Source organism: Asparagus officinalis, chromosome 7, assembly GCF_001876935.1.
Source record: "Asparagus officinalis chromosome 7, Aspof.V1, whole genome shotgun sequence".
NCBI lineage: Eukaryota > Viridiplantae > Streptophyta > Magnoliopsida > Asparagales > Asparagaceae > Asparagus > Asparagus officinalis.
Genome location: NC_033800.1, coordinates 48899449 through 49007751, shown reverse-complemented (window position 1 = coordinate 49007751; position 108303 = coordinate 48899449). Strand labels below are relative to the sequence as shown.

Sequence of the window (108303 nt, the reverse complement as noted above, 5' to 3'; positions counted from 1 at the left end):
CTTTGTCCGAGACACTAGCAAGTGTCTCGGCCAAAGATCAGCCTTCAAGGCCAATTATTCGACTCCGTCGACATCTGTTCCTTATTCGTCTATTGTAATCATATTTGCTACACCACCAGTGAAGCCATGGGTCAGTCCTGACCTGTCAAAATTCAAAATCATAATGACGGATCGCCTCGGTCCTTTGCACGAAGATCGTGACAAGGCTCCAGTTAAAGAATGTTTGAGTCCGGTGAAAAAATCCCAAGCGACTTATTATGCTGGGGGTCGTACATGTCCTCACATCAAGTTAAAGCAATCCCAGGATGGGAAGCTCCAATTTCCACCCGTTTGGGGTTCGAATTGAAACTCAGGAGCCCAATAAGATTCCGTACCTGCAAGGGGGTGGTTCTAAATGTGCGACTCCTGACGTAACCTTGGATCGCTCAAGGGCGATGGCAAGTTATCATGAGTATGTCAACAAGGCCTAACCACACTAACAAAAGATAGGATGCTCCGGCCATCATGCCGATGAGTTATACTATCAGGCTGAAGGTAAGAATAAATCTCGAAAGAGGACTGTTCGAGAAACAAGTCCTTATTGCTCAAGTGATAGACTCATCAGAGCAGCGCTATCTGAATGTAGCTATTCCAAAGGCACTCCACCAAGGGCTTCTGTATTTTAGAAACTTTCCACTGAAGCGTCAAAGCCCAAATCGAGGCGTTTCTAAAAGGAAAGATCAGCCATTCAAGATGATGAGCTCCCAGAAGTCACCATCAATATGGTAGATAGAGGAAAATAGCATTCAACAAACTCTGGCCCTGATTTTTCTCCAGGAGGAAGAGTTAATCGGAGGCTCTCTCAAAGGATGTCACAGTTACAACTGAGAGCCACTAGACGCAGAGATTATAGAAGAATACTTGAAGGTTTGTCTTCAGATGAGGAGCTCTCAGATACTTGTTCCGCAGTCACCTCCGATTATACAATGTCCAGTGTAGGACATGCTAGGGAGGCATTCATCATCATACTGGACTAATGATAATCATATTTTTATTACAATTTTATACCCTCATTATCTATTTTACATGAATAAATATACCATTAATAATTGTTGTTAGATTAGTTTGCACATAATTGAATGAAAATATAAATAAATATTATTAAATATAAAAACCCCTCAAAATCTCTCTTCTCTATTTTGTAGCATTTTAGAAGCCCATGAAGCAAAAGCTTAAAAGAGGAAAAAGAGGAAAATGATTGAAGCCCAAAGAGCATCAAGCAAATGATGGCCCAAAGAAAAAAAAAAGAAAAGAAACAAAGCACATATAATGCACATTATATTGAAGCAAGAAGCCACAAAATCAAGGCTTCATGAAGCCAAAGGCCAAGTGGACCGGACCTCACCAAGAGTGGGTTTTTCATCAAGCTCCTTGAAGGCCCAAAGCCCATCAACAAATAATTACACAAATGAAGCTTCATTGGACTAGGCTGCAGGGAGTTGAAAATCATATGGGCCGGACCTTCTTTGGTTGCTGCAAGAGTTGAGAATCATATGTAAATGTATCAAGGGAATTCTCATGGGCCGGCCTTGCTTTGGGCTGCAAACTTTAATTTTGAAAATCAAAACCCCAATGGACCGGACTTGTGTGCTGCAAATTTGGATCTCCAAAGGACCGGATGGGCCGCTGCAGACTTGGATGGAGATTTGGCTTTCATCATTGAATTTTCATCATTGTGTGGGCCGGTGGCTAATTTCACATTGGACTTGGCTTTTAATCTTGATTGCTGCAGAAAATCATGCATGGACCGGACTTGGATTTCACATTGGACTTGGCTTTTAATCTTGATTGCTGCAGAAAATCATGCATGGACCGGACTTGGATTTTCATTTTCTTTTGAAAATCATATGAATCTTGATTGCTGCAGAAAATCATGCATGGACCGGACTTGGATTTTCATTTTCTTTTGAAAATCATATGAGCCTCCTATGTTGGGCTAGAGAAGAACAAAAAGCAAATTCAAAGGTAAAGATTGCTTTGTTTAGGGCTCAAGACAAATCCAATGGCTCATATTCATTGATGATTACTATAAATAGAGGTAGAGAGTGAGGGGTTAAGGGTGTGAAAATTTTTGTAACTCCTTTTGGAGAGGAGGGCTACTCTTAATTGAGAAGGCCTTCCAAAATTATAACTTTTTATTGCAATTAATAATAATAATTTTTTTACCACGTTAAATTTTTTCTCTTCTTCTCTTTGTTGGATGATGAAGATGAAGATGAAGAATTATTTGAAGGTTTGTATTTCTTCCTTTTTTTCTCTTTTATTTTTTTATTGCTTATTAGTTTAGATTTATTTCTATGCTTGTAGTTAGATTTTATTTTCTTGTTAAATAGCCAAGAGGCTAGAACCCTCTTGCCTTATATTTATTTCATGCTTATAGAATATATTTATTTTCTTGCATTTAATTCTTGCAATTTTATTTTGTAGTTTAGATTTTGCAATTTATTTTGTAGTTAGATTTTAATTTCTTATACTATTCACCTTGAGGCTAAACCCTCTTGGGTTTAGTTTTTCTATTTGTTTATTTTTATTTTGTTTGATTCACCTTTAGGCTAGAATCCTCTAGGAAATCACCCTTTTCTAAGAAGTGAGTTCAATTTTAGATTACCCATATCTACAATTGAATCCACCATCTTAATTTCTTGTATTTTCTTTTATTCTATAATTTTTGTTCTTCATTCTTGATTTTTTTTTTGTTCTTGATTTTATTCATTTTTCCTTCTCACCTTATTGATCATACTCATTCTTTTTCAAATCCACTCTCACTTACACTTTACACCTATTTACACACCATTTTCACTCTCTCAATCTCTTCACAATCACATTCACTCATCAATCTTATTTGTCACGCACACAACATAAGAACCGATTTTATATTTTTTCCTACAAAATACCTTCCTCGTGGGATCGATATCTTTATACTATAACTTGACATGGTTATGCACTTGCAACCTTTTTGGTACATGTTTATGCCGCATTAAGTTTTTGGCGCCGTTGCCGGGGAGGGTGCTTAAGTAGGTTTTAATTATTTTGGTTCTTTAACTTGTATGTTTTTTGTGAAGGAAACGCTTGGAGCTTGAAGATCGCAGATTGAAGAATTAGGATTTGAAGATTTGCTTTCAGGTAAGTCCTCTTTCTAGTTTTTAATTCCACCCTTTAGCTACTTCTTCACAATTAGAGACAATTAGGACTTAAAAAAAAAGAGATTTTATTTTTCGTTGACCATAATAAAATTCACCGTCCACTTTGACATTTACTAACAAGATAATAAATTCAAACAAATTCCCCCCTTCTCATTTGTTTGATTGTTAACCCTAATTAAAAAAAAGATTTTTTTTTCCATCCTTTTTAGTTGCTTTTAATTCATAGGGTTGCATTTCATATTGATAGTAGGAATTCACCAAGTGATTTGAGCATCTCGATTTGGCACACACTTAAAAATATTTTTAAGGGAAAAACCCCATAATCAAGATAAGGTGAGGGATTTCATCACCCTTTCCTTAGCCCAAAAATCACTAATTCCTCACTACACCACCCAAGCCTAATAAAACTCATTAGACGTAGGCCCCTAAGGATTCGAGCTTAATAAGGAACAAGAAATCCTTAAGTGAACCGGTTTAAGTTTTCTCAGATTAGTTGGTGTCTAAGGCAAGGTTTAGGGGTTGCGTAAAGCACTCCGTAAGGAATGAGGTACTTAATTGATCTCTGATCACCCTCTAGTACTATCCTTACCTGGCTAACTACCTGGGTAAAACTTTTATCTTTTCACTGTAGGAGTTTTTGGTTAGGATCTGGTCTAGTGAATTAGGCTAAACCCTAGAATTAGAGTGATTAAAAAGTGAATATTTTGATTTGTTTTAGTTAGGATTTTTCTTTATCCTTTTCTTCTCATAAAAAAACTAATTTTTTTCTTTAAAAAAATAATAAAAATAAAAAGAAATATTTTGGTGTATGCAACAGTGGATTAGGGATAATACACGTCGATTAATTCGCTTTGAACCAATCATAGAAATGGAGCATCCTAATCCACCCGTTCTTCATGATATGTGCTATCCCATTAGGAATGCAATCCCCTCGTGCATTAGGCTCCCCGAAACAAATGGAATAAATTTTGAGCTTAGACCGCAATACATAAACATGCTTCCCAAATTCCTTGGTAATGAAACAGAAGACGCATATATTTTTATTTCGGAATTTGAGGAAGTGTGTATTATGATTAAAATGAGAGAATTAAATGAAGATGCGGTTAAGCTTAGATTTATTCCATTTGCTCTTAAGGATAAAGCTAAAAAATGGCTGTACAGCTTACCAACAAATTCCATCTCAACTTGGGATGAATTTGTCACCGTTTTTCTTAAGAAATTTTTTCCTATTCATAAAACGGTAAAGCTTAGGAACAGCATTCAAAACTTTAAAATTATCCCGGGAGAACCTTTTTGGAAGTATTTTGACCGATTTAAAGATCTTCTCATCCAATGTCCTCATCACGGTTTAGAGAAATGGCGATTGTGCCAAATAATTTATGAGGGATTAGATTATTCTGCAAAAACTTCCTTAGAATCAATGTGCCACGGGGATTTTATGAGAAAAAATGTTGATGAAGCTTGGGAGTTTTTGGAGAGTCTTTCTAAAAAAACAATGCAATAAGAACAGTGCGATAATAGGGTTTCATCAGTTCCCCAATCTAAGTCTTGTGGTCTTTCCTTAGAGTCAAACATTGCTTCTGAAGCGAAGATGGCGACGATTCTGCGAAGGTTAGAAGCTTTAGAAATTAAGGAACGAGCTCCAGCTCAAATCAATCATGTTTCTGCCTCAGGATGTCATAATTGTCAGTCTCCTACCCACGTTTCAGAGGAATTCCCTCTCCTAGAAAACAACAATTCATTAGAACAGATGAACGCTGTATTCCAGCACCCTAGAAATGATCCATTTTCTCTAACCTACAATCCAGGTTGGAGAAATCATCCCAACTTTGTATGGAATCTAGGAAATTCTCCCGGAACTCAAAACTTCACTCCCGCTTCGACCCAACATTTTCCTAGGGGAAACACAGTTTCGTTCAATTCTCATTCATAATTTCAACAACCCAATCTGTCATATCAAAATCAGTCTCCTCTTCATCAAGCTGTAATTCAGACTCATCACAATCCAGATCAGGATAAACATCTCAACGTCTTGGAAAGGGGTTTGGAAACCATAATTAAGGCCTCCACTCAAACCACGAATATGTTGACTCAAACGTCTAGCACTCTGAATTCCTTCATGCAATCAACTGGACAAATGCTCAACTCCAACACTCAAGCTATAGCTAGATTAGAATCCCAAATTGGTCAACTAGCTAGTGCCGTGAGTGAAAGAGAGAAAGGAAAATTTCCAAGTCAATCCGTGGTCAACCCTAAGAACACAGGATGCAGTTCACCCTATGAAGTTCAAGTGAATGCAATCCATTCACTTCGGTCAGGTAGACAGGTCGATAATCAAGTGAGAACTCCTCCAAGTCAAACTCTTGATCCTGTACAAATTCCTTCTCCTTCTGATGAATCTATTTAACAATCACTCCCTTCAGATGACCAAGAACCTGAACCCGAACCTGAGCCTGCTTTTGATAGATTTAGACTGGTTGCTCCCTTCCCAGATAGACCCAGGTCTAGGAAACACTCTCCTCAGGAGGAGAAGATCCTAGAAACATTCAAGCAGGTTAAGGTCAATATTCCTCTCTTAGATGTAATTGAACAAATTCCATCTTATGCTAAATTTTTAAAAGAATTGTGCACTAAGAAGAGGAGAATAAATGTTCCAAAGAAAATCTTTTTAGCCGTCAATATCAGTGATATGCTCTCAAATCCCATACCTTTGAAACGTAAGGATCCAGGTTCTCCTATCATTTCATGTGTCATTGGTAATACTCACATTTTAGACTTAGGGGCCAGTGTCAATTTGCTTCCATATTCAGTCTATCAGCAATTGGGTCTAGGTGTACTGAACCCAACCAAATGCACCTTACAGTTGGCTGATAGATCTGTCAAGGTCCCTATGGGTGAGTTAGAGGATGTTCTGATTAAGGTTGGAGATTTTATTTTTCCAGTAGATTTTGTAGTCTTGGAAACACAGCTTGTTTCCAATCCCAAAGGACAGACACCTGTCATCTTAGGACGACCGTTCTTAGCCACTTCTAATGCTCTCATCAACTGTAGAATTGGTCAAATGAAGCTGTCCTTTGGGAATTTGACTGCTGATCTTAATATTTTTAATTCAGGGGACCAACCAAATAATTAGTCTCTAGAAATAAACTACATTCAGGAAAGATCAGAAGAAGAAGAAGAAGAGTCTGATTTGAGTTTTGAGGAAATTTTTGATGAAGAGTTAGAGTTTTTAGAAGAAGCAGATAAGGTCCTTGAGAATAATAAAACTGTGTTAAATATTTGTTGCTTTGAATTAAATTTTGAAGAACTCTTTCTTGATGAACTTAGATTCTTGGAGAATAATCAACAACCAAATTTTCAGAACTTCACAGAAGAATTGGTTGTTAGAAAACAAAACTTCACAGTACAAGAGTCTAAGTTCATTAAGAAATGTAAAATGCATGACACCAATAATACCTACCTTACTTTGTTGCAAGAAATACTGAACACCCCGAAATGCTTGAAAATTCACATTATTGATTATATCATTCTGAATTTGTTTAAAATCCGGGGAAGAATTTTCAACAGTAAGGTAGGATTCAATGTAGAACAGGAACTCTTCATGTTAAATATTTCATTCTGTATTGTTTATTTTGTTTACTTCAGAATAATAAAAAGAATTTATTCTTCTCTTATTTGAGAGTTTCTTGTTCAGTTGTTAAAAAAAAGAAAAAAAAGGAAAAAAAGAAAAAAAAGAAAAAAAAGAAAAAAGAGAAAAAAAAAGAAAAAAAGAAATTTTTTTTTGATTTCATCCTCCTCAGACCAAAGGTAATTGCAGATATTTATCAGCCGACCAAATGTAAGTGCTTCACTTCTTATCTGCTTTACTTTATGCATCATAGAATTTGCATTGAGGACAATGCAAAATTTAGGTGTGGGGGTGGGAATTAGTTATTTTTTCTCTTTATTTTACATTTTTAGTTACATTTCCCCCCTTTTTCTCTTTAAAAAAAAATTATAAAAAAAAATATCGTCACTTGCCAAATTGATAGAGTTATGTAATAATTGATTTATTTGATAAATTTGAAATTTTCTAATCCCTAGTTGGTTATTTACTTAAGTTCACCTTTTATGATAACTCTAAATAAATTTCTTAAGAAATGATTTTCAAAGTAGTATACTTTACTTAAGCCTTAACTTGGACTTTTATTTAAAATAATGAAATTTTTGCATGCTTAACTTAGAGTTGAAAATAATTTTTTAAAGTGTCTTGATTTACATATTTGCAAAATATATATACATATACAAAAAAAAAATTTGCAAAAGAAGAGTGCGAAAAATGGGCACCAAAAAGAAAGAAAAAAAAACTCTTGAATTCAAGGTGATTCTATCTTATAAAGCCTAAGCTGACCGAGTAATTAAGCCCAAAGAGTATTTCCATACTTAATGACTTAAGCCCATTTGAGTTGGGATCTATTGGCCCAAAACTCGTTAAATGGTCACTTAGAAAGCCCGTTAAAGTAGAAAAAATCACCAAGAAAGAAAGAGTTAAAAAAAACTAATAAATGTTTTATAATTGTATATATGGTCTTGGAAAATATTTTAAATCAAGCAACTTGAAAATTATTTAAAACAAAGAGTTAGCATGTTCTTTTCAAAACTTTTAAATTAAATTTCTAAGTTTGGCTTGGTTTTGTATTGCTACAATGAGAAGATTTTCTTGAAAATATACCTTAGAGTTATATATAAAAATGTTTTCTTGAGTGATAACTGGCTCCAATTAGATTATCTAAAAGTTATCAAGTAAATTTAGTTATTTACTGACTTCTTTAATTTGGCAAGTTGACTAAATTTTGTGGGTATATTCACTACAAACCCTCACGAGACTACAACTCGTCGACTAGGATAACCTAGGGGTTTAAAGGCTTGTTGTATGCGCTAAATACAACCGCGATTCCTGCGAAAGTGAGTTAGGATTTTCTTTTTCTTTCTTTGCTAGAGGACTAGCAAAAGTTTAGGTGTGAGGGTATTTGATAATCATATTTTTATTACAATTTATACCCTCATTATCTATTTTATATGAATAAATATACCACTAATAATTATTTTTATCTTTTAATTGCATAGTTTGCACATAATTGAATAAAAATATAAATAAATATTATTAAATGTAAAAACCCCTCAAAAATCTCTTTTTTCTATTTTGTAGCATTTTATAAGCCCATGAAGCAAAAGCTTAAAAGAGGAAAATGATTGAAGCCCAAAGAGCATCAAGCAAATGATGGCCCAAAGAAAAAAAAAAGAAAAGAAACAAAGCACATATAATGCACATTATATTGAAGCAAGAAGCCACAAAATCAAAGCTTCATGAAGCCAAAGGCCAAGTGGACCGGACCTCACCAAGAGTGGGATTTTCATCAAGCTCCTTGAAGGCCCAAAGCCCATCAACAAATAATTACACAAATGAAGCTTCATTGGACTAGGCTGTAGGGAGTTGAAAATCATATGGGTCGGACCTTCTTTGGTTGCTGCAAGAGTTGAGAATCATATGTAAATGTATCAAGGGAATTCTCATGGGCCGGACTTGATTTGGGCTGCAAACTTTAATTTTGAAAATCAAAACCCCAATGGACCGGACTTGTGTGCTGCAAATTTGGATCTCCAAAGGACCGGATGGGCCGCAACAGACTTGGCTGGAGATCTGGCTTTCATCATTGAATTTTCATCATTGTGTGGGCCGGTTGCTAATTTCACATTGGACTTGGCTTTTAATCTTGATTGCTGCAGAAAATCATGCATGGACCGGACTTGGATTTTTATTTTCTTTTGAAAATCATATGGGCCTCCTATGTTGGGCTAGAGAAGAACAAAAAGCAAATTCAAAGGTGGAGATTGCTTTGCTTGGGGCTCAAGACAAATCCAATGGCTCATATTCATTGATGATTACTATAAATAGGGGTAGAGAATGAGGGGTTAAGGGTGTGAAAATTTTTGTAACTCCTTTTGGAGAGGAAGGCTACTCTTAATTAAGAAGGCCTTCCAAAATTATAACTTTTTATTATAATTAATAATAATAATTTTTTTACCACTTTAAATTTTTTCTCTTCTTCTCTTTGTTGGATGATGAAGATGAAGATGAAGATGAAGAATTATTTGAAGGTTTGTATTTCTTCCTTTTTTTCTCTTTTATTTCTTTTTTATTGCTTATTAGTTTAGATTTATTTCTATGCTTGTAGTTAGATTTTATTTTCTTGTTAAATAGCCAAAAGGCTAGAACCCTCTTGCCTTAGATTTATTTCATGCTTATAGAATAGATTTATTTTCTTGTATTTAATTCTTGCAATTTTATTTTATAGTTTAGATTTTGTAATTTATTTTGTAGTTAGATTTTAATTTCTTACACTATTCACCTTAAGGCTAGAACCCTCTTGGGTTTAGTTTTTCTTTTTGTTTATTTTTATTTTGTTTGATTCGCCTTTAGGCTAGAAGCCTCTAGGGAATCACCCTTTTCTAAGAAGTGGGTTCAATTTTAGATTACCTATATCTACAATTGAATCCACCATCTTAATTTCTTGTATTTTCTTTTATTCTAGAATTTTTGTTCTTCATTCTTGATTTTTTTTGTTCTTGATTTTATTCATTTTTCCTTCTCACCTTATTGATCATACTCATTCTTTTTCAAATCCACTCTCACTTACACTTTGCACCTATTTACACATCATTTTCACTCTCTCAATCTCTTCACAATCACATTCACTCATTAATCTTATTTGTCACGCACACAACATAAGAACCGATTTTATATTTTCTCCTACAAAACACCTTCCTCGTGGGATCGATATCTTTATACTATAACTTGACACGGTTGTGCACTTGTAACCTTTTTGGTACATGTTTATGCCGCATCAACTAATTAGCTCAAATGCTACAAGAAGCTCTGGTTAAGCAACAGGAAGAAATCAGAGCTTAGATGAGAATAAAGATGGAATTGACTATGCAACAGATAAGAGAATTACAAATTTAACAATCTCATCAATAACCTGAGCCTAGTTAACGGGCTGAGTCTAGTCGGCACAATACCACAAATATGGTTGATAGCGACCCAGAGGTGGATGAACACATCTTTGCCACTACATCTCCCAACAACAATGTTGGGGGTGATCTAGTCGAGCATCTTTAACCTCAACATCCTCCAAAGAAAAATATGGGTGAAGATAAGAAAATGAAAGAGCTCGATAATAAAGTCAACGCTTTGATATTAGCTCAAGAAGTAAAGAAGACGGGTATTCCATACCCATATCCGTCGGAGTGGGAATCAATACCATACCCGCCAAAATTCAGTCTCATTAACTTCACTCCATTTGACGGGAAAGGTTCACCCACTCAACACTTGATTTATTTCAAGTCTTATTTGGGTATGATCTCTGGAAATAAAGCTTTGATGGTCCGGTTATTCGTTGGTACCCTTCGTGGGGTCGCTTTCGATTGGTACCGACATTTCAATCCTAGAAGCATTAATAGTTGGGATGATATGAAAAGCTTATTCCTCACCAATTTCTTCGATGATGAAACCAAAGTATCAATTGGAACATTGCTAGATGAGAAACAAAAAGATGGAGAGTCAGTTGACAACTTCGTTAAGCGTTTGCAGAATAAAGCAATAAACTATCGAGACCCGGTCATAGAGGAGTTTATTCTCCAAACGTATCATAATAATCTCTCTTTGGATGTTCTAGAAGCCATAGGGGTCATGCCTTCCAAGATTTGGAAAGAATTGAAGATGCATGGTGAACAGGCCGAACACTTTCTCAAGAGAAAGAAGCTTGAGAGGGGTCAACCACTAGCCAACCCTCAAAAGCAGAATTTTAATCCTCGAGGTAGAGGAAAGGCTCCTGCAACTACCATTGATGCTCACCAAACATCACAACAACAACCACAACAGTAGTCCATGCAACAGTCATCATTACAATTGCAGCACCAAGCACAACAATCTCCAAGGTAGTCAAAGACTTCGGAACCTAGATTTTTGAAGGAATATTCCTTCAAAGAGGATGAAGTACCGACTATCTTCAAGTATCTTTTCGACAACAACAAAATCAAGCTGCCACTAATCACGAATGAAGAGGAAGCTAAAAAAACCTCGAATCCGAAGTATTGCGTTTATCATAGAAGAGTCCACCATCCTACGAAGGCTTGTTATGTTCTCAAAGATCTAATTCAAGCCTTGATCGATGCTGGCATCATAACCATGGAAAAGAAAGTGGGTGCGAATGCAATGTCTATCAGTTTCGGCTCCATCCCTCTATCGTGGTTCTAACCAGAGCCCGTGTCGATGGTAGAGATAAAGGTAGTGAACGACGGCCCTCATGGATAGCGTTAGAAGGGACTCGTACTACACACTGCACCTAATGGCGAAGTTCTTTGGTTCCATCTAGATTTTCTTGGCGACCAACAATGGACGGGGTCCTCTTCCAAGAAGAAGCCCAAAAGCAAGGGCAAATCTTGTTGTCCTGCAATAGCAATCCCTGAGAAAAATGATGAAAGCGTTCCTACCTTTCCACTTTTTGAAGAGGAGCATGAAGTATTTTCCACCAGGAGTGGGAATGAATATCAATACAAGTATCCTACAACTTCTGATTCGAATGCCAAAACGTTGATTGAACTGGGGGTGGTTATAACTCCACTTACACTTGCTGAGAAATCCCAGCAACAACCAATTCCTAAACAAAAGGAGAAAGAGCCTTAGCACAGAGAGGTTCAAGTTCCGAAGCAGTCTCGTTTCGATCGACCGATTGGAAGAGATAAACCAGAAAGTTTGAATACTCCATACCGCTTCAATGTCATGGCTTAGTTAGCCAACATTCCAATGAAGATCACTTTTTATGAGTTGCTACACCTCTCAAAAGATACTAGGGAAGCTTTACAAGAAGCCTTGGCTGACTCTGATGTATTTCTCACTCAGATTAAGCCAACCTCTGAGGAGCTGGAGTCATCAGTTCAACACTACAACCTCACGACCACACAATTCCCTTGCATTACTTTTACCAAAGAGGATATGCAAGTGAGGAATTCAAAACATGACAAACCTTTGTATTTCACTGGATACATTGGCTCTAACATTGTCAACCGGATCCAAGTCGACTTGGGTTTCGCTGTTAGCATCACGCCACTCTGATTGATGTATCATCTCAGAATTCCTGTCAACAAATTGGCTTTCACGGGCACTGTAATCTATGGGTTTAATACCAATGGATCCAAACCATTGGGTAAAGTCTGAGTGAAGTGCCAGCTTGGAGATTTGAATTCCGAAGTCACATGTTATGTGATCGATACAGAGATTTCTTACAACTTGCTATTGGGTCGACATTGGATCCATAGTAACGTTATAGTTCCTTCCACCCTCCATCAGTGTCTGAAATATGTTAACACTAATAATGAGGTCAAGACGGTGGTCGCAGATAAGCAATCGTTTAAGGGGTTGGAAAATTACTTTACTGATTCTCTTCTTTATGATGTTGAATCCGATACTGAACCATCGGTCCAAGGCACGTATAGCGAAGAAGAAACAGATACTAAAACCGGGCTCGAATATGATGAAGGTCTTATATTCAATAACATTGAACCTCTTGTAATTGATCTTGACAGTGGCGAATCGTCAGATAAAAGCTATAACTGGCAACTTGCCGATCATGCAATAAATGATGATTTAGAGTACTTGCTTTGTCTTAATGATGTAATGTAGGAATTGTATGATAACCTTGACATACACATGCCGCTTCGGTCATCTTGTATGACAAAGAAGCGTGTCTAAGACTCCTTCGGAATGACCCTTGTCCTACCTATAAAGGTAGGGGTGGAAAAGAAACAGTCTATGGTAAAGGAGAGTCATTCCCGCCCTCCGATCTCCTTTTGGAAATCAATACCGATGATGAAGGACCTGGATGGTATTTCTTCAGATATAGCTCACAAGCACGTGACTATATGAAGAACCAAGGATACAACCTCATGCTCGGTGAAGGTTTTCGTTTTGATCAAGGTATCCGGGTTCTACCCCGTCTTGCCTATGTACCAAGAGGGAAGCTAAAAAATTATTACAAACATAAAAGGGGTCTAGATTATATTTCTTTATCCGACAAAGAATGTTGTTGGCAAGTCATCAACCAGTCATCCAATCCGAGTAAAGACGGATATTCGCTAGATTCTATAGATTGGGATTCCGAACATGGCTACGGTTGATCAAATGCCAACTTGGGAAGACCCTTAGATCCATCACTTGAATATGTAATATTGTGATCGATTCGAACAAAGGGAACCTCCCACCGAAGACAAAGTGGTCTAAGTGAACATGGGCGACGAGGTTAATCCAAAATCCATATTCATCAGCGATAGTCTTTCACTAGATGAGAAAGAAGAGTTGATTACCCTCATTAGGGAATATATCGACATTTTCACCTGGAATTATGAGGATCTGCCAGGACTTGATCCAAACGTGGCGATGCATCACCTCAACATCAAGCCGGATGTCAAACCTGACAAGCAATAACAGAGATGGTTTCGTCCGCAGATCATGGAGGAGATTGAGGCTGAAGTCAAAAAATTAATCGATTTGAACTTCATCAGGGAGGAACAACATCCCGATTGGCTAGCGAATATTGTCCCGGTTCTTAAAAAGAATGGGAAAATTAGGATCTGCATTGACTTTAGAGACCTGAACACTGCTTGCCCAAAGGATGATTTTCCTCTTCTGATCACGGATGTCATCATTAACACCACACGCGGATTCTAGAGGATGTCCTTTATGAATGAATTTTTGGGTTACAATCAAATCAAAATGTACCCAGATGACGAAAAGCATACCGTGTTCAGAACGCCCCTCGGCATCTTCTACTACACGATCATGCTATTTGGCTTGAAGAACACGGGCGCCACATACCAACGAGCAATAAATGAAGATTTTTTAGGAACACCTACAGAAGGCTGTTGAATGCTATGTTGATAACTTGGTCATGAAAAGCCGTAGCAAAGACGACCACATTAAAGACCTAAAGACGATATTTGATCTCATGTGGAATCACCAATTAAAGATCAACCCTACCAAGTCCTTCTTAGGAATGTCCAGCGGTAAATTTCTTAGGTTCGTCATCACCACAAGGGGTATCCATATTGATCCCGATAAAGTAAAGGCGATACACAAGCTGTAACCCCCAAAGAACCTCAAGGAGCTCAAGAGATTACAAGGACGATTGACTTATATCCATCGGTTTATCTCTAGCCTCTCTTGAAAATGCCAACCATTCTCCAAGCTCACAAAGAAGGGTGTATCATTTATTTAGAACGATACTTGTCAGAAAACATTTGAAGATATCAAAGCATACCTAATGAATCCTCCTATCCTCGTTGCACCGAAATCGGATAAACCATTTTTGATTTATGTCAAAGCGACGAACCACTCATGAAGTGCTTTGCTTGCACAAAATGACGACAATGATCATGAGCAAGTAATGTACTATTTGAGTCATACTTTGGTAGGGGCTGAATCTCGATTTTCGATGATCGAGAAGGAGTGCCTCACTTTGGTATTCGCAATCTAGAAAGTGCGACACTACTTGGTTGGACAAACGATCTACGTTATTTCCAATATCAATCCAATCCAGGTATTTATAACTCAATCACTTCAAGGAATTGGAGGTTAGCGAGAAGGTCCCTACTCCTATCATAGTATGACCTACACTTTAAGCAACAGAAGTTGGTGAAAGGACAAGGAATTTGTGATCTTCTAGCGGCTAACCCTACGAAGGATACAGCCGAATTGTACAAAGATTTTTCGGATGAAACACGTGTAGTCAATACTACTTCGCATCAACAAGTGTGGCAACTGTGCGTCGATAGTGCTTCCTGAGCAACTGATGTGGCGAGCACTCCCGGATGTTTGAAAATTTCTTCAGGAGTCGGAGTCGTCCTAGTTTCCCCGGAGAAACACATATTGCCTCGAGCCTATTCATTTACTGAGCCGTGCTCCAATAATATAGCCGAATACAATGTGCTGCTCATTGGACTCAGTTTCGCCAAAGCGTTGGGGGTTGAATATCTCGAAGCTTTTGCTCAATTGATAGTCAATCAAGTTCGAGGAGAGTATGAAGTCAGAAACCAAGACCTGATCCCGTGCCATTAGGCGACCATCGAAATGGTAGACTCATTTGATGAATTCTTCATCGAGTACATCTTGCATCTCTAGAACGCATATACAGATGCACTGGCGGCATTAGCGGTATCTTTAGCACAACCTCCCAAGACAGAACAACTAGTTACAGTAAGAACTCACTAGCTTTTTATACCAGATTGCGCTTTAGACATTAAAGAAGTGCACTCGATCAGAATCAAACTGGAGCCTCGAGATTAGCGATTCCCCATTATTAATTATGTCTTGCATGGTATTTTACCGGAAGATATAAAGGAAAGGGACTCAGTTCGACAAAGAGTACCGAGATTCTAGTATAACACAGTGACTCAAACGCTGTATTGTTATGCATACGATGTTCTGCTACTCTGGTGTCTTTCAACCAAAGAGGCAGAAGAGGCACTCAAAGAAGCGCACGATGGAACATGTAGCACACACCAACCCGATCCCAAACTCTATGATCAACTCAAGAGAATGGGATATTATTAGCCAACCATGGTCAATGATGTAGTTGACTATGCCTGACGGTGTTACGCGTATCAAATACATGCAAATTATATGCACTAACCTTCGGATCATTTGCACCCTTCAGCTACATTATGGCCGTTTGAGACATGAGGAATGGACGTCGTGGGTCCTATTTTTCCTCCATCTGCCAAAGGTGATCGCTTCATTTTAGCAATCACCGACTACTTCTCCAAGTAGGCCGAATCAATTCCACTTAAAGAAGTAAAGACAAGCGATATCATTAAATTTATCAAACACCATATTATCTACCGGTACGGTGTTCTGAGATGAATTGTACATGACAACAGCCCTCAGTTTGTCAGTAACACCTTCATCAAATTCTGCGAAAAATTCAGAATTCAAGATGTTTCGTCGACAGTATATAATTCCACCGCAAATAGATTGGCCGAAGCCTTCAACAAGACCATCATAAAGATTTTATCAAAGCTTGTGAGAACCAATAAGCGAGACTGGGATGATAAACTTGGTAAAGCTCTTTATGCTTATCACACCACCATCCGCACGCCTACCGGAGCAACCCTGTATTCCCTAGAATACGAGTGTGAAGCCGTCCTCCCATTGGAAATCCAAATTCCTTCTCTTCGTATAGTCCTCACAATGGGTATGATGACGGAAGAACAACATCAGAAACATCTCGAAAAACTTAAGATGTTAGATGAAAAGCGCTAAAAGCTCAACAACAAATTGAGTTCTACCAAGTCAAATTCTCAGGGCCTTTGACTAGAAAGTCCGACAACGAAACTTCAAGGAAGGAGATTTGGTTCTTACCGTCCGGCGACTAATTATACTCAATTCTAAGAAGAAAGATAAATTTCAACCCAAATGGGAAGAGTCGTTTGTAATAGAGACAGTCTATTCAAACAGTGCATATCGTCTAATCACCCAAGAGGGTGACAAACTCATGATGCCAATAAATAGAAAGTTCCTGAAAAAGTACTACCCCTAGTACACTCGGGATAACCTATTTAAATGGAAAGTTCCTAGAAAATATTGTATAGGGTATTTTTAAGGAAAATCCAAGATCGGTTGATTATTCCAGATAGAAGATAATCATCTGAATAACTTATTCTTAATTATTATATAAATAATTAAGAACCTCCACTGTAGCCACTTAATCATTCCTAAGATGATTAACACCCTCCCACTATGATTTTCCAAGCACTCTTTCGTTGAGATGAGATTCAATGACTCCATACGGTCAATCTTTTCTTAAGAAACTCCCATGGTTTAGTTGTGGAATACTTGATGATTTGTAGTTCTCTATCATAAAATCCCTCACTGATCTAATCAATTGACGATGAGTCCATCAAAATTCCTTTTGGTTAAAATTCTTCAAACTCCCACTGTGTCTAACCTTTAACACTCCCACTGTTAAAGTCCTGACATGACAATTAAAATTTTAATTTGCTGATCCATGGTGATTATCGAACCCTCTTCGCATCAAAATTTTGCTACTTGACACCAAAAACCCCTACTAAGTGATTTGTATAAGTCGATATTTTCACTGTTATTTTTATCTCCACTCCCACAGTTTCTTGGTCAAACCTTCCTACAGTTAGGGTCAACGCCAAAATCCCCTCTCAATTCCTTTCATGAATAAGAGATCCATTTTCAGAACCAAAATTCCCTTTCAATAAATGAAAGACTTCCACCCAAATCGAGCGATCAAACCTTTAAACAGTTAGGGTCGTCTCAAACCCCCATTTGGTCAAACCTTTGAACAGTTAGGACCAATGTCAAAATTTCCTCTCAATTTCTTCAATGAACGAGAGATCTACTTTCAAAACTAAGATTCTCTTTCGATAAATGAAAGGCCTCCACCCAATTTGAACTATCAAACCTATAAAAGGTAGAATTGTCACAATTCCCACTTGGTCAAACTTTCCCATGGTTAATACCAAAACCAGAATTCCCTTTCGATAAATGAAAGGTTTCCTTCCATTCTTCTTCACTTAAACTTTTCTATAGTTTGGAATGAAGTTAGAATTTCATCTCGATGAACGAGAAATTCATCTTCAAGCTGGGTAACCAATACTATAAAAGTTAGAGTTATCTGGATCTTTTTGATTCTCGGGGTGAAGATCCCACTCTTAGTTTCACCTTTCAGGATTCTCAAAGTAGAGATCCCACTTTGAGTTTCTCTTGCAGCAGGAGATAGAATATAAAATTTTTCCTCTCCAGTATTGGGTTCGTCTTTGTCCCAAGAGAAGAGAAGCAGGAGATAGAATATAAAATTCTTCCTCTTCGGCATCAAGTTCGTCTTTGCCCCCAAGAGAAGACATAAATTTTCAACACCAAAATCCACGTCTTCTATATATGGGGAATATTATATTGATCCCTTATTAGAGATAAGTCTGCATCTAACACACGTTGTCTGGTGGTACGTTCCCGTAAAAATGACAAAGCCTACGTATTCAATATCGTAGTCGATGATTATTGTTAAGTTAATAATCTTCGAATCCATGTCTTTTATGTATGGGGGACATTATCTCAATTCCTTATTAGAGATAAGTCTGCGTCTAATACACGCTGTCGGGTGATAGTTCCCGTAAATATGACAAAACCTACGTATTCAATATCATAGCTGGTGGTTATTGTTAAGTTAATAATCTTCGAATCTATGCCTTTTATGCATGGGGGGTGTTATCTTAATCCCTTATTAGAGATAAGCCTGCGTCTAATACACGTTATCGGGTGGTACGTTCCCGTAAAAACGACAATGCCTACGTATTCAATATCGTAACCGGTGATTATTGTTAAGTTAATAATCTTCGAATCCATGTCTTTTATGCATGGGGGACGTTATCTCGATTCCTTAGTAGAGATAAGTCTGCGTCTAATACACATTACCGGGTGGTACGTTCTTGTAAAAATGACAAAGCATACGTATTCAATATCATAGTCGGGGATTATTGTTAAGTTAATAATCTCCGAATCCATGCCTTTTATGCATGGGGGACGTTATCTCGATCTCTTATTAGAGATAAGTATGCATCTAGTACACGTTGTCGGGTGGTACGTTACCGTAAAAATAACAAAGCCTACGTATTCAATATCGTAGCCGGTGATTATTGTTAAGTTAAATAATCTTTGAATCCATATCTTTTATGCATGACATTATCTCGATCCCTTATTAGAGATAAGTCTGCATCTAATATACGCCGCTGGATGTTATATTCCTGTAAAAATGACAAAGCCTACGTATTCAATATCGTAGCCGGTGATTATCGTTAAGTTAATAATCTTTGAATCCATACCTTTTATGCATGCGAGACGTTATCTCGATCCCTTATTAGAGATAAGTTTGCGTCTAATACAAGCTACCGGGTGGTGCGTTCCCATAAAAACGACAAAGCCTACGTATTTAATATTGTAGCCGGTGATTATTATTAAGTTAATAATCTTCGAATCCATGTATTTTATGCATGGGAGACGTTATCTCAATCCTTTATTAGAGATAAGCCTACATCTAACACATGTAGCCTACATATTCAACATTGTAGCATAAAATCTAAAAGATTTTATTCTTTTAATATAACATTACATGTAGAATGGATCTAGACAATCTACATGCTAGCCCGACTTAAACGGTGATCGATAAAGGTACATAAAATCCGCTGATGGCTGAGGGTTTGCTAAAAATCCTATGAGTATTATATTTATTTATTCCAATCAAGAATGAGTAATCATAATAAGGCTCAAATGAGCAAAAAGTTCACTTTATTTATGAGAAGAACTTAAGAAAATACAAAAGAAGAGCCAATACAATAGAAATGTTGTTAATCTAAAAACAGCTTATAACTACGGATTTGTGCTTCTAGCTTGGAGAGTTCTTTTGTGTAGGCTTACTCGAACTCTGTCATCAGGCTGGCTTTCAGGGATTCTTCACTGGTATTCTGAGCCATGAAAACCTCTTGTTCCATTTCAATAAGCTTTCTGTCCTGGAGTTCTAGCTGGTCAAATATGTTCTTTTTAGCATTCTCCACTTCAGCCAAATCAATCTCCAAAATACTTCGGGCATCCTTGACTTCTTCGAGTTCTTTCTCTAGTCAAGCTATCTCGGCTTGACGTGATTCCAAAGCTTGAAGCAAATCAGCCTTAGCTTTAACCTTCTTGGTGATGTTCACCCTCATCTAGGTTACACAACTTCGTAATCTCTGAAGTTCGAGTTCAACTGTCTTCTGTGAATCGCGCCATGCCTTCAGCCTTGTCTGAAGGTCCTTTAGATGCTCTGTCTCCTATTTTAGATGAATCAAGTATGCTTCAATGGAATCAGCCATGTCAGAATATCCTTCTTCTCGAATCCCCAATACATGCCAATCGAGGGATCTCTTGAAGTTATCAAAAGATGACCCCTTAAGAAGAATTCGGTCGATCATGATGTTTAAGAAAGAGACGAAGCTAAGGAGATCAGAGCAGATAATAGCTTTATCCTGGTCTTCGTCCGACATCAGCGTTTTGATAGACTCGATTAGCAATGAAGGTTCTGCAAGTAAAAGAGAAATGGAATAAGCATTCTAGAGTAGCAATCAGAGTTTTAAAGCAAGTAACTGATAAAACTCACTAGCTCTAGACGGGGCTACATCTATTTGATGTCTTGTGTCTGTTCCCACCCTTTCAACTTTATGAATGGATGGAAGCATTCCGGATGCAATAACCATCGATGTACTAACTTCTTCAGTTGGTCTTATGGTTATCATAGCAGAACTAGCCTCGGTGGTGACGATAGCTTCTCTCATCATCGAGTCTGAAGGAACAAGAGGTTGAGACTCAGGAATCGACGATTGGGCCTCGGCCATGGGTCTTACCAACAGCAAGAAGCCAAGACCCTCAGACTAATCAGATATCCCGATAACGATAGTCGTATCAGTTTTAGCAACTAGTCCTACGATTAAAACTCCCCACATAATTATGTAAAGTTAATCGATAAAAAGACAATTGAGATTACAGAATAAAATCCATACCTATAGAGGAACCAACTTCAGTTGAACCAACACCGGCAGTTGGTCCTGTAGCCGCATCAAAAGTTTTCCCCGATAATAAATTGGAAATATATTAATGATCATCTTCTTAAAGATCAAGATCAATGTTGTGTTCATTGAAATCCTCGACTTCAGCAGCGTGGATGGTCTCCCCTTTGCCTGGTTCATCCATCGTGACATTTACATAATATGCTGAATTATGAATGCAAATATACATGAATGAACCCACACAAAATGGAAATCAATATTACCTTCAGTAGTCGCGGTGGGTTCGACAACTTCACTACTTGTACCCGCTTTCTTTAGTTTTACTAAAAGGAGATAAAATGCACAGGTTATTAGAAGAAGTACGCATTCCGACTCACTCATCTCTTAGAATTACCCTTCAAATGGAGAAATACCCGTACCTACGCTGGGAGTTGGTGGAATGTTTTCAATAGGGGAGGACGTTTTAGCGCCGATAGGTTCGTCATCCATTATATCGTGCACTTGCTGGATGAAGCTGGGCTCCTCGTTTTCCATAAGTCTGGGAGAAGCGGTGTCAAATTAAATTTCCCCTTATTCTTGACCCCTTATGAAAACCAAGTACAGAATAAGTTCAGATCTTAAAACAAAAATGAGATAGCGAAATGGAAACAAAGACGAGTCATTACATTGTTCATCAGTAGGAACATCATGGCTCGACTCCTTTTCTTTGGCAGGTAGAGGAGTACGTTATTGATGTACAACCTTCTTGATCCTCTTTGATGAACGAGCTTCTCCCAGAATATCGGATCTCTCATGGAGGTATTTTGGGCGCAATTCGGATTTTGAAGAAGCCTAATCTTGAGCTTGAGCAGGAGTCGAGGATCGGGGTCTCCTTGTTCTGATAAGAGGAATTGTATCTCTTTTCTCCACTTCATCCTCACTGAAGTATCTTACCGTCATCCGATTGGGATATGTTAAGATAAACTTCTCCTTCATCTTTTTAGGAGCTCCCAGGAACTACACGAATCTCTGTGTAGCCACAGAGGCCCTCATTTTCCTGGAAAGGAAAGAGTTATGGGAGACCCAAACATAATTCTCTTTATCATATTCCAGTGCTTTACGCATTCAGCTTCACCCCTCGCTCCAGAGGGTTTACGCTGTATTGTAAAGATTTCCCTCATCTGTCATTTGGAACAGCAACTTGTTTTCCCTTACTAGAAAAGACTTCAATGGGCCTCTTTCCCTTCCTGTGGCTGCTCCCCGAACCGCTTCTGTAGCAAGTATGGACGCGGTCTCCTCTTCTAACTCTGAAAGTCTCTTCTTTTTTGTGGGTGCATTAGCAGCGATGAGCCATTTGTAGTACAATAAGTTCATTTGTAAACCAGGCACAACTGAAGGAAGGCTAAACTGGGCACCAGTGCAACCACTTATACGCCAGAACCAGGCTCGGGCACCGTTAATCAAACCTCCACAGGTCTTCAGCCGTCTGTTTGGGTTACCTATGTACAGTTGGTCATAACCAAACTGACGGGCAAATCTACAAGGCAAATACGGCTCGATACTACAAACATTCTTAACCCTAAATATCCAATAACCAGGACGGATGTTTATCAGCCACCTAAAACATGCTACGTCCAAACTAGTCTTGTTTCTTCTCAGCTCTTCCTCATCCTTAAGCATATCATTATAAGTTCCAGAAAATTGAGGAAAGCACGGAAAAAATTCCTAATACTTATGAACTCTGAATTGCCTGGACACTTCATGCCATTGCCTAGCTGTCCATTTGTATTCTTCTAGAATTTGTAGCAAGGGAAGAGCCGGGTTTGCAGCTTCAGGTGTTGACATCATATCAGGCTAATGAAGAACTAACCATTTCATTAAATAAGTATAGGACAGTTCTATTTTTGTGGTTGGGATCTCGCTTGAAGGTTTCTTCCCTTCTTGTGTGAAAGCGGTGGCCAGGTGGCGGAGCCCACTGTGAATATCCGCAATCATGGCTAGGAGCAGAGAGAGTCTATGTCCAATTACCAACTGAACTGTGGAATATAAGACCTAAATGGGTAATGTATCGGAAGGCTGGTGGAGGACTACACACTTCTTCAACCAAATTGCAAAATACCCAGCTAAGAGAGTCGATGGCGCAATCCCTTTTTGAGCTTGCCACAAGAAAGACTCAAACTTAGTGCCCTTGGGGAATCCTCCTTCAGCTGAACAAATGGTGTATGACTGAGCATTCGTTTTTACCAACAACTTATTAATCTCTGATGGGGTTAGAGGTGGCAATTCACATACTTCATATCCTGAATGGTCTTCAAGATTCTTAAAAAGGTAGTCCGCAAACTATTTCAAGCTAACTTACGGAAATTTCTTCTTGGCCTTTACATCCGTCTCAGCCATGGCAATGTGGTAATAACAAGTCAATTCCTACAAAATATCATGAGCTATGGTGGCTGTTTTCCTTCTTCGGCTCAACTGACTGGCTATCGAAAAATATTCTTGGTAAGGCAGATCCCCCATTGGCAAACCGGACACTTTCATCATCTCATAGAGAGGAAGACCTAACTCTCCATTCTTGGTAAAAAACGTATTGTTATCCAGTTGTTGTAGGTCTCAAACAAAGCAAAAAAGTGGTCAACAATAATTGGCAGACCGTACACATTAGCTCGTATGGGGACAAATAATCCTTTATCAGATAGCTCTCTTCCCCAACGGCTGAGTATATAACTTGTCAATCTTGTCCACCACTTATTCGCGGAAGAGTAGACCCATCCAAAGCACCTAAATCTCTTAACCGGAAGCTCTCTCCCTAATCTAGCTAAACGGTTCTTCATGGTACTTGCCCTAATCATCGACTCATTCTGAGGTGAATTGTCCTGGCCTAATATACCTGGATGAAGCCCTCTAATGAAATTCCTATCATTGGAGCCTGGGCTACTAGCATCCCTACCAATAAACCCATAATGCACATGCTCATGATCTTCCGTCAGCCTCCAAGACATTTCTCGAGTCACAGCTAGATTTCTATGCTGAATAAGTGAGTAATGCCGAGGAATATGAGGCAGATACCTGAATACTCCACCGTGCTAGTTCAACCATTGTTCCAGCTCACATGAAAGCTTCTCGGGATCTTCTACGGAATCCCCAAACAGATACTGGGGCTTCCTCAAATGTTCTGTTGAATCTTGATACTTGCGCAGCAAAGCGTCAGTAATCATCTGACGTAAAATTCGACGACTCCCTTGGTGAATGAGTTTGGGAACGTCCTCCGAACAATTAGCATTGAATTGAGGAGCCTTGATAATAAGATGACTCCCATCAGAAGAGGCATAAATAACACCACTTTGACCTACCACTTCTCTATCATAGAAGGCCATGGATGAGAAATTAACTAAAAAGAAAAAGAAAATATATTGGAATGTGGTTGAAAAGAATACTTCTAAAGGTGAGATAGGGGGTATAACTCATCTCATAAATTCACGAGATAGAGTCACCACCTTATGATTGGCGAGACGATTTAAGTTGTACTACGCACGAAAGATAATGTACATCGTCGTGTATGAACATTACGACGACATATCCTACCTAACAAAGTGCGAGACAACGTAAAATAACCCCTTTTTCCTTGAGATGTATTTTGACCAAGCAAAATAACATCTTTTCAGTGTCGATCCCTACGAAGGAGGATACTGACTCTTTCCGAATGCCCCGCAAAGGAGAGTGAATGAGGATCTACATACAAAATTCACAAAGTCCTAACTTTTGAATTGAAAAAAATTTAGAAAAAATCACCTCCATAGGGACCAACCACGGGCTCCTCTCTCACAGCTGTATGGGAGGCAGATCTACCTTGGGGCATGCGGGATCTCTTTGGAGACATAGTAAAAAAGCGATTTTTATCGAAAATCCTACAAAAAGTTAGGGTTTTTAAGATAAAATCATGAAAATACACAAGATATGACCTAGGAGTTTGACTTTCATCAAGGATGAAGAAAAATAAAAGCTTTAAAGGAATTGGTGAAGAAGATCAAACCTTGAAGAACAAGTCTGAAACCCTAGGTGAAGAACCCTTTCGAGCAACATCCAAGTCCAAATTGAAGGAAAATGAAGGAAAAGGATTTGAGAACTCTTTAGTAGGGTATTAGAGGAATTTTGAATGCAAGGAGGTGGGTTGAAATGCCCAAAAAAAAAAAACAACTCCTGATTTATAAAGTCCTGGAAGGATGACTGTCCGCCCTTTTGCGAGACAGTCAACATTGTCTCACCCTTTCGAGACAGTGACACTATCTCACGCTTCTGAGACAGTGTCGACTGTCTTGCACAAGGGCCTAATTCAACGTATCCCCAGGTTGTGTTCATGTAGTATCCTCGACCTATTTTCAATATATTTTAACACTCTGATGAGTATACGAGTCTAAACTGCATCTCCTTAAACCTCTGACGGGTACACAAGATTAAACTGATTTCCGAAAACTCCGATGAGTACATGAGTATAAACTGATTCTCCCCGCTTCAACGCTTTAAGAGCTTAAACTGTGTATACTCCAGTTACGTATGAGTATAAACTGTGTTTACGCCATGACAAAGACCAACGCTAGTCAACACATTATAATGAAAACCAACGTCGGTCAACGCATTGATAATTTTGCCAAAATAAAGTTTAGGAAAAATTCCAAGTTAAAGGATAATTCGGAGGAGTTCAATCATGATTCAAATACAAACTCCCGACGAAGGTGATCAGTTCAAAGTCAATTCAACGACACGAGCTAACTCCGAAATCAACACACCAGCTTCAATTTAAGATTTTGACAATGGTCAGATGATAAACATAGCACTAGAGGAATTTTGGCTATTCAACAAAATAGCGAATAGACCGAAAGCCGAAGAAGTCATCAAATTAAAGGTTGGGTGTATCATATCCAAAGTATTCCAGCATCGTCTATGAAAAAATGAGGCTGAAACAATTTGGAGGGAGTATCTTTGGGCATCATAAATTACCCATAAGTTACCGTACACAGCTCAAAGTGAAGAAAAGACAATAAACGTCACCATCTAAGTCAAAGAGGACCATGCGATGTCAAAAAGCGATTGAGGAATGCACAAAAATGCAAAACAACAATCAGACGTCACACAAATTCTGAGACAAGGAAGTTGTCTCGAAAACTATGAGATAACTCATAGTTTCCATGACACAGAATGTGTTTCGAAAGATATGAGACAACTCATAGTTTTGGAGACATAGAATGTGTCTCGAAATCTATGAGGGAATTTCACACTTCCGTTGGCAGTTTTTTTAGGTTTTGTGCGGACCACATGGCTTCATAACTGCTAGGGATTATGTGTGAACGTGGGAGGGCCATTACAAATGTAAAATACATCTATAACTACAAAAATAATGGCATTAAAACGTGAGAATGTCAGTTACAGAACTAGCTGACAGAACCCCTTCTTCCGAGACACAAAACGTGTCTCAGAAATAGGGGACAATCAAGTTGGTTTGGTTTTGATCTTATACCTTCAGTAACTATTTCTAGGAACTATAAATGCTTCCCTATCATCCATATACACGATGAGGAAGGCAAAAAATGTAGAGACTTAAGCAATTTGGTGATTTTGAGCAAGAGAAAAAAGTCTTCATTGTTTTCAAGCACTTCTAAGAGCCTTCGGCGTTTCCTCAAGATTTAAGCTTTGACTTGACCTTGAGAAGAGTGTTTTATCTTACTTTGCTAAGATATCTACTTCTGCCTTTGTTTCTAAAATAAAATATCAACCTTAAGCCTTCTTCACGATTCAACTTGGATCTGTGATTCGGTCATCCACGGGCTAACGTACCCCTAGCACAGGCAAAGATCCCACGCAAGCAGCAAATGATAAACGTTCTCTGTGTGTGTTTCTAGGAGGTTATTTGTTTGTAACAAGAGATCTTATAAAAAGGCTTGTTTTTTTAAATTCATTGTATTCGATAAACGATTTGTAATGAGTTCAGCAAATAAAATAATTTCCAACGCAAACACCTATGTCTCCACTCCTCACCCTCGAGGAGAATCTCCACTATCTCAAAAACAACTACACAATCGGTTTTCAACGCTCACCGATAATGTTTACAATCTCACACAATTGTCAATACACAATACTTTTCTCTAAGTGTTGGCCTAGCCCATGTCACATTCCTCAAGTGTTTGGATATACAACCTCTCACTTGGCTTTACTACCAATACCACTCCTCTCGGAATTGACCCCGTCTCTCACCAACCACTCCTCTAAGTGTCCTTGTGATTACAACATGTTCTCTCAACAATTAAGTAGCAATTAGCCCAATTTGCATAAATTAAAATATTAATATTTTCCATGAAAGTAGCAATTAGCCTAATTTTTGGACTCATCCTCAACATTTCATTATAGGCAATATCTGATTTGTTACGTAGCTCATTGCATTCATTGTTATAGGAACGAGAAGTGTATGCATAAGCAACTCTCTTCATAGTTTGCATACATTCATCTCATAAAAGTGGTATAATGCCTTCCTTTGACAAGTTATTCTTAAAATTAGCCAAAAGATGGTGAGTACAATAAGAGTGATATGACCATGGAAAGCATTTCTTCACAAAATTCTATAGTCCATTGTCCCTATCAGAGATTAAAACCAGCTCATCATCTGGAGTATATAGATTTTTATCATTGAAGAGAATGTCTCGAAGGCATTCTAAAAACCATTCCTAATTACTTTTATTCTTTGTCCCGCATATGCAAATTGCTATGGGAAACATTCTCCCGTTTCCATTTAGAGCAGTTGCAGCAAGTAAGGTTCCTTTATAACTATAAAAAAGAAGAGGAATTATGAAACAAAGTATAAATTTTATTATGAAGAATGGTACATTAATGTAAGTTTTGATTAGATTGACCTCTACTATGTCTATAAAAAAGATGTCTACCATCCAAGAACAACATTGGCCTGCATCCCTCTATAAACCCCTTCCAATAAGCATAATAAGATACAAATATTCTTGTAAATCTTCCATCTTCATGCTCTAAGTGAATAATTGATCCCGGATTAGTTTCCATAACTTTATCCTTATGCCATCGGAATTGGTCATATGAATATTTAGTATCATCATATAATTCACGTTGAGCTAGCTCTTTTCCCTACCAAATTCTATGATAATGGATGTCCAAACCAAATTCCATTTTAACCTTTTTCTGAAAATCAATTGGGCAATAAGTGGGTTGTTCCTTCAAGATGGATTTGACATGATCAACGTTCCACTTACGAGATAGCCGTCTATATCCTTCCTTTCCTATGCCTCCTCCCAAACAACTATAAGAACTATAATTTTTTTTACATAGAATTGATCACTATCTCTACGACAGGTGCAATGAACCATCCATTCATAGTTTGAGGCCTTGCATTTTGTTGTCACTCTTTTACGTTCATTTTTTACAAAAACAAAGTTAAACTCTCATGCAATAGAGTAATTATTTAAACTCTGTCGACAATGCTCAACATCATCAAATTCTTGACTAACACTTCTAATTGTATTGTGCCATGCAAGAGGAATCATACTAGAGCTCCCAACTCCCCAAGATATATTTTGCAAAAGACGAAGGATTTTGTGAATAAGAAGCATGTTCTTCACTATAGGGGATGTAAGGATTTCTGCATAGAAAATTGTAAAAGAGTTAAAGAAAGTGAGAACTTTAGAATTGATGGTAAAAATAAAAAAGTATATCAAAAGTGTAAATTACCTTATATGGACAATATTAGATTATTACCCAAATAAAATCTCTCGATTCTTCTTAGCGTTCATAATAACTACATTCTCCTTGCAATTTTGATGTATATTGAACATTATCGAGTCATCATCATCATCATCACATACACACACATAAAGTTTTTGTGTGTAGGGGACTTTGTAAGTCAAGTGCATCATGTTTGCACTACAAGCAATTAGACTTTGCACCGCAACCGTCAAATAATTGTAACTTCCATTGATATTTAATTTTAAAAAGTGATTATTTCCTCTAAATTCCATCAATGCACAATACAATTCTTCATCCATCTATGTTTGTCACCAACAATAAATGAATTTATGAAAAATTTCATAAAAGTAGACAACTAAAATGAAATTTAACTATCAATAAAATGAGTAGTTCAGAAATATTTTCATGAATAAAATGAGAAATTTGATTTTAGTCAAGTACTCATTAATTTCACATGATTATTTCACATTAAATATTTTACATGATTATTTCATATTAATTTCTCATTATTATTCATGAATTCATAAAAATTAATTAAATTTGTTATATTTGATGATATTTTAGTTTATGTGAAATTAATGAGTGGTTGACTAAAATCAAATATAACACAAACTAAAATTTCATCAAATATAACAAATTTAACTAATTTTTATGAATTCATGAATAATAATGTGAAATGATTGTTATGAATAAAATGAGAAATTAATGCTATAAATTTAGTAATTGAGTAAAATGCAAAATTATACATTCAATTGCTAAGAAATTGATGGATATCCACCAAAATTACACCCTACACATATGCAAGTATTGTATTTTGGAAGTTGGGTTTAAAGGAAAGTACAAAAAGATAATTGGGTTTAACGATACAAACAATAGTCATTAGGTTTATAGATAAAGTAGAGAAAAAAATTGGGGCTAGAAATAAAATCCCTTCTTTTTATCAGAGAATAGTGCCAATATGTTAGACCAGCTAGGCATACCAAAGCTAATAGATGAACTACAATAGAGTTTATACAATTTCACTATGTTTATTGCTTAGCAGGTTTTATGGCCTACTTACATTTTGTAAATCCCCCGTCTTTGAGGAATTAAGCTTGAGTTAGTTATTTAGATATAAAAATTGAATATTGGCCTGTCTTGCTCTAGTACTTTTATTAGAGACTTCGAGGGACTATCTGATTTTATTTATTGTATTTTTTCCCGCAATTATACTGTCTTTGCTATTCTGTGCTCATCACTACCACATATTTGCTCTAACGTAACGGTTCAAAACTGTTGCGCTAGCCATGGAACCGTCGCCCTTGAGCAAGTGCGACGGTTCTCTAACCATCTCATATGCTGCCGTTGCCCTACCTCTACCATAACGGTTTTGAACTCTATTACGACGGTTTTTTGAACCGTTGCCCCTGCATCTAACGCAACGGTTTTAAAAGGCAAGCGGGTTTTAAGCTATTGTAACGGTTTTGATTGAGCTATTGCGACGGTTTTTAAGCTACTGCAATGGTTTTTTATAGTTATTACAATAGTTTTAAAAGACCTAACACAACGGTTTTAAAAGGCAACTGGATTTTAAGCCATTGCAACGGTTTTGATTGAGCTATTGTGACGGTTTTTAAGCTAGTGCAGCGGTTTTTTATAGCTATTACAACAGTTTTAAAAGACCTAACGCAACAGTTTGGATTGAGCTATCGCAACAGTTTTGATCGCATTACAGACTTAAACATTTTCTTGGAGGACGAAATCTTCCTATATTTGCGAGACGAGGAAGATTTCGCAGATGAGGATGACAAGTACTCCTCAAACTTAGCCTGATCGAACTCATATTCGATCTCTTCATTAACGATGATCTTGATCGGTTGCGACACCGCGGCCTCGGCAGCGAGGCCGCTGACTCCCACTGTGGTCGCCAGTTTGTTTTCAGCAAAAGTTGAATTTGTTGTCGAATTCATTATATCTTCGGTTGATTACAGTGCAGCGGTTTTTTATAGCTATTACAACAGTTTTAAAAGACCTAACGCAACAGTTTGGATTGAGCTATCGCAACAGTTTTGATCGAGCTATTGCAGCGTTTTTGATTGAGCTATTGCAACAGCTCCGATTGAGTTGTTCTTGGTTCCATACGTCAAAATCATATAGTATTCAATTACCTGGACAATCTTTCTAAGAACATAGACAAGTCAAATTTTAATACACAATATCAAAGTGAAAATGTTGAGCATAATCAACCATAATAATAAGTGCCAATATACATCGGTATAGTATAAAAACTATAAAGTATTAAATCTGCACTACCAACATTTCAACTCAGAAAATATCGTACCGAACTAATATTCAAACAACATCAACATTTGATTACAAAACATGAAACTTCTCGGTCAAAGACTTTATATTCTCTATTTGTTTCCAAAAACTTGTGCCTCAATGTTAAATACTCGCTAGGAACCTGTCAGTATCAATCTCAATCTTGGTTTTCGTCATTTCTGTATCTGTGTAAATTTTCATGAATCAGCATAATTTTTGCAATGATGATAATAAAATTGGGGGAAAAGGCATTGCAATTATTCAAAATAAATAGCTTAACATAAAAGCATCCTCAGAGGACGAATAAATTACTAACAAGTTGGCTGATTGTCAAAGAAAGCTCAAGTAACATTGGTAAATAAGGAGACCATACACAGCTACATGAAATCAGAGATCTTCAAACACATACGCGGCTACATGAATCAGAGAGAAACATCCTGTAATTTTGGGAAGTGATTTATTAATATAAGTGTAAACTTACATAACAAAATCAGAGAATTTCATCCTGAAACTATACATCCTGAAACCATAAACAAAGCATTGCATACATGATATCTATTTCACAATTTCTTTAAATATAACTCTTTTCTTCGTATCCCTAAAAAAAACTTTCATCTAAAAAAGATAACTTTCTCAATGTTTTCTTGAACAGAAAAACATGATATCAGGAAACGTCAACAAATTGAGTAAATCTTTCTGACCCTTGTTAAGATTTTTTTTTACCCCTTTGACCAAATTAAACCATTTGGAGGGTTAAGGAGGGACTAAACTCTCTTAACCCTTCTCTTAAACCCTTGACAACTGAGGCCTAAAAGAACCATCCTCCCATAATCAAATGATTAAGATTTAGAGACAAACCTCAGTTCGGCATTCTTTGTCTGGCACCTCTTGCAAAGCCAAGTTTTCTTTAGTTCATCCTATTCAAACTGCTTGCAAAAGCAATATTAATTTTGAATGATAGAAGTCTAACTACAACACCACCTCCAAAGCTATTAGTAAGGGTTACTTACTACACAATGAAAATGCACTTGCTAATTTCTTGCATTATCTTCAAGCTCTCATGCAGTCTCTCTTCATAAACACGTGTCCCACCAATCTCCTTCAGCAGATCAAGACGTTTAGAATCTTTCATTAAGGTCAGAGATGCTATCTGCCCACCATTACGACTAGTGTTTAGAAGAGATATATGCAACTTAATAAGAGAAAGAATGAATTGCAAAATCAGCCATCTACGAACACACACACACCTTCCCTTGCCGAACAACATAGTAAGGATTGGACCGAGAGAAACCAACACTTTCCAGCAAGTTCATAACTTCTATTTTGCTGCAAAATAATAATAATAATAATAATAATAAATATCACAATACATATTTCAAAAGGGCAGGTGAAAGTAGTATCATAATAGCAGATGTATAAGAAAATCATACGTGACATGCTTCACATCCAAAAAATATTCATCCTTTTTCAGACCAATTGTCCGACGTAGCCACACCTCATCCTTATCAACCTGCAACAAGCACAGAACATGTGTACAATTTCTTTAGACCAACCACGTAATATAAATCTATAACTGTTGAGTTTAGATGATCATGATCATTATAGTTGTTTTTAACTTGTTAATTACGTTCTAATTTGGTTTGAGTACTCTAGTTAAACAAATTAAATAAGAGTTTTGTTAATTTAGATGTTTAAAACCTAGGTGCATAAATCTAGGTGATGAATTTGAATTTCTGTTTAAACTAATCTTTGTTAACTGTTTATGAGTTTTGATTGAGTTTGTCTACGAAACCAAAATTTTGAATTTTGAGAGAAATCTGACAAAATAGCAAAACTGGGAAAAATTGGTCCGGTCGGTCAACCGACCATGGTCGTCAATCGACCGATAGAAGGATTTTTGCTTGTGCATATCGTCGATCAGTTGACCGAAGAGCTATGTCGGTCGACTGATCTGGTCCTGTTTGTAAACCTTGGTTTCTTTTATGTGCGTTTGACTTGCGAACATGTAGTGCGAATCGTACATTGATATACACGCATATTCAGAGGAGTACATGTATTGAGTTTGAGTACACACAAGCCTTTCATTTGGAATAATCAAATAGTTTGCGTCATCACAAGTAACGATTGTCACAATTTACAATATTTGCGGATGCTTGAGTGGGGTTAGTCAGTATACCGCAATGAGACCGCGGATGGACTATACTCTGAGTGCGTTAGTCAGTATTCCGCAATGAGACCGCGATGGACTTCACTTCGTAATGCATCGTTGTTCCCGCACGAATGTGCGCAGAGGTCGATGAACCTATATCTTTGTTCCTGCATGGTTATGCACATAGATCGATATACCTATTAGTCGGTCCACATGATGGTGCGATGAGTTGAAGAATTTCAGTGAGTAATAGTTTGATGAATTTGTTGATAACCTGAGTCGCAGATGATTATTTAGTTTTCTTGATAAAATTCATTGTGGAGGTGCTTCACATTGTGAATACACAGGATTGTATATTGGCATTTGTTTTATCTACTAAGGGTAGTATGAGGAGTTGATGATATTTATGGAGTTGTTGATATGATACGTTCTTGTATTACTTTCCTTTATTATTTTATTCTTAGTTTGGAATTTATATCTAGAAATTCATAACTTAAGACACATGATATATACATGAGGGTTTTCTTATTTGGATTATTTCATTCAACGTACTAGTCTTGTGTTATGTGTTTCTAAATATAAATTCAAATTAGTATAGGGTAAAATGATTTAGGTAGATTATGCTTATGTAGGTAGAGCCTCCATCATACTTAGTAGCCCTTCCCCTGGGGGCAGATGGAGATGATCTTTCTAGCACTCTGACCCTGATGATTTCCCTTCTTTTTAGACAACGGATCAGAGTTTCAAAGAGCCGCAGGTTGACAGACTTTCAGCATAGTCACCGTCGTTTATTTATAGTAGTTTCTGTTCCACAGTTGTTTAGTTATGATTTTAGTCGATTACTAGACCTATATTTCATTTTGAGAGTTGAGAGCCAATGTACTTTTCAGTTGACTCTTGTAGTTGAGATTATTTACCTTTTGTATCAGATTGATGGACATATTTTCTTTTATTTATGTTGAGACTTGATTATCTCTGATGTTGATCATTTATTTCTTATGTTCTATTTTCCTGTTGTCATCTCTTTTATATCTTCTTGTACCTACACTGTTTTATTTGTTTCCATTAGAGATATATTACTTTGATGGTGAAACGTGTTATTCCACAGTATTGATGCATGACAGGTTTGACATCATTGGGTTCACCTTGGACTGTAGCCTTGTGTTAAATCATAGGCGTTACAGCTGTCCTCCATCCCCGTGATGACGCCCTCATTCCTCTCCGACGCCCTGCGCTTCTCCCTCTTTGATGCCCTCCTCACTCGACGACGCACTCCTCCCTTGATGACGACACCCTCCTCCCTCCTCGCGACAATGCCCTCCTCTCTCTCCGATGCCCTATGCTCCTCCCTCTCCGACACCCTCCTCCCTCCCCACGACGATGCCCTCCTCCCTCTATGACGCCCTATGCTTCTCCCTCTAACAATTCGAGATCAAAGTTGTAGAATAATGCTAATAGAATATTCGTGAACATCTATATAAGTAAATGAAGCGACTTTTAATTTATATTACTATTTGAGTCGAATTCGAATACGAACACAGATATCACCATATAAACCGAACTCGAATGTGAACCTTGCACTATTCGTTCAAATTCGATTCGATTCCACCCCTACTTGTCACACATCTAGGGAGCTTAATAGACTATGCGAAATATGTTTCCACACAGAGAGATCATGAAAACAAGAGAAAAGATAGGTTTTAACATCTTTCATACACACTTTTCATCAATTTCATCATTCTAACAAGGATTAAACTAAGTGATCTGATGAAATTTAACATAGATCGTCATTGGAACATGAAACTAACAATTGAAATGCCTTGGAGATAGACTCCTAGAGTTTTTGAGCCATCAAGAAAATAGGCTGAAAGAACGAAAATTCTAGGAAAACGCAAGTGAAGAATCACTCGCCTAAGTGGTAGAATGGTTCTTCCTACTGTTCCTCCACCCTCTCTAGCAAGCCTCTCTTGTAGAAGTCTTGCTCTGGAGTTTTATTGGCAAATAATTTCTTGAGGCTAAAATTTATAAATTCATAAGCTATAACCCATGATTTTTGATCATTTTTAGTTATTCGGACCTATTGGCAAATAATTTTACGGAGTCTAAAATTCATAGTTTTATGAGCTATAACTCACAATTTGTGGCCATTTTTGGTTATTACTACCCATTGATAAATAATTTTATGAAATTCAAAATGAGAGATTTCATGAGGATCCTATGAATTTTGACCATTTTTAGTCATTCTAACCCGTTGATAAAAAATTTCATGGTCGCCAAAACTCATAATTTCCATAAACTATAACACACACATTTTTGTCATTTTTAGTCATTCCAGCCCACTAGAAAATAGTTCATAGAGGCCAAAATTTATGATTTTATGAGTTATAACCCATGATTTTTGGTTATTTTCAGTCGCTAAAGCCATCGAAAAATAATTCCATGGAGGCTAAACTTCACGATTTCATGAGCTATTACTCACGATTTTGGGTTTTTTTAGTCATTTCTACCCATTGACAAATAAATTTGTAGAGTCTAAAGTTTAAAATTTCATGAGCTATAATTTGTAAATTGTGGCCCTTTTTAGTTGTTTCTACTTGTTGGAAAATAATTTCATGGAGTCTAAAATTCATCATTTCATGAGCTAGTTTTAGTCATTCTGAGGCATTGAGAAATAATTTTGTGAATGCTAAAATTTAGAATTTTATGAGCTGTAACCCATGATTTGTGGACATTTTATTTGTTCTGACCTATTCACAAATAATTTTATGAATGTTAAAATTAATATTTTCATGAGCTATATAACACAATTTCTGGCTGTTTTTAGTCGTTTTGAGCCATTGACAAATAAGTTCATGGAGTTAAAGATTCATGATTTCATGAGGTATATCCTACGAATTTTTTGCCATTTTTAATCATTCCGACACATTGACAAATAATTTCATGGTAGATAGGTCAAAATGACAAAATATGTCCAAAATTCATGGGTTATTTGCCTTCATGAAATTATTTGCCACAGGTTGAAATGACAAAAAATGTTCAAAATTTATTGGTTATATATCATGAATTTGTTCATTCATGCCTCCATGTAGTTGTTTGAGAATTGGTTAAACTAATTAAATATAGAAAAAAATTATGAGTTATAGCTCGAAAATTCTTAAATTTAGGCCTCCACTGAGCTATTGGCCAACTGGTCGAAATGACTGAAATGCCAAAAAACATGAGTTATTGTTCACAAAATCATGAATTTTTTCCTCCACAGAATTATTTGTTAATTAGTAGAAATGGCTAAAATGAAATCTAGTCTCTGCATAATTTATTACTAGTGGGTCAAAATGACTAAAAATGGTAAAAAAATCTTGAGTTATAGCTCATGAAAACATAAAATTTTGCCTCTACAGTATTATTCTCCAAGTGGTTAAAATGGTAAAATGGCAAAAATCAAGGGCTATGGTGTAATACCCCAACCCTTGAGAGGGTGATGTGATTAGTATTGATAGATTTGATTGGAATACTCATACCACCAAGATGCATCTTCTTTTCGGGAACCCAACTCTTAGAAACTCCAAAGTTAAGCGTGCTTGGCCTGGAGAAATTCTAGGATGGGTGACAAACCAAAATTTTGAATTTTGAGAGAAATCTGACAAAATAGCAAAACTGGGAAAAATTGGTCCGGTCGGTCAACCGACCATGGTCGTCAATCGACCGATAGAAGGATTTTTGCTTGTGCATATCGTCGATCAGTTGACCGAAGAGCTATGTCGGTCGACTGATCTGGTCCTGTTTGTAAACCTTGGTTTCTTTTATGTGCGTTTGACTTGCGAACATGTAGTGCGAATCGTACATTGATATACACGCATATTCAGAGGAGTACATGTATTGAGTTTGAGTACACACAAGCCTTTCATTTGGAATAATCAAATAGTTTGCGTCATCACAAGTAACGATTGTCACAATTTACAATATTTGCGGATGCTTGAGTGGGGTTAGTCAGTATACCGCAATGAGACCGCGGATGGACTATACTCTGAGTGCGTTAGTCAGTATTCCGCAATGAGACCGCGATGGACTTCACTTCGTAATGCATCGTTGTTCCCGCACGAATGTGCGCAGAGGTCGATGAACCTATATCTTTGTTCCTGCATGGTTATGCACATAGATCGATATACCTATTAGTCGGTCCACATGATGGTGCGATGAGTTGAAGAATTTCAGTGAGTAATAGTTTGATGAATTTGTTGATAACCTGAGTCGCAGATGATTATTTAGTTTTCTTGATAAAATTCATTGTGGAGGTGCTTCACATTGTGAATACACAGGATTGTATATTGGCATTTGTTTTATCTACTAAGGGTAGTATGAGGAGTTGATGATATTTATGGAGTTGTTGATATGATACGTTCTTGTATTACTTTCCTTTATTATTTTATTCTTAGTTTGGAATTTATATCTAGAAATTCATAACTTAAGACACATGATATATACATGAGGGTTTTCTTATTTGGATTATTTCATTCAACGTACTAGTCTTGTGTTATGTGTTTCTAAATATAAATTCAAATTAGTATAGGGTAAAATGATTTAGGTAGATTATGCTTATGTAGGTAGAGCCTCCATCATACTTAGTAGCCCTTCCCCTGGGGGCAGATGGAGATGATCTTTCTAGCACTCTGACCCTGATGATTTCCCTTCTTTTTAGACAACGGATCAGAGTTTCAAAGAGCCGCAGGTTGACAGACTTTCAGCATAGTCACCGTCGTTTATTTATAGTAGTTTCTGTTCCACAGTTGTTTAGTTATGATTTTAGTCGATTACTAGACCTATATTTCATTTTGAGAGTTGAGAGCCAATGTACTTTTCAGTTGACTCTTGTAGTTGAGATTATTTACCTTTTGTATCAGATTGATGGACATATTTTCTTTTATTTATGTTGAGACTTGATTATCTCTGATGTTGATCATTTATTTCTTATGTTCTATTTTCCTGTTGTCATCTCTTTTATATCTTCTTGTACCTACACTGTTTTATTTGTTTCCATTAGAGATATATTACTTTGATGGTGAAACGTGTTATTCCACAGTATTGATGCATGACAGGTTTGACATCATTGGGTTCACCTTGGACTGTAGCCTTGTGTTAAATCATAGGCGTTACAGCTGTCCTCCATCCCCGTGATGACGCCCTCATTCTAACGACGCCCTCCTCCCTCCCCGTGACAACGCCCTCCTCCCTCCACGACGCCCTCCTCCCTCCACGACGCCCTCCTCCCTCCCTGTGATGACGCCCTCCTCCCTCTCCGATGCCTTGCGCTCCTCCCTCTCCGATACCCTCCTCCCTCCACGACGCCCTCCTACCTCTCCAACGACGCTATCTCGATCACTTGACGAACAATTCGAGATCAAAGTTGTAGAATAATGCTAATAGAATATTCGTGAACATCTATATAAGTAAATGAAGCGACTTTTAATTTATATTACTATTTGAGTCGAATTCGAATACGAACACAGATATCACCATATAAACCGAACTCGAATGTGAACCTTGCACTATTCGTTCAAATTCGATTCGATTCCACCCCTACTTGTCACACATCTAGGGAGCTTAATAGACTATGCGAAATATGTTTCCACACAGAGAGATCATGAAAACAAGAGAAAAGATAGGTTTTAACATCTTTCATACACACTTTTCATCAATTTCATCATTCTAACAAGGATTAAACTAAGTGATCTGATGAAATTTAACATAGATCGTCATTGGAACATGAAACTAACAATTGAAATGCCTTGGAGATAGACTCCTAGAGTTTTTGAGCCATCAAGAAAATAGGCTGAAAGAACGAAAATTCTAGGAAAACGCAAGTGAAGAATCACTCGCCTAAGTGGTAGAATGGTTCTTCCTACTGTTCCTCCACCCTCTCTAGCAAGCCTCTCTTGTAGAAGTCTTGCTCTGGAGTTTTATTGGCAAATAATTTCTTGAGGCTAAAATTTATAAATTCATAAGCTATAACCCATGATTTTTGATCATTTTTAGTTATTCGGACCTATTGGCAAATAATTTTACGGAGTCTAAAATTCATAGTTTTATGAGCTATAACTCACAATTTGTGGCCATTTTTGGTTATTACTACCCATTGATAAATAATTTTATGAAATTCAAAATGAGAGATTTCATGAGGATCCTATGAATTTTGACCATTTTTAGTCATTCTAACCCGTTGATAAAAAATTTCATGGTCGCCAAAACTCATAATTTCCATAAACTATAACACACACATTTTTGTCATTTTTAGTCATTCCAGCCCACTAGAAAATAGTTCATAGAGGCCAAAATTTATGATTTTATGAGTTATAACCCATGATTTTTGGTTATTTTCAGTCGCTAAAGCCATCGAAAAATAATTCCATGGAGGCTAAACTTCACGATTTCATGAGCTATTACTCACGATTTTGGGTTTTTTTAGTCATTTCTACCCATTGACAAATAAATTTGTAGAGTCTAAAGTTTAAAATTTCATGAGCTATAATTTGTAAATTGTGGCCCTTTTTAGTTGTTTCTACTTGTTGGAAAATAATTTCATGGAGTCTAAAATTCATCATTTCATGAGCTAGTTTTAGTCATTCTGAGGCATTGAGAAATAATTTTGTGAATGCTAAAATTTAGAATTTTATGAGCTGTAACCCATGATTTGTGGACATTTTATTTGTTCTGACCTATTCACAAATAATTTTATGAATGTTAAAATTAATATTTTCATGAGCTATATAACACAATTTCTGGCTGTTTTTAGTCGTTTTGAGCCATTGACAAATAAGTTCATGGAGTTAAAGATTCATGATTTCATGAGGTATATCCTACGAATTTTTTGCCATTTTTAATCATTCCGACACATTGACAAATAATTTCATGGTAGATAGGTCAAAATGACAAAATATGTCCAAAATTCATGGGTTATTTGCCTTCATGAAATTATTTGCCACAGGTTGAAATGACAAAAAATGTTCAAAATTTATTGGTTATATATCATGAATTTGTTCATTCATGCCTCCATGTAGTTGTTTGAGAATTGGTTAAACTAATTAAATATAGAAAAAAATTATGAGTTATAGCTCGAAAATTCTTAAATTTAGGCCTCCACTGAGCTATTGGCCAACTGGTCGAAATGACTGAAATGCCAAAAAACATGAGTTATTGTTCACAAAATCATGAATTTTTTCCTCCACAGAATTATTTGTTAATTAGTAGAAATGGCTAAAATGAAATCTAGTCTCTGCATAATTTATTACTAGTGGGTCAAAATGACTAAAAATGGTAAAAAAATCTTGAGTTATAGCTCATGAAAACATAAAATTTTGCCTCTACAGTATTATTCTCCAAGTGGTTAAAATGGTAAAATGGCAAAAATCAAGGGCTATGGTGTAATACCCCAACCCTTGAGAGGGTGATGTGATTAGTATTGATAGATTTGATTGGAATACTCATACCACCAAGATGCATCTTCTTTTCGGGAACCCAACTCTTAGAAACTCCAAAGTTAAGCGTGCTTGGCCTGGAGAAATTCTAGGATGGGTGACCCCCTGGGAAGTTTTCCAGGGAGCGCGTGAGTGAGGACAAAAACGTGCGGAAAAGACATGTGGTGGTTTGTGAGGCCAGTCCATCAGATCTAGTAGCGTACCGACTCCGGGATTCCGGGGCGGGGCGTTACAAATGGTATCAGAGCAAAGCCAACCGGAATTGTGAGAGCTAAGTGCTATGCGGCGCAAAGTGCTACGTCGAGAGAGCGGGAGCCACCTCTTGAGGCCGTAGGAGTCACCTCTAGAATCTCACACGGATGGTACGGTCTTGGATGATATGATTTGGCACAACGAGGACGTTGTGAGTTTAAGTGGGGGAGTATGTAATACCCCAACCCTTGAGAGGGTGATGTGATTAGTATTGATAGATTTGATTGGAATACTCATACCACCAAGATGCATCTTCTTTTCGGGAACCCAACTCTTAGAAACTCCAAAGTTAAGCGTGCTTGGCCTGGAGAAATTCTAGGATGGGTGACCCCCTGGGAAGTTTTCCAGGGAGCGCGTGAGTGAGGACAAAAACGTGCTGAAAAGACATGTGGTGGTTTGTGAGGCCAGTCCATCAGATCTAGTAGCGTACCGACTCCGGGATTCCGGGGCGGGGCGTTACATATGGCTCATGAAGTCATGGAGTTTTGCCTTCAAAAAATGATTCGCAAGCAAGTACTAATCACTGAGAATAGCTAAAAACTAGGGGCTATAACCCGAAATCGTAATTTTTTTGCCAATGCTTACAAATGACTAAAAAATGTACGTTATTTGCCGCTAAGAAATTATTTACTAATGCTTACAAATAACTAAAAATGGCCGTAAATCATGGGTTATATCTCACGAAATTATGAATTTTGGCCAATGCTTACAAATGACTAAAAAATGTAAGTTATTTACCTTTAAGAAATCGTCAATTTTATCCTCTGCATAATTGCTTGCCAATGAGTCGAAAGGATTAAGAATGGTAAAAATTTAAAAGTTATAGCTCATGAAATTATAAATTTTAGTCTCCCCAAATTTAATTTCCAACATGTTGAAATGACTAAAATTGGCCAGGAGTCGTGGGTTATAGCTCACAAAGTCATGAATTTTGGCCTTCACAAAATTATTTACCAACATGTCAAAGTGACTTAAAATGGCCAAACATTATGGGTTAAAACCAACAAATCAAGAGTTTTGGCATCCATAAAATTATTTGCCAATCATGGGCTAACAAAATTATAAATTTTAACTACCGAAAAGTTATTCGCCAAACATGTTGGTATAATTAAAAATGATAAAAATTATGAGCTATAACTCACATATTATTCAATTTTGGCCATTGCAAAATTTTTTACGAATAGGTCAAAACAAATAAAAATGGCCAAAAGTTGTGAGTTATAGCCCACAAAATCGTGAATTTTGATCTCCACGATATTATTTGCTACCTAGTTAAAATGACTAAAAATGATCATCAATCATGGATTATAGCCCACAAAATCATGAACTGTGGCCAACAAGTAATTATTTGCCAACATGTGAAACAACTAAGAATGGAAAAAGAAATAATGTTATAGCTCACAAAATCTTAAAACTTTTGCCTCCACAAAATTATTTGCCAACTTGTCAAAACAACTAAAACAACCATAAACGGTGGGTTATTGGTCAAAATATTGTGAAGTTCGGCTACCGTTGAACTATTTGCCAATGGGCCAAAATAACTAAAAACAAATCAATATCAGAAGTTATAATACACAAAATCAAGAATTTTGGCCTTCAGAAGAGCATGTGTCAATGCATAGAAATGACTAAAATTGCAAACAATTATGGGTTATAGTCTATGAAAACATGAATTTGGCTCCGCATAATTATTTGTCATGCAATTGAAATGGTTCATAATGGCAAAAGAATTGTGAGTTATAGCTATGGCCTTTGCAAATTTATTCGCCAATAGGTAGAAGTAACTAGAAATGGCTAAAAATCATGGATTATTTGCCACCAAGGAATATTTACCAACCGGTTGAAATGTGAAAAAATGATAAAAAATAATGAGTTATAGCTCATGAAATCGTGAACTTTGACCTCAACGTAATTATTTGCACATGGGTCAAAATAACTAAAAATATCAAAAAAATAGTAAGTTAGCTCACGAAATTATGAACTTTGGCCTACCCAAAATTATTTTCCAATAGGTTTAAATGACTAAAATGGGAAAAAGTTATGGATTATAGCTCATAAAATTATGAATTTTGCCATCCATAAAATTATTTACCAATGAGTCGAAAACACTAAAAATAGTTGAAAATCATGGCCTGTAGCTCAGGCTACCTTGCATTTTAGCCATAACAAAAATATTTACCAATCAAGTGAAATAAAAAAATGACAAAAAAATCATTTTCCAAGTGGTTAAAATGACAAAATTATAAAAAATTGTGGATTATAATTGGCGAAATTGTGAATTTCAGCCTCCACTAAATTATTTGCCAAAGGTTCAAATGACCAAAAATGACAGAAAATCATTAGTTATACCTCACAAAATTGTGGATTTGGATCTGCTAAAATTATTTTCCAGCAAGGTAAAATAATTAAAATGACCAAAAATCATATCTTATTGCTTATGAAATCGTAAAATTTTTCCTCCACTAAATTACTTTCCAATGGGTTCAGAACACTAAGAAGTGTTCAAAATATGGGTTATAGCTCACAAAATCGTGAATTTTATGCTTAAAAAAATAATTTGCCAACAAGTAGAAATAATTAAAAAAGGCCAAAATTTGTGGGTCATTTTCCTCCATAAAATTATTTGCCACTAGTCAAAACGACAAAAAAATAACCAAAATTCGTTGGTTATAGCTCACAAATTTTGTGCACTCCAACCTCTAATAATTGTTTGAGAATTGGTTGAAATAATTATATATGGGAAAAAATCATGAGTTATAGCTCGAAAAATCTTAAATTTTGGCCTCCATAGGACAATTCGCCAACCTACTGAAATGATAAAAAATGCCAAAAATCATGCGCTAATGTTCACAAAATTGTAAATTTTGCCCTCCGCAAAATTATTTGCTAATGGCTAGAAATGACTAAAACTAACCAAAACTCATGGGTTACAGCTCACGAATTCATGAAATCTGACCTCTGCATAATTATTTGCTTGGTTAAAATCACTAAAAATGGAAAAAAAATCTTGAGTTATAGCTCACAAAATCGAAGTTTAGCTTCCCCTCGAATTATTTTCCAAATGACTAAAATGGCCAAAAATCATGGGCTATAGCTTATGAAATCATAAATTTTTCCCTCAAAATGATTTGCCATCAAGTCATAAACACTGAGAATAGCTAAAAATCATTGGCTATAGCTTCTGAAATCATAACTTTGGCGTAACAAAATTATTTGCTAACAAGTTGAAAGAACTAAAAATGGCCAAAAAATGTACGTTATTTGGCTCTAATAAACTATTTTCCAATGCTTCCAAATGACTAAAAAGAGCCATAAATCATGGATCATAGCCAACAAAATCTTGAATTTTAGCCTCCATATAATTGCTTACCAATGGGCCGAAATGATTAAAAACTCGCAAAAATTCATGAGTTATGGCTCACGAAATCATGAATTTTAGCCTCATGAGAGTTATTTCCCAAGTAGTTAAAATGACTAAAATGGCCAAAAATCATGGGCTATAGTTCACGAAATCATAAAATTTTCTCTCCACAAATAATTTGCAACCAAGCTGTAAACATTGAGAATAGCTATAGTCATGGGCTATAGATCCTAAAATAGTGAATTTTAGCGTAAGCAAAATTATTTGTGAACAAGTAGAAAGAACTAAAAATGGAAAAAAATGTACGTTATTTGTCTCTAAGAAATTATTTGCCAATGCTTACAAATAACTAAAAGTGGCCATGAATCATGGGTTATAGCTCACACAATCATGAATTTTTGCCTCTGTTCAATTCCTTGCCAATGGGTCAAAATGATTAAAAATGAAAAAAATTCATGAGTTATAACTCACGTAATTATGAATTTTAGCATCCTCAAATTTAGTTGTCAACATGTTGAAATGACTAAAAATGACCAAAAGTCGTGGGTTATAGCTTATAAAGTCAATAATCTTGGCATCTGAAAAATTATTTGCCAACAAGTCAAAACAATTTAAAATGGCCAAACATCATATATTAAAGCCCAGAAATCATGAGTTTTGGCATCCACAAAAATTTTTGCTAACTTTTCTAAATGACTAAAAATGACTATAAATCATGAGTTAACAAAATCGTAAACTTTAACCTCTAGAAAATTATTCACCAACATGTATCGACATAATTAAAAATGATAAAAAGTTGTGGGCTATACCTCACGAATTAATTAGTTTTGACCTTCACAAACTTTTTGACGAATAGGTCAAACCAAATAAAAATGGCCAAAAATTATGAGTTATAGCTCACCAAATTATGAACTTTGGTCTCCACGATATTATTTTCCAGTCGAAATGACTAAAAATGGCCATTAGTCATCAATTATAGCTCATAAAATTTTGAATTGTGGCCTACATATAATTATTTGGCAAGGTATCCAAATGACAAAAAAATGGAAAAAAATTGTGTTAGAGTTTGAAAAATTGTAAAATTTTGCCTCCGTAAAATTATTTGCCAATTTACCGAAATGACTAAAAACAACCACAAATAGTGGGTTATTGGTTAAAAAATTGAGAATTTTAGCCACCATTGAACTATTTGCCTATGGGTCAAAATGGCAAAAAATAGATAAATATCAGAAGTTATACTACACGAAATCAAGAATATTGACCTTCAGAAAAATATGTGTTAATGCAAAAAATGGCTAATAATGGCCAACAATCGTGGGTCATAGCATAGGAAATCGTGAATTTTGATCTCTGCATGATTATTTGTCAACCGTCCGAAATGATTCAAGATGGCAAGAGAATTGTGAGTTATAGCTTAGGCCTTTGCAAATTTATTTTCCAACAGATAGAAATAAATAAAAATGGACAAAAATCATGGGTTATTTGCCTCTAAGAAATTATTTACAAACTCATGGAAATGAGAAAAATGGCAAGAAATAATGGGTTAGAGTTCATGAAATCATGAAATTTGGCCACTACATAATTATTTGCACACGGATCTGTTTGGTAAAAAATTTGTAATAAAAAGAAAGAAATATATCTGATTTGTATTCTCTCAATCTTGATTATTAATTTGGATTTCCGATTACAAAAGAGAAGAGAATTTATCTAAATTCTCCCCTTTACTTAATTCGGGGTTCTTCACGGTGACGATGGAGTGCCTCCCTCGAATGCTCACATCGAGTTTGATCTCCGTTAATGATCCGAACATCTTGATTCACTGGAATGATATATTCTCCTCACGATTTGACGCTGTGGAGAACTTGCAAAGCAAGTTTGAAACTCTGAACGAGTTGATAACTCAGAGCGAGTTTAAACTCTTTTTGAAAAAGAGTTGATTTAAACCGAAAAAACTGGTTAATAAGCCAAGGGAATGCTCCAAGAACTTTGTTGCTGCAGGAAGCTCGAAGATGATCTACTGCAGGAAGCTCGAAGATGTTCCAAAGAAGCCTATCTCTAGATCTCTAAGATACTCCAAGATCCCCCCGCTCTGAACTCAGTTGAGTTTACTCCTATTTATAGGGGATTTAGGGGTGTAACCGCCCCCTTAATTCATTCCTAAGTGAGGCTGAATGGGGTGTAACCGCCCCCTTAAACTGCTCCCTAAATCGTGGGGAAAACAGTTTTAAAACCGTTCAGTTCGTGCTTTGAACGAGTCAAATGCTGAAAAATAGCGTTCAGGGCCCGAACTCTGTGTTTTAGATTTAAAACGCAGAGTTAGGCTTATTTTGGTGGTTGAACACACAGGTCATGTTACGTTGTAAATCTAAAACGTAGAGTTGGGACGCAGAGATGAACTCCGCGTTTTGAATCCGTGAACTCTGCGTTTTTAGCTGGAACGCTGGGGATGAACCTTGCGTTTTGACTCTGAAATACGGGCATGACCTTTGCGTTTTGATGTTGTAACACAGGGATAACCTCTGCGTTTTGATGTTGTAACACATGGATGGCTTCTGCGTTTTGATGTTGTAACACAGAGATGACCTTTGTATTTTGATGGTGTAATACAGGGATGATCTCTGCATTTTGATAGCGTAACGTAGGGATGACCTCTGCGTTTTGATGTGAAGAGACCATCAATTTGTGGTCTCTTTTGCTGAAGCGTTGCAAAGACCATCATCTTGTAATCTTCATCCTGACTCCTTAAAAATATAAGAGTTGTCAGATTGTAACTCCCGATGTTTATTGTGAAGACTGTTGAACTAGAGCTTTCATCGGTTGTTATAAAGGTCGTCAGATTATAACCTTCATCGATCTACGTGAAAGTCTTCAAATTATAACTTTCTGGAGGTCGTCAGATTGTAACTTCCATTATCAGTGTTTGATGAGAGATCAGCTATCTGTTGTGATTTTTAGACAGCCAACAGGATCAAAATAACTAAAGATATCAAAAAGTAGTGAGTTATAATTCACAAAATTGTAAGTTTTAGCCGCCACTAAATTAGTTTCTAATGGGTCAAATGATAGAAAATCGTTAGTTATAGCTCACGATTCACGAATCATGGATTTATATGCCCCCAAAATTATTTTCCAGCAAGGTAAAAATAACTAAATTGGCCAAAAATCATATCTTATCACTTATGAAATTATAAATTTTCCCCTCCACAAAATTACTTTCTTATGGGTTGAAAACACTAAAAACTATTTAAAATTGAGGGCCATAGCTCATAAAATCATGAATTTTAGTCTTGACAAAAGAGTTTGCCAATAAGTACAAATAATTAAAAATGACCAAAACACGTGGGTTGTTTGCCTCTATGAATTTATTTGCCATAGGTCTAAATGACAAAAATGGCAAAAATTCATTAGTTATAGCTCACAAATTTGTGAATTCCAGCCTCCACGTAATTGTTTGACAAGTGCTTGAAGTAAGTAAATATGGAAAAAATCGTGAGTTATAGCTTAAAAAAATCTTAAATTGGGCATTTATTGAACTATGTGCCAACTGGCCAAAATGACTAAAACTAGCCAAAACTCATGGATTATGGCTCACGAAATCATAAAATTTGGCCTTTACATAATTAATTGCTAGTGGATCAAAATGACTAAAAATGATAAAAAATCTTAAGTTATAGCTCACAAAATCAAGAGTTTTAGCTTCCCGAAATTATTTTCCATGTAGTTAGAACGACTAAAATAGCCAAAAATCATGAGTCACAGCTCAAGAAATCATGATTTTTTTCCTTAGAAAAATGTTTTGCAACCAAGTCATAAATACTTAGTATAGTAAAAAATCATTAGCTATAGCTACTGAAATCGTAAATTTTGGCGTAAGCAAAATTATTTGCTAGCAAGTTGAAAGAACTAGAAATGGACAAAAAATGTAAATTATTTGGCTCTACGAAATTATTTTCCAATACTTACAAATGACTAAAAGTGGCCATAACTCATGGATCATAGCTCACAAAATCATAAAATTTAGCCTCCGCATAACTGCTTGCCAATCGAAATGATTAAAAATGATAAAAATTCACGAGTTGTGGCTCACAAAGTCGTGAGTTTTGGCCTCTACAAAATTATTTGCCAACAAGCCAAAACAACTTAAAATGGCCAAACATTATGGGTTAAAGCCCACAAAATCAAGAGTTTTGGCATCCACAAAATTATCTACCAACTTGTCAAAATGACTAAAAATGGCCACAAATCTTGGGCTAGCGAAATTTTAAATTTTAACCTCCAAAAAACATGTCAAGACAATTAAAAATAATACAACATTGTTGGCTATAGTTCACAAATTAGTTCATTTTGGCCATTGCAAAAAGTTTTGCGAATATGTCAAAACAAACGAAAATGACCAAAATTGTGAGTTATAGCTCACCAATTCATGAACTTTAGTCTCTACGATATCATTTTCCACTTGGTCGAAATGACTAAAAATGGCCATTAATCATGTATTACAGCTCACGGAATCATGAATTGTGGCTTACACGTAATTATTTGCCAACATGTTGAAATGACTAAAAATGACAAAATAATTATGCTATAGTGCAAAAATGGTAATTTTTGCCTTCCTAAATTATTTTTGAATTTCTCAAAACAACTAAAACAGCCATAAACAATGGGTTATTAGTCAAAAAATCATGAATTTCAGCCATTGTTGAACAATTTGCCAATGGGTCAAAATGACAAAAAATAGAAAAATATCAAAAGTTATAATACACAAAATCAATAATATTGGCCTTCAGAAAAGTATGTGTCAACGGTGATAAATGACTAAAAATGGCCAACAATTGTGGGTTGATGTAAAACCCCAAAAATTTGAATATTTTGTGATAAATAATAATAAATTTGTTATACGTTGATAAATAACAAATTATGATGTTTGAGTATGCTAGGAATTGATTTGAGATCAATTCAATGTATATATGTATATAAGAGTGCAAATGCACAAAACATGCATGATGTATAAATCTAAAAAATAATGACCAGTGGAGAGATTTTATATTTTACACACTGATACAGTGTGAATATGAAAAAACTTAAAAGACCAAAGTTGTAAGTCTCTATAGCAGATTTCCAACAAATCTTAAATCACCTCATTCCGAGGTCAGATGCAAAAGTTACATCCAAAATATAAAAGAGTATGTTTCTAGTCAGACTGGATTTCCAGTTTCGGGTTTCGGGTTTTGGGCTGTATTTATTCAGGTTTGCTTCCATATATATACATGTTTATTCATGAAAAATACCTCTTTTCTTTTGTGTTCCAAACCCTAGCAGCCCCTCTCCTCCTCTCTCAAACCCTACCCTAAACTTGAGTTCTCGGGAGAGTTTCATGAGGCGAAAAGCGAGGAGAAGGCGAGATTGGCTGCGTTTGGCATCAAGGGATCATTTGCTGATTGTTTTAGGGGGTTGTGCACATGATAAGGTAAGATTATCTGCATCCAAACCCTTTCCTTAATTAAGATTAGACTTTTAATGGTTAAAGTGATGTTTTTCATGGTAAAGTTTAACCCGACATGATAAAATTTAGATTTTTGATGATAATTCTTTAAACCATGATCGATCTATAATAATTCCTTGCTGTTTATGATAGAAGTATGATCATGATCATTAGGTTTATTTATAATTTTATTTTTAATTTAGTAATCATGAATAAACCATGTTTAAATCCTGATTTGGTAATTAAATGATATTTTATGTTAATTAGAGATGCTTAAAACCCTAGGTTTGGGGTAAAACAAGATTTGAAAACATGGAAAAATAATTGTTACATCGGTTTCAAGTTTCATACAAGTATATTTATGTTAATTTTGTCGATAACTAGGGTTCTTGTAAAGAATTTGATTATTTGGGTTGTAAAACTTAATTAGGTTAAATCAAGTTTAAGTAAATTATGACATATTTTTCTGATATGTAGAGATAAAGTTTTCATCTTGTCATATGATTTATAAATGACAAAATTCATGTTCTTGTTGAGTTAAAATTTTTGCAAGTTCAAAACCTGAAAACTTGTTATGCTTATGCGCGGCTGACCGCGATGGACGCGGCGGTCGACCGTTGGATGATGTTTTTATGGAGGAAGCTCTTTGTTTCTATGCGGTCGACCATGGTGGATGCATCGGTTGATCGCTGGGTGGTATTTTGTGCAATATCTTTCTGCTCATTTCACGGTCGACCGCAGTGGTCGCGGCAGTCGACCGCTGGACCTATTTGTGCATGTGCATGTTGTTTACATACGTTTGTGTGATCAGCGAGTTGTCTGGGTTATCTGGTATTTTAATATACTGTAAATTATGTATTCTGCACATGAGTTGATTATGGACATGAGTTTAGGATTCACTCACCGAGGCACGAGTGTGAATAGTATATATGCATTTTACTTACATCATTTATTTGTATTACGCTTATCATATGCAGTCCTTATGTTGGACATTTATCTATTGCGGCCCATGTGTTGAACCTTAATCATATGTAGTCCTCGTGTTGGACATTTACCTATTGCGACCCATGTGTTAGACCTTAATCATATGCAGTCCTCGTATTGGATATTTACCTATTGCGGTACATGTGTTTGACCTTAATTATATGTCGTCCTCATGTTGGATATTTATCTATTGCAGTCTATATGTTAGACATTCATCATATATAGTCCATGTGTTGGACACTTATTCGAGTTGTCTTATCTAATATGTAGCAGGTGAAGTTCCATGTGTTGGGAAAGTATCTGATATCTGTCAGGACACCTTTGATATGGTTTGAGATGGAGTTGTCTTTTCTTATTGCTCCATGTAGTTGCTTTTGGATTTGGTATTTAGCTATTCATAATTTGAGCTAACGGGATATTCGACATACCTATGCTCATGTTGTGGATTTCTAAATATCAACATCCATTTATTCAGAGTAGATGATTGCTTATATGTATGTATTAACAAGTATTTTCCTTATATACGGGGAAAATAATCTAGGTAGGCTATGCTTAATAGATAGAGCCTCCATTTCATTTAGTAGCCCTTCCCCAGGGGCGGATGACGGTAATCTTGCTAGCGCTCTGACGCTCTTGTTATTATCTTTTTTCTTTTCTTTTATTTTAACTTTCAGGTGGCTCAGAGCATCAGAGGGCCGTAGTATGACAGAGTTATTACATAGTCACCGTCACATGAGTTACTAGTAGAGACTCCACAATAGAGTTATTTCCATTTGGATATTAGAGTTTTGTATCACATTTTGTAAAGGATATGAGCCTTAGTTACATTTTTCAGCTGTTTCATGTCAAGACATATTTATTTATTTCGGATGTCGGATGTATTCCAGATTGTTCACTGTTTTCAGCTGTTTCATGTCAAGACATATTTATTTATTTCGGATGTCGGATGTATTCCAGATTGTTCACTGAGACATGATTTATTTATGAGATACTCCTTTCTATATCATGTCTGTTGTAGTTATTTCCTTTCTTTTACCTGTTTTGTACCTACACTTTACTTTGATTCCACTAGAGGATATTACTATGATTGGTCAAACTTGTTATTGCACAGTATGGATGCATGACATGTTTAACATCTCTGGGTTCACCTTGGACTGTAGCCGTGTGTTAAAACAGGGGCATCACAGTTAGTATCGGAGCTCTAGTTCTAGTATCCTTAGGATCATCCTATGTCGAGTCGTGGAGCTAGAATAGAGTTTTTTAAGATTTATGTATAGAGTCCGTTAGAAATTTTTAGAATGAGTGAGGACGTTATATACGTATATTCAAAAAAAAATATGAAACTTTTTATGACAACTATTTTAGTTTGATTGAAAAGTAATTGCCTAAATACATATTGTGATATGTTATGTATATATATAATTGTGATCTCATTTACTGTGAAAAAAAATCTTCTACTGATATTATGAATATCGGGACGAGGACGTGATCGAGGTAAACTCATACTTGGAGAGCTGGGCAATCAGAGCCCCGAGCCGCAGCAGGCTCCATAGTATTTGATTGACTTCATGATGCCATTTACAATAATATTTTGCAACACTTGAGGAGTAAGAGGTGTATCCGTTTTCACCAACAGTACCTCTTTCAGGAGTGCCACCACAAGTTGTACCAGTTATGTCTATTAAAGAGTAAATACTAATGATTATACCATCACCACAACCAGTTGTTGATAGAGCTGTAGAGCAGGAGACTTGGCTCTATAAAATAAGAAAGGCATCAAACACAAAGAGCATTATAGTTTCAGGGCACACTAGATTCATGTGCAGCCTATAAATAAAAAGAATATGTGAAGATTTTTTAATGTCGATTCAGTACCAAACCAGAGGTTAAATGTATTCATCATAGAGGACATCATCGGGGAATGGTAACAAAGGATAGTAACGACTTCATATTTTTGCAAGAGCAGCGAATATCACTTATTTAAGAGAATTTTGTTTACTCCTTCGACAAGCGGTTAGAGCTAGCTCAATTGAAGAAGATATATATGCTTGTAGTTAATGAAAAAAAAAATCAAAACCAGTATGATGACGATGGCAAGGGCAAGGGGCCTATTGTGGGATCTAGAAGACCCCAGTAGCGGGGTAAAGATTTTTACCACCAGCACAAGGACAATATAAGAAGAGAGTACAACATGATTCGAGAACGCCATAGCAACACAAAGTCCGAGATATATGTTACAATTGTAACAAGATAGGACTAGAACAAAGTATTATCGTAGCGCACCAACAGGAGGCCAGCATGACAGAGGTCAAGGTCAACAATCTCAGAGCTACAGTTACGACCAACAACGGATGATAAAGGCACTGCCTATGATTTCAAGGATTAAAGGGCCAATAGGCCAGATTTACGTTATCCAGGAGATTCCCGAGGGACAAATGGTCCCATATATTTTCCCTCACCCGTAGAGTTTATATAGCCGTACCATGTGAATCATGGTGCGAACGGAGTTTTCTTCGCGAATTTCTTTCAAACACAAACCTTATATTATTCAAGAATTTCGTATTTCTTTTATCTTTTCTGCCTCCGTGGATATGCTTCAACTTGTAGCACATCCTTTAGATATTCCGTTATTAGTCTCTACTCCTCTAGAGGAGGTATCCTTATTAGAGAGTATCTATAGGAGATGTATCATCAATCTAGATGAGTCCGAGTTTTTCATAGATCTGATAGTATTGCATATGTCCGAATTTGATATTATTCTTGGTATGGATTGACTATCTTCCTACCACGTCAGTATTGACTGTTTTGCAAAAATAGTTAATTTGCGAGCGTCCGATGGGTCTGAGTTAGAGTTAGCAACCTCTCAGGGCAACCAGTTTGCGGTGTCATTTCTGATGTACATCGAGGAGGTGATACTGTAGGATCAGAATGTTGATTTATGTGATGCCCTGCCCTGGAATCCCGGAGTCGGTACGCTACTAGATCTGATGGACTGGCCTCACAAACCACCACATATCTTTTCAGCACGTTTTTGTCCTCACTCACGCGCTCCCTAGAAAACTTCCCAGGGGGTCACCCATCCTAGAATTTCTCCAGGCCAAGCACGCTTAACTTTGGAGTTTCTAAGAGTTGTGTTCCCGAAAAGAAGATGCATCTTGGTGGTATGAGTATTCCAATCAAATCTATACCGCGATGCCGCAGTGGTCGACCGCCAGGCGCGTATCAGAGCGCGGTCGACCGCCGCACAGTCTGTTGTTAAATCCCTGTTTTGTGTATTTTACTCATGTTCGAGAGTTTGCCTGGATTATCTGACTTTGGTTTTTAGTCTTACTATGTATCCATGCATGATAGATGACCTGAGGGTATAAATTAGGAACTTACATACTGATTTGAGTGTGGATTGATATAAGTAGATTTTACTATATATCTCAGTGACATTTTCACAATCGTACAGTCCTCGCGTTGGACTATAATCTATAGAAGTCCTCGTGTTGGACTATAATCCATAGAAGTCCTCGTGTTGGACATTTGCCACTTATTTCATGAGTTTGGAAACTACAGTATATAGTTCCTGTATCGGACATAGTTCTTAACCCTGCATACGACCTTTTTACAGAAGTCCATGACATGACACTTATGTAGATTTTGACATAACATTCATGTAAGCTATAACATGATATTCATGTAGGCTATGACATGGCACTGCACTCATGTTCTGAGATTAGTTGTATTTCTTTTATTATTGTTCCTGTACTAGAACCCCGGGTTTGGTGGTTAGGGGTTTACAATTTGAGATATAAGGTATATACATGAGGGTTTCCTTGTTTGGATTATTTTGCTCGACGTATCTATTCTCGTGTTGTAAATTTCTAAATACTAAAACCCTCTTTAGTAAGATTAATGATTTTAGATCTATTATGTATTATCTGTATTTTCTTATACAACGAGCCATGTTCCCTTGGGGTTGGTTGTGATGTTACTCGCTAGCGCTTTGACGCTCGTTGCCTCCCCTTTCAGGTAACGAGCCAGGAGCCCGGAGAGTCGCAGGTTGATGGTGATACATTTTAGCTTCGGCCGTCTATTTAGTTATATATATTTTCTTTAGGAGTTCCACAATAGACTTTTGTTTGGACATTTGAGAGTCTTGTTCTAGAAGTTGTAAATGCTGTGTGCCTTATTTCTTTTTCGTCAGATATTTGTATTTGAGACTTGTTGAGTATTCCAGTTTATCTACTCAGACCTTGACTATGTGTTTCTGTATGTTGGATGATGAGATATTTATGTGATTATTATCATTTCATCAGTATTTCTTGTATTGTCTTTTACTTGCTTTTGTACCTACACCTGTTGTTGACTCTACTAGATAGATGTTAATTGTGATGGTGAAACATGTTATTGCACGGTATGGTGCATGGCAGGTTTGACATTCTTGATTTTACCTTGGACTGTAGCCTTGTGTGAACCCAGGGGCGTCACAATTTATACGAGACTAGAGTCATCTCAGAGTATCAGGATGTCTTGCAGGACATACCTGAGTCACCTCCTGTGTGAGAGGTTGAGTTTTGCATCGAGTTATAGCTGGGCACAGCCCCGATATCCTGAGCACCCTATCGTATAGCACCTGTTGAGATGAGGGAGCTACAGACCCAGTTGGATGAGTTATTAGCCCAGTGCTTTATTCGTCGGAGTCATTCTCCATGGGGAGCGCCGGTCCTCTTCATGAAGAAGAAGGATGGTAGTATGTGATTGTGTATCAGTTACCATGAGTTGAACAAAATCACTATCCGAAATAGGTATCCATTACCAATGATTGATGACTTGTTCGGCCAGCTACTGGGAGCGCATCATTTCTCGAAGACTAATCTTCATTTTGGTTATTTTTTTTGCAAGTTTGGGAGATAGATATTCCCAAAATTACCTTTCTAACTCGATATGGGTCCTTCGAGTTTCTTGTCATGCCATGTGGGCTGACCAATGCATCTGCGATATTCATGGATTTGATAAACCGTGTTTTCGTCTATATTTGGACCAATTTGTGATTTTATCTATCGATGATATCCTTATCTATTCGAGAGCGGAGGCAGAGCACGAACAATATTTACGTTTGGCATTGCAGACCTTGCAGGAGCATCAGTTGTATGCTAAATTCAGCAAATGCGAGTTTTGACTATCCTGAGCAATGATAGAACATTCATTATCTATACGGATGCGTCATTAGCGGGTTTAGGAGATGTTTTAATGCATACACAGAGAATAATAGCTTATGCCTCTAGACAATTGAGGACGCATGAACAGAACTATCCTATGCATGACTTGGAAGTAGCAGCAGTATTCTTCGCATTGAAGAAATATAGGCACTATCTGTATAAAGTACAATTTAAGCTATTCACAGACCACAAAGTCTAAAGTATTTATTTTCTTAGAAGAAACTCAACCAGAGACAGTGACAATGGATCGAGTTCATCAAGGATTATGAGTTCACGATTCAGTACCATCCGAGAAAGGCGAACGTTGTTGTGAATGTTTCGAGCAGGAACCAGTGTAATTTTTTTGGAGCTATGCCAATGCAGCTGTCTTGGAGTGATAGAGTGGCTAGAGCTCAGTTAGAGGACACTTGAATTCAAACTCAAAAAGAATAGATTTCCAAAGAACTCAAGGCCGATTTGGACTGTTTTGGGGCAGATGTAGGACTTCAGATGATAGTCTAATTAGTGATGCCAGTTAATGCATAACTAAAAGAGAATTGTTTAATGAGGCCCATTGCACCAAATACATAGTGCATCCAGACACAAAAAAAATGTATAAGGACTTGAAGGGACATGTTTGGTAGAACAACATGCTTAGGGAGGTTGTAAAGTATGTAGCTAAGAACTCTACCCGCCAGTAAGTGAAGGCAGAACATCAGAGGTCAACATGGATCCTACTAACTTTATCCATTCCGGAGTGGAAGTGGACAGTTATTTCTATGAACATCATTGAAGATTTGCTAATATCGAAGAAGAAGAACGATTTAGTTCGGGTGATAGTTGATTGGTTGATGAAGTCATCACATTTTATACCAGTGAGGATGACTTACATGGAGGAGACTTATACGGAGATATTCATCCAAGAGATCGTAAGATTGCATGAAGTTCCAGAAACGATTGTATCAGATCGAGGCTCGGTTTTTACTTCATATTTCTGGAGGAGTTTCCAAAATTTCATCCAGTAGCAAATTATCTAATAGTAGTGTATTTCACCCATAAATACATGGGCAGGCGGAGAGAGTAAACCAAATATTGAAGGACATGTTGCAGGCATGTGTTATAGATTTCCATGTTAGGGAATTCAGTGATTCGGTAGATGGGGAAAACTTACCCCGAGATATGTTGGATAAATCAGGATTTTCAAGTGTGTTGGAGCAGTTTCATATAGACTAGATCTTCCATCATCAATGTCGAGTATACACGATGTTTTTCATGTTTCGATGCTTAATAAGCATTTACTTGACGAGGGACAGTAACAAGTATTAGACGCACCAGAGATTTAACTCCATGATGATTTGACTACGATTGAGATTCATGTTTGTATTCTTGTTATGAGAAAACGAGAGACTTATAAATAAGGTGATTACATTAGTCAAAGTTTAAATGAACCGGAAAGGAGCTAAGTAGGCTTTTTGGGAGCGCGAAGAGGATATGCGTCACGACTACCCACACCTGTTTGAATAGGTAAATTGATTTGATTATGATTTGCTTATAGTTTATGATGATTTGGATAGTCATATTTATATTTAACACTAGCATGGGGGTATTAACACTTAGCTCCTAATCATTCGGAATACATGATATATATATAAGAGGTTTCTTGTTTGGATTTTTCGCCCGACATACTAATTCCGTTTAGTTAGGGGTTAAGTGAGAGTATTCGTATTCTAGATGGTTAAGTATAGATATTGCTATGTTTTGTATATAGAGGTTAAAAATAATGTATTATTAATCTCTAAGATAAGATGCGGAATTTCGGGGACGAAATTCTTTTAAGGAGGAAGAATGTAAAATCCCAAAAATTTAAATATTTTATGATAAATAATAATAAATTTATTATACATTGATAAATAACATATTGATGTTTGAGTATGCTAGGAAATTGATCTGAGATCAATTCAATGTATACATGTATATATGAGTGCAAATGCACAAAACATGCATGATGTATAAATCTAGAAAATAATAACCGGTGGAGAGATTTTGTATTTTACACACTAATAAAGTATGAATATGGAAAAATTAAAAGACCAAAGTTGTAGGTCTCTTCATTATCTTTCCAACAAATCTTTAATCACCTCATTCTGAGGTCGTATGAGAAATTTATAGCCAAAATACCAAAGAGTATGTTTCTAGTCAGACTGGGTTTCCAGTTTTGGGTTTCAGGTTTTAGGCTGTATTTATTCGGGTTTGCTACCATTTATATACATATTTATACTCAAAAAATACATCTTTTCTTTTGTATTCCAAACCCTAGTAGCCATTCTCCTCCTCTCTCAAACCATAACCCTAAACTTGAGTTCTCAGGAGATTTTCATGAGGCGAAAAGCGAGGAGAAGGCGAGATTGGCGGCGTTTGGCATCGAGAGATCGTTTGCTGATTGTTTCAGGGGGTTGTGCACATGATAAGATAAGATTATCTGCATCCAAACCTTACCTTAATAAAGATTAGACTTTTAATGGTTAAAGTGATGTTTTCATGGTAAAGTTTAAACCGACATGATAAAGTTTAGATTTTTGATGATAATTCTTTAAACCATGATAGATCTATAATAATTTCTTATTATGACCCATGTGTTGGACCTTAATCATATGCAGTCCTCGTGTTGGACATTTACCTATTGCGGCCCATGTGTTGGACCTTAATTATATGCCGTCCTCGTGTTGGACATTTATCTATTGCAGTCCATGTGTTGGATATTCATCATATATAGTCCATGTGTTGGACACTTATTCGAGTTGTCTTATCTAATATGTAGCAGGTGAAGTCAATATGTTGGACACATATCTGATATCTGTCAGGACTCTTTTGATATGGGTTGAGATGGAGTTGTCTTTTCTTATTGTTCCATGTAGTAGCTTTTAGGTTTGGTATTTAGCTATTCACAATTTGAGCTAAAGAGATATTCGATATACCTATGCTCGTGTTATGGATTTCTAAATATCAACATTCATTTATTTCAGAGTAGATAATTGCTTATATGTATGTATTAATTAACAAGTATTTTCCTTATATACGGGGAAAATGATCTAGGTAGGCTATGCTTAATAGATAAAGCTTCTACTTCATTTAGTAGCCCTTCCCCAAAGACGGATGAAGGTAATCTTGCTAGCGCTCTGACGCTCTTGTTGTTGTTCTTTTTCTTTTATTTTATTTTAACTTTTAGGTGGCTCAGAGCATCGGAAGGCCGTAGGATGACGGAGTTATTGCATAGTCACCGTCAAATGAGTTACTAGTAGAGACTCCACAGTAGAGTTATTTCCATTTGAATATTAGAGTTTTGTATCACATTTTGTAAAGGATATGAGCCTTAGTTATATTTTTAGCTGTTTCATGTTGAGACATATTTATTTATTTCGGATGTCAGATGTATTCCAGATTGTTCACTGAGACATGATTTATTTATGAGATACTCCTTTCTATGTCATGTCTGCTGTAGTTATTTCTTTTCTTTTACCTATTTTGTACGTACACTTTACTTTGATTCCACTAGAGGATATTACTGTGATTGGTGAAACTTGTTGTTGCACAGTATGAGTGCATGGCAGGTTTGACATCTCTGAGTTCACATTGGACTATAACCATGTGTGAAAATAGAGGCGTCCCAGTTGATCCTAGCAAATTGTGAATTTTGACCTCCGCGTGATTATTTATCATCTGACCAAAACAATTCAAAATGGCAAAATAATTGAGTTATAGCTTAGGCCTTCACAAATTTATTCGTCAATAGGTAGACATAAATGAAGATGGTTGAAAATCATGGGTTATTTGCCTTGAAGAAATTAGGTGCCAACTGCCCAAAATGAGAAAAATGGCAAAAAATAATGAGTTATAGCTCATAAAATCATGAATTTTTGCTTCTGCATAATTATTTGTCAAGAAGTTGTGAATAATAGCTCAAAAAATTGTAAATTTTAGCCTCCCTAGAATTATTTTTAGTAGGTTAAAATGACTAAAATGGCCAAAAGTCATGGGTTATAGCTCACAAAATCGTGAATTTTGTCATCTATAAAATTATTTACTAATGGATCGAAACACTAAAAATGGCTAAAAATCATGGGCTGTAACTCATCATACCTTACATTTTAGCCATAGCAAAATTATTTTCCAATCAAGTCGAATAAATAAAAATAAAACAAATCGTAGGCTATTTTCCTCTAAAAATTATTTGCCAACTGGTTAAAATGACAAATATAAAGCCCCGTAAAATACAATGAATGCGTTTTTATTATGAAATATATGCTTATATCATAGATGAATATGATAGCAAGTGTTTGGGGATCAAACAAGTTTATTTATGTGAGAGAGAACAATGTTTGTGGAAAAATTTGCAGTAAAAGAAATGAAAGAAAAATTTGATTTGTATTCTCTCAAGATCAATTACAATTGGATTTTCTGATTACAAAAGAGAAGAGAATGATCTGAATTCTCCTCTTTGTTTAAAACTGGGTTCTTCTTGGTAGTGATGGAGTGCCTCCTTCGAATGTTTACGTCAAATTTGCTCTCCGTTGACGATCCGACCTTTTTTTATCTCGTAGGAACAATGAACTTTCGTGGTAAGTTTGATGAGTAACTCTTAATGAGTTCAAGAACTCGGAACGAATTAGAACTCTGTGAAAAGAGTTGTTAAAACCAAATAATCGGTTAATAAGCCAAATAGATTTGTTTGTTGCTGAAGAATCTGATCTCCTAACTGCCAAGAACTCTAGATGATTTGATCTTCGAAATCCAGCCGAAATATCTAATCTCCGAACCTTTATGCCTAAGAGATTAAAACTAAAACTTCGACTACCGCTCGCCCCCTTAACTCTGTTGAGTTTGTTGAGATTTATAGGGGGATAAGGGGTTGTAATTGCCCCCTTTATCCGCTCCTAAGTGGGCGTGGTTTCCTCAGATCATGGGGAAAATGGTTCTGGAACCGTTCGACTCACGTTTGAATGAGTCAAACGCCCAATTTGGTGTTCAGGACCCTAACTTCGCGTCTTAGAATTGAGACGCGGAGTTGGGTGTTGGCTGAACATAAAAAACACGAGGGCCGCTCGCGTTTTGCTTGTTGCGGCTTGGAAACGCGGGGGTCATCTGCGTTTCAAGAATTATAACGTGAAGATGAGTTCCGCATTTTAGAAGGGGCTAATTGACTTGTAACCTCTTCTGAAGAGTGCTGTAAGGACCATTGTTCAGCAATCCTCGCGTTAGCTGTTATGGGGTGTGAAAGTCGTTTGATTGTAACTCTCACTGTTGAATGAGAAGACCACTGAATAGAGTTTTCATTAGTTGTCGGAAGTGTTGTTGAATTGTAACTCTTCTCGATCTATTTGAAAAGTCCTCCATCTGCAGCTTGTATTTGTTGGCATGAAAGTCATCTGATTGTAACTTTCATCATTGAAGCTTGATGGAGATCAGCTATCTATTGTGATTTTTAGACAACCTACAAACAAGTGTAATGCCAGCACACAAACAAACATGCACAAACAGGATTTTTCCTGTCCGGTCGACCTTGACGGTCGGCCGCACAGCGGCCAGGCAGTTTTCCTAGTTCACATCATATTGGGTTTTAGGTCGGGTTTTTGGGTTCGTATATATATTATTATATTCGGGAGACCCTCTTCTTCATCAGCCCAAACCCTAGCAGCCTCCTTCTCCCCTCTTGCAAACCCTAGCCCCTTTCTTTAGCGTTTGTTAGCGGATTTTGGGGAGTTTGAGCGAGATCCGGCGGCTTGCTGCGAAGAAGGACTTGTTACAACGTTGTTTAGAGTTTTTCATCACCCCTCAGGCGAGTTTCATCTCGTCCAATCCTACACCCATGTTTTAAACGTTTTTAATATAGTTTTTCATGTGATTTATGAGCCTAACATGCTATTTTATGTATAAAGATAGATCTTATTATTGTATATTGTAAAGAGAACAAGTTTTTAGTTAATAAGATCACCCACGAATTTCTTAATGTAGATCTAGATCTAAAAATATTTTAAAACAAGAGTTTTGAAAGAAAAATATTTGTTTTTGAAGGTTTCAACATGTTTATGTGTGTTTAAATATGTTTTGATTTGTCTATAGTGATTAGATTGTTCTTCACATGTTTTGCTATGCTAAATCACGTATTTAGGATTGTTAGTATATAATCACATCACACATGAAGTTTGAGATTTAGTGCATGTAGAACAGAAACCTGAAAAAGGTTTTTGGCTCTACGCGGTCGACCGCGGTGGACGCGGCGGTCGACCGCGTAGCGTGCACAAGAAGCAGTAGGCTGCTGTTTTGATCACGGTCGACCGTACTGGGCATGGCGATCGACCACTAGGAGCACAAAAGAGCAGAAACTTTCTGCTATCTGTGTGGTCGACCGTGGTGGGCAAGGCGGTCGACCGCTGGGGATTTTTATGCATAGTCATTTTGTTGCATGAGTTTGTGTGGCTGGCTAGACACTTTGGTTATGTGGGATTGTAATACACTGAGAAATGTGTACATGAGTTGACTACTGTCATTAGATTAGATTTACTCACTGAGGCATGAGAATAAATGTTATATATGTTGGTTCTGACATCATTTACATGTTGAAGTACTCGTGTTGGACTATAAGCTATTGAAGTCCTCATGTTGGACTATAAGCTATTGAAGTCCTCGTGTTGGACTATAAACTATTAAAGTTCTCGTATTAGACTATAATCTATTGATGTGCCCGTGTTGGACTATAAGCTATTAAAGTCCTCGTGTTAGACTATAATCCACTATAGTCCTCATGTTGGACTTTAAGCTATTGTCGTTCATGTATTGGACCTTTATCTATTGCAGTCCTCGAGTTGGGCATATATTTTTGACATATGTCAAATCATTGAGATTATAGTTGGAAATAGAGTTATCACTCCACATTGTAGCTTTTGGTTTTGGTAGTTAGCCATTTACAATGCGAGCTAACGGGATAGTTGACATACCTATGCTCGTATTGTAAATTCCTAAATATCAAACTTCTAATTTATTTCAGAGTTGAAGCTTAATTATCTATATGTATTAACAGATATTTCTCCTATACTTCTAGCCTTTCCTACTTGGGTTGGTTGGGATGTTACTCGCTAGCGCTTGACGCTCGTTGTTTTCCCTCTTTCAGGTAACGACCCAGGTGCACGGAGAGCCATAGCTTAATGGAGTTGCTCTAGTCGTTATTTATAGTTATTGTTAGTAGCTTATGTCAGAGCTCTATAGTAGATGTATTTATGAATATTTGAGTTATTATTCTAGTTTTGTAAAGGCGATGTGCCTTAATGTTATTTCATTTGATTTCCTATGTCGAGACACTTGTATTCAGCTCAGATGTTTTCTTTTTAGAGATTTATGTATTTATATCAGTGGTGATGATTTTCTTCAGAGTATCTGTTGTTTAGTATTCCTTCTGTATAATCTCTCTTGCCTGTTTTGTACCTTCACTTGTTATTGTTTCCACTAGATAGGTAGTAATTGTGATGGTAAAACATGTCGTAGCATGGTGTTTGGTACTTAGCAGGTTTGATATTCTTGGTTTCACCTTCTGCAGCCTTGTTGAAACCAAGGACGTCACAGTTGGTATCAGAGCTCTAGTTCTAGTATCCTTAGGATCATCCTGTGTCGAGTCGTGGAGTTAGAGTAGAGTTTCTTAAGATTTGTATATAGAGTATGCTAGAAATTTCTAGAATGAGTGAGGACGTTATATACGCGTATTCAAAAATTTCAAATTTTTTTTTATATATTAAAAGTATTTGAGTGAATGATATATGATACAAATTTCTTATATATTTTGTTTGAGGACTTATAAATTTTCTTCTATTTGCTCAGATGACCGGACGTGGTAGACCTCACACCCGGAGAGCTGGTCAGGTAGAGCCACAGCAGGCCCCACTAGAGCCGCAGCAGGCTCCACCCGAACCGTAGCAGGCTCCCTAGTACTTGGTAGATCTTATAGCTCCCAAAGCCGCTAGGATAGCAGCACTTGAGGATCTTGTGACGAATCACATCACACCACCACCATCAGTAGTTCCACCACCAGTAGTACCAGCTATTCCTATTGCAGAGAACCTTCCGGAGGACACACCAGTACCCACCTTATCGATAGTTACGGATAGAGCCACAGAGCAGGAGGCTTGGCTCTGCTTAGTAGAGAGATAACAAAAGATGAGGGCACCAGAGTTTCAGGGACTATCAGATTCTCTTGCAGCACATAAGTGGAAGGAGAATGTAGGTAACATCCTTGAGATACTTATTGTGACATCGGTTCAAAAGAAGAGGCTAGCATCCTACAGTCTCGAAGGGGATGCAGGGAGATGGTATCGGCTTCAGTTTACTCCAGAGCAGAGGATGACCCCCACCTGGGAGGATTTCGTCTATTTTTTCGATGAGCAATATATCTCTTCCATGGCACGGGTCGGGAAAGAGCTTGCGTTATCCAGATTATCTCAGGGAGGCATGTCAGTAGCTGATTTCGAGAGCAAATTTATGAGCCTACTTCATTTTATGGGCATGTGGCAGACTGGAGAACGCCAGACACAGATGTTTTTAGCAGGACTTCGCCCCAACCTTCTTTGATACCTTGTTTCTAGGAGGTTCTATTCAGTTCGAGAGGTAGCGGATGCTTCCACATCACAGGAGAATGAATCAGCTATGTTTCAGAAGGACAATGAAGGGAATACTAAGGATAAGGGCAAGAATAAGAGATCTTTTTCAGGACTCTAACAGCAGCAGCAGCAGCAAGGCCCTCATAGGAGAGGACCCCAGCAGGATCAGAGAGCGCCTCAGCAGCGCAAGTTCTAGGGCACTTGTTTTAAGTGTCACAAGCTTGGCCACAAAGCATCAGAGTGTCGCAGTACACCAGCAGGAGCCCAGTAAGGGAGAGAGCAAAATCAGCAGCATAATCGATTTCAGGGCCGAGGTCAGGGCCAACAGATGAGATTTTAGGCACCGCCAATAGTTCTGTAGATTGAGGGACATGTTCATTCGGTTCAGGAGTTCCATCAGGGACAGATAGTTCCATATGCTCCACCTCTAGTAGCAGAGCAGCCTCCAGCCACCGGTAGAGTCTATGCGGTAGTTTCTCGTTATCATAGTGTGAGCGAGGTCGTAATGGAGGGTACGTTACTCGTGAACTCATTTCCAGCTCGTATTCTTTTTGATTCAGAAGCTTCATATTCTTTCATATCTTATGCTTTTATGATTAGACTTCAGCTTGTAGCTTAGCCTCTAGACATTCTTTTGTCAGTTTCCACCCCTCTAGGTGAGATGTCGCTCTTGGAGAGCATTTGTAGGAGGTGTGTTATCAGTTTAGATGAGTCTGAGTTCGTTGTTGATCTGACAGTGTTGAGCATGTTAGAGTTCGATGTCATTCTTGGTATGGATTGACTATCTTCCTACTACGTTAGTATCGACTATTTTGCGAAAACAGTCAATTTTTGAGCATCTGATTGGTCCGAGTTATTTGTGGCAACCTCTCAGGGGAACCAGTTTGCAGAGTTATTACTAGCGTACATCGAGGAGGTGATGCTTTGGGATCAGAGTGCTGATATATGCGAGACTAGAGTTGTTTTAGATTATCAGGATGTCTTTCAGGACATTCCTGGGTTGCCTCCTGTGAGAGAGGTTGAGTTTTGTATTGTGTTACAGCCACGCACAACCCTGATATCCCAAGCACCCTATCACATTGCACCTGCTGAGATGAAGGAGCTACAGAAAACCCTAGCAGCCTCCTTCTTGCCTCTTGCAAATCCTAACCCCTTCTCCTTGGTGATTTTGGTGGATTTCGAAGAGTTTGAGTGGGATCCAACAGTTTTCGGCATAGGAGGATATTTTTCTAGCGTTTTTGGAGTTGTTCATCATCCCTCAGGCGAGTTTCATCTCACCCAACCCTATACCCATATTTTTAAATGTTTTAATAATGTTTTTCATGTGATTTGTGAGCCTAACATACTAGATTATGTATAAAAATAGATATATATGTTGTATTTTTACAAAGAGAACGTGTTTTCAGTTAATAAAGCGCACCCACGAAATTCTTAATACAGATCTGGATCTGAGTTTATTTCTAACAAGAGTTTTGTAAGAAAGATTTTTATTTTTGAAGATTTCGACACGAAATTTACATGTTTAAGATTTGATTCGTTTTATCAATAGTGATTAGATTGAAATTCACATGTTCTGGTTATGCTAAATCATTTATGAAGGATTAATAATGTATATAAACATCGCACGAAAGTTTTTGGCAAACCACGTAGAACAGAAACCTGAACTAGGGTTTCTGCTATTACACGGTCAACCGTGGCGGTCGACCGCGTGTCGTCCACAGAAGCAGTAAGCTTCTGCTCCAGTCACGATTGACCGCGGGCGGTCGATCGCTGGGGGATTTTTTTTCTTCTTTTGTCCTATTGTGCTTTGGTTTGTGTGGCTGGCAAAATATCTGGGTTATATGGGTTTGTTATACACTAAGATTGGTATACACGAGTCGACTTCAGACATGAGTCTTAGATTTATTCACTGGAGCATGAGGGTGAATGGTATATATGTGATTTCTAACACTATTTGCATATTACAGTCCTCGTGTTGGACTATAAGCTATCAAGTCCTCGTGTTGGACTATAAACTATTAAAATTCCCGTGTTGGACTATAAGCTATCAAAGTCCTCGTGTTGGACTATAATAATCAAAGTCCTCATGTTAGACTATAATCCACTACAGTCATCGTGTTGGACTTTAAGCTATTGTAGATCATACTTTGGACATTTATTTATTACAGACCATGAGGTGGGTATGTAATTGACATATGATAGGTCATTGATATTTCGGTTGGAGATAGAGTTATTACTCCATGTTGTAGCTTTTGAATTTGGTATTTAGCTATTTACAATTTGAGCTAAGGGAGGCGTACCTATGCTCGTGTTGTAAATTTCTAAACATCAAACCTCTATTTTATTTTTACAGTCGATGTTTGGCTATCTATATGTATTATCAGATATTTTCTTATCCTTCTAGCCCTTTCCCCTGGGGTTGGTTGAGATGTTATTCGCTATAGCGCTTTAACGCTCGTTGTTTCCCCACTTTCAGGTAACGAGCCAGGTGCATGGAGATCCGTAGCTTGATGGAGTTCTTCTAGTTACCATTTTTAATTTTTGCTAGTAGTTTATGCCAGAACTCCACAATAGATGTATTTATGAAACATTTGAGTTTTTATTCTAGTTTTGTATAGGCAATGTGCCTTAATATCATTTCATTTGATTCTTATGTCGAGACATTTGTATTCAGTTCAGATATTACCTTTTTAGAGACTTATCCATTTATATTAATGGTAGTGATTATTCTTCTGAGTATCTATTGTTTAGTTTCCTTTCTGTATACTCTCTTTTGCCTGTTTTGTACCTACACCTGTTGTTGATTCTACTAGATAGGTAGTGACTGTGATGGTGAAGCTTGTCGTAGCATGGTGTTTGGTGCTTGACAGGTTTAACATTCTTAGTTTTATCTTGGACTGCAACCTTATTGAAACTAGGGGCATCACAGTGAAGAAGAATGATGGTAGTATGCGATTATGTATTGACTACCGTGAGTTAAACAAAGTTAATATCAGGAATAGATATCCTTTGCCTCAGATTGATGACTTGTTCGATCAGCTACAGGTAGCATAGTAGTTTTCGAAGATTGATCTTCGTTCTGGTTATCATCAGTTGCGAGTTTGGGAGATGGATATTCCTAAGACCGCCTTTCTGACTTGATATGTGTCCTTCGAGTTTTTGGTCATGCCATTTGGGTTGACCAATGCACCTGCGGTATTCATGGATTTGATGAACCGGGTCTTCCGTCCATACTTGGACCAATTCGTGATTGTATTTATCGATGATATTCTTATCTACTCGAGGCCAGAGTCCGAGCACGAGCAGCATCTACGTTTGGCTTTGCAGACTTTAAGGGAGCATCAGCTATATGCTAAGTTCAGCAAATGTGAGTTTTGTATTTCTGAGGTCAGGTTCCTTGGCCATATTGTCAGTAGAGAGGGTATAGCAGTGGATCCAGCTAAAGTTTCAGCAGTGATTGATTGGGAACCACCAAAGACGGTTATCAAGATTCGTAGCTTTTTGGGGTTGGCCGGCTATTACATGAAGTTCATTCAGAATTTTTTGAAGATTACGATGCTACTTACACGCCTTACGAAAAAGGATGTACAGTTCACTTGGAGCACGGAGTGCCAGAAGGCCTTTAATACCTTAAAGGCTAGGTTGACTACGGTGCCAGTTCTTACTATTCCGAGCAGTGACAGGACATTTGTTGTATACACAGATGTGTCGTTAGCAGGTTTAGGAGGTGTTCTGATGCAGACTCAAAGGGTAGTAGCATATATCTCACGGTAGTTGAGGGTGCATGAGCAAAACTACCCCACTCATGATTTGGAGTTTGTAGCAGTAGTATTCGTGCTGAAGGCGTAGAGACACTATTTGTATGGATTTCAGTTCGAGCTATTCACAGACCACCAGAGTCTGAAGTACATTTTCTCCCAAAAGAAACTTAACCAGAGACATCGTCGATGGATTGAGTTCATCAAGGACTACGAATTCACGATACAGTATCATCCGGGGAAGGCGAACGTCATAGCAGATGCTTTGAGTAGGAAGTATCGACATCAGGTTGCGGCTTTGAGGTTCTCGTTATATCGTGATCTTCTCACTCTTAGCTAGCTTGATTTTAGTCCAGAGATTGGTGGGACCAGCACATACTTGGGAGCTATATCAGTGCAGCCATCTTGGAGGGACAGAGTAGTCAGAGCTCAGTCAGATGGGGGCCTTCCAATGAAGGGTTGATTGGTTGTGCCAGCTAGTGTAGAGCTGAAGAGGAAGTTGTTTGATGAAGCACATCATACCCGATATACAGTACATCCAGAAACCACTAAGATGTATAAGGACCCGAGGAGACATTTTTGGTGGAGCAGTATGCATAAGGAGATTGCAAAATTTGTGGCTAAGTGTTTTACCTATCAGCAAGTGAAGGCAGAACACCAGAGACCAGCAGGGACACTTCAGCCCCTATCCATTCCAGAGTGGAAGTGGGCGGACATTTCTATGGACTTCATTGTAGGGTTGCCAAAGTCGAAGAAGGGGAACGACTCAGTTTGGGTAATAGTGGATCGGTTGACAAAGTCGGCATATTTTATTCCAGTAAGGACTGCTTATACCATCGAGGCATATGCAAGGATATTTATCCGGGAGATAGTTCGACTTCATGGAGTTCCAGACACGATTGTGTCAGATCGAGGCTCGGTTTTCACCTCACACTTTTGGAGGAATTTCTAGGATTCATTCGGCAGTAGGTTATTGCACAGCAGTGTTTTCCACCCTCAGACAGACGATCAGACAGAGAGAGTGAACCAGGTGTTGGAGGACATGCTGCAGGCTTGTATCATTGATTTTCAAGGTAGCTGGGAGGATCATATTCTATTGATAGAGTTCGCTTATAACAATAGTTATCAAGCGACGATTGGTATGACTCTGTATGATACATTGTACGGGAGGCCCTGTAGATCCCCTATATGTTGGGTAGAGCCGAAGGATAGCTTGTTGCTTGGACCAGAGCTTGTGAGGCAGACTACCAAAAAGGTAGCATTGATTAGGGAACGTATTCTAGCTGCTCAGAGTCGGCAGAAGAGCTATGCAGATCATAGAAGATGACCTTTAGAGTTTTAGGTGGGAGATTATGTCATGCTAAAGGTATCGCCGATGAAGGGTGTGCAACGATTTGGTAGACGGGAAAGCTTGCCCCAAGATATGTTGTCCCTTTTCAGATTGTAGAGCGTATTGGGGCTGTTTCATATAGACTAGACCTTCCAGCATCGATGCCTGGTGTGCACGACGTATTTCACATTTCTATGCTCAAGAAGTACTTATATGATGAGGAGAGATAGAGAGTATTGGATGCTCCGGAGATTGAGCTTCAGGACGATTTGACTATGATTGAGATCCCAGTTTGTATACTTTCTAGAGAAGACAAGAAACTTAGAAACAATGTGATTCCTTTGGTGAAAGTTCAATGGAACCGGAGAGGATCTGAGGAGATTTCTTGGGAGCGCAAGGAGGATATGCGTCGTGACTACCCACACCTGTTTGAGCAGGTAGATTGTTTGGATTATGTTTTCTTACGTTTTATGATGATTTTGGATAGTCATACTTATCTTTAACACTAGGATGGAGGTATTGTCACTTAATCCATAATTATTTGGAATACATGGTATATATATGGGGGGTTCCTTTTTTGGATTTTTTGCCTGATGTACTAATTCCATTAAGTTAGGGATTAAGGCTTGAATGTTTATATTCTAGGTTGTTAACTTTAGATATTACTATGTTCATATCTGGAAATTAATACTATGAGATGTGTATGTGGGAATTTAATTACTCCCGACGTGCTTTTCTCATATTATTATTTTTTAAGATATGATTTTGGAATTTCGAGGATGAAATTCTTTTAAGGGGAAGAGTGTAAAGCCCCGTAAAATACAATGAATGAGTTTTTATTGTGAAATTTATGCTTATATCATAGATGAATGTGATAGCAAGCGTTTGGGGATCAAACAAGTTTATTTATGTGAGAGAGAACAAGTGTAAGGCCAGCACACAAACAAACATGCACAAACAAGATTTTTCATGTCCGGTCGACCGTGGCGGTCGACTGCACAGCGACCAGACAGTTTTCCCAGTTCGGGTCATATTGGGTTTTGGGTCAGGTTTTTGGGTTCATATATATATTATTATATCCGGGAGACCCTCTTCTTCATCAGCCCAAACCCTAGCAGCCTCCTTCTCCCCTCTTGCAAACCCTAACCCCTTTCTTTGGTGTTTCTTGGCGTATTTTAGGGAGTTTGAACGAGATCCGGCAACTTGTAACGAAGGAGGATTATTATAGCGTTGTTAGAGTTTTTCATCACCCCTCAGGCGAGTTTCATCTCGCCCAATCCTACACCCATGTTTTAAATGTTTTTAGTAAAGTTTTTCATGTGATTTATGAGCCTAACATGCTATTTTATGTATACAGATAGATTTTATTATTGTATATTACAAAGAGAACAAGTTTTTAGTTAATAAGATCACCCACGAATTTTTTAATGCAGATCTAGATCTGAAAACATTTTAAAACAAGAGTTTTGAAATAAAAATATTTGCTTTCGAAGGTTTCGACATATTTATGTGTGTTTAAATATGTTTTGATTTGTCTATAGTGATTAGATTGTTCTTCACATGTTTTGATATGCTAAATCACGTATTTAGGATTGTTAGTATATAATCATGTCACACACAAAGTTTGAGATTTAGCACATGTAGAACAGAAACCTGAAAAAGGTTTATGCCTCTACGTGGTTGACCGCGGTGGACGCGACGGTCGACTGCATAGCGTGCACAGGAAGCAGTAGGCTTCTGTTTTGATCACGGTCGACAGTGCTGCGCACAACGGTCGACCGTTGGGAGCACAGAAGAGCAGAAACTTTCTGCTATCTGTGCGGTCGACTATGGTGGACACGACGGTCGACCGCTGGGGATTTTTATGCATAGACATGTTGTTGCATGAGTTTGTGTGGCTGGCGAGAAACTTTGGTTATGTGGGATTGTAATACACTGAGAAATGTGTACATGAGTTGACTACTATCATGAGATTAGATTTACTCACCGAGGCATGAGAATAAATGTTATATATGTTGGTTCGACATCATTTACATGTTGAAGTCCTTGTGTTGGAATATAAGCTATTGAAGTGCTTGTGTTGGACTATAAGCTATTGAAGTCCTCGTGTTGGACTATAAACTATTGAAATCCTCGTGTTGAACTATAATCTATTGAAGTCCTCGTGTTGGACTATAATCGACTACAGTCCTCGTGTTGGACTTTAAGCTATTGTCGTTCATGTATTAGACCTTTATTTGTTGCAGTCCACGAGTTGGGCATATATTTTTAACATATGTCAGGTCATTAAGATTATAGTTGGAGATGGAGTTATTGCTCTACGTTGTAGCTTTTGGTTTTGGTAGTTAGCCATTTACAATGCAAGCTAACGGGATAGTTGACATACCTATGCTCGTATTGTAAATTCCTAATCATCAATCTTCCAATTTATTTCAGAGTTGAAGCTTAATTATCTATATGTATTAATAGATATTTCTCCTATACTTCTAGCCTTTGGCCCCTTAGGTTGGTTGAGATATTACTCGCTAGCGCTTGACGCTCGTTGTTTCCCCTCTTTCAGGTAACAAGCCAGGTGCATGGAGAGACGTAGCTTGATGGAGTTGCTCTAGTTGTTATTTATAGTTATTGTTACTAGCTTATGTCAGAGCTCCACAGTAGATGTATTTATGAATATTTGAGTTATTATTCTAGTTTTGTAAAGGCGATGTGCCTTAATGTCATTTCATTTGATTTCCTATGTCGAGACACTTGTATTCAGCTCAGATGTTTTCTTTTTAGAGATTTATGTATTTATATCAGTGGTGATGATTTTCTTCAGAGTATCCGTTGTTTAGTATTCCTTCTGTATATTCTCTCTTACCTGTTTTGTACCTTCACCTATTGTTATTTCCACTAGATAGGTAATAACCGTGATGGTAAATCATATCGTAGTATGGTGTTTGGTGCTTTACAGGTTTGACATTCTTGGTTTTACCTTGGACTGCAGTCTTGTTGAAACCAGGGGCGTCACAACAAATGATCGAATATTGTAGATTATAGTTCATAAATATGAATTTTAGCCTCCACTAAATTATTTGCCAAAGGATCAAATGGTAGAAAATCATTAGTTATAGCTTACGAAATCATGGATTTTGATGCCCCCAGAATTATTTTCCAGCAAGGTAAAACAACTAAAATAGCCAAAAATTATATTTTATAACTTACGAAAGTGTAAATTTTCCTCTCCACAAAATTACTTTCCAAAGGGTTGAAAAAACTAAAAACTGTTAAAAAATGTTAGCTATAACACACAAAATCGTTAATTTTGGCCTCAACAATATTTGCCAATAAGTGGAATTAATTAAAAATAGCCAAAAATCTTGTGTTATTTGCCTCCATGAAATTATTTGCCACAGGTTGAAACAAAAAAAAAATAGCTAATTGACCTCCACATAATTGTTTGAAAATTCATTGATGTAATTGGATATGGAAAAAAAATCTTGAGTTATAGCTTGAAAAATCGTAAATTTCGACCTCCACTGAACTATGCGTCAACTGACCAAAATGACTAAAATGCCAAAAATGAGTTATTTTTTACAAAATCGTGATGCCTTCCGCAATATTATTTGCTAATGGGTAGAAATGACTAAAACTCGCCAAAACTCATAGGTTATAGATCATAAAATCATGCAATATGGCCTCTGCATAATTATTTGCTAGTGGGCCAAAACAACTAAAAGTGGCCAAAAATCTTGAGTTATAGCTTATGAAATCATGAATTCTAGTCTCCTCCAAAAATTTTTGTAGCGGTTAAAATGACTAAAATGCCCAAAAACCATGGGTTATAGCTCACAAAGTTATGAATTCCTCCTTTGAATGTTTTTCTAGTGGTTAAAAAGACTAAAATGCTAAAAAATTATGGGCTATAGCTTACAAAGTTATGAATTTTTCTCTCCACAAAATAATTTGCAATCAAGTTGTAAACACTAAGAGTAGCTAAAAAATCATTGGCTATAGCTCCCGAAATCATAAATTTTGGCTTAAGCAAAACCATTTGAGAAAAAACTAAAAATGGCCAAAAAGTTGTATGTTATTTAATTAGCTCTAAAAAATTATTTGCCAACGCTTACAAATAACTAAAAATGTCCGTAAATCATGGGTTTACACAAAATCGTGAATTTTAGCCTCTGTGTAATTGTTTGCAAATGGGTTGAAATAATTAAAAATGGCAAAAATTCATGTGTTATAGGTCATGAAATTATGAATTTTGGCTTCCCTATATTTTATTGTCAATATGTTGAAATGACTAAAAACGGCCAAGAGTCGTGGGTTATAGCTCACAAAGTCATGAATTTTGGCCTCCATAAAATATTTGCCAACAAGTCAGAATAACATAAAATGGCCAAACATCATAGGTTGAAGCACACAAAATTAGGAGTTTTGGCCTACACAATATTATTTGCCAACTTGTTGAAATGATTAAAAATAGCCATAAATCATCGGCTAATGAAATCATAAATTTTAACATCTAAAAAGGTATTCGCCAAACATGTCGACACAATTAAAAAAATAATAAATTGTGGGCTATAACTCATGAATTAGCTAATATTGGCCTTCGCAAAATGTTATGAATCAGTCAAAACAAATAAAAATGAAAAAAATTGTGAGTTACAGCTCAAAAAATTGTGAGTTACAGGTCATTAAATCGTGAATGTTGGCATCCTCGATATTATTTGTGATCTAGTTGAAATGACTAAAAATGGCCATTAACCATAGGTTAGCCCACGAAATGATGAATTGTGGACTATATGTAATTATTTGCCAATATGTCAAAATGACTAAAAAAAATCGTGAGTCATAGCTTAGCCCTTCGCAAAATCGTGAGTCATAGCTTATTTGTGATCTAGTTGAACTTTTTGCCAATGGTCAAATGACTAAAAATAGAAAAATATTAGAAGTTATAAGACACAAAATCAAGATTTTTTGCCTTAAGAAAAGTATTTGTTAATGGGTAGAAATGACTCAAAATGGCCAAAAACATCCTGGGTTATAGCCTAGGAAGTCATGAATTTTCTCCTTCACGTAACTATTTGTCAGCCAACTGAAACGATAAATTGTGAGTTGTAGCTTAGGCTTCACAAATTTATTTGCCCATATGTAAAAATAAATAAAAATGGCTAAAAAACGTGGGTTATTTGCCTCCAAGAAATTATTTGCTGACTAATTGAAATGAGAAAAAAATCTTAAATTTTGACCTCCACTAAACTTTTGGCCAATTGAAATGACTAAAATGCCAACAATCATGAGTTATTATTCATAAAATCGTGGATCTTGCAGTTCGCAAAATTATTAGAAGTGAATAAAACTAGCCAAAACTCGTGAGTTATGGCTCACAAATTCATGAAATCTGGCCTCGACATAATTATTTCCTAGTGAGTTGAAGCGACTAAAAATGGCAAAAAATAGTGTTATAGCTCTTGAAATCATGAATTTTAGCCACCTCAGAATTATTTTCCAAGTGGTTAAAATGACTAAAATGGCCAAAATTCATGGGCTATATAGCTCACAAGATCATGAATTTTTTCCTCCACAAAATGATTTGCACCCAAGTCATAAGCACCTAAAATTGCTAAAAATCGGGCTATGGTTCCTGAAATCGTAAAATTTGGCGTAAGAAAAATTATTTGCTAACAAGTGCAAAGAACTAAAAATGACCAAAAAAATGTACATTATTTGGCTCTAAGAAATTATTTGCCAATGCTTACAAATGACTAAAAATGACCATAAATCATGGATTATAGCTCATGAAATCTTGAATTATAGCCTGTGTGTAATTGATTGCCAATGGGTCGTTATGATTAAAAATATCAAAAATTGATGAGTTATACGCTCACGAAATTATGAACTTTGGCATCGCAAAGTTTAATTTCCAACATATTGAAATGACAAAAAATAGCCAAGAGTCATGGGTTAATAGCTCAAAGGGTCATGAATTTTGGCCTCCGCAAAATTGTGAGTTAAATCCTACAAAATCATGAGCTTTGACATCTACAAAATTATTTGCCAACTTTTCGAAATGACTAAAAATTGCCATAAATTATGGGCTAACGAAATCTCAAATTTTAACCTCCAAAAACTTATTCACCAAAATATGTCGACACAACTAAAAATAATTAAAATTTGTGCGCTATAATTCACCAACTACTTAATTTTGGCCTCCACAAAATTTTTTGTGAATAGGTTAACAAATAAAAATAGCCGAAGATTATGAGTTATAGCTCACCAAATCGTGAACTTTGGTCTCCATGATATTGTTTGCAATTTGGTCTAATTGACTAAAAATGGCCATTAATCATAGGTCATATCTCGTAAGTGGCTAACATTTAATTATCTACCATTGTGTCGAAATGACTAAAAATGGCCAAACAAATCAAGTTATAGCTCAAATAGACATAAATTTATGCATCCACAAAAGTATTTACCAACTTGTTAAAATGACTAAAAAAGCCATAAATGGTGGGCTATTGGTAAAAAAATCAAGAATTTTGGCCACAGTTGAACTTTTTGCCAATAAATCAAAATGACTAAAAACAAATAAATGAAGTTAAAATACCCAAAATCAAGAATTTTTGCCTTCAAAAAAGTATGTGTCAATGGGCTAAAATGACTAAGAATGGCCAACAATCTTGGGTTATAGCCTAGAAAATCATGAATTTTGACCTCCGCGTAATTATTTGTCATCTGACCGAAATGATTCAAAATGGCAAAAGAATTGTGAGTCATAGCTTAGCCCTTCGCAAATTTATTTGCCAATAGGTAGAAATAAATGAAAATGGCTAAAAACCGTGGGTTATTTGCCTCGAAGAAGTTATTTGCCAACTGATCGAAATGAGAAGAAATGGAAAAAAAGGGTTATAGTTCATAAAATCATGAATTTTGGCCTCTATGTAATTATTTGTACATGGGTCAAAATAGCTAAAAGTATCAAAAAAGTAGTGATTTATGGCTCATGAAATTGTGAATTTTGGCCTCTTTAAAACTATTTCCCAATAGGTTAAAATTACTGAAATGGCCAAAAGTTGTTGGCTATAGCTCATAAAATCGTGAAATTTGCTAATCGTAAAATTATTTACCAACAGGTCAAAACACTAAAAATGGCTAAAATTATGAGCTGCAGTTGGGGCACCTCACATTTTAGCTAGAGCAAACTTATTTGTGAATTAAGTATAAATGAATAAAAATGACAAAAAATTGTAGGCTATTCATCTCTAGGAAATTATTTGCCAACTGGTTAAAATGAAAAAAATTATCAAAAATTGTTGATTACGTTTCACGAAATTGTAAATTTTAGCCTTCACTAAGTTACTCGCCAATGTGTCAAATGACTGAAAATGATAGAAGATCATTAGTTATAGCTCATAAAATCACGGATTTTGATGCCTCAGAATTATTTTCCAGCAAGGTAAAACAACTAACATGGCCAAAAATCATTGGTTACTTGCTTCCATGAAATTATTTGCCACAGGTAGAAATAACAAACAATGGCCAAAATTCATTGGCTATAGCTCACACATTTGTGCATTCTCGCCTATGTGTAGTTGTTTGTGAATTGGTTGAAGTAATTAAATATGAAAAATATCGTGAGTTATAGCTCGAAAATCCTTAAATTTTGGTCTCTACTGAACTATTGCTAACTAGCCAAAGTAACTAAAATGCCAAAAATCATGAGTTATTGTTCACAAAATCATGAATTTTGCCCACCACAAAATTATTTACCAATGGGTAGAAATGACTAAAACTTCCCGAAACTTGTGGGCTATGGCTCACAAAACCATGAAATCTGGCATCCGCGTAATTATTTGCTAGTGGGTTGAAACAGATTAAAATGACAAAAAATCTTGTGTTATAGCTAATGAAAACAAGAAATAGAGTCCTTAAAATTATTTTACAAGTGGTTAAAACGAATAAAATAGCAAAAATCAAGGACTATAGCTTACAAAAGCATGAATTTCCCCCCCACAAAAAGATTTGGAAACAATATAATAGCTAAAAATCATTGGCTAGAGCTCTAGAAATTGTAAATTTTGGCGTAAGAAAAATTATTTGCTAACAAGTAGAAAGAACTAAAAATGATCAAAAAATGTATGTTATTTGGCTCTAAGAAATTATTTGCCAATGCTCACAAATGACTGAAAATGGCCATAAATCATAGCTCTTGAAATCATGAATCTTAAACTCTGTGTAATTGCGTGCCCATGAGTCGAAATGATTAAAAATGGCAAACGCTCATGTGCTATAGCTCACAAAATTATGAATTTTCGCCTCCCAAAATTTAATTGCGAACATGTTGAAATGACTACAAATGGCCAAGAATCGTGGGTTGAAGATCACAAAGTCATAAATTTTGATCTCCGCAAAATTATTTGCCAACAAGTCAAAATAACTTAAAATGGCCAAAGGTCATAGGTTAAAGCCCACAAATCTGTAGTTTTGCATCCACACAGTTATTTGTCAATTTGTCGAAATGACTAAAAATGTCCGTGAATCATGGGATAATAAAATCGTAAATTTTAACCACCAAAACATTATTTTCCAAGCATGTCGACGCAATTAAAAATGAAAAAAATTGTGGGCCATAACCCACAAATTAGTCAATTTTTGACTCCACAAATTTTTTTTTTGAACAAGTCAAAATAAGTAAAAATGGCCAAAAATTGTGAGTTACTACAAACCAAATCATGAACTTTAGTCTCCACGACATTATTTGTCATAAGGTCGAAATGACTAAAAAAGGCTATTAATCATGGATTATAGCTCATGAAATCATGAATTGTGGCATACATGTAATTATTTGCCAACATATCAAACGACTAAAAATGGCAAAAAAATCATGTTATAGTTCACAAAATCTCAAATTTTTGCCTCCCCAAAATTATTTGAAATTATTTGCTAACTTGTCACAATGACTAAAAACAGCCATAAACGATGGGTTATTGGTAAAATAATCATGAAATTCGGCCACCGTCGAACTATTTGCCAATGGGGACTACAAATAGTTAAATATCAGAAGTTATAATACACGAAATCAAGAATTTTTTCTAGCAATCATAGGTTATAGCCTACGAAATTGTGAACTTTGACCTCCGTGTAATTATTTGTCATCTGACTGAAATGATTCAAAATGGCAAAAGAGTTGAGAGTCACAGCTTAGGCCTTCGCAAATTTATTTGCCAATAGGTAGAAATAAATAAAAAGGCTAAAATTATGGGTTATTTTCATCTAAGAAATTACTTGCCAACGGGTCGAAATGAGGAAAAAATGGAAAAAAATAATGGGTTATAGCTCATGAAATTGTCAATTCTGGCCTCTATGTAATTATTTGCACACAGGTCAAAAAACTAAAAATATTAAAAAATAGTGAGTTATAGCTCATGAAATTGTGAATTTTAGTCTCTAGAAAATTATTTTCTAACAAGTTAAAATGATTAAGTTGGCCAAATGTCATGGTTTATAGCTCATGAAATCATGAATTTTTTCCTCCATAAAATTATTTAACAACGCATTGAAAACACTAAATATGGCTAAAAATCGTGGACTGTAGCTCACAATACCCTACATTTTGCGCTTAGCAACATTATTTGCCAATCAAGTAGAAATAAATAAGAACGAATAAAAATCCTATGCTATTTGCCTCTAAGAAATTATTTGCCAACTGGTTAAAAATGACAAAATTATCAAAACTTATTGATTATAATTCATGAAATTATAAAGTTTAGCCTCCACTAAATTATTTGCCAATGTGTCAAATGGCTAGAAATGACAAAAAATCATTAGTTATAGCTCACGAAATCTTGGATTTTGATGCCCCCAAAATTAATTTCCAGCAAGGTAAAACAGCTAAAACGGCCAAAACTCATATCTTATAGCTTACGAAATTGTAAATCTTCCCCTCCACAAAATTACTGTCCAACGGGCTAAAACACTAGAAATTATTAAAAATATCAGCTACGTCTCACAAAATTGTGAATTTTGTGAGCAAAAAATGGTGGGGTATTTGCCTCCATGAAAATATTTGCCACAGGTCAAAACGATAAAAAAGGCCAAAATTCATTGGTTACAGCACACAAATTTGTGCATTCTAGCCTATATGTATATGTTTGAGAATTGGTTGAAATAATTAAATATGGAAAAAATCATGAGTTATAGCTCGAAAAATATTAAATTTTGGCCTCCACTCACTATTGGCCAATTGGTCGAAATGACAGAAATACCAAAAATCATGAGTTATTGTTCACAAAATCATGAATTTTGTCTACCACAAAATCATGAATTTTGTCTAATGTGGAGAAATGAGTAAAACTAGCCAAAACTCATGGGTTATGGCTCACAGAATCATGAAATCTGGCCTCTACATAATTATTTGCTAGTCGGTTGAAATAATTAAAAATAACTAAAAATATTAGGTTATAGCTCACGAAATCATGAATTTTAGCCTCCGCAGAATTATTTTCCAAGTAGTTAAAATGAGTAAAATGTCCAAAAATTATGGGCTATAGCTCATGAAATCATGAATTTTTACCTCCACAAAATGATTTTCAGCCAAGTCAAAAGACGCTGAGAATAGCTAAAAGTCATTGGCTATAGCTCCTGAAATTAAAAATTTTGGCATAAGCAAACTTATTTGCAAACAAATAGAAAGAACTAAAGTTGGCCAAAAAATGTACGTTATTTGGCTTTAAGAAATTATTTGCAATGCGTACAAATGATTAAAAATGGCCATAAATCGTGTGTTTTAGGTCACTAAATTATGAATTTTGACCTCCCCAAAATTAATTAACAACATGTTGAAATGACTAAAAATGGCAAGAGTCATGGGTTATAGCTCACAAAGTCATGAATTTTGGCTTCCGCAAAATTATTTGCCAACAAGTCAAAACAACTTAAAATAGCCAAACATTATGTGTTAAAGCCTACAAAATTAGGAGTTTAGGCATCCACAAAGTTATTTGCCAATCTATCGAAATGACTAAAATTGGCCACAAATCATAGGCTAACAAAATCGTAAAATTTGGCCCCCACAAAATTATTTGCTAACTCGTCGAGACAACTAAAAACAACCATAAGCAGGGGGTTATTAGTCAAAAATTGTAAAGAATTATTTTCCAACAGGTCTAATAACTAAAAATGGATAAATTAATCAAAAGTTATAATACACAAAATCACAAGTTAAAAACTGGGTATGAACAAGATGCAGATAGGAGAAGGAAGCAAGGAGATTCCAAAAAATACACTTTCATTCAGGTCTGGGAGCACAGTTAAAGGACCTTACATTTGCCTGATAGATTCCAGAAAATACACTTTCATTCAGGTCTGGGAGCACAGTTAAAAACTGGGTAATATGTATCAATCTCTAGTTGTGCCAAGATCTGCTCTACAGCCCAAAGATATGAAGAATGACCATCTATCACATGACTAACATCAACCTGTGAATGAAAAGGACTCAAGTTATTACTAGGTATGAACAAGATGCAGATAGGAGAAGGAAGCAAGGAGATGTAATAGCTCCACTTACATTTTCAATTCCAGGAACATCGACAGCTTGAATTCCAGCCAGGCCTTGCGTAAGCAAACTGCAACTCAGAAACCATCAATTATCAAAAATCTATGCTGGAGGAGAAAACTACACTTTCTAAAGCATTACCTGGCACGGAATGTCACTCCAAGTATCCAGTCATTTGTGGAATACACATTTACAAATCTGCCAGCTACCATCTGGAACATGCAGAATAAGTTCAAATCATACCGTTGGTTAAGGAAGGGGGAAAATGGATAAGTTTTGTGCTCTCGTAAACAGGACAAATCAAAAAAATTCAAATATAAGTGTGGAACCAATTAAAAAATTCAAATAGAGTGTGTGTGTGACAGATCAAAGGTTCAAATATAAGTGCTATAGTGGCAAATCAAAAGTTTTTGTATGCACGCGTGTGGATTTTTGTCCACTTCTTCAGGATACCAGCATATTCCTCATTTAATTTCTAGCCACTGGATCATGGATCTAAATCTAACACTAGAGAAATGAGGAGAAAGAATTTATTATAAGGAGCATAGATTAACCATACATAAAAACTCAATAACAGATGCACACCAACTCCATTCCCTGTTGGGTTTGGGTCCATACCCATGAGTGGACTCAACGCTCACATGCCATCTATGATGCACGGATACGGATACGGGACACGGATACGACACGGACACGGATACGGGATACAGCAAAATCTAAAAAATAGGATACAGGGATACGGCAAGTAAATTTTTTTAAAATTATTATTATATATAGAAAAATTTATAAAATTCGACTAACAATCTAAAATATGAATATATCACAAAATAACAATCTAAAATATATTATTTGTAACTTTCTCTATCAGATTTATGATAATAATATAACGCTAGGCTGCTGCTCAAACTCAAAAACCAGAGATGATGATGACAGTGGTGGTGATTGTGCTGGACGGGGAGAAGGAATGGAGGGTGGACTTGAGGAGTCGGAGGAAGGAGGAGTCGGTCGGCGGGATCGGGTCGGAACAGCGGAGCGGTCAGCGGGATCGGGTCGGAACAGTGGAGGTGATCGAATCGAACGGGAGTGAGCTGAGAGATTGAGAGAGAGGATTAGGGTTAGGGTTAGGGTTTTTTCTTTTTTTCTTTCGTTTGAGTAAGCTGAAGATCGAATTGAGCGGGAGATTTGAGAAATAAGGATGGGTTTTTTAATCGAACGGTTCAAGTTGGATTTTAACAATCAAACCCGTAACCCGCAACCTGAATGAATCGGACTTCGACGAATCCGAGCCGTGTCCGAGCTCCTTTGATCGTATCCGAGCCTAATTTGACTGTTGACCCGTGTCGGACAAGGATTGACCGTGTTCGACACGTGTCATGCACGTGTCGTGACGAATCCGTGTCCGATTCGAGTAGGACATAGATTCGTGGCCTCCGGGGGCGAATCTGTGCTTCAGAGCATGCTATACCCATGAGTGGACTCAACGCTCAGTCATGTGATTTGGCTAAGGCATATGACAACTTGGTCATGTTGATGCAACCCACCTGTGGTTTCGGTTGGGAACAAGGGGCTTGAAGTGGAAATTGAGAGGTGGAATCTTTCATTTGTTCTATATCATAACCAAGTATGGAGTCTCGGTTTATGATATAGAAAGGTTTTGGAGAAGCTCATCTTGGTTGATTTCTTCAATATTGCACAATATCTTGGAGATCTCAGTTGGTTTCTACTTGTTGTTAGAAGGTGATTCTTCAAGTGGGTAGTGTGTTTGGAGTTTGTGAGGCAACACTTATATTTCCCATTTAACAATTGATGTTTGAGCCTCAACCTTGGTTATAGTCTTGAGAGAGTTGGGTGTTGTATTGCTCTCTTCTTGTTGATATAGTGAAAAGATCCCTCTTTTTGTCGTGAATGTACGCCCGGGTTGTGGTCGAGCCACATACAATTTGGTTCTCCATTGTAATTGGTTGTTGTGCTGTTATTCAGCAGTTTATTCATCCTCTCACATTTGATCTTGGGTTTGGCATCCTAGTCTTTGGTTCCCAACAAAGTGATATCAGAGCAAGATTGCCCACAAGGTGTTTGGTGAATAGTTTGAGATTCATCTATTTTGTGGTTTGTGAGAGATGGATAGTAACACATCTATAATTGTTAGCGTCAATGAAAGATTTTGGATAGTATGTATTGGGGAAAAGGTTTCCTACAAACACTTGAGAGTATTTGGTTTTCCTGTATCCATTCGTGTTTCGAAAGATAACATGCTTTTGCATGATGGCAAGTTGGAGCTATGTATCTTCTTGGGATATTCAAACTTTATATAAGTTATGGGATCCGGCAAAGAAAAAGTTGATGAAGAGTAGGTCAAAGGTGACTACGATGCTCATTCTTCTTCGGACGACTTTGTTGATTTGGATCCAATTTTCTCTTATATGGTACATGATGTTGGAGATGTTCAAGAAGACTACTCACAATGAAGTGGAGGAGCAAGCCATCGAGGAGCCAACACGTTAGTAAAGAACGTGCAAAGGATAAACAAGTATTTTGCCGACATAGATGCTAGATGATTAGTCATAGGCATCACCTCTCATGTGCATGGAGGGGGAGATTGTTAGGTTTGGGTTCATATTCATGAGTAGACTCAACATTTAGTCATGCGATTTGGCTAAGGCATATGACAACATGGTCATGTTGGTGCAACCCACTTGTCGTTTGGGTTGGGAACTTAAGTCATATAAAGGGGCTTGAGTTGGAAATTAAGATGTGGATTCTTTCACTTGTTCTATATCATTATCCAAGTGTGGAGTCTTGGAGAGAAAGCAGGAAGAGAATGGGGAAAGAAAGGGTTTGGAGAAGGTCATCTTGGTTTATTTATTCAACATTGCATAACATCTTGGAGGTCTCGGTTGGCTTCTACTTGTTGTTAAAAGGTGAATCTTCAAGTGGGTAGTAGGCCTGGAGCTTGTGAGGTAACAGTTGTACTTCCCATTTACCCATTATTGTTGGAGTCTCGACCTTGGTTATAGTCTTGAGAGTGTTGGGTGTTGTATAATTTTGTTCTTGTTGATATAGTGGAAAGATCCCTCTTTTGGTCGTGGATGTAGGTCTGGGTTGTGGCCAAACCACGTTAGATTTGGTTCTCCACTGTGGTTGGTCGCTGTGTTGTTATTCTGCATTTTGCACATCCTCTCTCACATTTGATCTTGGGTTTCTGATCCTAGTCTTTGGTTCTCAACATTACCATCACCGTCCGAGGTTCTTATTCCATCATCATCGCCATGTGAGGCTCCTACTCCATCACCAACTTAGTCCATGTTGTTGTTATTGTTTGGGGTTACAGAGAAAGCGATAGGGACCGAGTTATGGAGCCATAACCTCAGACGGCAATAGGGATAGCATGAGAACCTTGGACTGCAATGATGGAGTGGGAACCTCAGACAGCAATGAAGATGGACTCCATGATGAAGTAGAAACCTTGGACGGTGATTGCGATGAAGTCAGTGATAGGAACCTCAGACAGTAATAGCAAAGGAGTTGGTGGAGTAGAACCTTCAAAGGTGATGATCAATAAAAAGCGGTGGTGATGATATAGATGGGGATGTTGATTGTGATGATTAGAGTATATGGAGTTGGGGATGGGGACTCCAAAAATGGTGGTGATGATGGCTCAGGTGCATTGATCAATGGAGATGCAGGAAGTCAGCCACAGGTGATGGAGCTATTTTTGATGACGGGATATGCACCTTAGAAGGTGAGGAGCCGGACATCAATGGTGATGACAATGACAGAGAGTGAGTTGTGGTAAGTATATGGACATGTACCTTCATATTTAAATTCTAAGCATGAGTTGTTTGGGGCATCAATGCTCCTACTATCAATCTATCATGATCAAGATCATCGTCAAAACTTCGAAAAAAATACTTTAAAGAGGAAAACGTCATGTCTTCGAACAAAAATAACCCAGCTTGATAGCAATAGTGTACTTGAGAACATGTTCATGAGTGTACTTGATATTTCTAATGATTCAAGAGTGCAGGGAGAGGATAGGTGTATATGTAGGAGTAACTGAGGAGGATTTAACTTAGTAGTAGGAATCCAAACCCAACTTAAATTAGTACTTCATTTGTACTTCTAATCCTATTAGGACACAAATCCTTTATCAACAAATGATTATTAAAACGATCAAGAGGGTTGGATTATTTTCATATAGTAGGATTAAGATACTAAATAATATTGGATTTGGAATACCAAGCATTTCGATTAGGAGACATGACGTCAGAGAAGGCAACAATGCGAACAGAAATTAGTACAATGAACAAGTAAAACTTCGCTAGAACAAATTTCAATTAAGATCTCTATTTATTTTTTCTCATGATATCAAAAAACTTAATAATAAAACCCTATATACATGGGTTAAACTTTTCATTGTTTCTTTTTGGCAGAGATTGAGATGAATAAAAATTGAGAATTTGAGAAAGTATTGGAGTGATTCCAGAGACTAGGTGTTGCGAATGATTCAGGCGAACAAAGTTTTATTTTCTTAATTTTCACGTGATTAATCTCAGCCATTCATCCAATCTCAAAATCTATCTCCCAATCATTCTCCTCCATTTAAGCCCCCTGCCAAGTCATCTCAAATCTCACATAACACCAGAAAACTCTCACTTCCGCTTCTTTATTTCATGCAAGAACCGGAACCTGGAACTTCTTTGACTTCATCTTCTTCGAGCAACGAATACAATTAGCCACACCCTCATCCAGAAACCCTAATCTTCAACCTGCAACATTCCAACACCCTCAACTATAACTTTCAGCGACGCACTTCGCTGCAGGTTTCCAACGGCACCTTTCTTGAACATCGAGGCCTCAATTTACAACTACGACCAGCAAAGCTTCGAATCAGAATCAACATAGAGACAAGTCAAAAGTTCAAAAACTATAGGTTCGTGTTGGTAACGAATCTGAAACGCGAACTCTTTTAAGTCAACACTTGTTTAAGTTTCCGTGAGTTGTACGAGAGTTCTTTCATTGCCTTCGGTTTAATTCAGGACTTAATTCCTTCTATTAGTTATAACTATTGTTAAATGTTTAGTTTTTTTGTTGTTGATTTATAATTTCAATTATATGTAGTTTTATTTTCGCTAATCTTTTACGTTAATTCTGCATACGCATTGCATTGAGTCTGTTAGATTACTTGTTTAGTAAAGCCCTATAGATTGTCCTACGTTAGGCTTGGTATCAGAGCTTAGGTGTAATTAGCAATCTAAAGAAAGCAAAAAAGATATTATGAAATGTAAATAGTGCAATACAAACAAAGCTAATCCTGAGTATTAGCCCCTCCCTGTTTGTAGTAATCCTTGTTTTCATAAGATATGGTTAAAGATATTAGACGCTGCGAGACCGATTCCCAAACCCGAGTCTTAGGTTAGTCTTTTATAGTTTAGCTTGGTAGTTTTTTCCCCTCAAATAAAAAATAATAAAATAACAAAAAAATTCCTCGTACATGCAATTGTGCAGCAGTACGATATATAGGTCTGAATCACTATTATAAATAGCGGTAAAAAGCCCCGCAATAGCGGCGCTAATAGCGTTAGCGGTACCTTCCCGCGACGCTATCGCCCGTTACGTTATCACGCAATAGCGGTGACATATTGTAGAATATGTCTGTTCGCAAAAGCGTTCAATAGTGTGTCATAACGGTAAATAGTGAGCGATTGCATTCGAAGTTTGCTTTTTGACTGCTATTTAAAAGCGGTTTGAGGCTTATTTTTTAAAAATTAAACTCAACCCTTGACCATTGCATTCCACCATCTCCTGTGATTTTTAGCATACTCCCGTCACCTCTCATAGCCTCTGACACCTACCTTGATACTTCCTCTCACCTCCTTCACCGTGAGCTCCTCTTAGGATAGTCCTGTCACCGCTAAGCTTTTCTCGAAAACGATGACTTTTTGACTCCTCCAGTTATCTTCGGTATTACGTGATGGTTACATGTCTATTTCATGTTTAGGATCTCTTTAAATCATCAAATATGTACTTTTAGATTTCTTAGATGTTTTTTTAAACTTTTTTTTAGTATTTATACATATCTGAATTAGACCGCTATTTGACTTTGCTTTTTTTACCGCTATTTTACCGTAATAGCCCGAAATAGTCTTAACGATGCCTCACCGCTACGCGACGCTATCCGCTATCGATAACCTTGGTCTGAATTGAGTATGGATCCAAACTTATAAATTATGAAAGCCATAAAAGAGATGACATCCAATCTTGCTGACCTTAACACTAAGATGGACAATATTGATGCTAAGATGACCAAGTTGGAGGTGTTTTAAGATGGAAGTGAATCAAACACTAAGGAAGAACGTGTCCACCCACGTCAAAATGCAAGATTCGATAGGGATATACCACCTAGAGAAGGAAACCGACACAAAATACCCCGTAGACAAAATATTACTAGGAGATTATGATAATCGATATGATGATAGGGTTTATGATTAAAGGAGAAATTCAAATGATAATATTACAAAGAGAGTTAGAGCAGAATCTCCTTATGATGGTAAACATGATCCCCAAGCCTTTGCTGATTGGTTAGCCAACGTGGATAACTATTTTTTTGGTATGATATTATGTCTGAAAATCGTAGGGTTAGGTTTGCTAAGATGAAATTATCCAGTCCCGTCCTGCCAAAATTTACTAGACTTCGATAGAGATGCAGTTAGAGCGTTCTGGGAAGCCACCAATAGAGTATTAGAGAGAGATGAAAGAAAAATTGAAAGAGATCAATCGCCTATAAAAATCGATTGTATGATCAATTAAACACACTACATCAATGAAGCTTGTCTGTAACTGATTATATGAACAAATTCGATGAATTAATGGTCCAATGTGAGGTGTAAGAAGACCCCATAGCTACCATTTCAAGATTTTGTATGGGTTTTGGAGCCGACATTCAAAAAGAGATGAGTCCCCACGCTATTATTTCGCTAGAGCATGCTTATCAGATTGCCAGGATTATGAGCACTACCTTAAACCATCTAGCACTAGGAAGTTCTCGTTTCAAGCCGGGGAGTCGTACAGGGAGCCTCTAGATAATAAACCCAAAACTAATAATAATACTTCCTCAGACATTAAAGGAAAATCAATTGAAAAAGTTTAACTAAAAAGATGAAAAAGTTAAAAAGATGTTTTAACTGTGATGGAAAGGGACACTTTGCTCATCAATGCCCTCGGAGAAGTTTACATCTAAATGTAGAAAAGCATACTGCAAATGAAAAAGAAAAGAATAATGATCTAGATGAAGACGACTATGCTCCCCCAGATGGAGCTAGCGACGCTGGAGACGAATTAGCACAGTTTTAGGAGGTATGAGATGTACATTAGCATCCTCACAACTTGGTGATGATTGGCATAGAAACACTTATCTTCCACACATACTTTACAGTTGATAACAAAAGTTATAAACTTGTAATTGATGGAGGTAGTTGCATCAATGTGATAGCTAAGACAACAATTGACAAGATGAATCTTAACCTAGGACCACACCCGCAACAATATAATTCACCTGGGTAGATAAAACTAGTTTAGCGGTTTCACAGAGATGTTTAGTTCCTATCCAACTTTCTACATATTATGATCGTATTTGGTGTGATGTTCTACCAATGGATGTTGCTCATGTTTTTCCAAGACAACCTTGATTGTATGATCTTAATGTGACTAGTTATGGAAAAATGAACAAATTTGTTTTCAGTCACAAAGGGGAAAAAATTACTTTGATTCCCTTAAAACCAAAAGAGAATCAAAGTACTAAAAGTGGAACGGCAACTAATGAAAATCACAACTATACTCACATCTTAAATAAAAGACAATATGGTGAAAAAAAAACCAGAAGTTACATTTACAATAGCAGACGTGAGATACCTAGTGTGAGTTGTCACAACAGTCCCCCGATGTTTCCAAAGTCTTTCCCAAGTTTATTGAGTTAGAGTCAAAGAATACCTCACCTAAAGTGTCACATTTTGTGATGAATCCAAAACTGATCAAGTTTAATGAGACAGTTATCCGGATATCTTGAAGATAGATCCACATGTTTGAATCTGTTTGAACCCGATAATGATTATCATCCTAGGGAGCTTAGTGATTTAGATCATGTATCTTTAGATCCTAAACAGTAAATTAGCAGACTTGTTTGCATGTCATGTGCATGATTTTCATGATAAGACAGCGAAAATTGACTATGAATAATGAAAATTATGCATCTGGAGTGGATAGCTCTAAAGGTTTGCAGAAACTTGTAACTAGTGATTGGATTTTACTTCGGATGCAACCTAAGAGGTTCCCTCCCGGAACTGTGAAAGAGTTTCACGCACAAGTGCACAACGAACAAAACCTTATCGAGTTGTTAGACAGACTGGAGCGAGTGCCAACGAATTAGACCTCCCAAAAGATATGGGTATAAACCCAATCTTAGATGTCAAGGATCTCGTTCCACATCATGAGCCTTGAACTTTTGATGAGCCTTGGACTTTTGATGCCGCCAATGTTACACTACCAGTTCGTTTGTCACCAACTCCTACCATGCCACCTGATGTTCTAAATTTTGATGGAGATGTGTCGACTGCCGATGATGACATCCACAATTACCTTGTTCATTAGCACGGATATCCAAATTTAAATGTTATCTAGCAACTTGAATAGGAGCATCACCATCACATGCATTCACCAGTGGTGAATTTTTCCAAGCCGGGAGACTTGATGGAGATCAAGCTAAGAATTATGATTAGGTAGATATAATTTTTAGTTAGTATTTGAATTCAGTTTGAAATCTTTTCAAATAGTTCTCTTGGATTTTGAGTGTAGTAGGATAAGACTTTGAAGCGTGTTAGGATAAGATTTGAAACCCTATAAGGTGGAGATTGAGATGAATAAAATTTGAGAATTTGAGAAAGTATTGGAGTAATTCCAGAGAATATGTACTGCGAGTGATTCCGGCCTATTCCAAGTTTTATTTTCTTTATTTTTTGTGTGATTAATCTCAGCTAGTCATCTAACCTCAAAATCCATCTCCCAATTATTCTCCTCCATTAAAGCCCCCTGCCAAATCATCTCAAATCTCACGTACAACAAAAAGCTCCCACCTCTGCTTCTCTGTTTCACGCAAGAACAGGAACCTAGAACTTCTTTGACTTCATCTTCTTTGAGCAGCGAATACAATTAGTCATGCCCTCATCCAGAGACTGTAATCTTCAACCTGCAACATTCTAGCGCCCTCGACAGTGACCTCAACTACAATCTTCAGCAACACTTTGCTACAGGTTTCCAGCAACACCTTTTTTAACATTGCGGCCTTGATTTTCAACTACGACCAGCCAAGCTTCGAATCAAAATCAACACAGAGACATGTCAAAAGTTTATAAACTATAGGTTTGTGTCGGTCACAAATCTGAAACTCGAACTCTTTTGCAAGCTTAATTCTTAGATACTTGATTCAAGAAGTCAACACTTTTTAAGTTTCCGTGAGTTATGCGAGAGATTGCCTTTGACTTGATTCGAACTTAATTCTTTCTCTTAGTTATAATTATTCTTAAATGTTTAGTTTATTAGTTGTTGATTTATAATTTTAATTATTTGTAGTTTTATTTCTGCTGATCTTTTAAGTTAATTCTGCATATACATTGCATTGAGTTTGTTAGATTACTTGTTTAGCAAAGCCCTATAGACACCTCTCTAGCCTCAGATCCACCTCCTTCACAAGTGTCAACAAAACCCCACCATGACGCTATCCCATCCAATCATCCTTCGCTCCTTTCCCTCCTTTCATCCCAGGTTAGAGTGTCTCAGGGCTAGAGTTAAGGCTTAGACTTGGATTTAGGAGAGGATTGATTACAATTAAGTTATATTAGGCCATTAGAGGAAGAGCCTAAGAGAACATATAGTTGTTGACAATGCATCATGCTTTCAATCCACAAATATAATACAAGTTGTTGATAATGCATCATGCTTTCACTCACGCATCATGGTTTAGGGTTAGTTTGATTATAACTAAGTTAGACTAGGGAAGGACCCTAAAAGAACATATATAACACAAGTTGTTGACAACAAATCATGCTGTCACTTTACGAAGGTCTTCTATAAATCTTGTAATCAATAAAGGATGTCTTCAACTGATTAGTTACACTTCTTCAGACCAATTTTTACTTTAGTTAATAACGGTCCCGAGCTAATAATAATGTGATGATAGTAATGCACTCAATATTTCTGTAACTTAGTTATACAGTCAAGCGGTTTATATTGGGTAATTATGGTATTCCTTTACCTCTTGGTTTAAAATTAAAATCACATATAATTTAGGGTATTGCATCAAAAATTATAAAATTATGAACATTCTATGTGATAGTTTGAAATAAAACTATATTCTAGCAATCACCTTTCTGCTTCAAGTTCATAAAGAGAAATTAGAGAAGGGCAAAAGAAGAAGATGAAGGAATTGTCAAACATCCATACCTTTCTAGCAGTTTCCCACTGTTCTCCTTTGACTGAAATTGGCGCACCAAGGAGAACAACTCTTTCTATGAGTCCCTCTGTCATTTTTCCATCCTTATCGAGTTAACAGATTCAAGCAACTTAAGTTTGAGAAAACAGAAAAGTACTGAAACAATCTGAAAGTACCATTCTCTCCTGATTCAGCCAATTGTTGCAAACATTTGAATATCACTCGTGCTCCTAATGAAAAACCTAAGAGTGTAACCGGCCTGAAAAAGTTAGCAATGAAAAAAGTAATCAGCGATTCAAGAAAGAAATGCAGATTGAACATGTAACGATGTGGTAAAATATTTACCTGTTCCCCTGCAAACCCTTTAGCAATACTTCTGCGAGGAGCTTTCCTGCTTTATCTGACCTGAAACAAATAAGAATGTTATGAGGCTTCAACTGATCTGGATATCCAACCTTGCAACAGAGGAATAGAATGGATTAGCTACATTAACTACAGTAAAATATCATGAAGCGGTATGGTTGAGAAGATAAAACTCATACCGGGAGAAAAGAGATCAGGTGTAAAATATTATTGTTGTGACTGGCTGAAGCAGAACAGAGATCCAGCCAATTTAATATCGAAAACTGCAGAAAAAATGTGTCAAAACGTTTGCCGAAGAACTGGATTGCTGATCATCAACAACCAGCAGAGGCAAAGGAGCTTGATTGGTTTGCTTCAGAAGCATGATGGGTTTATCGAACAGTTCTCTCGTGGGACATGTGAAAAGGAAGGTGAACATAGCCTTTTTTGAGTTCTCTAAGGAATTAATGAAAACTACAGCAAGTTTCTTTTCTTCCTTTTTGGAAAAAGAGAGAGCTGTTTGAGGTGGGTTTACTTTAGGATTTTGTTTACTTCGTTTATTTGGAATTGTTTATATGGATGGTGGAGATGATTTGAAGAGGATTGGATGATTATGATTGAGCTAAGGAAATGAACAAAGAAAAACAGTGATTAGTCCAGAATCACACACAACGTCTAATGTTTTGGTTGATCTGAATTTATACGAATGCTCAACTGACCAAATGAGATGCCAACTAGCAACTCAAGCTACACAAACTTTTTAATTGTCAACTCCCTCCCTCCCTCCCTCCTTGCTAAACGAATGAAGTTCGCAACTCCTTAAATAGAGGTGGAGTCCAATCTCTACAGTTCAAAAATATATTCTATCCTAGTACTATTTAAAATTCAAATCTACATAGATATAACTAAATTTCCCTATCTAAAACCGTAAAAGACAAAATCAGATCTAAAATTTGAAATCCTAACCATTTTATCTTCCTCAACCTACATCAAATCTAATATTTCAATTTGTCCCACATCAGTCTTCCCTTATGGGAAAACTCGACCTCAAGTTTTAAAGTAAAATAAAATGATGAATTTTTGAACTGTTGAGAAGTTTGACTGCACTGATCGCTAGCCCTAAAATAATATCTGCAACACTGAATAACGGGTTGGTGATGGGTATCATATAACAAACTCAATTACCGAACTGTCTCGAACTTGAAGGAGTCTCAAACTCATGACCATTTAGAGGAGAGTCTAAAAGCATCCACCACCGTGATATATACTTTTGAGTGATTACCTTAAAGAGTAAAGAGATAATATCATATTTTCGAATATTTTTTTACCACATGAAACAAATTCCCACTACTCCTAAACTTTACATGTGTAATGTAACTAAGACCCTTATTAATCTCTTGGTTGTAACTCCCGAGTAGTATCTCAACTCCAGCCACCATTCTCTACAGGGGTGCTTGTTTCCATATATTTTATGGGTTTTGCATTGAAAAATGGGGCCCACAAGCTTAAAATCCTAGGTTATTATCAAATATATTGTTTGTTTGTCACTTTTCATGCCTTGAATTTGGAGTTGACACGTAGGATAGCTACATCAAAGGCGATGCTCTAAATTTATGTTGATTTCACTCGGATTTATGATTTTAGTCATATATCCTCAACAAAATGTGTGTGCAACCAAACAAAAATTGATTGGATTTTATCCCTTACGAAAATATAATTTAATATCCATTGCAAAATATACAAGATTTTGAGTATGGATTTTTCTAGATCCAAAGTATGCATAAAAAATAATCCACGACCCAAACATTCGCTAACTCCCAGAACAAAATCATAACTTACCCCATTAACCTCTCAACAAAACCTCACTATCCCCCAAAATTCTCCATTGATCCAATGATCCAATGATCCCCCGATCTCTACATCTCTCCCCTCTTCCCTTCTCTATATATATCAATAGAATCAATTCAGATCTCCCATGACACGCAACTAAAAACCCAACAACCCTACAGACTCTGGCACACCCACTGGGACATGTTTCTCCTTCCATCAATCAGTCTACAGTTTTATTTATTGTGTCTTTCAAGACATTTTTGAGTTAACTCAAATGTTTTTGTTTCATGTATAGTTTTTCTTTTTTGCTTTGTAATAGGAGAACTAAGGCAAAACATTGGCTAAAAGATGTACCCCGGAATAGCAACTACCTCTCCGATCATTTCATCAGAGTAAAGAGTAAAGTAACCATGTTGCAAAGCATAGTTCAAGATAGGAGCAAAAAGGTTCTTCTATCCAACTCGATACAATTTCTGAGGTGGTACACTTCCATCTGCCCAATGCATAGTTACAACTATTAGCTCAAACAATGCATTGTTGCCAGCCATAAACCACTGAACCAAGTCAAGATTGAAAAGGCCTAATTTGGTCCTCCAATATGAAAGAAAGCAAGTGCCAGTCTTTGATAGAGGCTCCATTCATTTAGGCCCTGTTTGGTTTGAAGGAAAATAGAGGAAAGGAAAAGAAAGTGCAATAGAAAGTAGCTTTCTCTTGTTTGGTTTGGAAGAAAGTAAAAAAAAAGGGAATCTTAAAATCACTATAGCAAACAGCTCCCGGCTATGCTTCCCTAGTTCTCTTTTCCCCTTTTCCTCAGGACTCCAATCGCCGAAACGAAATTGAAGCAGAATTAGAGAAAATCTCGACTGCACGTCTCCTCAAAATTCCCAACTTCATCCCCGCAGTCTTATAGTCGACTCCATCCTCTCTCGTCTCGTCTCTCTCTCTCATATTATATATATATATATATATATATATATTATATATATAATTATATATATATAATATATATATCATATATATACTATATTATATATATATCCTCCCCACTCTCGCTTCCCAGAAAACCCTAGTTCAAGCAAATCCTACTTCGAGTAAACCCTAGTTCGAGCAAACTCTAATTTGATGGTGATTGATTCGTGGGTTGTCGATCGAACCATAGTGCTCTTTGGAACGATCCGCTCCAGATTCAACTACAGATTTCTCGTGGATCTCGCTGGTTGACATGAATCCAAATTTATCCTTAGAGGTAATTCTACTCATATTTTTGTTGGTTTTGAAGTTTAATTTGGGTTGGATTAAGCTGAGGATGATATTGTCCGCACTACTTAGTTTCCAAAATTTTAGAAATATTTTGTTGAATTATATATAATTTTAGATGTTATTGCAATTGGATCTTTGGAGAATGAAAGGTTATAGAATAGAATTATAACGTACTTAAAATCCTTATGGATTTGTGATACCGATTAGCCCTACAGAAGTCTAACAGCTGATATTGTTTTCATACATAAGGTGCAGTTATATATGTGGGTTTAAACTAAACAGTTTTGTTTTATAATTTGGTTGTAATAGAAATATGTTAACATATATGTACTTAAAACTTCAGTTGACGCTCTATAATTAGTATATGTTTGACTCATTGATATCAAAAACTAATGTGATTTTAATTTTTGGATATGTTTGATATCTCTATGTGTATGAGCCTTTCTATAGACTATACCTGTGCATATGGATGCATGCATGTTTGCGTGCTTGAGAAATTGGAATATTAATTTTCAGTTCATATATGTTTTTTTGGTCTATCAAAAATATTTAATTCATTAACCAGCTGGGAATTGTATGTATGTAATGAGATAACTCGGATTTCCTGAGACTACATCAATACCAGATCAACAATATCAACAAAATTGCAAGCTTAATTGCCATTCCCTACAGTCATGCGACATCGTGAAATAAAAATTAAATGTTGTAAATATTTTCATTCTTGAAATAAAAATTAAATGTTATTTATTTGCTCTTTGGGTTTTCACTACGATTCTGTTTATTTATTTATCTTGCCCTATTTTGACTGTGGTAAATATTTGTCTCAATAAGAAGTTGCCAAACCATCAAAAATACCGATACACAAACTAGGCAAAAAAAATAAAAATAAAAATTGGACAGTTTACAAAGGCACAAGTCGAAAATACTCCAAAAAAATTCACAGTACATATTTGGAACAAATTACTTAATGTTGACTTTTTTCTCCTAAAATGCTATTTGACTTCATTGAAGAATTGTAAAAGCTCTATACTGAGATCATTTTCTCTTAAGAAGTGAGCCATCTTAAGAGGACCGATTCCCCTATTCGTATATAAGAGCTTCTTCTCCAACAATCGTGTGAGTGAGGCAGCATCCTTGAAGTCCCTAGGTATAATCAGGTTATTTGATATGCTCTTCTTCTCACAAGTTGTATCAATGCTATTGAGTTCCTCAATCCTTGTATGGCAGGCATTTGGTGTTTTGATATCCTGACTCCCTGTGATTTGGTTGACATCTATCTCTTGGTTAATGTATTGTATGTGTGTCAAATGTGAGTGCCCCATTAAATAGGTAGGTATGTTTTTGTTTTCTTCTTTTTCCCTGGGGATTATCTTTTTAATTACTTTGATGCCGTACCTGATTCTATTGTGTACATAAACCTGTTATTATACTTTCTGGCATGAATTTGTGGGATTTTCTGATATTTCATATTGGATGGAGAACAAATATTGTGAGTCTTTACTTTTACAGTTCTTTGATGTGTGTCTGTATTAAGTTCATCCGTTGCCAACCCCTACTTGGGTCTCAAGCAGAGCCTCACATATCACTTCCTTGGGTCATTCGAGTTGTAAAAGCCTACTTGTCCACTCCGCATATTATTAACATATAACAGAAATTAGTGAAAGCCATTCTTTTGATAAGGAAACCATCCTGTAGGTGTCCATATTATTAACATATAACAGAAATTAGTGAAAGCCATTCTTTTGATAAGGAAACCATCCTGTAGGTGTCCATATCCTCTTTTTCATGTGGCATGTCATTAAAGCCATTCTTTTGATAAGGAAACCATCCTGTAGGTGTCCATATCCTCTTTTTCATGTGGCATGTCATATTCATGAACTACAGTAATTTTGCTAGACTATTTTTAGGTGTGTTTTGTACTTAGCTTAAGTATATGTATTGTTGATGTGGAGGAAATATTACCTAATAATAATTGTGGCTGAAATTCTTTCTTGCAATAACTTAATATCTTGGAAGTGTAGTGTCTATTCATTTCCCATATCTCTACTGCTAATGATATATTTATGCTTCACTTTTCAAATAGTAATGTTGCATATTAACAAATAGGCAGCTTAGATGGATTCACAACTTGGAAGTCAATCAAGTTTAAAGAAAAATATTGTATGGATAGAGAGAATGGATATTTGCTTAATTGAAACATCGAGAGAACAAGTGCACAAAGGGCAAAAGCCTAATCGAAGTTTCTCATATCACGCTTATCAAGCAACATGTGCGGAGTTATACGCTAAATGTGGAATAGAGGTTGAAGTGGATCATATTAAAAATTGATTGAAGACACTTAAAAAAGATATGGGGGCATTTCAAAACATGCAGAATTCTTCTAGTGGATTTGCATTTAATCGAGTGACGAGGATGATGGATGCGGAGCCAAAAGTTTGGGAAGATTACATAAGGGTAAGTTGAATAATTAGTCATTTATTGATTTTGTCTGAATTATATTCTACATTAGTTGGGAGATTAATGCTTACAAATTATCTTATAAGTTAGTGTTTAGTTGATTATTCAATTTTATTTAGCTTGACAAGATCCGTTCTATTTCTCTCTTCTATTTATATAGCATGTAATGCATATAAATTGGTTAGACTTTGATCATAGTAGGTGCATGCTGATAGCAGTTGGATATTATACAATCCTTACATTATAATTAGGTATAATAAAGCAACAATTTAGTGAATAAGTACTTAGTTACCTAGGTCTCTAACAGTTCCTTATACATTATATCCTGACTCAAGCAATCTCTTAACTAGCAAGATGCAAAGAAGCCAGCTGCACCTGTGACACAGACTTTGCCCTTGATACCAACTGACTTCTTCTGATCCATAATGCTTACTTCTCCTTGATTTATGATGTATTTTGTTTAATTTAGCTCATTTATGTGCAAATATATAGTAGAACTTGGTCTGGAATTAGATTATCAAGTTCTGGAGCGAGGTCACTGTGAAGATGTTAGAATCTATATAGCTTTCAGGAGGAATTTGTCTTGGTGTTCTTTGTTTCCAATCCATGACTAGTTTGCTTTATGTTCAACTCTACCAAAAGAACATATATGTACATAGATATTTATGCATGTCTTAATATCAAAAATGACATATTTTGGCTAGTTCCTGTAACTTCAACAAAATTAGCATATGACTATATTACTGAGGATGCGGCTCGAGGAAGGAATTTCATTGGGTTACCAATTCATCAGAGGAAAAGGTGTTTGGAGATAAAGCTTGGATGGGTATCAAACAACATTGGTATCGGTATTAGGAGGTAATTTAATTTACGCTCTAATTATTTTATTCCATGGTATCCTCATTTTCCATGTTGCCAAAATTAAGTGGTTGCTTGGTGTTACATTTCCAATTTACCTTTTATCATTAGGTTAACGGAGAACACCTTATGCCTACATTTTCTATTAGATGATTTCTGGTTCATTGCTTACTTGGATGTAGCTTGTTATGTTTCATGCTTTTTATGTGTTTGTTGAATCTCAAAATATGAAATTCTAATTGCTAGGATTCTTTGATCTGGAGAACTTCATGCTAATCGGAATCGATCATCATAACTTTAATACTTTGAAAACAACTAGACTGACGTTTTTAATCATTTAAATGTTTAGGGAAAACAGAGAATTTGCTCGTGTCTACAAGATGTAGGGCAACTTGTTTTCTACTGGCTACTGGGCGTAGGCTTTCAGTTGACAATTACCTAACGAAATGACAATTTTAATATTATCACCATTTTGTTTGGGATATTGTTTTAAGTGAAAGTGGTGTATGAATTCATGTGCATAACTGCAAACTAAATAGTAATAGAATATTCTTTTAAGTTATATTTAGAATTTAAGAGGCAGTTTCGCCGAGGTAACCATTTTCTTTCCTGGTTTCCTCTTTTTCCCTATTGCCGATAATAAGTTGCCTCTTGGTGTTATACAGAATGTTGAGACTTTATTTTATAGGTTTTTGATGTTTATATTGTACTTATTTAAATTTTTTTGAATTAATTTCAGAGGATGAAGGATGCAAGATTGATGTTTTGATGGGCTCACTAAAGCCAAAAATCAAGGACTTCAGAAAATTTATCTCTCTGATTTATCTCTCTCTATATCTCTTTTTCTCTCTGGTTAAGATTTTCTATATGAAATTGATTGTAATAGACTTTGTGGCTAGAAAATGAATTTACTTTATATTAGAAATATCATGATATTTACTTTAGATTTATTTTGGTTCTTTCATTGACTTTACTTTCTGCAAATATTATGTGTGAGAAATATTGTCCTCTAATTAGTGGAATTGTGGTTATGCTTCTGCTTATCAACATTTACAAACTTGATGTTGATTGCCATTCAAGTTTCAACATCAAGTTTTTGTGTTACGAAATTGCCAATTTTTTTTAAATACATGTTTATTAACTTGGTACTTCCCATGATATGAATGATATTGATTTTGAATAATTATGCTTGAACTGCATCATTTTCTAGACTTTATTCGGAATCATCTTTCTTCACTTGAGTTTATGAATGACTTGCAAGTCCAAAACTAGACTTTATTCGGAATCATCTTTCTTCACTTGAGTTTATGAATGACTTGCAAGTCCAAAACCATGTAAGATTATATGCAAATTAGTCATCGTAAATTTGTTGAGTTTATGAATGACTTGCAAGTCCAAAACCATGTAAGATTATATGCAAATTAGTCATCGTAAATTTGATTAAATTGTCTTGAGTTAAGATTGTGCAAACATGTTCGGTAACTTATAAATTTTTTTAAAATATGGTAGAATCACAATTTAATTTAATTATTTTTTTTGTAAATTATTTAATATCTAAATTTAATTCCAAAAAATATGAATTAAAATTATGTTGTGATAATTTTCTTCTTCTTTTTCTTAGAAAGCTAATCAAACAAGAGAAAATGACTTTTTTTATATAAATTTCCTTCCAACTTTTATTACAATATTCTTTCTAACCAAACAATAAGAAGAATATCATTTTCTTTTCTTTTTCTTTTCCTTTCTTTTTACTTTCTCTTCCCTTTTCTTTTTCTTTTTCTTTTCCTTTCTTTTTACTTTCTCTTTCCTTTTCTTTTCTCTCTCTTTCTCTCAAACCAAACATAGCCTAAATAGCCACGGAATCCTATCTCTAATTCCATCAAAAACAAATTCTAAAGTTTTTAAAATTCAAGTCTAGATAACTTAATCTAATAGGTAAAACCAAATATTATATGTAAAATACTAGAAGATAAAATCAAATCTTAATTTTGAAATTCTGACAGTTTTATCTATACTTCAATCTGTATCATATATAATCTTTCAATACGTACTACATCACTGGAATAATAAATTCAACATTGATAACGTTATTCTGAGGCCCTTCCTATATTGAACCCACTACTACTACTTAAACCAAGATGCACACAAGGTTTTAAAAAAAAAACCATCGTCGGTCAATTATTACCATCAAGTTTTCATTTTTAAGGTAAATCCTATTATCAGTGTAAATACCCTATGTTGGAATTTCTGTTCACTTTCAGTGAGAGGCTGCAAACATTAATTCTCTCAGAAAAGTAGCAAACTAATATGTAACTTATCCCAACATTAATAAATTACCCAATTCAATATTCTTCTATCTACAGAAATACCTCTAGTAAACAGATCAGTACCTCTAGTAAATACAACTCATATAGGGGAAAAAGATTACACATATACAAAGCTAAATCCGCAGAACAGTTTTGTATCTGTTACATATGTATAAACAGAATTTATGTCTCTCCTGTAACTTATAGAAGTAGCAGGAATCAAGACAAAATAATGTAGCATAAACAGTTTTTTACCACGGAGTGGTGAGTAATGCAACCTTTTGAAGCTAGAGAACTGAATAAGACTTCATCATCAGATGGCAGAATCAATTTGTCATTTAAAGAGAAGTCCAAGATATATCTATGACCAATGTATATTAAGGAAACACATCGGAAATTGTTATCGTTGATATACATTTAAAGTGTAGTTCAGGATAGATCCTCAACCAATTGTTTAGTAAACTTAAGGCCCTAAAAACATTTTGAATATACACTTCTATATATACATATGTTGATCCAAAGGTAGTTGCTTTTTAAGTATATAATCAGATTATATGGGCATGCTATCTTTGTATTCGTATACAGTATACCGGATATTTAAGCACCCTTGAGGAATCAGTATTGAAATTTTTAGCAGTACCTGTCAATAGCCATTGACCATTTGCTATCTATCCAATCAGTAGCTGCAAGTAGTACAGCAGGCCAAGCTAATGCGGAGACAAGACCGCTTAACACAGTCATCATGGCACCTTGTCTCATCAACTCCGTTGTTAATTCTGTAGGGATAAACAATAATTTCAATATCTGAATTTTGCATATTATCAAATATTTGGAGTACGAAGAGAAGTATGAATCCCGAAAGCTTGGGATAAAGCTTTGTTGTGGTTGCTATTGCTGTAGCAGAAAATATAGGCCAGAAAATTACTTGATGAGATCCAATCTTGAATTGCAGTGCTCACTGCAATCAAATATTTAGATTCCCACTTAAGCACATATCTGTTCCATCAATGGAAAGCATATTAAAATCAATATAAATGATCATAACAAATATTACAGCTTCCTCTTAAGATATAGGGGTTCCTAGTGTGCAACAAACAAACAGAAAAAAAAAGATAGGGGGAAAAAGGCTGATAATAAGTATCTACAAAAAAATTTATCGCACATGGATTACAAGGTCAAACAGTAAGAACGAATCTACATGGTGGCCTTTGGGGGCACTTGCCCCTATAGAATTTTCAATTTTATATTCAGGGCTACATTTATATATATGCCCCCATACAATTTATACGGTTGCCCCTATAAAACTGCTAAATCCATACAAATATGATGGACTACTATTGGAACTTAGAAGTATGTTGTTAGTGTTTGTGATAAAAATGATCATGTACAGGCATAAATATGATAATAAAAAAATTTGTGATGTTATTTTTTTTGCTTATTATATAAATAAGTTTTTCTATTGATAGAATTTATATTATATAAGTTACTATTTTATGTGCATAATTATATGTATAATTGATAGAACTTGCATTATTCAATTTACTACTTTACTTTTTAGTGTTCAGGTGAAACTGCAACTGAGAAAAAATTAAAACACAGATGCATTGAACTATACTAAAATCTTGTGATATATGCACATGTTCTATTATATCGTGATCAATGCCGGGCACATTGGTTGTGATTCAAAATGGTTCAGCTTTCCCCGTGTGCTTCTTAGTTATCTCTAGGTTATGATTCAGGGTAACTCAAACAAGATGAGAGCTGAACAACCTGATTTATTAACTATTTGAGGTTGATGTGGTGGCTAGCTATATATAACTCATGCTTGCAATGGGAGTACCATTGTTGGATTGTGCAGTACTGCAACTCTTCATCCATTGGGAAATAGTAAAACGATAATATTATTCACACATCCGTACTTGTCTTCTCGACATTCTTATTACTCTGAACATGGCCAAATATCATTACCTTCTTTTATCAGAAAGTAGTGGCTTGCATAGGAGAACATCTAAACATAATTTAATAATTATATAATAGATAATACTGCCACAATGTAGGTTTTGACACTTAACTATATTTAACCTGTGTGTGAGAGAAATATAAGCAGCTAGTGTAGGATATTTACACATCTAAAGATACATGACGAACCATCGTAGACTCCATTGTTAATGATATGTAAATTGACAATAATTTTCATGAGATAAAGGATATATTGATGAGATATCATATCCCTCCTTTATATATAAAGAGATATTGGTGATTTACGCTTAAAACTACAACATATTGCCGCCTCTTATATGACCTAAATGCCACGTGTCCTATTTTTTAGTCTGTTCTAATTATCTTTCGAAATAAAAATCTCTTTGATACTTTCTCCCAATGGATAATAGCTAAGATAGCACAGCATTGAGAAATTTGCCGCTAGCGAAAATACTAGCGTCCCCTCAGCCCCCAAAATGGCGTCGAACACAATCGAACATGAACACAAGTCCTCCTCCACCCCTCCTCTATCCTGCCATATGAAGAAATACCCAATATTATCTCTCACCAAACCCAAGCCTCCACCCCTCCTCTATCCTGCCATATGAAGAAATACCCAATATTATCTCTCACCAAACCCAAGAATTCAATCGCTTCCATTAATAGAAAGAGGACAACCAAATCTCTAAATTGAAAATGAATTGGATAGCTGATGATCTTAGGCACGACAAGAAGATAGATCAATCTAATGCCAGATGAGGCAAGGAAGGATTGGGGATGAGTTTGAAAGGCTGATGATGAAGGGGGAGGAGCGACGGTTATTTTAAGGCATTGAGAGTATTGAGATGGTGCAGCGGAGAATTATGAAGTCGGTTGGCATTGGAGTAGCGATTTGTGATGAGAGTGATCCGCTTGTGCTCAAGATTTCAAAGTCGTCGTTGTGTCGTGAATTAGGGACGCTGTGTAGGTTCAACCCTTGATTGAAGCATTGGATGTCGTGGTACGGTTGGGGGTGAAGAACATCCGATATGTTTGTGGATTACAAAGCATTTTATTCTCATGTGAGCGCATTAAAATTTTGATATTTAAGTTGAATTTTCTTTTAGTTTTGTTTATTTAGCTCTAAATCACATTCTTTTATTTTAAGGAAACAAATGCTTGATGTTTGAAATTGAAACTTCAATGTTTTTGACATCTTCTATGATTGTCATCCCTCATTTGATTACATTGGATTAGGAGTCATCTGAAACCATCATGCATTACAAGTGTTTGCTCAAATGTGTTAAACAAAATGAACCCCGTTAACATATCTCATTCCTTTCATGTATAACTTTATATGAGTTTTATTAGAGTATTTAGAACCTTTAATGAATTATATGCACATGTTATTTCTTTCGAATTTTATGAATTATATATAATTTGTATGTAAAATTCTATTGAATAATTTAAAACCTTTTCTATTTATATATTGTATTTTAATACCTTTTCCATAAATTCTTTGCATAGACAAAATACATAATCATATCCAAAATTACCAGGCGCAAATTATATGCATGCCAGTGCTAAAACAGGTTAAGTCTAAATTCATGGTAAGGACATCAAACAAGTGAAAAAATTTCTCAATCAACCACCAATGACATTTTATCGTATATTATGTAACATTTTACACACATATGAATTATAGTAATTGTATTTATTATCAGCAGGTATAGAAATGTTTCCTTCGCGTAAGAAATAGTGACATATAAATAAACTTACACTTTTCTTGCAATATTATCATCCTATTACTATTGAAAAAGATTTAAAGACAACAAAATAAAAATAAAGTTTACATTCCTTTAGAAGTTTGTTATATACAATAATAAAGATTCATAACAGACTTTTAATATATATATTTTTTGAATAAATTACAGGAATGACGGAAATGCTAATGGCTTCATGTGAGCAAGCAAAAGAAATGTGTATGAAATTTTGGAAGGCAATGAAGGGGGAAAAAAGATATATGTTGTCATGTAACAAGTACCCTAAACAATATCTATACAAATTTATTTATTTTCAGTGTGTTCGTAAGACATTAGCTAAATTTATTAAGTATCCAAACTATCAAACTTAATGTCAAGATATCATGACTTACATACATGATAATGCTAAGTTTTATGCACATGCAATGCACGTGGTTAAATACCATGGTTAGGTATTTTTGGTTTATTTCCTTACTAAAATTTGTTCAATGATTCCACTTTAACGGTTTTTGCTCACTTATATCTCTAAACTTTAGCATTGTGATTATTTATTTTCTTTGATGTTCTTTTAAATGAACTATACCTAATTTAAATTTCTATGTTGATAATTGAACTAATAGGAAACAAATGTAATCCAAAGCGAATTTGAATTATCATGTTATTTGGACCGGCATGAAATCAAGATTGACTTGAGAAAGCACAGTGTTACAAAAGTGAAAAATACTTGAAAAAATAGCATTATAAAAGAAAGATGAATAATTAAAGCTAATAAGACAAGATGATGGGTTAAAAGTGGGCTAAAACGACACAAAAAAGTATCTGGACTTTGTTCCTACTTCTTAATAAACTTAAAAAAAATCATAAATTAGAGATTAATTTTAACTATAGTACACTTTTATATGATGAAAGCATCCACAAAAGCATATTAACGAACTAAAAATTAGTGAAAATCTCTTCTAAAGATTCCTAATTTACTTAAAAATAAATTATTCTATAAGATATTCAGAAAACAGTGTCGTTCATTCCTTTTGTTTCATTTTTTATTGAGTTTTAACATCAATCATTCTCCACATTTATCTTTTTTTTATAAAATTAGACGACATTTAGACGCGAAAAAGGGATAGTAAACCTTAAATTAGAAGTTAAATTTATATATTTTAATGAAAGAATATCAAACAACTATTCTTTTCTTTGCTGAATTTTGAATTTTTAGTTTTTTGTGATTTTGAATTTTGAGGGTGTGTTTTGAAAATTTTTAAACTTTGGGAGTGTTGAAAATTTTAGATCTTAAGTTAGGTGCTTGTGTTTTCATGTTTCATGTGTTAACAGTAAGTTTTTTAATGTCAGGATATTTCTTGCAATTCTGAAATTTTAAGGGAGTGTTTTGTAATTATAAAAACTTTAGATTGTTTTTTGTAAAATTTAAAATTTTAGCGGTCTGCTGATGATTTCTAGATTTGATATGTAGTGGTTATAGGTTTTGAAATTTCAGGGTTTTTTGTGATTTTTAAATTTTAAAGGAGTTTTTTTTTATAATTTTTATAACTTTGAGGTTATTTTTACAAATTTTAAATTTTCAATGCCTGATGGTAATCCTTTGAATTCATCTTTGTTGTTTGCAAATTTTAAAATTTCAGAACTTCAGGGTGATTTTTTACTATTTGAGCTTTTGAGGGTGTTTCTACAAGTTTTGAAATATTGAAGGTGTTAATTGCAGATTTTAACTTTTTTATAGCCTGTTAATTCTTTACAATAATAAACTAATACCGTGAAAGTATTTCATGTATTTGATTAATCGTATTTATCTTAAATTGTTGAACTATAGGCAGTTCACATAGGATTAGGATAGAGTATAATTATGATTAGGATATATTAAGATTTAAATTAAATATTCAAAATAGTGAATGGTCATATTGACTATAGAAAGTTTTTCCCGATGTCATAGTTTTAAAGGGAGTATGATTGTTTGTCTTTGTTCAAACTAAGGACAGGTACAACTATATGTTATGAGTTTCAAATCACATTCAGAACAGCATAAACATAATTTAAAAGGTCCACATAAACAGAATTTAAAAGATCCTCCTATGGTCGCTATTGACATAAGTCATTTATGTGCTCATGTTCATATGAAAGTGAACCATATACACAAAACAAAAAGAAAAATTAGTAACGCATGAAAGAATTTCAACGTAATTCAAGTAAGATAACACCCTGATAAATAAACCAAAGAAATCAAACATACCCGTCCGAGCACGGACATAACACTTGTGCTTCTAGCATGTTTATCAATGAATCAAGCAAGTTCACCGGTTATATTATTGAGAAATCACGCATTTGAAAACACTTAATGAATAGGTGAAAATTGTTGCTTGGTGTATCTGAAGACACATTTTTAGGATGGAGATCAATATAGCACCTATGTGTGTTAATACCTAACATCAGGTCCATGAAAAGACCAGAAGTGTTCTCAGCCAAAGAATATTATCAAGAGAATGCTAAGTGGCTAGTGTCATAGCTAGATCTAGATGGTTCCATGCCAATCTAGCTAGCATAGTCTGCACAAATTGACTTCTATCGGAAGTTTTCTTCAATGTTTTAAATGTCGGATGTCGGGTTCATGTCGGTCGGCCAAAATTCATGTCGGATAGCGAAAATCGGGAATATATCGGGGGACATGAAAAAATATCGGATTGCCATATCGGATAGGTTGATATAATATCATAAATGGAATCTTCACATACTTGATAATTATATTGTCTAAACATATAAAAAAGTACATAACTTATTGATGTTAGAATCACTAACCAATTGTAGACACTTGATTTTCGAGTCGGGTTTTTCAAACTTGACCCAATAAGCTTAAAACCGCTTTTTCTGAAATTTGGCCGACATTTCTTGGTCGCAATGACGCCTGACACACCCGATATTTTCCGACATGTCCCCGACATGACGTCAGAAACACAACACGCATTGAAATGAAGGATATCGTGACGGCTAGGGTATAAAACCGCCATATCGGTCGCCATGTCGGACATGGCGGGCTAAAACACTGGTTTTCTTATGGCCGAGTTTGGCAGCAATTTCTATGCCTGGTTCCCATTAGGCAGCTTCACTTACTGTAAGTGGTTGAACCAAGTTTTATAACTATAAGTTAATTGTAGCTGCTCAAAAACATTATTTCTAATAAGAAGGTGAACAACTTATTAGAAAATGCCTTCCTTTTTAGAAAACAACAAATAGTTGTTTCCAAAATTTTGTAGTAGCCTATCCATTAGACTCTACTAAGGTCTAAGGGCCAGTTATTCTATTGTCAAATCTATCTCACTAAATCCATATGCATTTTAGTGTATCCTAGGCCCTGCCATCTTGGTCCACTATAATCATCTCAGTCATTTGGAACCAAGACACTATCTCCATTTTACATGATGAAGTTCTCTCTTGACACTTCTCTCTCATATGTACAATCTACCACTAACGTTTTACAAATGCCTCAATTTCTTATGCTATCTTTTAGATACTGCCTCTCAAGTCTCAACTCTCAACATTCTTCAAGTATACTAATTTAACATACTAAGATAAAGTGTGGCTGCTATCAAGACTTGGCCCTAAGAAGTGAAAAATAGGTACTTAGTGCCAGAAAAGATAGGTTTCTCAATGGTAAGTATAATGGGCAACATCCTATAGTAGCAATGTTATACCAAATTTGATAGGATAAGGCAGGTCAAAACCAATATCACCATCCAACCTACACCTAACCTTTACAATCAGTCAGGTCATCTAATCTAAATACAAGGTGGCTTATATGTATGTATATGCATATATGTAAATAAAGTGCGTAAAGTATCTGCTAATATATCGATATATCAAGTTTTACAATAGCCCGCACCGATATTTATAAGTTTATAGTGTTTTATGATTTTTAGAAAAATTCTCCTATATATCGGCCAATATCGATATATCAAATTTTAGATCAGCCCGCACTGATACTTACAAGTTTATAGCGTTTTTTTATTTTTAGAAATAG

The 108303-nt window shown here is 36.1% G+C and overlaps 2 protein-coding genes and 1 long non-coding RNA gene across 3 annotated transcripts; all 3 read right to left on the bottom strand.

Annotated features, from left to right (window-relative positions):
* Positions 30769 to 31647, bottom strand: LOC109849324. Its single transcript, XR_002249066.1, has 2 exons — positions 31189 to 31647; positions 30769 to 31057 (listed from the first exon to the last, which is right to left on the bottom strand). It is a non-coding gene; the product is annotated as an uncharacterized LOC109849324 (long non-coding RNA).
* Positions 31731 to 80079, bottom strand: LOC109849323 (structural maintenance of chromosomes protein 3-like). The gene is made up of 5 exons (XM_020419137.1): positions 80041 to 80079; positions 32303 to 32382; positions 32120 to 32198; positions 31883 to 32022; positions 31731 to 31798 (listed from the first exon to the last, which is right to left on the bottom strand). Exons 3-5 carry the CDS (start codon positions 32183 to 32185, stop codon positions 31780 to 31782), a joined length of 225 nt encoding a protein of 74 aa, XP_020274726.1. The 5' UTR covers positions 32186 to 32198; positions 32303 to 32382; positions 80041 to 80079; the 3' UTR covers positions 31731 to 31779.
* LOC109847108 (transmembrane and coiled-coil domain-containing protein 4-like) lies at positions 80620 to 102435 on the bottom strand. The gene is made up of 9 exons (XM_020416353.1): positions 102377 to 102435; positions 101483 to 101553; positions 101198 to 101333; positions 91850 to 91909; positions 91681 to 91763; positions 91516 to 91592; positions 81163 to 81233; positions 81034 to 81091; positions 80620 to 80944 (listed from the first exon to the last, which is right to left on the bottom strand). The coding sequence occupies exons 1-9, from the start codon at positions 102433 to 102435 to the stop codon at positions 80822 to 80824; spliced, it is 738 nt and encodes a 245-aa protein (XP_020271942.1). The 3' UTR covers positions 80620 to 80821.

Coding starts and splice junctions, on each gene's coding strand:
- LOC109847108 (XM_020416353.1), bottom strand. CDS start 102,435: ATGGATGAAGAGTTGCAGTACTGCACAATCCAACAATGGTACTCCCAT. Junction 91,764..91,849: donor AAGGGTTTGCAGGGGAACAG/GTAAATATTTTA, acceptor TAACTTTTTCAG/GCCGGTTACACTCTTAGGTT. Junction 91,593..91,680: donor GGCTGAATCAGGAGAGAATG/GTACTTTCAGAT, acceptor GAAAAATGACAG/AGGGACTCATAGAAAGAGTT.
- LOC109849323 (XM_020419137.1), bottom strand. CDS start 32,185: ATGAACTTGCTGGAAAGTGTTGGTTTCTCTCGGTCCAATCCTTACTAT. Junction 32,023..32,119: donor ATGTTGTTCGGCAAGGGAAG/GTGTGTGTGTGT, acceptor AATGGTGGGCAG/ATAGCATCTCTGACCTTAAT.